Here is a 118,806-nt window from a genome sequence, read left to right as displayed (position 1 = left end):
TGGCTCAGTGGGTTAAGCCGCTGCCTTCAGCTCAGGTCATGATCTCAGGGTCCTGGGATCGAGTCCCACATCGGGCTCTCTGCTCAGCGGGGAACCTGCTTCCCTCTCTCTCTCTCTGCCTGCCTCTCCATCTACTTGTGATTTCTCTCTGTCAAATAAATAAATAAAATCTTTAAAAAAAAAAAAGTCATTATTTGAGTAATGTAGAGATAATACCGAAAATGTAAAAAGCCTAAAATACCAGTTTTCTTTGGAGAATTTAATGCTTCTTTCTAAAGTGAGAAGGATATTAACTGCAAACTTTGATTCCTAACTGTGAAACATCTTTGGGAAAAATCTTGTTACATGGGATGTACAGAATTCGGATAAACTGTATGTTAGTGAATCTTCTGAGACAGAAATCTTAAGGTTTTATATTCCATTTGCCACTGCCATTCTTTTCTCTAGACTGTTCCCTGAGAAATTGGCTGATTTTACTTATAGCACTTAGCATAGTACCTGGCACACCCTCGGTGTTCATTTAAAGCCTATATAATAACTAACTGAATAACTAATGAATTCCTGCATTTTCCATGTGTTGCAATTTAATACCATCACCAGTTTAAGATCTTTTGGAGGGGACACAGAAAATAGAACATATTTGTGTCCCCCACTATCTGAAAGTAGAGTATTCTTATGAAAGTTTTCACAGGTCCCAATAGTGTAAAGCGAAGAAGCGAGCACCATGAATTTATATGAAAAAATTTTGACCCTTCTCAGACACAAAAATGACCTCTCTTACACTGTTCTGATACCTTAGGTCACACCTTGCTAATGGATGCATAAAATAGAGTTAAAGCAAAGATGCTCACAAATACAGTTCAAAGCTACAGTGGCTTGATGCTAAGATGTTTAGTTCTTGGGGAAGGAGCTGCCTCTAGAAGGCATCACTACAGAAAAAACACTGAATGCTATTCTTGTTTTTGCTTTTTCATAAAAGCAGAAATCCTCTTTGAATTTTTCTGTTAGTGAAAACAGGCCCATATGTAGGTCTTTCATAGAAGCAAAGTGGCAGAATGTGAGTTTTCTAAACATGAGTGATACCCATACTGGCTTTAACTGTGTTGGTCTTTTTTCACTGTTTATGTTCTATTGTTGAATTATGTTATTTTCATCCACCTCTTATTTATCCTTTCCTTAATATCGAACTTTAATTCTCTTTAGAATTTACTTTTTCTTAACCAGGGACAGCCCTTAAAAATTATATAGAATGTTTCATTGCAATGAGCAATGAATGCAAAGAGCTGTTTCATTGCAATATCTGAAAGCAATCTGTTCTGAGATTGGATAGCTGAAAGTGTTTGCTAACTGTTTTCTTTAGCCAAAAGAAATGGAAAACACTAATTTATAAAGATATATGCACTGGGGCGCCTGGGTGGCTCAGTCATTAAGCATCTGCCTTCAGCTCAGGTTATGATCCTGGGGTCCTGGGATCGAGCCCTGCATTGGGCTCCCTGTTCACTAGGAAACCTGCTTCTCCCTCTCCCACTCCTCTGCTTGCATTCCCTCTCTTGCTGTCTCTCTCTATCTCTCTTTCAAATAAATAAATAAAATCTTTTTTTAAAAAGGTATGTGCACCTTTGTGTTTATTGCAGCATTACTTATAATCATCAAGATATAGAAGCAACCAAAGTATCTATTGATAGACAAATAGATAAGGAAGATATGGTGTATAAGTACACAATGGAATATTATACAGCCATGAAAAAGGATGAACCTGGCATTTGAGACAACATGGATGGGCCTAGAGAGTATTATGGTAAGTGAAATAAGTCAGATTGAGAAAGACAAATATTATATGATTTCACTCATATGTAGAGTCTGTAAGGGGAAAAAAGATAACAAAAAGCAGAATCAGACCTATAAGTACAGAGAACAAACTGATGGTTGCCGGAAAGGAAGGGGTTGGGGGAATGAGCAAAGTGATTAAAGGGGAGTGGGGGATACAGGTTTCCAGCTATGGAATGAATAATCACAGGAATAAAAGGCACAGCATAAGGAATATAGTTAATATTATTATAGAGATGTATGGCGACAGATATAAGCTATACTTGTGGTGAACATAGTGTAATGTATAAACTTGTTGAATTACTGTGGTGTACATCTGAAACTAATTTTACAGTTTGTGTCAACTATACTCAAATTTAAAAAGTTATTATCTTTAGCTCAATTCTTTAAAAAGACTCATTTTAGAAAATATCTCCCAAGTTTTCTATACCTAAAAAAGAATCTACTTGGTTATCATTCTATCAAAGCAATTTCATATCTTACTCCTTTTGCTTAATTTTTTCCTATGACATAAAAATTTTTGAAAGAATAACAATCAATTCAAAGTGAGTTAAAATATGTTAGAAAACTCCTTTTTACAAGCTCAGAGCTCCGGTAGTATTGGTGGCTCTCCCATGAACACATAGTGATTTAAGGTACTAGCCTCCTCAAGAGTATGATGTGAAAATTTGGTTTAATAAGAGAAATTATTAAAAATGACAGTTATGTTAAAATATATTCTGGTTTTATCTTTGTTAAATATAATCTTTTGAAAACAATTCACCTTGGAAATAGTGCTAACTAGATAAATATTGGCATTCTTGGTGGAAGAGAGAAACAATAATGGTGGTTCTTTTTTTTTTTTTTTTTTAGGATCTTATTTATTCATGAGAGAGAGAGAGGCAAGGGAGAAGCAGGATCCCCAAGAAGTAGGGAGCCCAATGTGGGACTGGATCCCAGGACCCCAGGATCATGACCTGAGCTGAAGGCAGATGCTTAACCATATGAGTGAGCCACCCAGGCGCCCAATAATGGTGGTTCTAAAGATGACCACCACAAAGCTGAAACCCATAAAGTGTGTTGTCCTCTATGTCTGAGTGTCACATTATGTTGGGATTTATATTACTGAATGAAATATTCAGCATTTCTTTAAAGATTCAGAGAACAGAAAATGATGAAAATTTAAAAATGGAAACTAGCTTTTAAAACAGCCCTCTTAGGCTTTTTGGTGGAATGGATATATACTGAGAAATTTACTTTTTGTGAGGCAAAACAAGAGTATCTGCTTCGTGAGAGGATTAAGCATGGAAATGAGCCTTGGTCACTCTTAGGTTTGGCCAGTATCCCTAGGGATATAACCCTGTGGCCCCCAGGTTCAAGCCTGTGAACGACCTACACAATTTTTGCTTTCGTTCTGCATCGGAGAGCATCTCTTTCCCAAAGATGTGGACCCTTGACTCTACAGGACAGGCTTTCTTTACAACAGCAAGACAGATCCTCATCCCAGCCGTCACTGGGAGGAAAGAAAATCTGCTGGCTCTATGGGCCTATGCTATATGTTGAAGCAGCAGAAATCTCCAGATGGGAAGTAAGTGCCTCAGAAACGAAGAACCAGAGGGACCAACTGCCACAGACTGCCATAGGAAAAAGGAAAAGAGAAAGCTCAGCAGGTTGAAGGGAGGGCATTACCCTACTTCCTTTTATTTCTGGTGTTAGAAAAAGGGAGGTGGATATTTTTGGCGTGCAGTACTTGTGTAGAGAAAATCTAGGGCATCTCCAGATTGAAGACCCCACTCAAGAATCTGAAGAGAAGTGGCTCATGGCCAGTCACATTGTACACACAGGCCCAACGGGCCACTGTGGAAACAAGGTAGTGGGTCTGACCACAGCGACCTCAAATGCGAGCAAGTAGGGAACGCACGGCGGAGGTGGGGCGGGGTGACGCCGACGGTCTGAGCTCTGATTGGCTGGTGGCTCTCGTCGCCTGGTGCCATTTGTTGTTGAAGCTGCGCACCTGACGCAGTCGACGGCGTCCTGCACGTGCAGCCGTTTAAGCGGCGTCAGCGCCTGCGAGGACCCTGGGAGAGCAAGCCGCGGAGAGGTGAGTGCTCTGGCGCCTCCCTTCTCTGTGTGGGCCTCTGCCTGTCGCCTTGGACTTCCCGGTAGTGGGAGTTTGGGGTAGACAAAGAATAGATGGGACAGGTGGGGCTTGGGGCCGTCCTATGGGGCTTTTCCTTTTCCTGCCGGAAAGGGAACGCCGGAAGGGCTCAAGGCCTACAGAGGAGGCACAGGTTTTTGTGGGGCTTTTTTGTTTGTTTGTTTGTTTTGTTTTTGCCCAGTGCCTGTGTGGCTTTTCTCTTAACGAGAATGTCAGCGGTAACTTCTGTGTACACACGCTCCTCAGAGTACTGGTTGACCACTGTTGGAAGGATAACCCATGTCTCCTACCCCGCCAGACTTAAAGGCGTTGGCCCCAGCTCCTTCTCTCTTCCATTAAACTATCAAAGATTTCAAACTTTACAAAGATGTGTGAAGAGGGAATCTTTGAGGAGTAGTTGAAATTTTCCCCTTGCCCTTAATACCAATAAGCTGTTGCGGGGAAGGCAACGGTGAACAGGTTTGGGGGAAAACCCTAAGCTAGATTGCTAGAATGATTAAGTTCAACTCATTTTTAAAGGTAAAAAAATGGGTATAAGGTAAGAAACAAAACTTCCCTCTTTTTGGAAACACTTTTGAGGAAGGTCAGCAGCTAGTTAAGTAGTTTCAGGAGGTGTATGTGAAATTATGGTAGTTTATGGTTTTAGATATATGATTCTGATCTAACAGGCCAAATATGCATGTGGTGTTGGTTTGTTTTTTGTTTTTGTTTTTATTTTTAAAGATAAAAATAGAACTGGAGGCCACCATGGGAGATGAAGATTGGGAAGCAGAAATAATCAAACCTCATATGTCTTCCTATGTTCCTGTTTTCGAGAAGGTAGTAACATTGAAAGTTTGTGATGATTAAATGCTATAGATTTTATCGAAGTTGAAAAATCACTGTGGTGGGAAAGTTATAAATCACAGTCTGTTTCAGTATGCTGTGCTTATCTCCATCTGATAGTTATTAACTGTCTTAGGGACAGCGAGGAAGAGGCACTCTCACCCTCAAATGAAGTAAAATATGTAATTTGATAATTAAAATAAATGTAATATTATTTACAATTTAAATGTCAATGATTTAGGATGTACTGTGGGTGGAAGCAGGCTGGTACAACTGTGGTTGAGAATGTCTGAGAGACACTTGAATTGAAAATTGAAAAATAGAATTTGGTGTTGGGTGATACTTTGAATTTTGAAAACTGGTTCCATACGTTATCTCTCAAGATGAGAATGTTAGGCTGATTGAGATGGCATCAGCCCCTTGCTCTTCAAATGTGCTAATCTTCAGATCTTTTTCCTTAGTGGCATTTGGAGAGTTATATTGTAATTTACAAGAAGAGGCCTTGGAGTAGGTTTTTGGGTTTCAGTTCTGACTTGAAAATTGACTTAAAAAAATTCTATTTTAGAAGTTAATGTATATGTATGTATTATATATTATGTATATATTTAGAAGTTAAAATATATTTTTTAAAGATTTTATTTATTTATTTGACAGACAGATCACAAGTAGGCAGAGAGGCAGGCAGAGAGAGAGAGGAGGAAGCAGGCTCTCTGCTCAGCAGAGAGCCCGATGTGGGGCTCGATCCCAGGACCCCGGGATCATGACCTGAGCGGAAGGCAGAGGCCTTAACCCACTGAGCCACCCAGGCGCCCCAAGAAGTTAAAATATTTTAAGGGATTGTTTTTGCGTAAGTGTAATCTACTTGAAATGTCTCCAAAAACTGATTTTCTTTTCTTTCTTTTAGAGTTTCTAGTTTATGTTTATGCATTATGTTGATCACTTTTGACAAACACTGTATTTCAAGTGATGTCTTAGTGGAAGTTCTTATATCACACAAAAATATAAAATACATACTTTATTTGTTTTACCTGGATTTGATCTGTGTGTAAAATTTATTTCAAAATACTCAAGATAATAATATGATTTTTAACATTTTTCATTTTTTGGAACTTATTTAGAAATGACATATTTTATGTGTGTGTGTTTTTTTTAATGGTCCACTGCCTATCATAAAAATTCTATTACAGTATTGGGAAAAGAAGAGAAAAAATCACTTAACAGTCTTAGCACAGACACTCTTATAAATTTTTAGTAAAGTTAATTCTTTTTTCCCCCAGTGATAGTACATAGTAGTATTTTTTTTAGATTATATTCCTTTTTTCTTTTAAAGATTTTATTTATTTATTTGGCAGAGATCACAAGTAGGCAGAGAGGCAGACAGAGAGAGAGGAAAGGAATCAGGCTCCCCACTGAACAGGGTGCAGATGTGAGGCTTAATCCCAGGACCCTGGGGTCATGACTTGAGCCGAAGGCAGAGGCTTTAACCCACTGAGCCACGCAGGCGCCCACATAGTAGTAGTTTTGATTCCAGCTTTTTCACTCTTTGGCACTAACTATTCCATATTACTACTAATTTCCTAGAAATAATTTCTTATGGTTGCATAATATTATTTCATGGAATGGCTCTACTATAATATAATTGATTTTCTGTTGGTGGGAGTTTAAGATGTTAGCTTTCCACTGTAATGTTGTCATGAATATCTACATTTTAATTTAGGAGTATTATTTTTTGTTTTAATTCAGGAGTACTTTTTTTCAGAAACAGAATTACTCGGTCAAAATGTTGTTTTTACCCCTGGTTCTCAGTAGGTTTGTTATATTACAAAGTTTGATTCACAGATACAGACTTTTTCACTTGAACTTTAATAATCACCTAGTATTTATTTCTTCTTAGTCTGAGTTTTTTGTCTTCTTTATGTATTCTTCAAATAGTACACTAGACTGTAACATGTTGTGCATGTTTATTGCGTGGGATGTCTGAAATTGGGGATGGTTGGCTGTCAGAGCTGTCAGTTTACCTTTTTGAAGTAGTTTTGCTATTTAGTAACCGACCTTGTTTCTTAATGTTAAGAATACTAAATTGAGTGTTAATGCTAATTTTACCTTATGGTTCTTAATACATTTGTGTGGGGCCAATTTGTAAATTTTTTGCATTGTCTGTAAACTTAAATCCTGGTGCTGGTTGAACAGTTAGTTATCTGGCCTAGTTGACTTGAAGGAACATGATGCAGTCAGTGGCTTTGTCTGTCTGCCTTGGTTGAAAAAAAAAAAAGTGCAGAAAGTGAGGATGAATACGTGATATGTATGTGTGGGAGAGATCTGAGGTCTTCTATTCAACCTGGTTTCATTTAAAGGTACCATTTTGATCGGCTGTTCTGAATATCTATTTTAAGAGACAGCTGAGATTTTGTTTTTTTAAAAAATTTGTCTTGGCTCCTCAACTGTCTTGGATTGATATTTTAGAGAATATCTGATCAGCCTTGGATTGATATTTTAGAGAATATCTGATCAGCTTTTCCTGACTACTTTTCAGTATTTTTTTTTTTTTTGAGACTTAATAGTTACCCATGCTTATGTAATTTTGAACTAATAGGCCACTGTTCTGATAGCTGTTGGAACTTCCTAAATACAGATTTTGAAGATGGTATACCACCTGGGTGTGGAACAGTGCAAAATGTGAGATTAAAAAATATTTGCTAATCTAGTAATGATGTAGTCCATACATCTCAGTTGTTAGGCAGTTGCACACTGCAAGCAAGTTTGTTGGGATGAGTGTTGGAATGGATGAATATGGTGAATAATAGTATACTGTATTTGCTTACTAGCTGTGTAATGAATTCTTCTTGATAGATGACCATGAGAGAAAGTCTCTACAGTGATTTCTTCTGTCTCATTATCTGCCTTTTTGGTGGCACACTTCAGAAGGCAAATACTCTTGTGATTAAAGCAAACATAGCTTGAGATAACTGGTCCACCCACAATTAAAAAATTTTTTTTTTAAGTAGGCTCCATGCCCAGCGTGGAGCTCAGTGCAGAGCTTGAACTCACAACCCTGAGATCAAGACCTCAGCTGATATCAAGAATCAGACACTTAACTGACTGAGACACTCAGGTGCCCCCACAATTATAATTTTATTAAGCAGTACTAGCAACGTTTATAATAATTGTCTAGATAAGAAAATAAAGTTCAAGGCTTCTTTGTTCCCATTCACACTATGGTTCTGAAGTAGCAGGAAAAAATGTGGCTCTTGGACATCACTGAATTGGCAGAACTGAGGACATCACTGAATTGGCAGAACTGAGGAAGCTGAAATGCTAGAGCCTGAGAGACTGTAAACAGTTTCTGCTTATAATCATCACTGAGATATGGGAGGATATTGTGTGTCCTATTAGAAAACAGGGAAATTCTTGTTTGTTGCTAAATACATGTAACTTGTGGACACTAGTCAAAATGGTCATCCAAATAAAAGTCCAGGTGTCAAGCTTGAAGGAAAGATCTCTGACTCATCTTTAAAATCTAAATAATGGAGGGCGCTTGGGTGGCTCAGTCATCAAGCATCTGCCTTTGGCTCAGGTCATGATCCCAGGGACCTGGAATTGAGACCCACACTGGGCTCCCTGCTCAGCAGGAAGCCTGCGTCTCCCTCTCCCACTTCTGCTGTTTGTGTCCCCCCTCTCGGTGTTTCTCTTTCTGTCAAATAAATAAAATCTTTAAAAAAATTAAATAGTGGACCTGTGGACCTGAGAATATAGTGATAGAAAGGTATGAGAAGGCTGAGGAGAATGGCAGAGATGTTGGTAAAGTAGGTCTGGAAGATAGAGGAAACTGAATCCTTTTGAAGAAGTTCAGCAGCTTACAGCCATTGGTTTCTAGTCAGCTGATCAAGATTGCCTGATTCCAGAGAGAAGGTGAAACTAGAGAGCCTTTTGTTTTCTGTGTTTCTCTGACTATACTCTGTCCTCATTTGGTCTAGGTTTCTCTCATAGTATGGGGTAGATGATTTCACTCTGCGTTTTGATTGTTAAAAGTTTTTGTTTGGGGAAATAACTTTTATTTGGAAAATGTTATCACATACAGAAATTAGGGCCTAGATTGTGAGCTCTTAGAGCAGTCACATTTGTTCCTAGCTTTGGTAGTTACCTCTAAATTTTGAGGTTCTTTGCTCTTTCTTGTGTGACGTGCTAGTTCTCTTGAACTTTGGGTATGTGTGTGATATCTGAGACTCGGGAGTTGGAGTTCTTCAGCCCTGGAAGTGCTGAAGTAGCTGCTGTAATTTTAGAAGTTGTCATATACCAATTGCTGAAGAAAGGGAAAAAAGACCAGACTTCAGCTGGGGTTGGGTACGGGGCTGACCTAGCTAGGACTGATCAGTCAGAAGAAGGGATATAGAATAATATTTTCTGTATTTTGGGACTTTAATTTATGTGTCAAACCAAAGAAGGAGACATGCTTTGTCTGAAATTAAAATTTTTTTCCCCAAGATTTCATTCACCTATTTGACAGAGAGATCACAAGTTGGCAGAGAAGCAGGCAGAATGAGAGGAAGAAGCAGGCTCCCCACCAAGCAGAGAGCCCGATGTGGGGCTTGATCCCAGGGCCCTGAGATCATGACCTGAGCCGAAGGCAGAGTATTAACCCACTGAGCCATCCAGATGCCCCTGAAATTTAAATTTTAAAATTTTTATGAAGCACACTATTTGACACAACCCTGTCTGATCTGTTTATTTGGACAGCCTATGTCAGCTTTATTTGACATGGAACCTAGAATAGGAAATGAAATCTTGGTATTCTATATAAATTGATACAGTACTCTGTTGCATTTGAGGGGATTCTGGCTATAAAATGAAAGAAATATTTGCTAAGGACTTTAGGGGTCTGGGGGAAGAAAACATGGAGCTATCTGCATTGGACCCCATATTGGAAAGGGAAGAGGCATCTTCAGGGTTCACAAATTGTCCAGCTGTGAACTTATTGATTTGGGTATTTGAACTTACTGATTTGGGTATCAGAACTGACAAGTTTTTGAGATCAAAACCTTATTGCATTAAAAAAAACAAAATAAAAGCTTACCATGTTGATGGAAGTATTCACTGGCTTAAAAACATAAAAAGACCTAAAAAATGTGATATTTTAGAAGTGAAAATACTGAATACATACAAAGTTAAAAGAAATGTGTTCACCAAAATGCAAATGGATTATTTGCAGCTGCATATGAGAACCCTATGTGTAAAACATTTTGAAAATTCTAAATTGGCTTATTTGAATCATCCAGTGAAATTTTATTGAGCCCTATTAGGTGTTGGGGACAGTGGTGCACCTGATAGATAAATTGCATAACAAGGTATTAGTTTCCCAAGGTCAGAAGTTAGAAATCTAGGTATCATCAGGGCTGTCTTCCTTCTGCAGGTTCTAGGAGAGAATCCATAGCCTCCTCCAGCATTCTGGTAGTAATAGGCATTTTCTGGTTTGTGGCTACATCTCTTTCTGCTCCATCTTCATGGCTGCCTGTGTATGTGTGTCTCTTAACTGTTTTTGTCTCTCATAAGGACATTTGTGGTGACATTTAGAGCCTACACAGACGATCCAGAGCAATCTCATTTCAAAGTCTAATGTTTTAATTACCTTTACAACAGCTCTTTTTTCCAAATAAAGTAACATTTACAAGTTTCAGGGTTTATTACTTAATGTCTTTAGGTAGCCATTTTTCAGCCCACTACAGATAGTATGGCTAAATACAGTGAGATAAGACAAGAGTGGTAGAAAATGAACTCACAGAGGGAAAGGAGACCTAAGGTAATTGTGGACTTAAGAGTTAATAGGATTTGCTTGACTGGGTATGGGGAGTGAAAGAGCGTAATCAAGGATGATGGCTAGGTTTTTAAATTTTATTTATTTATTTTATGGAAGTATAGTTGAAACAATGTTACATTAGCTTCAGGTATACAATAGTGATTTGACAAGTCTGTATGTTAGGATGTGCTCATACTAGAGTAGCTACCATCTGTAACCATATAATAGCATTACAAGACCATTGAGTATATTCCCCGTGCTGTACCATAGGTTTTAAAATTTAAGCAACTAGATGGATGATGGTGCCATTAGCCGAAATGGAGAATCTATGAAAGATGCACAGCTTTTCTTTTTTTTTTTTTGTGCCCCAGCATCTTATTTTCATTTATTTATTTATTTATTTTTATTATGTTCATTTATCCAACTGATGTACAAGCTTTGGAGGGGTCAAAACAAAGAATGTTGTGATTGTTGTGTTGACTATGAAAGTGTAAGTAAAGATACCAGTCAGTAGGTTATATGAATTTGTTGCCTAGAAGAAGAATCAGAGCTATATATATAAATTTGGTAATTATCTGCATAATAATGGGATTTAAAGCTTTGAGATTGGGTAGAGTTGCATAGTGTAAAACAGACTTAAAGGGATTTACCCTGGGTACTCCCAACTTGAGTGGCTCCAAGGAAAAATGGGATATAAGAAAGTGGACAGAGCAGCTGTAGACATTTTACTTTAAGAGAGGCAGAGAAATGGTACAGTAGCTAAAGGGAATATGAAATTAATTTATTTTTAAAAATATCCTCAAGGTTATGAGAAAGGTTAGGAATTTTTTTTATGATGTTTTATTTCAAAATTTGCCTTGGGGGTGCCTGGGTGGCTCAGTGGGTTAAAGCCTCTGTATTCGGCTCAGGTCATGATCCCAGGGTCCTGGGATCGAGCCCCGTATCAGGCTCTCTGTTCCTCAGAGAGCCTGCTTTCTCCTCTCTGCCTGCCTCTGCCTACTTGTGATCTCTGTCTGTTGAATAAATAAATAAAAAACCTTTTAAGAAAAAAAAAATTTTGCCTCGGAATTTCTGAATTCTGTGTATGTGGAATACTAAATTCCACAGCTTGAAGATCACGTAATCCTAATAGTTTTTAAGTTCTTGAATGCAGAAGTGTCTCATTACCCTTATTAGCTTTATCACACTTAAACCAGCCCTTGTTTGGATTTTCTTCATCCAATAATACTTTGACCACTAAAAAATTTTTTTGAAAGTCTTCAGAATATCACTTTAAAGAGGGAAAAGTGGATCACTCTTCTTAATGTTTTATTTATTTAAAAACATTTTTTTTAAAACATGCTGTGTCTTGTGTTCTGACTTTCCAGTTCATCACAGTCAGGTCCTTAAAAGCCTAATTATCTCATGGGATATTTGTTTTAATGTCTATGGTAATTATAAATTGCAACTTTTTACTGTAGTAATTACCAAAAGCCCAAGGCATTTTAACTATGATGTATTGCCTTTCTGTTCTTAATAACTCAGAAAATAATTGGATGACTCTTGAGCTTTATAATAGTAGTTTTTAAAGTTATTCAGTGTCTTCTGTAGAGGAAATTTTAGAAAATAAGTATGACTAGTGCACTACCTCTAGCTTTTGGTTTATTTAAAGGAATTCATTTGAAGAAATGTGACTATTCTAATATAATCAGTTATTAATTAAGATATCACCTGTAAGTTTTAGGTCAACTTTCATTTTTAAATTATTGAGTTCTGCATTTCATTTGCAAGAATTTGAGAATTGCGTTCTGTAAGTTTTGTTGTAAGTAGAGAAAGCTTATGTGAGGTTAATGTAAGGAGTCAGTTAATGACGATAAGGACAGCCTAGGCATTACAAGTGAGAAGAAAGTTACACAAGGTGTTGTTAACACAAAGATACACTGAAAATGTTGGAACATTCCCACATTAATTTGACATTTAGGCATTGAATTAATAACAGAAGTTGAATTTTCTGAGCCCAACAGAAATGCAAATATACCACTACAAATGTAATATATATGCATTAATAGCGAATACATTTTTTGGAGACTACAGTAGGGAAAATATTTGAGAGCATCAACAAAAGTCTTCAACTGTTGCTGTGACAAGTTTGATTGAAATTAACTTGAATATTCTGAAGCTGACATGAACCACTTCTTTGTATTTACACTGTACTTGCAATGTATATATATAGGTGTATTGTCTTTAGTGCCTCAGTGATGTGTTGTTTTCTTTATTTTAGAGTGAACTCCTTTTTAAAAACCATGAACACATAAATTTATTTCCCTTTATATACACACAATGGAAGTTTAAAAAAAAAGATTTTATTGATTTATGTGTGATGGCGTGTGCACTCGAGGACAAGTGCAGGGAATTGTCAGAAGGAGAGGGAGCAGCAGACTCTGCCAAGTGGGGAGCCCAATGTGGCACTCAGTCGCAGGACCTTGAGACTTTGAGATGATCTGAGCTGAAGGCAGACATTTAACTGAGCCACCTAGGTGCCCCAACACAATTGAAATGTTTTCTGTTTTTGTTTTTAAAGATTTTATTTTTACTTATTTATTTGAGAGAGAGAGACACATAGTGACAGAGATAATGAGAGAGAGCACAAGCTGAGAGGAGAGGGAGAAGCAGGTTTCTGCTGAGCGCAATATGGGGCTTGATACCAGGACCCTAGGATCATGACCTGAGCCGAAGGTAGACACTTAACTGACTGAGCCACCCAAGTTTTAGCAATAAAACAGCTGAGGTTTTAGCAATAAAATCCTGTAGTACTGTGCTGTTACCTATTGCTCTCCTTCTCCACTATACTTTATTCTGTGAGGTGTTGTTGAGTAAAATGTAAAATACTGAAGCTTAAAAAATATATTGGCAGGCATTAATTTATTCATGTGTTACTTTGGTCAGATTTTATTTATATAATAATAATGATTATTATACTTTCCAAGTATATGGGTGGATAAACTTTTTTTAAAAATTTTTTATTTTTTATAAACATATATTTTTATCCCCAGGGGTACAGGTCTGTGAATCAGGTTTACGCACTTCACAGCACTCACCAAAGCACATACCCTCCCCAATGTCCATAATCCCACCCCTTTCTCCCAAACCCCCTCCCCCCAGCAACTCTCAATTTGTTTTGTGAGATTAAGAGTCACTTATGGTTTGTCTCCCTCCCAATCCCATCTTGTTTCATTTATTCTTCTCCTACCCACTTAAGCTCCCATGTTGCATCACCACTTTAAATCAGATGTTGGCAGACTCTTCCCATAAAGGGCTAGATGGTAAATATTTTAAACTTTGCAGGCTTAATGATCTCTGTTGCAACTTGGTTATTGTGGTGGGAAAGCAGCCATAGAGATATCTAGATGAACAAGGGTGACTATGTTCCAATAAAATTACATGAAAACTGGTGGGTCACCAGATTTGCCTCATGACTGTAGTTTGCTAATCACTGTTTTAAGTGATAATATGCTATGCATTCAGGGCACCTGGGTGACTCAGTCATTAATCATCTGCCTTCTGCTCAGGTCAAGATCCCAGGGTCCTGGGATGGGGCAGCATTGGGCTCCCTGCTCAGCGGAAAGAATGTTTCTCCATTTGCTACTCCCTCTGCCACTCCCCCTGCTTGTGTTCCTTTTCTCCGTGTCTTTCTCTGTCAAATAAATAAATAAGTTATTCAAAAAAACATGCTATACATTCAGTGTTAAAGTGAAGTCTTGGAATAATTAATAAAGTAACAAGTGACCCGGAAATCTGATACTCTGCTTTGTTTTGTTTGGAACAATGCCTGGTTATTAAAGTTTTCTAGTATTTATGGTGGTGCATTTTTATTTTCAAAATAGAAAACGAGTTTTTTCTTCCTTATTACAGGATAGGTATTCTTCTGGAGCAAATGGAGACACTTTTAACAGGACTCCAGCTTCATCATCAGGTATGTGTTAAGGCAAAAAGATGGGACCCTTTTGAAGTTAAGGGCTTCATCTAGTGAATAAAGAGCAGATTAGTAGACATCTTGTAAAGAGTGTTAAATTTCTGTGAGAATTTATTGTTTGGATGTTTTAGGATGAGGGCCACTTTTAACTGGAGGAAGGGAGAAAAGAGACAGTGTAGTGCTATGGATCATTATTTGATTTTGTGGGTGTCCTATAGAACATTACCCAAACTGGAAGTTGCATATTTGGCTTTCAGACTGCTAGAGAATCGTCAGGATTCCTGAAATAAGGGAGTAGGAGGTGGAACTACTAGGGTTTGTTCGTTTGTTCTTTCTTTCTCCAGTGTAAATATTAAACAACACACTACTGTACAAGCAATGGGCTGAATGAGAAATCCATCAGCAAATCAAAGAGTGTCTCAAAACAAAATAAAATGAAAATACAGCATTCCAAATCCCACGGGATGCAGCAAAAGCTGATGTTAGAGTGAAATTTCCACTATAAATGCTGTATTAAGAAAAAAAGTTTGGGACACCTGGATGGCTCAGTCATTTAAGTGTCTGAGGCTTGGTTTTGGCTCGGGTCATGATCTCAGGGTCATGAGATTGAGCCCTGCTGAGCATGAAGCCTGGTTGAGACCACCCCCTGTCCCCTGCCCCCAGCTCTCATGAATGTGTTCTTTAGCTGAAAAAACTACATCAAAAACTAATGATGTACTATATGTTGGCTAGTTGAATTTAAATTAAAAATAAATAAAAGGGATATTCATAATCATGATAAACCCTCAAAAAATAAGTAAATGAATAAAATCTAAAAATAAAAAATTCAAATAAACAACATTACACTACAAAGAACTAGAAAAAGAAGAAAGAAGAAACTAAACTGAAATTTAGTAGAAGAGGGAAATAACAAAGAAAAATTATAAATAAATAAAAAAGAGACCAGAATAAACAATAACATAACACTGAAAGTAATGACCGATTAAAAAGAAAAAAGCCCCGAAATTGGCAACGTTTTAACTACATTAATTAAGAAAACAAGACTCAAAACCAAAATGAGGAATGAAAGAGAATACAATATAACAGATAACCACAGAAATACATAGTATGATAACACATTACTATAAACAGTTAACTACTAACAAATCAGATAACTTAGGAAAACAAAACAGATAATTCCTAAAAAACACACAAGTTACCAGGATTGAATCATGAATCTTAAATCCAAGAAATAGGATATTTTCTTACACCAATAAGAAGAATGAAAGTTCACCGGCCCAGAAAAGCCCAAGACCAAATGGTTTCATTGGTGAATTCTAGCAAACATTGAAAAAAAATGAAGGACACTCATTATTGAAATTTTACAAATAATATAAAGACAGTACTGCTTTACATGAAGCCAGTACTGCTCTGATGCCAAAGCAGGATGAAAATAATACAAGAACAAAAAAGTCTAGTTTGTCTGATAGAAGTTTTGCTCTTTCTTTTGACATCCATTTGTGTGATAAATATTCTCCATCCCTTCACTTTCAATCTGTAGGTATCTTTAGGTCTGAAATCAGTCTCATGTAGGCTCTAAGGTTGTTGAAGCAAATTGCAATAGAGGGAGGTTGTTAGGATTATACCTATTTCTGCTAGTCCTGTGATAACGTCAGGATATCATGAATTTCTTTGGGATCTGAAAACTAATTTTAAAAAGGTTGGAAAAGAATAAGAGGAACAAGTCGAGATAATGGAGCCACTGTTTTTTCCCCCACCACTTATTTCTAGCTGGGTTGCCTAAATGTTTTATAGATTTGTTGGGGATGGGAAGGGCACAAGTGGTAGGACTTGGGTTAAGAAGTTAAACTCACAGCAGTAGTCTTCATTTTGTTGAAATCCAAAGTTGGCTGAAGTGCTATTTCTTTCTTTCTTTCTTTTTTTTTTTAAAGATTTTATTTATTTACTTAACAGACAAAAATCACAAGTAGGCCGAGAGACAGGCAGAGAGAGAGGGGAGACAGGTTCCCTGCTGAGCAGAGAGCCTGATGCTCTCAATCCCAGGACCCTGAGATCATGACCTGAGCCGAAGGCAGAGGCTTAACCCACTGAGCCACCCAGGCGCCCCTGAAGTGTTATTTCTACTGTATCTTTTCCGGTTTTACTGTGGTAAAATATATGTAACATAAGGTTTACCACTTTCACCATTTTTTAAGTGTACATTTCAGTGGCATTGCTGTGCAACCATCACCATCATCCACTTCTAGAACTTTTTCATCTTCCTAAACTGAAACTTCATTCCCATTAAACAGTAACTCCCCAGTCCCTCCTCTCCTCAGTTCCTGGCAACCACTATTCTACTTTCTGTTGCATCTCAATTACTATGAATTTACTGAGTCTCTGGATTTGTGTAACTACCACTTTTAATTTTACTGTAGTGCAAGAGAGAGAGCCCAGTGGCACCAGGTAGTTATATCGTTTCTTTTATCAAAACTTAGTGGAAGAGGTAAAACGTTTTAGAGTCAAGGTAGCTACCAGGTCACTGAAGCCTGTCTTAAAGTGAAAAACCCTGTGGAAAGATAGATTATAAAATGTGAAAGAGAATTTGAGAGCAAGAGTTCATCAGGTTAAAGCAAATTTTATTCCCCTGTTCACCTTCAGTTCAAAATAATTATCTTGATAGCAGTTAAGTTTAGAAGAGATGATTTTGCTATTGTCAAGAAGCTTTTATCTTTCATAAACATTTAAAAGTACTGGTTTAATATAGAATTCAGATTGTGGAAAGTTGATGAAATTGCTGCCTGCTGAAACCCCAGCAAAAGTCTAACTTTGCATGTAGTGAAAAGAATTGCCATGAGTACCCCAATGTTCATAACAGAAGTGGCCACAATCGTCAAAATGTGGCAAGAGCCAAGATGCCCTTCAACAGGTGAATGGATAAAGAAGATATGGTCCATATATACAATGGAATATTACACCTCCTTCAGAAAGGATGAATACCCAACATCGTGTCCACATGGATGGGAGTGGGGGAGATTATGCAGAGTGAAATAAGTCAAGCAGAGAAAATCAGTTATCATATGGTTTCACTTACTTGTGGAGCATAAGGTATAATATGGAGGACATTAGGAGAAAGAAAGGAAAAACGAATTGGGGGAAATTGGAGGTGGAGTTGAAGCATGAGAGGCTGTGGCCTCTGAGAAGCAAACTGAGGGACTTGGAAGGGAAGTGGGTGAGATGATGGGTAAGCTTAGTGGTGCATATTAAGGAGGGCTCATATTGTATGGAGCACTGTGTGTGGTATATAAACAATGAATCTTGGAACACTGAAAAATAAAATTTTTTAAAAAGGCTAACTTTGTTTCAGTTCTCTGAACCACATGCATGCATGTGTACTTGGAATAGCCAAAAAAGACAAATAGGTAAAAGTAATTGTCTATTTGCATAGATTATTGTGTAATCAGGAGAAACCTTGTTCTTTGAGGTATTGAAAGCCAGTTTTTGTAAAGGAAATAAAGTTTAGGTCTATAGTATATCCAAAGCACACAACATTGTTTTGTGGTGAAATCTTCAAGCAACTAGATTGAAATAGCCACCAACTGAAAGCCAGGACTTGTTTTAGCATTAGATCTCTGAATGTTTAGGCAAATGAAATTAAATTAGGTAATGAAAAATGTCCAGAAGGAGCTAATCAGGCAATTTGCAGGTACTTTTGTAGCTCTTTTTAAATTAAAAAAATATTTTTCATAGAAAATCCTTTGTTTTTTAAATTAGAGAAATGCATATCAGGCTAATGAATGTATCTAAGCCAATCCCTAAGTATACATTTGGAAGAAAAAAACAACTTAAATTGCAGACTTCAAAAGAGAGAAAATGATGTGAGGTTTTGGCCCCCAGATTAAGGCGTTATTGGGAGTTTGTTGATTCTGATGTTTTAGATTTTTGCATATGTTCCTACATTAATAATTGTATTCCAGTGGCTATCATATACATGTTCTTAAAAGTTTTTTATTGAAATATAGTTGACATTCAGTGTTACATTAGTTTCATGGGTACAATATAGTGATGCCACAAGTTTATACATGATGCTGTGTTCACAAGTATAGCTACCATCTGTCACCATACAATGCTATTGCAGTACCATTGATTATATTCTCTAAGCTTTTTTTCCTGTGATTTATTCATTCTATAACTGGAAGCCTGTACACATTCCTTTGTATCGGAAGTACCTGTCTTGCTTTTCCTTTGCTTACCTACCCTTCAACACCCTTTTCATAATCTTAAATGGAATCTTGTTATACTGCGTCTTGCTTTTACTTAATGATAGTCATAAAACCCCTCCTAAGTCAACTGGGTACAATCTCATTCTTGCAAAATTCAGTGGAAAAAATTCATGTTACCTGGTTTTAAAATGTCACATCATAAGTTCACAGCTTACAGTTGAAAATGTTTAGTTCCCTTTCTCATACTTCTTCCCTTCCCTTCCTTTCTCATACTTCTTCCCTTCCCTTCCTATTCTCATAGCTACACTTTTTGCTTAAAGATCCGAATTTGTATTCTGTATCAGCATGACTGTATATGTATCATTCACATTTGAGCCATGCAATATATTATGATTACATTTCTTTTATTATTCACTCTTGTGTTTTGGTTTTATTACTCTTACTACCTCATTTTGTTTACTTGTACTTGGTTTTGTGTATTGCTAATTCACTCACAGAACTCCCTGCCAGAAGCACAGATACCCAGTCATCTAGTTTCTAAAAAATATATTGATCTTTCAGCTTTATTTTTTTAAAAGCCTCATCTTTAATTCCTCTATCCATCCTTCCAGTATAGACTTGCTGTTCTTTAGGCTGTCATCCTAAAAATTAATAACTTTACCTCTTTTCTGTATCATGTTCCATTTTGCATGGATCCCGTTTTGTTTATTTATTTATTTTTTCATCTCCTCACTTGAGTTGAGTCTGTTTTCCTTCATCTTCAGAAAGGCCAGTTAGGTAATAAATATGAGATATCACAAATGTCTTTACCTTCATGCTTAATTAATTAAGAGTAAAGTTTTAAGTTAGAAATAATTTCCCCTAAAAACTTCATACTGCTTTATTATACATGAAATTCTAATGAAGCTTGAGAAGTTTGATAATCTGAGTTCTGGTCCCTAGTATATGATTCTTTTTCTAAACTCTTCCAAAGTTCTAGGATCTTCATTTTCTGAATATTGAAAATTTAATGATTATGAACCTGGATGTGGACTTTCTAATTATCGAGCAAGATGCTTAGTGGGCCTGTTAGGTCTGAAATTCATGTTCTCTACTCCTAAGAAATTTCCTTGTTTTATTTTATTCTCTGAGGATTATTAAAATTTCATTTGAAGGTGTTCTTCTGTTGCCTTTATTGTTCCTTAGGGATTTTTCTTTCCTGTGTTTGTCTTAGCCTCTTTGATTTTTTTCATTGTTTATTGCTTTAATTTTCGGAAGTTGAAGGTAGAGAAAAATTGGAGAACATGATAGCAAGTATCCTAGTATTTGCCACCATAACATTTTCTTCAGATTTCCTTTTAATGAAATATGACAGATGAAACTCAAGTGCTATTTGGTTTCTCTTCAATATTGTTCTTATACTCAGTCCTATTCTCTCTTCCAAGAAGCAAACATTATGACACACATAGTAACTTTTTAGTTCATGCTTTTAATTCTTAAATACACATAAGTATCTATAAGTAAGTATTATTTTGTCTTTTATGCACAATGCTTTATTATACTATAGCATGCATTTTTCATTCAACACTATGAGATCTTTCCATGTTGAAATACACAGAAATGATTCATTTTAATTTTGTGTCATATCCCATTTTCTAAATATGTCATTTAGTCATTCTCTTATCCATTAACCATTTGTTTTCAGTCCTCTGAACTGTCCAGATTCTTTGCTTGTATTTTTACTAGATCACTTGTCTTTCATCTCTGGGATTTCTTTACAGAAAAAATTGATTAATTGATTGATCAATTGATTAATTGAAAATTGATTAATTGTTGACTATATTAGGTTACAAATACCTCCTTCTTGTGTATGTTTTGTCTATTTATGCTCATATTTTACATAAATTTTCATTTTTAATGCAAATATATCAGTATGTCTTTTTTCCATTTTCTAATGTTTATTGCTTTTTTAAAGGTATCATATACAAAATGCATTTGGAGGAAAAACTGCAAGTTCAAAAGAGTATAAAGAGGGCACCTGGGTGGCTCAGTGGGTTAAGCTGCTGCCTTCGGCTCAGGTCATGATCTCAGGGTCCTGGGATCGACTCCCGCATCAGGCTCTCTGCTCAGCGGGGAGCCTGCTTCCTCCTCTCTCTCTCTGCCTGCCTCTCAGCCTCTGCCATACGTTATTTACTCAGCATCTTAAATCTTTTAAAATGCTTTTTCTGGACTCAGTAACTGTGATGTAAAATTGGCTGAGCTATAACACCCATCGTAGGCACCAGACCAGTTTCTTGCCTTTCCCTTCTCCATCCTTGCCATGTTTGGGCACCCCGGTCCAGGCTGGGCCCCCAGTGAATCAACGTGGTTCACATTTGGTTTGTTCAAGAGTGCTGTCTGTGGCTCCATCCAGAGTCCATATCTTACACTTGGGGACTAGCGTGACCTGTAGACATAGCTCCACCCATTCTCTGCCCCCAACAAGGGCCCTGGATGGGTGTCTGCCAGAGTGGAGTCCCAAAGATCCTGAATCTGGGCTTCTGCATGGGAAGCCTTACTTACTGGAGCCAGTTCAGGCATGGCCCTTTGCTGTCCCACCTGGCCTTGGCCTAGTCTGTGTCTTTTATATGGGTGGTTTTTTCCAAAAGTCTGGTGATACTTGTGTGTCTTTTTGTATTTAGAGTGGAACATTAAAAATGCCAATGAGAAATCAACTTTATGTGCATGGACACATCTTGTTGGCTGATTGGCTCTATTATGGAGTGTTTGGTCCAGGAAGTTTTCTTGGGCACAGAAGTTTCCGTAGAGAGGAATCAGCTAGTGTTTGTTTAGAGGATTTAAGTTTTTAAAACTGTTTTCTGTGTCATTGTGCTGTTATGTTCTTCCCTCTTACTTAATTCATTGTATTGCACAGACCTTATGCTACCTTTGCTGATTTTTTCATTATACATTTTTGAATGATTTGAATTATTCCTAGACCCAGCTATTTATGTGAGGGAGTGTCAGGGATTTCTTACTCTGTTTTTTCCCCAGAGGAACTATTCTTTTTTATGTGTGTGTTTTTAAATGTTTTGTGTGCCTGTTTTTTCTATGCATCTATTTTTGACTTAGAAAAATGTAATAGAGCTAAGGATCTCATTCTTTTCCACCCCCTGCTGCATTTAAAATCTCTTTGTAATTGATAATTGATGTCATTATTTCTTAATACTGCAAGGTATTTCATACACGTTATCATCAAGTTTTATTTACCTCCCTATTCCCATGATGGACACTGAGAAGACCTCCTATTACCCTCCGCCACCACAAGGATGAACATTTCTACACTATTCACTTATTAGGCTATAGTGAGAATGTCTTTAGGTAATGGACTCAGGAAAGGAATTACAAGGTCATGGGTGTATGTGTACTTAATTTGACTAAGTATTTAATACTTGCTTTCTGGAATAACTATACCAGTCTATACTCCCATCAGTTGGACATGAAGGTTTTTATGTCTCCATTGATATTTGGTATTTTAATTTTAGCCATTCTGTTGGCTATAAAGTAAAATCTCATATTTTTTTTAAGATTTTGTTTATTTATTTATTTGACAGACAGAGATCACAAGTAGGCAGAGAGGCAGGCAGAGAGAGAAGAGGAAGCAGGCTCTCTGCCGAGCAGAGAGCCCGATGTGGGGCTCGATCCCAGGACTCTGGGACCATAACCTGAGCCGAAGGCAGAGGCCACAACCCACTGAGCCACCCAGGCACCCCTAAAATCTCATTTTAAAAATATATTTATCTTATTATTATTTATTATTAAGAGCCTAACTCTCCTTTATATGCTTGTTACTGTTTTAGGTTTCCATTTCTGTAAGTTGCCTCTTCATATTTTTAGTCTATTTTTGTATTTTGCATGTTCTGTTTCTCTTGTTGATTGACAGGCAGTCCTCCTATATTTTAGATATTATGCTTCTGATAGTGAATATCTCCTTCCATTCTGTATCTGTCTTTCTCCATGATGTCCCTTACTGATCAAAAATTTTATTATGAAGTACTTGAAAGAATATTTTTTTCTTTGCTTTCTGACTTGCTTTTGTAGTTTTATTTAAACTCTTCCTTACCCCTATGTCAGAAGTAACCATCTATGTTATAGAGTTTTACCTTTCACATTTAGCTTTTAATCATCTAAATCTGTTTGTTTAAAAAAAAAAAACATGGTATCCATAATTATTTGAGTGCCAAATCAGAACGTAGTGCATGCAATATGAGTGTACATCCAGGGCTCACAAAAAAGAATCTTTGACATTTGGGTTTTTCTGGTCACCCCAGGTCATGAGTCTTTAGCAGTAACAGTGAAGTTTTCTTTTTTTTTTTTTTTAAATTGTGGTAAAATAATATAAAATTTACCAATTTAACCATTTTTTAAATTAAAAAAAATTTTTTTTAAGATTTTATTTATTTATTTGACAGACAGAGGTCATAGGTAGGCTGAGAGGCAGGCAGAGAGAGAAGAGGAAGCAGGCCCCCCACTGAGCAGAGAACCTGATGCGGGGCTCAATCCCAGGACCCTGGAGTCATGACCTGAGCTGAAGGCAGAGGCTTTAACCCACTGAGCCACCCAGGTGCCCCTAAATCAAAAATTTTTTTAATAAGACTTCATTTTTTTTAGAGCTGTTTTAGGCTCATAGCAAAATTGAGAAGACATAGAGATTTCCCATATGTCCTTATTCCATGCCTGCATAGCCTCCCCCATTATCAACATTCCCAGCCAGAGTGGTACATTTGTTGGAATTGATGAATCTACAGTGACACATTATAATCACCCAAAGTCCATTGTTAGGGCTCACTCTAACAGGTTTGGATGAGTGTATCCATCATTATGGTACCAAAAATGAATTTTCACTGCCCTAAAAATCCCCTGTGTTCTGCCTGTTCATCTCTCCTCCTCTTCTTTCCCCTAGCAACCAATAATGTTTTTACTGTCTACATTGTTTTACCTTTTCTAGAATGTCATATAGTTGGAATCTTGTAGTATGCAGGCTTTTCAAATTGGGTTCTTTTACTTAGTAATGTGCATTTAAGTTTCCTTTGTGTCTTTCCATGGCTTGATAGCTCAGTTTTGTTTTGTTTTGTTTTTTTAAGATGTTATTTATCCATTTGAGAGAGAGAGAGTGAGAGAAAGTATGAGAGGGGAGAAGGTCAGGGGGAGAAGCAGACTGTCCATGGAGCTGGGAGCCGAATGCAGAACTCGATCCCAGGACTCCGGGATCGTGACCTGAGCTGGAGGCAGTTGTTTAACCAACTGAGCCATAGGTGCCCAGTTTTTCTTTTTTTTTTTTTAAGCAGTGAATAATGTTCTGTTGTCTGGATATAACACAGTTTTTAATTCATTTACCTATTGAAAGACATCTTGGCTGCCTCCAAGTTCTGGTGATTAGAAATAAAACTGCTAGAAATACATCTGTGTGCAGGTTTTTGTGTGAATATAAGTTTTCATCTCCTTTGGGTCAATACCAAGGAACATGCTTGCTGGATGATATGATAGGAGTAGGTTTACTTTTGTAAATGTACATGTAAATGTACATTCCCATCAGAAATAAGTAAGGATTTCTGTTGCTATACATTCTTGCTAGTATTCTGTATTGTCAAGTGTTATGAATTTTGGCCATTCAGAAAGTTGTCTAGTAGTACCTTATTGTTTTAATTTGCATTTCTCTGTTGTGTCTTTTTTTTTTTTTTTAAAGATTTTATTTATTTATTTGACAGAGATCACAAGTAGGCAGAGAGGCAGGCAGAGAGAGAGAGAGGAGGAAGCAGGCTCCCCGCCGAGCGGAGAGCCCGACGTGGGACTCGATCCCAGGACCCTGAGATCATGACCCAAGTTGAAAGCAGTGGCTTAACCCACTGAGCCACCCAGGCGCCCCTCTCTGTTGTGTCTTTTAAAGCTTTGGACCCATTTTTAAATTAGGTTTGTTTTCTTATTGTTGAGTTTTAAGAGTTCCTTGTATGTTCAGGTTAATAGTCCTTTATAGGATGTGTTTTATGCAAATATTTTCTCCTGGGGTGTGGCTTATTTTCTCATTCTTTTGACATTGCCTTTTGCAGAGCAGAAGCTTTTTGTTTTGTTTTGTTTTGTTTTTTTAAGATTCTATTTATTTACTTATTTGAGAGAGAGAGCATGCAAGAGCAATGGGAGGAGCAGAGGAAGGACAGGCAGACTCCATGCTGAAAGTGGAGCTTGATACTGGGCTGGATAAAACTGCCCTGAAATAATGACCTGAGCTGAAATAAAAAATCAGTTGCCTAACTGACTGAGCCACCAGGTGCTCCCCCCAACCCTGGTTTTTATTATTATTTTTTAAGATTTTAGCAGAGCAGAAGTTTTTAACTTCAGTGAAGTTTAGCTAATCAATTATTTATTTAATAGATCATGCATTTGGTGTTCATCTAAAAAGTTATCTCCATAAGCAAAGTCACCTAGGTTTTCTACTTTGTTATCTTCCAGGAGTTTTGTAGTTTTGCATGTACATTTAGATTTGTGATCCATTTTGAGCTAATTTTTGTGAAGGGTGTAAGGTTGGTTCTAGGCTCTTTAATCCCCCCCTCGTGTGGATGTTTAGTTCTAGCACCATTTTTTGAAAAGACTGTGTTTGCTCTATTGTATTGCCTTTGCTACTTTGTCGAAGATCAGTTGACCATATTTATATGGGTATTTCTTGGTTCTTCAGTCTGTTTTATTGATTATTCTTTTGTTAATACTACAGTGCCTTGATCACTATAGCTTTGTAATAGTATTGAAGTTGCATAGTGTCAGTCATCCAACTTTGTTCTTCTCCTTCAATATTGGCTATTCTAGGTATAGAATGTAAACTCTCCACATAAACTTTAGAATCTGTTGGTCACTATCTACAGAATAACTTGCTAGGATTTTGATTGGGTTAGCATTGAATCTAGACACCAATTGGGAAAGAATTGACATCTTGACAATAAAGAGTTTTCCTGTCTATGAATGTGAAATATCTTTCCATTTATTTAATTCTTGGATTTGTTCCTGAGAGTTTTATAGTATCCTCATATAGATCGTCTATATATTTTATATATTTATATCCACCTGTTTCATTTTTTTGAGTGTTAATATAAATGGTAATATGTTTTTATTTTCAAGGTCAATTTATGTTACTGATATACAAGAAAACAGCTGATTTTATATATTAATTTGGTATCCTGGATCTTTGTTATAACTGCGTATTAGTTCCAGGAGTTTTTTGTCATTATTTTGGATTTTCTACATAGACGATCAAGTCATTTGTGAAACAAGACAGTTTTATTTCTTCTCTCCCAATATGTGTTCCCTTCATTTTCTTTTCTGGCCTTATTACTTTAGCTACACTTGTAGTATGATATTGAAAAGGGTGATGAAAGGGCACATCTTTGACTTGTACTTGATTTTAGTTGAAAAACTTTGAGTTTCTCACTATTAAATATGATATTAGCTGTGGGTTTTTTGTAGATTGTCTTTATCAAGTTGAATACATTTTCCCTGTTTAACCATTTAAAAAAAAGATTTATTTATTTTTAGAGCAGACTTGCATGCAAGCAGTGGGGAGGGGCAGAGGGAGAGGGAGAAAAAGAATCTGAAGCAGACTCCCAGTGGAGCTGGATACAGGGCTTGATTTTATGATCCTGAGATCAAGACCTGAGCAGAAATCAAGAGTCAGCTACTCAATTGAGCCACTGAACCATTCTTTGAATCCATTCTTTTGAATCTGATGTAAAATACAGGTCCCATTTTTCCCTGCATAAAGTAACCCAGTTTTCCCAGCACCATCTGTTAAATATTTTCTTTTCTTTATTGATATGTGATGAAAATTTCATCTCACAAAATTTTGTTCTCTCTTTTTTTTTTTTTTTTTGTCTTAAAGCAATGGATAAAACCTACCATTCACTAAATAGGAAGTTTCTTTCCATTTCTGCTCAAATACTAGTTTTGTTTAGAAAAGGCACTTGAGGGGTGCCTGGGTGGCTCAGTTGGTTAAGTGTCCCACTCTTGGTTTGGGCTAAGGTCATGATCTCAGGGTCATGAGACTGAGCCCCATGTCAGGCTTTGTGCTCAGTGGAGAGCCTGCTTGAGAGTCTCTCTCTCTCTCTCTCCCTGACTTCTCCTTTTGCCGCTCCTCTTCTTTGTCTCAATTAAAAAAGAAAAAAAAGGACAGTTGAATGTTAACAAATGCCTTTTTTTTTTTTGAAATACTGACTTTTCTTGTCTCCTTTAAATCTTTTAGTGTAGTGATATAAGTAGAATTCTTTAAACTTGAACTAACTTTGTGTTCCTAGGATAAACCCTGAATAGCTGTTTTATTGCAGTATTCAGTGAAATGAAATGCTTTGTTTAGCCCCCCTTTTTTAAAGGAGACAGATCTTTTTTTCTCCCTGTCTCTTTTTGTTTTTTAGAAAGGACGTGTACAAGCAGGGGTGAGATGATGAGGCGCAGAGGGTGAGACATAATCTCAAGCAGGCTTCTCACTCAGTGCTGAGCCCAGTCTCACGACCCTGAGATCATAATCTGAGCTGAAATCAAGAGTGAGATGCTTAATTGGCAGAGCCAACCAGACTCCCCTATTTAGCACTTTTATTTATTTTTTTATTTAAAAAAATTTTTTAAAAAATTTGAGTATAGTTGACACACAGTGTGACAGTGTACAATGTAGTGATTCAAAAAACTCTACACTATGCTGTGCCCAGCACGGGTGTTATTTAGCACCTTTAAACTAAGAAAGATTGTCCTCTTTTTTTTTTTTTCTTGTGTTGTCCTAATTCAATTTTGGTTTTATGCCTTTCATCTTTTTTAAAAAATAAGCTCTAGAACATGGAAATTACCTGTTTATTACAAGTTTAGTTGCCTTTGTCCATATATGAGTCTAGGCCAGATTCTTCTTTTTTTAGAAAGAAAAAACTTTTTTTGCACCATAGTGTACACACACACATTCAGTATTTTTAAGTAAGATATAAATCATAAATGTATAGCTCACTGAATTTGAACAATTGGAATACACCAAATCAGGAAACAAAACATTAGTGGAACTCTAAAAACCCCTGTATGTCTTCCTTTAAGGCACTATCACTCTGACTAGGAGTAACTGCTCTTCTAATTTCTAGAAATCTAGATTAATTTTTCCTATAAATAGGAATCATACAAAATGAAACTATACATTATATTCCCTTGTATTCAAGCTTCTCTCCATGTTATTAGAAGTAGTTATAGGTTATTTATGGGTATATAGTATTCCAGCTGTACCATAAGTTGTATTAATGGGCATGTGGGTAGTTTTCCTATTTTGAACATTTCTGTTATGCATATTTTTCTGGTATGTCTTTTGGTGGATGTAAGAATCTTGTTACTTGAAATGTGGTTGACAGACAAGTAGCATCAATGTCACCTGTGAATTTCTAGGGGTGCCTGGGTGGCTCATTTGGTTGAGCATGAGTTTGGCTCAGGTCATGATCTTAGATTCATGGGATAGAGCCCTTTGCCCGCCTTCCTTGATCAGTGGGGAGTCTGCTTCTCCCTCTCCCTCTGCCCCGCCCCCCCACTTGTGTGGGCTTTCCCACTCTCAAATGAGGAAAAAAAAAAAAAAAAAAACTGCAGACTCTAATGGTCTACCCAGAACTCTGCTGGATTACAGTCTACATTTTAATAAGATTCCCAGGCAATTTTTTTGCACATTACTTTCATAATTACATTATCTGTTTGGAAGACTGAACACTGATGATTTATAAATGTTTAGTCTTTGAGTTACTTGGGATAATGAAGGGGATTAGACATTAGGAAACGGGGAGCCCTAAATACTGAGAAGTAGTTTCAGAACTTTTTGCCATCAAGTCTTTATCATTACTTACCCTTTTTACCTTGGGTTAAGCAGATTACTTTGGAGGCAAGTTGTAAGATTACAGGAGGACTAGAGCTCATAGTGAAGTCCCATAGTCCTTTGTTCTTTTGCTTGGTGGTTAAATATGTGGGTTTCTTTTAAGTTATTCAAGATTTGCTCCTCCTTCCTGGATCTGGTCCAAATGTGATTATATGTGGAATGTATTCTTTGGTCATTTAGTGGGAATTGCTTTCATTAATTTCATTTTAAATGGAGTTTTATTTTATTTCTTTTGATAGGCTTCAGAGCACTAAAGAACAATATCTGTATTTTATTATTTATTAGTATCATGGACTTCTTTACCAATATTTTTCTTACTGTGTATTTATTATAATGGGGATTGAACTGATAAAACTCAGTGATGGCATATCTTTAAATTCATGAAAGTGAGAGCAGCAAGCCCTATAATGAATTAAAAAAATTAAAGAAAGTAATTGCCCATTTCCTCTTAACTATATGCTAATAGCAAAGAAGAAAGGATGGGTTAATTCTTTATTAGACCCTTCTATTTTTGGACCATCATATTTAGATTCTACCTTGAGCTTTTTAAAATTTTTACATGCTATTTTCTGTAAGCCCTAAAAATATTTGTATCTGTCCTCTGTTTTTACTTTTCAAATTTGAATGACTAATAGGGTGTTTTCCAAAATTATTTTCAACTTGTCCTCTAATTTACCATCTGGAGATGGCAAGGTGCCTCTCACAGTTTTACTGTACAGAATGTGTACAGGTCTTCAATAAGTAGGTCTTTAAGTCTGATAATTGAGTTCAAATTGAAGTCCAGTCTTCATGCTGGCTGGATGACCTTGGTGAAGTTGGCTAGGTTCTCTAAACTATTTGTCTTCTCATTTTTAAAATGAGGATAATACCTTTTATGTTTAAGTGTTAAATAAGCTAGTTAATACATATAAAGGTCTAATATAGCATAGTGCCTGGTATTTATGGTCCTCAAGGGATAATTTTCTTGTGCACATCTGATAACAATTACCTATCTTGAATTTGACTACTTGTTTTAGTTGTCAACTAATTTTACTTTGACAGTAATAAACTACGTGAATCTTAAGTTTTTCTTTTTGGGTGTTAGCATACTCTCTCTGTTTTTCTTTTTTTCTGTCTGCTTTTAGTTCCAGTAATTTAAATTATTTTTGGAATGGCTGTAGTTGAGGATAGTTTTGAGATGGAAATCCTGCCTTCTAGACGTAGCACCTGCAGATTGGGTTATTTTGTGATTTTTACTTCATTTCATTTTTTTCTAAAAGCAATTGGCAACACTTATCCTGATTCCCAACAGGGTTGTTATAAGGATAAAGATCAAATGAGGTGATGCATATAAAGTTATTTTGTAAAGAATTTGTAAAGAATGCTTTTGCAGGGCGCCTGGGTGGCTCAGTGGGTTAAGCCACTACCTTCGGCTCAGGGTCCTGGGATCGAGTCCCGCATCGGGCTCTCTGCTCGGCAGTGAGCCTGCTTCCTCCTCTCTCTCTCTCTCTCTCTGCCTGCCTCTCTGCCTACTTGTGATCTCTCTGTGTCAAATAAATAAATAAAATCTTAAAAAAAAAGTATATGTAAGAATGCTTTTGCAGAAGGAGACAGTACTTTGTATTGTTTGATTAGATCTGTTGCACTTTATTTTATTTTGCCAAACAAGTCCTGTAACTGTTGGGGAAAGAAAATATATATATAATGAGAATTTGCTTTTCTTTCCAGACATGGTTGGAAATTTATTAAAATAGGCGAAGCCATATAGGAATATAACCATATCAGGTTTTCATTCGCAATACCAAGTGTGGTTAAGGCTTGTGTGATACAGCATCATAGGCATTTTAGTTAAGCAGTTACAGTGCTTACAAAGCTTTCATACTTTGTGACCCTTTCTTTACCAATAGGCATAATACAGTATAGCTTGTACATATTTAATTATGTTTGCTTGACTTGAGTGAGGTTTCAGAACACAAGATTCCATGTTCTTACTAGGAAATCATTTTTTTTAAGATTAAAAAAAAATTTATTTGACAGAAAGAGATCACAAGTAGGCATAGAGGCAGGCAGAGGGAGAGGGAGAAGCAGGCTCTTCACCGAGCAGAGAGCCCAATGCAGGCTCAATCCCAGGACCCTGAGATATTGACTCGAGCTGAAGGCAGAGGCCCAACACACTGAGCCACCCAGGCTCCCCATTATTAGGAAATCATCTATCCTTTTGCCTCCCCCACACTTATTTCTATGGTAATTTTAATTTTTGGCCTTCCATCTTAGTAATTGGGTTTTGGTCAAAGAATTTGGGAGAAGTATGGATCTAGATACTATAGTAACCAAACGGACATGTATCATGTGGATCTTAAGTACAACATGGGTTAGATGAAGAGTTACTTGAAATTATAGCAGTTGAAGAGAGAGAGAAAAAAATCAGTAGTGGTGAAATAATATAAATGTTAAAAGAGAAGAAATCCTGGGAAGCATATATAGGGATTTCAATTAATTGAGTAAAGGGTATTTTAGTTTGTTACTTGAGGGTAAAACAATTCCTGTTGACTCTTAAGAGCTTGCAATGTCTTAAATATGTTACTTTCTTATGTATTTGAGTACCACTGTACTGAAGTTGGCTTTATAAGTTGACTCAAGATGGAAGCATACTCCTTTTCCATTGATGTCTTTGTGCCACAGGTTGGGAACTACCAGTCTAAGACCAGTGCTTTCATTAGAACTCTCTGCAATGATGGAAATATTTTTTAATTGCACTGGCTAATATAGCCACAGGGTGCACTTGAAATGTGACTAGTGAGTACAACTGAGGAAATGAAGTTTTGATTTTGCTTATTTTAATTGACTTAATTTTGATTTTAAATGGCCATATATGAAAAAAAAAATGGCCACATATGGGTAGTATGGATGGTAGTATTATACAGCATAGCTTTAAAATTTGAGCCAGCTGAAGCATGGCTGTTCTCATCTTGTATATTTGGGGAGAGCCTGGCAAACATTAGAAGTTAGTATTTAGAGAATTGCTAATTTTTCTGGCCGTGTCCTTGTCCTTTTAATATCACCTTTGCTTTTCTGTTTACTGTGTGCCAAAAGCTAGCAACTTTTTAGTGCTACTGTAACTGGTACTTCCATGTGGAATCCCTCTAATGTTGAAGCAGTTAGAATTTGAGTAAATCTTTCTTGTCTTTGAACTTCGTGTGATCTGAGAGCATTTGAACTTAACTTGGTTACTATTGCCAGAAATTCAGCAACCTTTTGGTTACCTGATGAAATGTATAACCTCAGCAAGAGAGGCTACACATGTGAACTGTGAAACACATGTGAACTGTGATGCCAGAATCAGGCAAGAAGGGGAACATACAGAAGAGGGATTGTAGGTTAAATATTTTTTTGCACTTTTCTTTACTTAGTAAGTCTTCTTTTACTGTGTTAGCTATGTGGGCAACTAGTTAGAGTTAAAAATCCAAAGAATACTTGTTACCTTGTGACTTTGTTGAATCTTTATTGAAGACATTTTCATAAAAATACTGTATTTAAAATGGCATATGCAAATTATAAATCTTAATAAATATTTTGAATGATCACCTGTTTAAAAACATTACTATTACTGTTATATAACTTATATACGCTTTTCCAGTTCTCTCCTGTCGAATTCCTATCCTACATTGTTTTCCTTTCTTTGTTAACATATTACATATGTATATCTCCCCAAACACTGCGTTTAAGTTTGCTTCTTTGAGTTTTATAAAACTGGTATCTTACTATTTATAGTCTTTGCAATTTAAATTTTCATCCAGTGTTGTTTTTAAAGTTTATCCATGTTGCCAGCCAGTTGTTTTGGTCTATTTATAATTGTACTCTCTCGTATGAATATACTACACATATGCAATATATATAATATTACATAATAAAGTATAGAGCACAATATGTGATACTCCCTTGTGCAACTATGCCACATATTTTTATTCACTTTTTGATGTATGTTTGAGTTGTTTCCCTTTTGCTAGTATTAGCAGAGCTGCATGAATGTCACTTTGTTTGCTAAGTATATGTTTTTTTCTTTTTTTTTAAAAAATGATTTTATTTATTTATTTGACAGAGGGAGAGCACAAATGGGCAAGTGGCAGGCAGAGGGAGAGGGAAAAGCAGGCTTCCTGCTGAGCACGGAGCCTCATGCTAAGTCCTAGAACCCTGGAATCATAACCTGAGCTAAAGGCAGACACTTAACCTACTGAGCCATCCAGGCACCCCTAAGTGTATGTTTTTAAGTCATAAATCGTGTTGGGTTATTTCATGTACTTTTTATCTATGGAGATAGTTTTTTTTTCTTTTTGATATGTTAATGTTACAAATTACCTTTTTAAGATGTTGTGATGTTAAAATACCTTTGCATTCCGGACTTAACCTCATTGGTCATAATGTTTTATCTATTTAATTTTTGATTGGGTTTGTTTTGCTAATAACTGTTATGGAGATTTTACATCCACTTTTGATTAAGAGATATTTTCTTCAATCCTTGACATGTTGAAGTCAGGTTGACTTGGTGGAATGAATTGGGGAATAATTCCTCTTTCTGTTTCCTGGGAGGGTTATATGTCATTGAAATGATTCGTTCTTTGAGAGTTTGATAGAATCCATGTGTAAAACTATATCTAGGCTTGATGCAGAGATATAAGTACTGATTTAGTTTCTTTATGACAATTAATGTACTTTCAAATATATTCTTTCAGAGCTAGGATCAAGATCTAGTTTGTAGCTTCATTATAGTATATGATTTGGGCTTGTTTCCTTATGTTCTTAGCTGTTTTTGCTATTAGCAAACTTAAAACTGTTTTGCAGCTAGTCATATGTTGAAAAAACTATCTCCTTCCTTTGATTCACATTTTGTTTTATTGAGTAAGGTTTAGTCACCCTTTATTTTTCTCTTGGAGAACTTCCTTAGGTAGGCTACTAGGCTATTTGTCTTTCTTACCAATTTATAGAATTCTTCCTTTGTCATGGGAGGTGGTACATTGAAAAGGTTAAAAGTTTGTGTACCAGCAAGGTACTTATTTTGACTTGTTTCAAATTGTTACTTGATTTAGAAATGGATGATGGACCTTCTCGAAGAGATCATTTCATGAGAAGCGGATTTGCCTCTGGGAGGAGTATGGGAAACAGAGGTAAATATCTTTGTCTTTCCTTAATCTTATCAATTTGAATGGTGGAAAGAATAGAGACTGTTATGACTGTTTAGTGCAAAGCTATATTTGTTATATTGCACTGCACAGTAGACTTTGAAATAATGAGTATCATTTTTTCAATTAGCAATTCTCTTTTTGCTTTTTCCTTTCCTGGGATAGTAGTTTCAAATAGTTAAATTGATAAAATAGATGGGTTAAATAGATTGGTTAAAAATAGTTGCTTTACAGACCTACTTCTTAATATTGATTATTGATATTCAGTAATTGGCATAAAAGGAATGTTTGTAAAAGCTTCAGAGATCTGGGTGAGAAGGATCTCTTTTTGAAGTTTTTACTTCTCAAGAAAAGGCAGTATGGAAGCATTTCTGTTAGTTTATTAGTATTACCAGGTTTGTTCCCCAAACTTGGAACTTCTTATTTTTAGAACAACCAGTACTTGATTTGACAGATAATGATATAGCGAAATACCTTCCTATAGTCCATTTTTTAATTTAATAATAAAATACTGAAAGTATTTTGCTTTATGTTTTACTATAGTGCCATAAAATATTAGAACCACCAGTTCATTTAAAAATACATATAGTCATTTATTTCTTTAATAGGAAGTATAATTTAAGGCTAATTGGTAGTTTTAAGTACATGTAACACTTAATCTTGAATTCATTAGATGTTAATTGGAAGATTTTACTTCTAGGTATTTTTATTCATTGGAGACAATAAAGGCTGATGTGTAGTATTTCCTTTGATACTTGGAAAACTTAATTTCTTGTTTAGACTCAGTTAACACAGATGTGGATCTATAGATGCATGTGTTTTTTAAGATTTTATTTATTTGAGAGAGAAGGAGCAAGAGCAAGTGGGTTCACAGGAGCAGGGCGAGTGGCAGAGAGGGGGAGAAACAGACTCCCTGCTGAGCAAGGAATCTCAGATGGGGCTCCATCTCAAAACCCTGAGATCATGACCTGAGCTGAAGTCAAGAGTGGGATATTTAACCTAGTGAGCCACCCAGGCCCTGAGAAATGTTTTAAATTAATTAGCAGTATTTTAATTTTCAAATTCAGAGCGTATATTCATAGATCTTGTTAAAGTTTTACATGAATTGAAGATGCTTTTTTCTTCTTTTTTTTTTTTAAATGAAGTGTAGTTGACACACAATGTTACATTAGTTTCAGCTATATGGCATAGCTGTTGCACAACTCTATAGATTATGTTGTGCTCACCACAAATGTAGCTACCATCTGTCACCATACAACATTATTAACAACACTAATGACTATATTTTCTTTACTGTATCTTTTATCTGTGTGATTTATTCATTCTGTAACTGGAAGCCTGTATCTCTGAATAAAGGGTTTTTAAAATGAAAAAATCATCACTGAAACAGATTTTACGACACATTGTTAATCCCATATGTGTTATGTTGAAAAACACATTAAATTTCTGATCAAAACTCTTGGTTGAATGTTGATACTTTAAAAAGTTATCATTGTACTATATATAATCTTGGAAATTCATAGACCCATGAATGTAACTCCCTTCCATTATTGTTAATGTAATTTTTAGTTTCAATCTGATATTTTTTCTCAGAGCTTTCATAGCTAGTAGTTTATTTTTGAAATTAACTCTTAATTCTTAAAATGTAATATTAATCACTTTTCATGTTCTGTGAACTATGATCTAAATAGTTTAAACTTCTTGAATCTCACACACATCTTTAGAACTTGATGAAAATTTGAGATAATTGCTGATACACAGTTTTGCACATGGTTTTAGGAGCTTTGCAGATCATTTTACTGCCTTGTACTAGGATATTATTCAGTTAGATAAGACACAATTTATGAAGACCACAAGATAATGCTTTAATTTTTTCTAGTGATAGTTTAAAGTGGTAGTTTATGTCATTTTGACTGTCTTTTGTTCCATTTTTTTGTTTTAAATAGCCATGCTTCTTGCCATACCAACTCTGCTCTCAAAATTCTTAACTCTAGTGGTAGAGAAACACATGGAAAGAAATAGAGTGTGCTGTGGGAATGTGGAAGAAGGATTGATTGTGATTGGAGGTCTGAAAGACTTCATAGAGGAGATAGCCTTTCTGGGGTTTTGAAGAGTGAAAAGAATTTTGATAGGAAAGTAGGGAATGCTATGCTTAAGGAACAGTGTAGGAATGTAGAAAATATTAGAAGTTCACAATGTGGAATATGGGAAGTTGTTTGGTGTGAATTAAAGTGTTAGGTGCTCAGTGTTGTGTAGTTGGAGGTAAAGCTCACAAGGATAACATGAGGAAAGTCCCTGGAGGGGTGGAGATGTGACTAAGGGAGTGGTAGTTGCAGCTTTTACTTTTTTATTATATAGTTCCATCCTAAACTGAGTTTTAAAAGTGGAAAGATTAAGAGAACTTTAAATGCTAACAAAATGAGTAAGTAATAAGTAATTAAAAAACAGGACAAGAGTATGAAATTTTCAATAGCAGGACTTTGATACTGGTGCATTAATAGCTGGCTCTATTCAGGGTGAGGTTTCAATATACAGAACATCACAGAGTTGAATTTCCTGATAACAGGTCACTAGTAAAATAAAAACGAGTAGAAAGCTGTATTTCACCAATAGTATGTTTATGTTTTTATGTTGGTATTATAATTCAAGAATTTTTATTTTTAAAATTCAAGAATGTTTAAATAGAAGTTGCAGGAGATTTTATCTTTTTAAGTTCCTGTCCTTCTTTATCCCCCATCCTTGGATGTCTCTTTATGTCAGAGATTCATTCTTTCATTTAAAATTTTTATTTTTGGGCGCCTGGGTGGCTCAGTGGGTTAAGCCGCTGCCTTCAGCTCAGGTCATGATCTCAGGGTCCTGGGATCGAGTCCCGCATCGGGCTCTCTGCTCAGCAGGGAGCCTGCTTCCTCCTCTCTCTCTGTCTGCCTCTCTGCCTACTTGTGATCTCTGTCTGTCAAATAAATAAATAAATCTTAAAAAAAAAAAAAAAAAAGAATTGTGTGCTCTACCAGCTGAGCCAGTCAGGTGCCCTCCCCCCAATTTTTTATTTATTTATTTATTTTTAAATATTTTATTTATTTATTTGTCAGCGAGAGATCACAAGTAGGCAGAGAGGCAGACAGGGAGAGAGAGGAGGAGCCAGGCTCCCCACCAGGCAGGGAGCCCAGTGCGGGGCTCAATCCCAGGATGCTGGGATCACGACCTGAGCTGAAGGCAGATGCTTAACCCACTGAGCCACCAGGTGCCCCATCTCCCCCGACTTTTTAAAAGATTTTATTTTTAAGTAATCCCAAAGATTTGTTTAATACCTAGATTTTTTGACACAATCAATTTTATGTTTTAAAGAGTTTTAACTCTATCTGAACATTTTCAGATGCTGGCGAATCTAATAAAAGAGAGAATACATCCACAATGGGTGGTTTTGGAGTTGGAAAGAGTTTTGGAAACAGAGGTAAACTGCTTATGGTATCTTAGAATTATAGTTTGAATGAACCCTAGTTTATTTCTGTACTCAAGGCTCCCTTGCCCTGGGCTCTCCAACAAGAGATCCATCTTCTATACTTCCAAAGGTAAATTTGAATCTCCACCTTGTTGAGCAAAGAACCAGTAGAAGCTTTGAAGTTCTTTTTTTCTTTAAAAACTGTGTATCAGAACTGGAACAGAATTTAAGATCAAGACCAGTAATGTGTAGGTTGAAGACTTCCGAAGCATTTTGGAAACCCAGCAGTCAAGAAGGTTAGAATGGAGGGAAGGTGCAGTCGTGGTGGACAGTGGAGAGAATATAATCCTTTTCTGAACCAACTTGAAAGATTGCAAATTCTGAAATGAACTAAATAACTCAAAACTTAAGTTTCATGGTATAAAACTCTTTCTGTACAGATTGTGTTTATTTTGAAATGATGTATCTTTTCAAGGAAAATCCTTTTTTTCATCTAATCATATATTGAGGCTACTGGGCACTTACTTTTGTTTCATAATTGTGTATTAAATTTCTCTGCTAAAAAGGGATGTTATATTTTTTGAACCTGAGATACTAAGTGACTTTATGTATATATTCTGCATATAAATTTAACATTTCAGATACTAATTGATTATTCTGTATTGCCAGGATTTAATATATTTAATATTTTATAATTTAGCTTAAATACTGATCGACAGCCATATTACAGTGACCTTTAATTTTAATGGATATTAATCCCTGAATATCTTTGCACTAAAGACAATTTTATTAAGATTCACTATTTTAAAATTTTGTGAATTATTATTGATGAATGCTTTTAAAATTAATTTTAGTGATGTATCTGTATGCTCTAGAGACACACAAATCTAGATATAGGTTTTTATTATATGAGAAATTTGAAAGCAAAGCTAAATGAAAGATAAAAAATTTTATAAACAAAAAATGTTGGAATAATTTCCTTATTACTGAAATGGGAAAAATTATTGGATATTGGATTATAATTTAGTTGCATTGTCCTCTGGCAGTTGAAGAGATTGAGTTAATATATAAGGTTTTAAAAACTTGGATCTTGGGATGCCTGGGTGGCTAAGTTGGTTGGACGACTGCCTTCGGCTCAGGTCATGATCCTTGAGTTCCTGGATCGAGTCCTGCATTGGGCTCCCAGCTCCAAGGGGAGTCTGCTTTTCCCTCTGACCCTCTCCTTGCTCATGCTCTCTCTGTCTCTTTCTCAAATAAATAAATAAAAACTTGGATCTTTTGAATAGGAAGTATATAGTGCTTATGTTGATATATACTGCTTTTCTGACCATCTATATATATGTGATATCTGAGGTAGTATAACACTGATTGGACCTTTTACCTTAGTTAATTGACACAGGCAGAAGTCAGAATGCAACTTGTGTGAGTTTTCATTCAGTATATGTATATATAGCTCTGTGTGGTTTATTTTATTTTAAGGGGGTATCAGAGCTGGTAATCCCTTTGGTTTTTGTTTGATTTACCACAGAGGTGCAGGTAATTGTTTTCATGAATTTGCAAGTTTAATTTTCTATTTCGTATAGGTTTTTCAAATAACAAGTTTGAAGAAGGTGATAGCTCTGATTTCTGGAGAGGTAAGTTCAGTGTTTTTTGTAGAGGCCTTTTAAAATTTAATGTTCGGTGAACATGCTAAAGAGAAACTAAGATTAAGTGTCATAGTCTTTTTCAGTTCTAATTTATTTGAACCCAGTTTGATAAAGCACCTGTTTCCAGAGTTGTAACCAAGAGCTCAGACATCCTAGTTTGACCTTGATCTATGAGGTACAACTTTTGAATGTTTGCTACCTTGAGAAAAAATGGATAAAGGAAAGAACATACCAAGAATCAAAACTCCCATGTCCATATATACATGCAGTTTGAGACATGCAGGTCCCTATTCAGACAAATATAATTCTTGACAGTGGAAAAAGATTCATGAGAATGTGGATGAGTGCCAAAATCAAGATATTTCTGTCCGGGTACTGACAAACTGGTTTGGAGGAATTCAGAGGATGATGAGAATAGAGTAATGTTACCAGAATATAGATTACAATAATTAATAATGCTTTCCTAGAAGAAACTGATGAAGCAGATTTGGGTGAGGCCTTGGAACCTGTATTTAAAAAGCATTCCTGGTGACTCTGATGGTTTTTGTTTGATAATCACTTATCTGTGGAGTCTTTTTTATGAGAGTTAGAGGGTAGGGGCAGAGGGAAAGAGAGAGAGAGAATCTTAGGCAGGCTCCATGCCCAGTGCAGAGCCCACTCAGGGCTACGTCTCAGAACCCTGAGATCATGACCTAAGCTGAAATCAAGAATTGGATGCTTAACAAACAAAGCCACCAGGGTGCCCTTATCTGTGGAATCTTTGGAGTTGCAGACTTTGTTTCCTGTCCTTGCTCTGTGACCCCCTAGTTGAATGACTTAGAGCTAGTTGCTTAATTTCTTATAGCCACAGTTTGCTATTCTGCAGAATGGAGGACATCCCTGTTCTAGGTGGTTAGGCAGACTTAATGAAAATATGCATGAAATTAAGAAATTTAATATCGGACACATTCATGGTAAACAGTAAATGCCATCTATCTTCATTAAATATTTGAGTCTTAGTTTCATTGCACTCTTAACAGTGATTCTAAAAATCAAAACCAAGCCTAGACTGATCACCTTAAAACCCTTTGGAATTGTGGGTACAGGTCTCTGAATTAGATGGAGTTTTAATATATCTAATAAAACTGTTCCCTAAGTTATTTTCAGTCTCATTCTCCCTGATTTTCTATGCTTTTTTTCATTTAATTCAAATGAAAATGTATGTAACATAGGACAAATACTTAACAGAAGAAAAAAAGACCATTTTTATTCTTTTCCATTTCTATTTTACCTAATCTCCCTTTTTAAAACCAGTTAAGGGATGCCTGTGTGGCTTAGTCAGTTGGGCCACTGCCCTTGGCTCAGGTCATGATACCAGCGTCCTGGGATCGAGTCCGGCATCGGGCTTCTTGCTCAGCAGGGAGCCTGCTTCTCTCTCTGCCTCTACCTGACACTCTACCTGCTTGTGTGTGCTCTCTCTGACAAATAAACAAATAAAATCTTAAAAAAAAAAAAAAAGAATATTCAAGATCGTTTTCGCTTAGCCAAGACCTGCTTTCCCAGTTGACTCTTATCAGTGGTAGATGAGAGCACTTTTGAGCACAAATTCTAGTTTCCATGGCACCTGAGAGAACTTCCCTCCAAAATGGTTTGCTTTATTGGCAAGCCCAGGAACAGATTTTGATACCATGATAGAAGATTTTATTCTGTACACAAATTGCATCTTTTGTGGTTGTTATTTTCCCTGCAGTCTAGTTTCCTCCATCTGGTATAGTTAGTGATAAGGACCATTCATTTTGGATTTGGACACCCTAGATTTGAGACCCAGAGTCTCCTCTTCTCAGTTGTATTACCTTGAAAAGGCATATTTAACATCTGTATTTCATTTTCTCTATTTATAAAAGAGGATAATGCCCTCATCACAAGGTTTTTGTGAAAATTTAAAAAGTCAGTACATATTATATTACTCCTTTATAACAGTGCTAGACCATGCTGAATTCTATGTGTGTTATCACTATTCATTATTAATAATTTCATGTAATATATTTATATGAATATATATTATATATCTAATATATTTATTACTATATGTTTAACATATCAATTAATATATCATATTTATGTTTTTAAATATTTATACTTCATACATGTTATATATATTTTACATACTTTCTGTAATTAATTTTTATGTAATAATATAATATGGTTGTAGCTGATCTTTGGATAATATCTCTTTTTTGTTGGTGCTTGGCTTTATTTCCTAACTCTACAGATTTTTTTCAATAACTATATTTTGAAATAAGACTCATTACAAGTTAAAAAATAGAAAAATAGTACAGAGGGTTTCCATTGCCCCTCTCCAAATGTAGCTGTACTTATCACCCAACTTCTCCCAATATCATTAGGCCATTTTAATTCCCAGTGTGGTCAAAATATAAGTTTGTTTTAGGGAAATAACTGGACAAAGTTAATGGGAGACCTCTTTGTCCTTATCAGGTCTCAATTAATTTATAGCTTTTTCTTACATAAGGCAGTAAATGTTAGTTGTCCTCATTATTCCAAGGGCTGGCCAAGTTTCTTTTCAAAATTCTTTCCTTCCTATTAAGCTCACTTGTAGTATTAAATCCTGCTTCCTGAAAAGTTGTCTTGATATTAAATGAATTGGAATATTTGGTAGTTATTGACTTCATTTCAGTAGGAGCCTGCAATAAGAGCTCTGGGTTAGTTGCTAAATAGATTAGTACTTTTGTACAGGAACTTAACTCAAAGCTTTTAAGCAGTCTAGCCCTTGATGTCATTACTATGACTTAAAGTTCTCAAATTTTAAACATTTAATGACATGTACAAAGGTCTCTTGAAATCATTTCTGTATTTCCCAAATGTGGCTTTGTTGGAATCTTCTAGAAAGCTTGAAGTTATTACTTCAAGTCATATTAGTAACATTTTTAAATTTTGAAAAATTATTCATTTGTTGCTCTCTATACTTTCAAGATAAACATCTCTGGGAGTAGATTCTAGGGCTGGATTGATTGATTGATTGATTGGTTGATGTAATTTTTTTCTAGGAATTTATTTTTAACAAACCTTCCAGCTAATTCTTAGGCAGCCTTCAGTGTAGTGATTTGCATTCCACTGTTGAGAAACTGATGATGTTACTTGATAACATCCTTAAAAACAGAAAAGCCAAGATATCCCCCAATTGTTTCATTAGGATGATTGGGGGGAAATTTGCATATGTTTAAAAAACCCACTAATGTTTGAGATACAGTAAGAAAGGCAAATTACAGAAATATTGACAGTATTATAAAAAGAATAGTCATGTATTTCTAGTGGCTGATAGCCTACATTTATTTCTACTTGACTACTTTAATAGTTTAGATATTTCTGAGACCATTTTTATTCATACCAATATTGATGAAATTCTTATTGTTTGGCCTGTATGTAGCACTTCAGAAATAAGTGAATTCTCAATTATACACTTAACATTGGACATTTAGGTATGTTAAATGATTTGTATAGGGATTTGACTGAATAATGTCTTTATATTTCTGTTGCTAAAATTATTTGAAGACTTAAAATGTCCATATTTTAACTTAAAAATACTCATTTTTCTCACTACTTTATCCTGCGATAGTGCTATTCTTTAGATATTAAAACTTTAAAGTTAATTATTTAGATGCTATTCACATGTTAAATTTTTATTCAAGAATCTAATAATGACTGTGAAGATAATCAAACACGGAGCAGAGGGTTTTCCAAGAGAGGCGGTAAGACCACATTTTAGAATGATTTGTACTTAGGCTTCCTAATGTCACTGGAATTTTTTTCCCCTGAAGATCTCCAGAATGTGTTATAAAGTACAGAATAGGGACTGTGAGTTCTGGTCAGTCACAATATCTATGAACTGGGATGTCTTTGTCTCTGAATAGAATATTTGGATATGTCAGAGAGTGAAAAAATTGTGGATGACTTTTTGTTAAGGTCTGGCAGTGCTCTAACCATACTGTGCTAATCCCGCCTCTAATAAAGTTGAGATTAGATGGTATAAATATTACCTTACTTGGGGCGCCTGGGTGGCTCAGTGGGTTAAGCCACTGCCTTCGGCTCAGGTCATGATCTCGGAGTCCTGGGATCGAGTCCCACATCGGGCTCTCTGCTCAGCAGGGAGCCTGCTTCCTCCTCTCTGCCTGCCTCTCTGCCTGCTTGTGATCTCTCTCTGTCAAATAAATAAATAAAATCTTTAAAAAAAAAAAAAAATATTACCTTACTTAATTCTTGGTAACCTATGGGTAGACATGTTAAAATAGCAACAGTAAAACCCACGAAAAACATAGTGAACTTATAAAATTGTTAACAATGTGCAAATCTGTTTATAAGAGTTTATTCTTAGGAACCATATGATAATCAGATACATCAGTGTTTTTACTGTGATTTGGGAACATAATTTTCTTTTAGCATTAGAAAGTTAGCCCATTGAATGCCAGGCCCTTCCTAGTGCAATTAGGACTTGTGGGGACTTCACTATAGCAATGTTAAGGCTGTGAGGTGGGGAGGAATTTGGTGGTGAAGGAGGTTTTGCTATTTGTCTCATAAATTGAAGTTTTTGGTTTTTTTAACGATAATTGCAGGGGGACATGTAATGATGGGGAGGAAATTTAGCTATAAGAAAAAGCCAGACTCATCCTCTAGAATTGCTCCCCCCGCTTAATAAGCAAATTTTAACACTAATGTTCTTAAAACATTGCTCTTAGTTTTAAATTTTTGGTTGTTTTCTGCAGAACAGTGAATATCTTCCTCAGTATTTTCTTTAAATTAATCTAATTCATACTTAATTGAGGCAGTCAAAAGCCAGTTGCTGCTCTATGTGCTTGATCCTGTCTTATTTGCTAATACAGGGTGACTAGCAGGGAAACAGTCATTTTTGCATATCCCTGATTGCTATTCTCTTTAGTTGTATACATTTGAAGATAGGAAATTTGCACATGGTGGTCAATAACAGACATGCATGCATAAATATAAGCATATTTAAGTTTATATTAAAATGTAACTTGATACAGCACCAGACATGTGCATATGTTGTACCTGTATAGCTCAGTGATTTTTCACTAACGGAACACACCTGGGTTTACTGTGTTCACAAGCATCCAGATCAAGAAATAGAAATTATTGGCACCTCTAGAAGTCCCTTTTATGCTCATTTTCTTTTGCTGACAGCCCTCCCATCCCATGGTTAACTTCTAATTTGATTTTTAGCAGCATGGGTTAATTTTCTTTTTGTACTTGGAAGCATGCAATATACTCTTTTGTGTCCATCTTCTGCTTAATATGTTTGTGAGATGCATTCATAATGTTGGTTGCAGTTGTAGATTATTACCTTTGCTTGTATAGACTCTTTGGTTCTACTCTTATGCTAATGATGTTCTTTGGATGTCTTCCAGCTTTAGGCTATTTTGAAGCTGTTGCTGTGGACATTCTTTGGTGTTATCGATATATATTCTGAAGTAGAATTGATGCCTCATAGATTTTGTATATTTTTTGCTTTAATAGCTCTTGTGAAATGTTTTCAAGATAGATATACTAAGGTATAACTCCTACATCCTCACCAGCATCTTGTACTTTCTTTTTATTTGAGTTTAAACATTCTTCTGAGTGTGTGGTGGTCTATCTTACTGTGGTTTTAATATGCCTTTCCTTGATGGACTAATGACATGTCCAGTGCTTCATAAGTTTACTGGATATTTGTACATCATCTTTTGTATAGTGCTGATTCCATTCTTTTGCCATCTTTTCTATTGGGTGTCTATTTTTACCTTTTCATTGGTGAATGATTTAAAACTTATAGAAAATTTGCAAAAATTTGTAAAAGTAACTCCTGGATAACATTTATATTGGGAGTCTCTTTGCTTACTTTAAAGTCATGAAGATAAACTCTTGTGTTTTTCCTTTAAAATTTTATCTTTTTAGTGTGCACTTTCATACTGTAATTCATCTGGGCTTTTTTTTTTTTTTTTTTTTTTTGTATATATGATGTAAGATAGGGATCATGGTACATTTTTTCCCCATAAGGGTATCCAGTTGATCCCTTATCAATTACTAAAAGACTTTTCCAGTCCTACCAGGCCTTCTTTGTCCTAAACAGATGACAATGTGTGTATGGAACTGTCCCTGGACATGGTTCCTTTCCATTGGTCAGTTTCTATATTTTTGCACCTTTGCTATATAGCCTAATTACTGCAATTTCATAATAGATCCTAATATCTGGTAGTGTAAGTCTTCCATGTTTATTGTTCTTTAGTATTACCTCAGTTATTTTTAGTTCTTTGCATTTGCATGTGATTTTTAGAATTGGTTGATCAATTTTTTGGAAAAAACCTAATGGCATATTTTGGGGATTCCATTTATTTTGAGGAGAATGACCATTTTTACAATATTGAGCCTTTCAGTCCATGAAGATCCCTGTTTAAGTAGGTCTTTAGTTTTTCCTAGCTATGTTTTGCAGTTTTCACTGGAGAGTCATTACACATCTTTATTTATATTAACATTTGATACTTTGGGTTTTTTGTATTTGATATTTTGTGATGCATTTTTTTAAATTTTTTATTTTTTATAAACATGTATTTTTATCCACAGGGGTACAGGTCTGTGAATCGCCAGGTTTACACACTTCACAGCACTCACCAAAGCACATACCCTCCCCAATGTCCATAACCCCACCCCCCTTCTCCCAAACCCCTCCCCCCAGCAACCCTCAGTTTGTTTTGTGAGATTAAGAGTCACCTATGGTTTGTCTCCCTCCCAATCCCATCTTGTTTCATTGATTCTTCTCCTACCCACTTAAGCCCCCATGTTGCATCACCACTTCCTCATATCAGGGAGATCATACGATGTTGTCTTTCTCTGCTTGACTTATTTCGCTAAGCATGATACGCTCTAGTTCCATCCATGTTGTCGCAAATGGCAAGATTTCCTTTCTTTTGATGGCTTCATAGTATTCCATTGTGTATATATACCACATCTTCTTGATCCATTCATCTGTTGATGGACATCTAGGTTCTTTCCATAGTTTGGCTATTGTGGACATTGCTGCTATAAACATTCAGGTGCACTTGCCCCTTTGGATCACTACGTTTGTATCTTTAGGGTAAATACCCAGTAGTGCAATTGCTGGGACATAGGGCAGTTCTATTTTCAACATTTTGAGGAACCTCCATGCTGTTTTCCAGAGTGGTTGCACCAGCTTGCATTCCCACCAACAGTGCAGGAGGGTTCACCTTTCTCCGCATCCTCGCCAGCATCTGTCATTTCCTGACTTATTGATTTTAGCCATTCTGACTGGTGTGAGGTGATATCTCATTGTGGTTTTGATTTGTATTTCCCTGATGCCGAGTGATATGGAGCACTTTTTCATGTGTCTGTTGGCCATCTGGATGTCTTCTTTGCGGAAATGTCTGTTCATGTCCTCTGCCCATTTCTTGATTGGATTATTTGTTCTTTGGGTGTTGAGTTTGCTAAGTTCTTTATAGATTTTGGACACTAGTCCTTTATCTGATATGTCTTTTGCAAATATCTTCTCCCATTCTGTCAGTTGTCTTTTGATTTTGTTAACTGTTTCCTTTGCTGTGCGAAAGCTTTTGATCTTGATGAAATCCCAATAGTTGATTTTTGTCCTTGCTTCCCTTGCCTTTGGCGATGTTCCTAGGAAGATGTTGCTGCGGCTGAGGTCGAAGAGGTTGCTGCCTGTGTTCTCCTCAAGGATTTTGATGGATTCCTTTCGCACATTGAGGTCCTTCATCCATTTTGAGTCTATTTTTGTGTGTGGTGTAAGGAAATGGTCCAATTTCATTTTTCTGCGTGTGGCTGTCCAATTTTCCCAACACCATTTATTGAAGAGGCTGTCTTTTTTCCATTGGACATTCTTTCCTGCTTTGTCAAGATTAGTTGACCATAGAGTTGAGGGTCTATTTCTGGGCTCTCTATTCTGTTCCATTGATCTATGTGTCTGTTTTTGTGCCAGTACCATGCTGTCTTGATGATGACAGCTTTGTAATAGAGCTTGAAGTCCGGAATTGTGATGCCACCAACTTTGGCTTTCTTTTTCAATATCCCTTTGGCTATTCGAGGTCTTTTCTGGTTCCATATAAATTTTAATTATTTGTTCCATTTCTGTGATGCATTTTTAAAAGATTTTATTTACTTATTTGACACAGAGATCACAAATAGGCAGAGATGCAGGAAGAGGGAATGGGAGAAGCAGGCTTCCCACTGAGCAGAGAGAGCCCAATGTGGGTCTCGATCCCAGGACCCTGGGATCATGACCTGAGCTGAAGGCAGACACTTAACGACTGAGCCACCCAGGCACCCTTGCATATGTTTTTTATTTATCGAATGCTCCATACAACATAGATTTCACCATTTTTGAGAATGTACTTGAGTAGTTTTAAATATATTCACTGTATTGTATGCCCATCATCACTATTTAATTCCTGAATATTTTCTTTGTCTCTTCCCTGCCAAACCCATTTCTTTCTTATCTCCATCCTTTGGCAACCATTAATCGACCTTCTGTAGCTATGGATTTGCTGATTCTGGACACTTCATATAAGTGGAATTATGTAATATGTGGTATTTTGTGTGTTCTTTCACTTAGAATGATCTTGCAGTTTGAGCATGTTGTAGTATGTGATGGTACTTAATTATTTGTAATGGCTGAGTAATATTTCTCTGTGTAACTATATCACATTCTGTTTGTTCATCAGTTGATTGATTATTGGGTTGTTTCTACTTTGGGGATATTATGACTAATACTGCTATCAACCTTTGCGTAGTTTTATGTGAACATATGTTTTAATTTTTCTGGTGCATATACCTCTGAGTAAAACTGCCAAATTGTTTTCCACAGCAATTGCACGAATTTATCTTCCTTCTAGCAATGAATGAGTGTCCTGGTTTCTCTGTATCTTTACCAATCTTTGTTATTGTGTGTCTTCTTGGTGGTTGTGATCCTTGAGGGTGTAAAATGGTATCTCATTGTTGTTTTGGGTTTCCTGATGGCTGTTATGTTGAACAGCTTTTCCTATGTGTGTTGGCTATTTGTGTATCTTTTTTTGGAGAAAGATCTATATAAATCATTGGCTTATTTAAAAAACTGCAGGGTTTTTTTTTTATTGTTTTAAGAATTCTTCATGTCTTGGTACATGGGCCATTGGATAGACAATTTGCAGATATATTATCTTTTCTTTGTATTGCCTTTTAATTTTCTTGATGGAGTCCTCTGAAGCACAGAATTTTAAAAATTTTGTTGCTGTCTGGTTTATCTGTTTTTTAATTTCTTGTTTGTGCTTTTGGTGTCATATCTAGAAAATTTTTGCCTATTAAAAGCCATTCAGATGTTCACCTGTTTCCTTCTAATAATTTTATTCTGCTTTTTGATCCATTCTGAGTTCATTTTTATATATGGTGTGAGGGAAGGCCCCAATGTAATTCTTTTGCATGTGAATATCTAGTCTTTGCACCATTTGTTCTTGTTTTATTATTGATAGGGTAGAGGTGTAAATCTCTTTAAATTTGTCCTGCTGGGAGTTGGTTAAGATTCTTGGATGTGCAAATTTATATTTTTCATCAAATTTGAGAAATTTTCTACTCTTTTTTGTGACAAAATAACTATGACATAAAATTTGCCATTTTAATTACATTTAACTGTAAAATTAAGTGACATTAAGTACATTTACTGTATTATGCAATTGTCACCACTTTCCATTTCCAAAATTGAAAGCAGAAATCTATATCCATTATATAGTACTTCTCCTTATCTTCTCCCCCTGAATTCCTGGTAAACCCTATTCTATATTCTCTTTGAATTTGCCTCTATTGTAGATATTTCAATCAAGTGGAATCATACAACATTGACCCTTTTGTGTCTGCCTTAGTTCACTTACCATAATGGTTTCAGTGTTCATGTTGTAACGTGATCTGAACAAAGTACATTTCTTTTATAGCTGAATCCATTGTATGTATAATACCACATTTTATCCATTCATCTGTTGATGAACATTTGGGTTTTTACTTACTTTGGTTATTGTGAATAATGCTTCTATGAACATTCATATGTATTTATCTGTTTGAGTCCTTACATCTTTTGAATATATGTCTAGAAGTGGAATTGCCAGGAGATGGGACTGAAGTAAGTTGAAATATGCCACAGAGTTCACTGTTCTCTGGGTTAAAAAAAAAATTCTCTGGGTTACCACAAGTTTGATTAATTTTCATTTTAGAAAATGTTAATTCTGACAGTTTTTGTGCATTTTTTTGGAGGAGCAGAATTTGGAGTTTCTTGCTTTGCCATTTTCGCTGATGTCAGTGATCCATATCATTTAAAAATTTTCATTTTGTTTGCTAGTATATAGAAATACAATTGAATTTTATATATTGAAGGTTGAGTGACCTCGCTAAATTTATGGTAAGTACTTTTTTAAATGAAGAAAAGATGTTCATGTTTCTTTTACACAAAGATAAAAGTGATTTATAAACTTACTCCTTTCTGAAGATCGTTAGCAGACATCTTTAAAAGGCTGCAAGAGATTGTCAGCTGTCCCTTATGAAATGCAAAATTCATGGAAGGACAAATGTCACCTTTAAAAATATATTAATGTTATTTTATGAAAAGTGACATTTAAAGTGGTAAATTCTGAAATATTTCAAGAACACAGAAAAGCACAGAATATTCTATTACAAACACTTGTATACCACTACCTGAATTTAACAGGAGCATTTTTTCATGTATACTTCAAATATTAAAAAAAATTACATAGTTGTTAAGACGACCCATCTTTCCTTTGTGTTTTATATATCCTTTTTCCCCAGAGGTAACTTTTTTAAACATTGGTGTGTAGCGTATACTTCTTATTCATACTTTTATAAAAGTTTATTATACCTATCTTTTTGTGATTTTTTAAACAAAATTTATTTTTAAGTAATCTCTACACCCATTGGGGGGCTTAGATTTAAAACTCTGAGGTCAAGAGTTGCATGCTCTACTGACTCAACCAGCCAGGCACACCCATCTCCCTCCCCTTTTTTGTGACTTTTTTTTCTCCCGTGTTTTTAAGATTTAGATATTGAAAGTACAGTTCTAGTTCATTCATTTTAACTTTCATAGTGTTTTACTTAACCTTTTAACCTATTTATTTAAAAAATTATTTTTAACACCATGTAGGATATGTAGAGTTTCTGAGTTTCTGTAGAAAATCATTCAGACTTTTATTTCTGTATAACTTCCATGATCTTTTTACCTCCAGTTATTATGCTCCTTATATAACTAGAAATTGGCATGAGCTATGGGGAAAAAAAGAGCATGTTCATTTAAATGTTTGTGTTTCTCCTCTGTATGGAATTATTAAGCTGTAGATACTGGAGGTACTGAGTCATTTTGTAGTCATTTGCTCACTAGAGAAGCTAGTTTTGAAAAGGAACCAAACAATTTACAGAAAGCAGTAGTGATTAAAAGCATAATGAATCGATTAAACAGATTAAACAAAGATGAGTGGAATTAGTGAATCCAAAGATAGTTCTGAGGAAATTCTCTAAATTTGGGAATGGAAAACATGAAACAGTTTGATAGTTATGGAAGATAGAATTAGAAGCTCTGTTATTCCAATATATGTCTAATATCTCCTGAGTTGAGAACAGAGAAAATGGGAGGAGGAGAGGGAGGGAAAACTATTCAGAGAATAGTTGAGAAACTCTTCCAGAGTTAAGAGAGCACAAGAATCTTGAGCAGATTAAAAAAATTCAGTCTTATATGTGTACTGACATTTGCAGAATTATGAAGATTAAAAATATTTAGAGCTAAAAGAGGAAAATCTATAAAAGAACAAAAGATTGACTGCAGAACTTTTTTATTTTTCAATAAAGGTAGAGAACATAATAGAGTAGAATGTAGAATCCTGATGGAGAATAATTCTGAATCAAAACTACTATAGGATAATTTAAGTGTCATAGAGAAATAACACCATCCAGATAAAGATGGTGTTGAGTACTGTCAGGCCACTGAGGAAAGAACTACTGAATTATGTATATTAAGAAGAAGGAAACTGAATGCAGCAAGAAAGATGTAGGAAGCAATGATGAGCATAACTAAATAAATACACATTTTAAAATTGGTAAACATATTGGTAAACCTAAATAAGTATTTTAGAATATAGTAATAATATCATTAATTTAGGGGTTTTAGAAATAAGAAAGAGCTAAAATACTAGCAAATGAAAAGACTTAAGTTCTTTGTCAGCTCAGTGGGAAAGAGAACAGATTGAACCTAATTTCAGAATTTCTTAAAAATGGTAAAATTGAAGCATAATAAGAAAAAAGCTATAGTGTATAACTTAACCAATGGAGGAAATCCAATAGGATAGAAGGCTGGGACTTGGAGGAAGGAGACAAGGTTGAAGATAAATATTTATTTTATTTATTTATTTTTTAATAAATAAAAATTTAAATTTATTTTCAGCATAACAGTATTCGAAGATAAATATTTCCTAAATATTCATGCTGAAATTGAAGAATATCAGTAAAAGTACAAAACACAGTGTTTAGGAAATCAATAGAAGGACAGAAAGGAAAACAAAAAAACACTGAAAAAAATTCAGGGAAGGTAAAACACAAAATAGGATGACAGAAGTAGGAATTGATAAATTAGTAATCATAATATATATTGACAGTAAACTTGTGTCAATGTGTAGTTGAAAACAAAGAGAAAAAATGTCAGTCCAATACTAACCTCAGTAGAAGTTTAAGAGACAATACAGACCCTAAAGTAGATATATTATGAATAAAAAAATAATTAATGATAAAAGTCATGTTCACTGAGAAGATATTACAGTTTGGAACATGGTTTGAAAATCTAACAATATTCTTAACTATGTAAAACAAGAGTAGATACAATTATATGGAAAAATTTACAAGTTCTAGTTAAACCATTAATCATAAGATTTTTTTTTTCAAGATTTTATTTGAGACAGAGCATGAGCAGGGGGGTGGTGCAGAGGGAGAGAGAGAAGCAGGCTCTATGCTGAGCAGGGAGCCCCACATGGGGTGCTATCTATCTCGGGACCCTGAGGTCCTGACCTGAGCTGAAGGCAGAAGCTTAACCACTAAGCCACTTAGATGCGCCCCCCACACAATTTCCCCTTAGAACTGATAGAATGAACAGACCAGGGGAGCCTGGGTGGCTCAGTGGGTTAGGCCTCTGCCTTTGGCTCAGGTCATGATCTCAGAGTCCTGGAATCGAGCCCTGCATTGGGCTCTCTGCTCAGCAGGGAGCCTGCTCCCCCCCCCACACCCCCCTCCCTCTGCCTACTTGTGATCTTTCTCTCTGTTAAATAAATAAATAAAATCTTTAAAAAAAAATGATCAGACCAGAAATGATTAAGAATATGGTAACTATAGAAGTTTTGAATACCAAATTACTAAGCTTGATTTGAAATTTGTTGGGAATAATATGGCCCATATTATAAATTACACATTCTTTTACAACATATAAAAAATACAATTTTACCATCTATTAAGGCCAAAAGGAAGTCCCAAAATATACCATAGAATTTATTACAAACTCTGTCCTCTTGTTAAAGTTTCATGAAAGTAGAAATCTGTAATGAAAAGCCTAACCCTTGTGATTTGGGAACTGTGAATTTATCAATTTATGAACTAAAATTTATATGGCAATAGTAAAGTATTTAGAATTGAATGGACAATAAAAACATGAAAACTTAGAGGATACAGCTGAAGCAGCCAACTTTTTGAGGAAAGTTTACAGTCTTAAATGTATAGAGTAGAAAAGAAATTAGTGAGCTCAGTGTTCAACTTAATTAAAAACTCAGTAGAAGGGAGTTAAATAATAGACATAAATGAAACATACAATGGAATATTACTCATCAGTAAAAGTGAAGTACATTTTCACACATCAACAGAAACAAAGGTGGATTAAAGAAGCAAGACAAAGAATATATTCTATATGATTGTTACATAAAGCTCAAGGACAAAACTAAATACATTGCAGAAAGTTATGTACATAGTTGGTAAAATTAAAATAAGAGCAAGGAAATGAAAAACAATCAAGATATTGGTTGGGAAAGGTGGGGGTGGAATTTACACGGCAAAAGACTATCTAGGGGCTGGGGCTCCAGAGGTTTTGGGAACATTCCTAGTTTTAAGTTGGATATTGTGGGTCCATATGTTTTCATTTTATTGTATTTTAAACTTGTATATATGTTTTATATATTTTATTTATTCATGTGCATACATCAAAGTAACATACCTTAAAAAGAAACATACCAAAAAGATAAACCGTTTCTTGAAAAGTGAGAAACCCCAACAAGGCTTATTCCAAGATAAAGGGGAACAAATAAATAATTTGTAATTGAAATATAATTGTGGTTATTGGTAGATTATTGCCAGATTGAGGATCTGTAAGTTTTAGATAGTAGATGTATAACTCTGAATCTACCTTGAATTAAGTCTGTTATTTTATAAATAGGTTTTGAAAACACATATATTTAATATCAAGAAACATACGGAGAATTTTTACCTTTATTGGTCAGTTTCTTTTGTTGTAAATAGTGGCACGTTCATAAAGTAAATATCACTTTATTTTCTGCCCAGTTGACATTTTGGTTTTGAACTGATCTCATTCTGCTCTAGGGGGGGGTCAAATTTTACTAGTACTGTTAATACCAATTTTTGGTATTTAGTTGAATTAATATGTTATTTATAGCAGGAAATCAGACTTTATATATGCCTGTATGTCTGTGCTTTGAGTAAGATGTTCTACTGCTTTCTGTAAGGAACAAATATAACCCTAGATTTATCTAATCCTTCTCTGCATTGTAGAAATCTTGCCATTGATGCAGTTGTGGCAACTTTCATTGTTTTACAAGTGACACTTTTTTTTTTTTTTAAGATTTTATTTATTTGACAGAGATTACAAGTAGGCAGAGAGGCAGGCAGAGAGGCAGGAGGAAGCAGGCTCCCTGCTGAGCAGAGAGCCCGATGTGGGGCTCGATCCCAGAACCCTGGGATCATGACCTGAGCTGAAGGCAGAGGCTTAACCCACTGAGCCACCCAGGTGCCCCGACACTTTTTTCTTTTAGTCATTTTAGTTTTGTTTTTTTTTTTAAATAAACTGTGTTGCCAATATGGTCTTGAGCTCAAGACCCTGAAACCAAGAGTCATGTATTCTACAAGCTAAGCCAGCCAGCACCTGAAGAGTTTTGATTCTCAAAGCAAGCAATTTTTTTTTTTTTAAATTATAGCTGTGTTTGTTTATGTTAGTAAAGTTGAACATTTATTGGTCAAATATGGAATTTCTTTTTACTGTTAATGCCTTAAAATATTTAAAGTTATTGAATTATGCAAGGCTTAAATTAAATTTGGCCACCATTTCTCCAAGATTTTTTTGTTGTTGTTTTGTATTGTTCTTGTGTGTCTGTTTTAATATTATAGGCTATCAAGATGGAAATGATTCAGAAGCTTCAGGGTCATCCAGAAGAGGTGGAAGAGGTAGTTTCCGAGGTTGCCGTGGAGGATTTGGTCTAGGAAGTCCAAGTTAGTAGTGAATTGCAAATGCTGTGCTTTATCTGTTAGGTTTTATTTTTCATCATTTCCTTCATATATAACATATAAGGTTGCTGAGAGGATTATATGAGAATAGCTTAGCAGAGTGACTGGTACATAATCATCTACATTGTATATAACATTATTTTTGAGACACGTATCTAATTGCATACTTGTTAGTTAGAATATATGATCTTTCCAGAAATTTGTGTGACTTAGCTCTTTAATCTTATTTACTATTTCTAAGTGTTTTAGGGCCCGGCCTTGATAATGACAGCCAGCCTTAAAAAGAGGTGGCCTTCTCTAAGGTTCTACCACCCCACCCCACCCCCACCCAATATACCTTCTTTCACTAATGTGGCTTTCTACTTTAAATTACTCCAGCCATCATTTCTAGAGCTAGGGGTATTGACTTCAGAAGTCACTGTTGGATTGCATTTGCCTCTTAATGGAGGAGGATAGGCTAGTGGTTTTGGAAGTTAAAATTAAATTCGTAATAATGATTTAATAAATGTGTAGGAGATCAGTGAATTGTCACTTTTTAAAAAGTGTAGGGGCCTAGAGGTTGTTGTTCAGGACTTAGATGATTTGATCTGGTAAAAGTGGGAGCAAGGGGGTGTCCTATTCTGGAGAATAATTAATGAGATTATGCGATGTGCATTTTCTGGAGCAGCAACAGTTTAGTTTTTGGAGGTTATTTAAAATACTTTTGCTTATATGATATTTTAACATAGCATTGGCCCTAACTGCTTTAATGAAATAATTTTAATAAAATAAAAACTTTGAGGAAGTAATTATAATTGAAGGAAATAATTTGTGGAGAAATCTTTTGTATGGTACTTTGAAAAAAGCTCATTGTGATTCCTTTAAAATTTAAACTATTTTGCCTCATATCTTTAACTTCTGGCACTGTGACTTTATTTTCTTCTCTATACTGTATGGTTTTAAAACTTCTTCAAAGTAACAGAATCTCATTTTATTATGTATAAATATAGATAGTGAATATGAACAAGATGAAGGAACACAGCGCACTGGTGGCCTTTTTGGTTCTAGAAGACCAGCATTAAGTGGCGCAGGTGAGAAATAGAACTAATTTCTTTCTTTTTTTTTTTTTAAAGATTTTATTTATTTATTTGACAGAGACCACAAGTAGAGAGAGAGGAAGGGAAATAGGCTCCCCGCTGAGCAGAGAGCCCAGTGTGGGGCTCCATCCCAGAACCCTGGGATCATGACCTGAGCTGAAGGCAGAGGCTTTAACCCACTGAGCCACCCAGATGCCCCTAGAATTAATTTAATTCCTTCCTTCCTTTCTCTTTTTTTCTTTTCCTCTTCCCCCCTCCGTTTCTCTTTCTTTCCCTCCCTCCCTTCCCTCCCTCTTTCCTTCCAAAGATTTATTTATGTCAGAGAGCAAGAGAGACAGTGTGAGCATGAGCTGTGGGGGGTGGGGTGGTAGGGGCCACAGGGAGAAGCATACTCCCTACTGAGCCAAGAGCCTGTTGTGGGGCTGGATCCCAGAACCCTAGGATCATGACCTAAGAGGAAGGCAGACACTTAACCAACTAAGCCATCCAGGTGCCCCAGAAATAGAATTCCTTATTGAATGTTAACAATTCATATATGCTTTTAGCTCTACAGTTAGTAACCTAATAGATACATTTGAGTATAGTAGGTTAGCTCATGATTTTGTCTGCTTTGTAGATCTGCAGACAAAAATACATGTGCAGCTTTGCCTTCCTTAGAAAATTTGTACACTGTGAATTAATTTTTCTCTCATGTACCAGTTAATTTGAGGTGTAAATTATACCTTTAATTGGAGGAAGGAAAATGAAGTTTTAGTGGTTTCAAAGGGAACCTGAGTTAGGAGATTTGAAGAGAGAATTTTTTTTAAAGTCCAATTGTTGCTAAAAATGTGCAAGTGTGGATAAACTGGTACATCCAGACAATAGAATATTATTGAATAACAAAAAGAAATGAGCTATCCATCTATGAAAAGATGAGGAACCCTAAATGGATATTACTAAATGAAAGAAGCCAATCTGAATAGGCTACACACTGTATAATTTCCAACTGTATGACATTCTGGAAAAGAAACAACTCTGGAAAAGGGTAAAAAGATCAGTGGTTGCCTGTGGTTGGGGGAGGAGGGATGAATAGCATGGAGCATTTTTTTTTTTTTAGGACAGTGAAAAGATTTTGTGTGATACATTAATGGTGGATACATGTCATTTTATATCTGTTCAAACACATAGAATGTACAGCACCAAGGGCATAGAATGTACATAGAATACTAGGCTGTACATAGAATGTACAGCCCTCATGTAAACTTTGATTATGCCATATCAGCTTAGGTTCATCAGTTGTAAGAAGTGTACTACACTGGTGGGGGGTATTGATAATGGGGGAGGCTGTTCAAATGTGGGGCAGGAGGCGGTATATGGGAAATTTCTGTTCCTTTAATTTTTCTGTAAATCTAAAATTCTCTTATAGAAAGGAAAACTCTTTAAACAAAATGTTCAAATAAGGAAAAGATTTAAATTAAATGTAGAATTAAGAGATGGATGGATGCAGGGACCAGAAATCTGTAACACTCAATATTTGAATAGAAATAGCTATTTGGTTTATGTGTTCAAAGAGGAGAGCTGTGTTTAAAAAAAAGGTGAACTATGTTTTCTCTAAATAATCTGTTAAAAAAAAAATGCATTACAGGTAATGGTGACACTTACCAAAGCAGAAGTGGCAGTGGAAGTGGACGAGGTGAGTTCTTACTTGGTTTACCTATAAATGGTTAACATTATAGTAATCCTAATTTTATTTTTGATGTTAAAGGTTTGGTGACTGTTACTGCTTTAACAGATTTGGAGGAGTAGACATATGCTTAGCCTGTTTTGGAGTATTATTTAATACTCCTCTGTGTAACAGTTCCATTATAGGGATTATATACCATAGATGTATTTGCTCAATGTATGCACAAGAGTGTTCACTGAAGCTTCATTTATAATAAATAAAAACTGAAAAGCAACCAAAATTCACCAATAAATAATGGTTTAATAAATCATATCACCCTAAAAGAGGATCCTGTGCAGATGTTGAAGATTGAAGTATGTTTGTATGTATGTGTTCTTATATTAAAACAATGTTTTTTTCTTATGAGATAGTTAATTTGATTTGGTATAAGGCATAAAGAAAGTTTGGTATACATGATTTTATACTATGAAAATTTTTTTCAGAGTTATAATATTTAAATATTGTAATATAAAAGTTAAAATGCTTTCTGGACTAGGAAAATAATAAAATTTATTTGATGTCTCTGAAAAATCCAAAGTGATCATTAGTAGTCTGAGAGCATTCAAAGAGACAACTCCCTTGAACTACCTCTGTTTCCCACCTTGATTCTTAGATTCTTCATAAAGAAGTTATTAATGGTTAGTTAAACCATATCTACAAATGCTCAAATCTTGTTGGGTAAAGGATTTAAAGATCTGTGGGTGTTCAGGACAAGAAAGAGAGTTTACATGTGATAATGTATCTAGTTAGATTTTCAAATCTAATGCAGTCCTTATTCTTTTTTGTGATAATACTGGAAAGTGGCACGATAGAGGACTAGTTATTTAAAACCATGAAGGTAGTATATGGGAAATAGTTAACATGACAGGCCTGACTTCTACTCTTTGAATGTCCTTACAAGATTGTTTTTTTCCTGGCATCTGGAAAATTGGATTTGAGGAGGGTTCTCACAACCCTAACTAGTTTAAGAATGGCTTAGTGTGCCTGGAGTATTTTTTGTTCTTTTATTTATTTTCAGCATAACAGTATTCATTATTTTTGCACCACACCCAGTGCTCCATGCAATCCGTGCCCTCTCCAATACCCACCACCTGGTTCTCCCAACCTCACACCGCTTCAATCCCCTTAGATTGTTTTTCAGAGTCCATAGTCTCTCATGGCTCACCTCCCCTTCCAATTTCTCCCAACTCCCTTCTCCTCTGCCTGGAGTATTTTTACAACAATGTAGTTTTAATACCAGCTTTTCTTTCTGGAGTCTGGAATATTGGTATGTGCCAGACAGAAAGTGGTGGCTCCATTTTCAGCCTCTAATAAAAACCATGGGTACTGAGTCCCTAAAGAACTTCTCTGGTAGGCAACATTTCCAACATGTTTTCACAACTTGTTGCTAGGTAATTAAGTGTATTCTTTGTGACACCAGTGGGAGAGGACTCTTGAAAGCTCTTATCTGGTTATCTTTGGACTGTGCCCCATGCACCTTTTCCCTTTGTTGATGCTTCCTGTCCTTTCACTATAATAAATCCTAGCTGTGAGTATGACTATATTCTGAGTCCTGCTCAATCATTCAACCTGGGAATTGTAGTAGGGATTCCCCCATACGGATGGAGTTTTAGTTCATTTTAGAAACTACATTCCTAAAAAAAAAAAAAAAAAAAAAAGAAAAGAAAATACATTCCTTTGCTCAGAAATATAGGAACTATGAAAGGGACTGATACAAAAACTGATAACATAAATCAGTATCATCTGCATAAAATGAGCCTTTTTAATATTAAACCTAAAGTTGTTAAGGATTCTATTTATCTTAATTGTCTTATTTGTATGAAGGACTTTAAAGATGTCTGTCCATTTTTAGACCTTGTTCTCTTTGAAGACAAGCAGTGAAAATAAACGTGCATAACCTTGTATCCTGACTAATTATCAGTATGAATTTCTTTAATTAGGTGGTTACAAAGGTTTAAATGAAGAAGTAGTAACAGGCTCTGGAAAAAGTAAGTTTTACTTTAGATAAGGTGTTTGATTTTTACAGTGAAAGCTCTTTCACCTCTAAATTAAAAAAAAAAAATTATCTCTTTTTTGGGTTTGATTCCCTTTAAGATTCTTGGAAGTCAGAAGCTGAAGGAGGAGAAAGTGGTGATACTCAAGGTATAATAATTTTTATGTGAGCCATATGAACATCTGTTGCATTTTAATAAAAATGAAAAGTAAGAGCAGAGTTACATTTTTTTTTAATTTGAAGTGAATTTTAATGGTAAACAGTGGGAAGTTCTTCAGTATTTAAAATTTGATTTTCAGTTTTTGTTTTCCCTCTTACTTTTCTTTTGGTCCTTGTAATGTAAGCTCTATGTTTTATTTGAATTCTAAGGACCAAAGGTGACCTACATACCACCTCCTCCACCTGAGGATGAGGACTCCATCTTTGCACATTATCAGACAGGCATAAACTTTGACAAATATGATACTATTCTTGTAGAAGTATCTGGACATGATGCACCACCAGCAATTCTGGTTAGTGTAATAATTATTTCTGTATTGACTATATAACATACTTTGTAACATATATGGTACATTTCTGCAGAATACAGAAGTTTCATTTTTAGCATATAATGTTTTAGGTCAGAAATTGAGAACCTTATCTACTTTATACTCCTTGTAGAATTAATGGCTATGTTGAAAAGTATTAAATTTCATCCCCACATTCCCAAACTAGGATGAGAACTTCATTTAAACTTACTAAAAAGGATATTTTTCCTAGGGATTGAAGTTTTCTGCTGCTTAAGTATATGAGAAATCTGTCTTAGGAGAATGATATTCTAAGTAGTAGGGAGGTGCCTGTAATCCCCCATGGTTAATGAGCCATTGTTACTGATCAAGATATTTATATTTTACAGGTTTTAAGGGGCCAGAAAAAAATGTCCTTAGAACCAGTGTCTATAGAGAGTAACTCTTTAATTCCATCAAGTAATAATGTACAGGCTGTAGATAGTATTCTTGAGTTGGGGGCATATTGGTAAAGTAACTTTAGTATATAAAGTGGAGTTAAAAGCTTGAGACTACTCAAATGAAATATGTTTATGGAATGATCTGCATATGATATATGGAATTTAATCATACCCTTTCCCCTTTCTTTTAGAATTTTGAGGAAGCTAATCTCTGTCAGACACTGAATAACAACATTGCTAAAGCTGGTTATACTAAACTTACTCCTGTGCAAAAATACAGTATTCCTATTATATTAGCAGGACGAGATTTGATGGCTTGTGCTCAGACAGGGTCTGGAAAGACTGTAAGTCCTTTTCCCCACATATAGTCTGCCCCATAATCAAATTATTAATAGTTTTTGAACTTTAGTTTTTTTTAAGTAGTTTGCCTTTTTTGTTGGATGGAAGGTTGATGATTTCAGTGAACTGTTAAAAGTACTCATTGTTTTGCTTCTGAGTTCTGGTTTTATTGAGGTTTGTATACTTCTTTTGGGGGGGGCAAGATTTTATTTATTTATTTGACAGAGAGTGAGAGTGAGAGAACACAAGGAGGGGGAAGAGCAGAAGAGAGGGAGAGAGAGAAGGAGGCTCCCCACTGAGCAGGGAGCCCAATGCCAGGCTTGGACCTGAGCCAAAAGCACAGAGGTTCAACTATCTGAGCCCCAAGGGGGGTCTGTATACTTCTGAAGAAAGAATTTAGAACTATTTCTAGAGTAGTGTTGTAGTTCATAGATGTTTAATCCATTTTAAGACTGTTCAATTCCTGGAAGATGGTGGTGTCTAAAACAAAATGATTGAGGGGTGCTTGTGTAGCTCAGTTGGTTAAATGTCCAGCTCAGGTCATAATCTCATGGTTGTGAGGTGGAGCCCCTCATCGAGCTCTATGCTGCGCATGAGGCCTGCTTGGGTTTCTCTCTCCCTCTGTCTTTGCCCTACCCTCTTAAAAAATATATAACAAAATGATTGATGGTCAAAGCACCAGAGGTTATAAAACGCAGAGAAAGAAAATAAGTTGTGTAATAAATAAACAAGTTGTATAATAAATGTAATAAAAATAAGTTGTAGAATAAAGTTTTATAATAAAGACCGTCAAAATGATTGATGGTCAAAGCACCAGAGGTTATAAAATGCAGAGAAAGGGAGAAAATAAGTTGTATAAATAAAGTTTTGGAGTCAAAAGAATAAGAAATAGCAATATTCATTGCACCTGGTCTTTAATATGGAGTAACTTCAGGTTACACTATTTAAAAGAACTCTGATGAGATCAGGTTGGTCTTAGAACTTACCTTTGGGATCTGTCTGTTAAATGGAGTTCCTTGAGATTAGTCTAAAAGCCTATCCTTTCTGAATCAAAGAATTACGGTTCATGCTATTTCAACTTTTATTAGCCTCTGTAGTAGAATTGAAAGGATAATAAAGGAGTTGTATACTATAGCAGCTGATGGATGACCCACACATAGTTTTGGAAGTAGATTTTGCTGTCTGATTTGCTTAATGAGAAAACTGTAGCACAAAATTTCACTTGCCACATCAATTTTACTAAGGGTGAGTAATCCAAATGAATGATTTCCCAATTTGTGTTGTTTGTGTACCACTTTTGTCATGTATTCAGTGGTAATTTTAGCTCTACTCCAAAAGGAATTCATTTAGAGTAATTGCTAAATGCACTGATTTACATCAGGTTATGTGTACATTACCCTCAATAAGCTTATGTTAATTATTTAGAATTCATGGGTATACTTTTTAAATAACTGAAATATATCTATCAAAAACTCACTGAAATCATTGTTTTCCTCTCTCATATTAAATTTACCAGCAAGGTGGAAGAAGAATCTAGAAGCTGTAAGGAATTAAGGAATAGATTTCTTTCTACAGGGAGAAGGATGGTGTATTATAAATTTGTAAATTATGTAATTCAACTTCTAGGCAGCTTTTCTCTTGCCCATTTTGGCACATATGATGCGTGATGGAATAACAGCCAGTCGTTTTAAAGAGCTGCAGGAACCAGAGTGCATCATTGTAGCACCAACTCGAGAACTGATCAATCAGATCTATCTGGAAGCCAGAAAGTTTTCTTTTGGGTATGTACATCTGGAATGCCACTCAAAACAAGTTTTTCTTCAGAGATTTTTCTCAATTACTTTGGGAATAAGTTAGTGCAGTCACATAATTAATATTACTTGGTTGAAGTGTACTTTTTCATCATCTTCTTTATGGAATCCTTGTTAAATTTCTATTTTTAAAAGAAACACATTTATTTTTAAAAAAGAAACATGCATATTAAAATCAGATGATAATAGAAGTAGAAAAATAAAATAGTGAACACAGGGGTGGTATATTTTCTGGTAGTTTTAAATGAATGCTTAATGCACTTAGGGTGTTCCTAATAATAATATGTTCACATGTAACTTTATAATGTAGAAAATGCTTATATCATAATCACCCCAATTTTTAATCATTTTTAAATTGTTTATGTGTATGGATTTTATGTCTATTTTGCGGCATTTAGGTTGTTTCTAGTTTGAGGCTAACATAAATTATAGTGAACAGCTTGCTTAAATAAAGATTTTCTATTTTTATGTTTTAAGCATTTCCTCAAAGTAGGTTTTTATAAGTTTAATGTTAAAGGGTATATACTTAAAGCTTTCACCAATATACACTTCTATCAGCAGTATATGAGAATGCCAGTTTCACTATACGTTTTGCTGACATTTAGTACGGATTGCTGCCTAACAAATTACCTAAAACGTAGTTACTCAAAATGTAACTATTACCTAATAGTTACTGGGGATAAGGAATTGGTGAACAGTTTAGGTGAGTGCTTCTGGCTTGAGGTCTGTTATAAGACTGCAGGCAAGATACCAGCCAACAATTGTAGTCATCTGAAGACTTGACTGTACTGTTTCCATAAGGATCCTTGGTTGTTCTTAGGAAGTGACATCTGGCTTGCTTAGAGTGATGAACAAGAAAGAGAAGGAGGCTCTTTTAAAACCTTCTCAGTCACTTCTGCCATATTGTGTTTTTCACTCAGCGCTCAGTATACCGTATACTCAGGACTAGCTATGTCATTTGCTGGAACCAGTGCAAAATGAAGATGCAGGGACCTTTGTTCAAAAATTATTGTGAATTTTAAGACTGTATATAGCATAGCATTAAGTCAAGCTAAGGGCTCTTTTTACCTTAGGACCCTGTGTGACTGCACAGGTTGTACACATATGAAGGCAGCCTTATACACATTTAAGGGGAAAGAGATTTAGGATCTATATTTCAAAAAAGGGAAGGAAAATGGGAAAATTTTTATATATTGTAAAACTACTACAGGTATCTTCATTTTTAAAAAATTTATTAAGATGTTGAGCTACTTTTGGAACACTTAATAATTTTTCCTTTGTTAAACATTGTTATTTACCACTTTATCTGATAGGATCTTAGTGTTCTTTTTTGCAGGTTTTTTTTAAAGAGCTTTCTATGTAGAAATTATTAACATTTTATTTTCTGTGAATTATTTTATTTTATTTTTTTGAAGTAGGCTCCATGCTGGGCATAGAGCCCAGAGTGGAGCTGAACTCATGACCTTGAGATCAAGACCTGAGCTGAGATCAAGAGTTACATGTTCAACCAACTGAGTCACCCAGGCCCCACTGAATCAGTTTATTTTAAAATGAGAAGAAAAAAACCAAAGTTATTAAAAAAATCTAATGTCAAGCTTAACAGATTTTTTAAAAAGTGGGTATATATATTGCTGAGGCCAGAGTTTTTTTTTTTAATAGTATCCATGTACTATGTTGCTTTTAGACTTTTAAGTCAAGTAAAAAATAACACATTTTCTTTGTTAAAAACAAAAACATGTGCATGGTAAATTCAGATAATGTGTGTGCACAAAATGAATATTTGTACATGGAAATTTGTTGTAACATTGTGACAGAAAACTAAATATCTAAATGTCATTCAAGGACTGGTTAAATTATGGTACACTTAGAAGAATAATGGTAATAACTAAGTTACTGAATCCTTAGCATTTGGTAAGTTATAAACAATTTTTTAATGTATTAGCTTATTTAGGTCTAGCAATGGGAGAAAACAAAGAATCTGTTTAAAGTAACGAGTTTAATTAACAAGTTTTTGGGGTACCTGCCTAGCTCATTCAGTAGAACATGCAACTCCCCCCTTTTTAAAAAAGATTTATTTATTTACTTTAGAAAGAGAATCTCAAGGAGGTGTCATGCTCAGTATGAGCCTAATGCAGAGCTTGATTCCAAGACCCATGAGATCATGACCTGAGCCAAAGTTATGAGTCGGACACCAACCGACTGAGCCACCCAGGAGACCTGAGCATGTGACTTTTTTTTTTTTTTTAAAGATTTTATTTGTTTATTTGACAGACAGAGATCACAGTAGACAGAGAGGCAGGCAGAGAGAGAGAGGGAAGCAGGCTCCCTGCTGAGCAGAAAGCCCGATGCGGGACTGGATCCCAGGACCCTGAGATCATGACCTGAGCCAAAGGCAGCGACTTAACCCACTGAGCCACCCAGGCGCCCCAGCATGTGACTTTTGATCTCAGAGTCATGAATTTGAGCCCCATGTTAGGGGTAGAGATTAGGTAAATAAATAAACTTTAAAAAGAAAACACATAAAATTGTCCTGTTGTCTTAACCCCCCCCCCCCCCCAGTTATTTAATTCTCTTTAGAGTTACCCACTCTTAACAGTTTTGTATGAATTAGAGGAGAAATAGCTGGTTCACTTTAATCCTCTTCTCAGCAAATGGTAGCACACTAATCTTTTGTCACCCTATTTTTTTAATGGCAAGGTTTGGAGATAATGCCTAATCTGAAACTGTACCCCTTTTCTTTTTAAGAATGTACAGTATCCCTTTGGATGACTAGACTATAAGTTTTCAGCCTTTTCATACTAAAAATAAAGCTGGCAGTGAATATTACTATAAAGTCTTCTTTCCCCATTTGTGGGGACATATCTGAAGGGTAAATTAATACATGTGAATTTATTGGGACAAGAGAGAAGTTTTTAAATTTTAAGAGAGTTAAAATTGTGAAAGAGATTAAAATTGTGAAATGGTTAACATGGTATTATTAAACTTCAGGAAAAATGTGTTTGTCTTCATTTGTCTTCATTTTTACAGTAAAGTTGGTCTTAAAAAATGTTTAAAAGCCATTTGTATTTTTTATGAACCATTTGTATTTTTTATGAACCACTTATTCATGTTTTTAGCCATTTTTTAAAAAAGATTTTATTTGACAGATCACAAGTAGGCAGAGAGGCAGGCGGGTTGTGTGTGGCGGGAAGTAGGTGCACCACTGAGCAGACAGCCCAATGTGGGGCTTGATCCCAGGACTCTCAGATCGTGACCTGAGACGAAGGCAGAGACTTAACCCCACTGAGCCACCCAGGCACCCAGTTTTGGGCTAATTTTTATGAGGTGGTATTGGTGTTTACTAATGTTTTTGAAGAGCCCTTTTTTTTTTTTTCAAAGATTTCATTTATTTATTTGACAGACAGAGAGATCACAAGTAGGCAGGCAGAGAGAGATGGGGGAAGCAGGCTCCCTACTGAGCAGAGAGCCTGATATGGAGCTTGATCCCAGGACCCTGAGATCATGACCTGAGCTGAAGGTAGAGGCTTAACCCATTTTGCCACCGAGGCACCCCGAAGAGCCCTTTATTGGATATATTCCAGGTTGGGTTATTCCAGGGTTGTTTTTTTTTCCCCATCATTCGTCATTTGCTTTTCAATTCTTCCTAGAAAGAGTTTAATATTTTTCAGGTAGTTGAATGTATTAGGTTTTCTCTTTATGGGTTTTTAAAAATATCTTATTAGAAACAAGTATATAATTTTTACATAACTAGAAAATAACATCCATTTTTCTTGTTAATAGGACCTGTGTAAGAGCTGTTGTTATATATGGGGGAACCCAGTTGGGGCATTCAATTCGACAAATAGTACAAGGTTGTAATATATTATGTGCTACTCCTGGGAGACTGATGGATATCATAGGTAAAGAAAAGGTAGGCCCTAGACGGGTAATAAAATTGTGGATTGATATAATTTCTTTTGAATGGGAAAAGGAAAGATGATGCAAAGAGATAAGGGTTTATTAGAGTACTGTTTATGTTAGGCGCCCATCAGATTCTCTGAAGGCATTCTTTTTTTTTTTTTTTAAGATGTATATTATTTACTTTAGAGAGACAGTGAGCATGGGGTGGGAGGGTTAGAGGGAGAGGGAAAGACAGTCTTTTTTTTTTTTTTTTTAAAGATTTTATTTATTTATTTGATAGAGATTACAAGTAGGCAGAGAGGCAGGCAGAGAGAGAGGAGGAAGCAGGCTCCCTGCTGAGCAGAGAACCCGATGCAGGGCTCTATCCCAGGACCCTGGGATCATGACCTGAGCTGAAGGCAGAGGCTTAACCCACTGAGCCACCCAGGTGCCCCCTGAGGGAAAGACAGTCTTAAGCAGAATCTGTGCTGAGCCCAGGGCTCCATCATGACCTGAGCCAAAACCAAGAGTTGGACACTTAACTATGCCACCCAGGAGCCACTCTTTGAATGCATTCTTACACAATTATTAAAATAACTCCAACAGTAGATAAGTAGTACTTCCTATTTTGTATTTGAGAAGACAGTGAATGAGATTATGTAATTTGTTTAAAATTCCTCACTTAGCTCTAGTGATAGGCTAGGGCTAGAAGCTGGATCTGAATCAAGTCTATATCCCATATTCTGCTACACTGGGAGGAATGGAGTAAATTCTTTTATCTAGTTTCATGTAAGTCATGATGACATCTTTTCTTCATAAAAGAAAGCCTGGTTATTAGCATTTGTCTCTTTTTAAGCATAGGATGATGTTAGCCAGGATTGTTACAATTTCTGAGCCTTTAAAAACATATTTAGGTTTATGTACTTACTTTAGGTACTCATGTAACACTTTATCACATCTGTAAATCAGTGCTTTAAGCTCACTTTGATGAAACTCCTTTGCTTTTTTTAAGGCTCTTCTCTAAAGGGATTACTCAAAACATGGTCTTTCCTTATAAAGGTAGTTTTCTTTGGATACTTATTTAGACTATCCAGAGAAATCCGCCTTGATTTCTCACTAAACAACCTACGTGGTTATGCCAAATTCATTTGTTTTCCTTGAAAATGTCTCCTTCTCCTTATAGTATAAGTATTCATATGAAGGTGACAGAAGTTTCTCAGTTGTTCCCAAGTGATTAGAGAATGGAGAATTTATTAAGAGTTTAAAGTATTAGAGCTAAATTTACCCCTTATAAGACATTTGAATACATCATGCTGTTAGGAAATTTTTCCTTACGTTAAAGACTGATTTTATCAGATAATAAGCTGTACATCTCTACAGTAGTCAGCAGCCACATTTAAAAATGATATAAAATAAAAAATTCTGTTCTTTACACACAGTAGCCATGGTTTAAGTACTTAATAGCTGTAGGTTAAAGTACTTAATAGCTAGTGGCTAACATGTTAGTGAAGATCAGGAATTGTTCATCAGTATTTAAACAATACTAGTGTTATCTAAGCATAACAATTCTCATTATTTTATGCATTGATTTCTGATCTTCATGCTTAACAATAAATTAGTAGTCAGAATTGTGAGGAACGTTTTAGTTTAATATGTTGATTTGTATGCATTTTCTGCTCTCTTAAAAATATTCTTAAAGATTGGTCTCAGACAAGTCAAATATTTAGTTCTGGATGAAGCTGATCGCATGCTGGATATGGGTTTTGGACCAGAAATGAAGAAGTTAATTTCTTGCCCTGGAATGCCATCAAAAGAACAGCGGCAAACCCTTATGTTTAGTGCAACTTTTCCGGAAGAAATTCAAAGGTAACATTTTTTTTCTTCTTAAAAATAGTTGTTTTGTGCATAAATGCTTTTATGAAAGGAAAAGCAATGCAAAAAATTATTTTTGAGGGTTTTTTTTAAATGTTAAGATTTTAACATAGAAATGGATGTGTTCCTAAAAAGTTTACTGTATTTTTCATTGTTTCTTGCCTTTATTACCTGGCTTTGCATTAGTGTCACATTTTGTTAAAATGTGTATATGTGTGTGATTACACAGCAGCTAGCTAGGATTTAATAAATGTTTACTGAATGAAGTTACTTTTATGTTTGTGTCTTCTTTTCAAATAAAAATTATATAGCTTGGGAAAATTGGGCCTTTCTTTTTTTTTAATTTTTTTTTTAAGATTTTATTTATTTATTTGACAGAGAGATCACAGTAGGAGAGAGGAAGGGAAGAGATCACAGAGAGAGGGGAAGGGAAGCAGGCCCCCTGCTGAGCAGAGAGCCCGATGTGGGACTCGATCTCAGGACCCTGAGATCATGACCTGAGCCGAAGGCAGCGGCTTAATCCACTGAGCCACCCAGGTGCCCCAAATTGGGCCTTTCTTAGAAAATTCATGTACCAATTATTGACACATATTGAATATCTTACTCTATACACTATATGGCTTGGTGAATTCTGAGATCAGGATGACACATCCTTTCTAGAATTGTGACTCTTCTTTTTGCTTGCTGCTCCCTTGGCCACAAGGCACCTGAAATGACCAGAAAGCAACTTTAGCTTGTAATTCATTAAAGACTCCTCCTGTTGATTCTGACAGAACCTCTTGGTTTTTGGGAACCAAGACCACCTTATCTGCAGAATCTATAGCTTGAGTGGGAAGCACAGATTTCCTATGTGGGTCACTGGGAGTGATGGTAAGGGGGCTACTCTTGCTAGTACCCTTTGGCTCTCAGACTGAATGCACTATATAAAGATTTCTGATTGAAAGTTACTGGGCCGTGTTGAATGATGTGCGGTCTTTGTAAGGAAACACTTCCAAGCTGGCCCATGAACTATTCTTTAAGAGGATGTTCCACTTTCTGTCAGGGTGACAGATTCTGAGTGTTGTAGTGAAGCGAGAGAGTCAGGTTCTTGTCTGACAGAGTTGAAGAATGACTCTCCTGGACAAAGGAGAGTGAGTAAAACAGAGTTTTATTAAGTAAGGATACAGAGAAAGCTCTCTAGAGTGGGAGGAGTCCCAAACAGGTTGCCACTGATGGCTTTTAATGGCAGTCTTTCTTTGAGAACTGACTGGGAAACTTGTGTCCTTCAGATTCTTTGGTCATCTTGGTTTGAGCAAGGACCATAGTTAATGCCCTTAATGACTTAATTCTTTGAGGCTTGGCCATTTTCTGTGATACTTGGTAGCCACCAAAGGAAAATACTCCCTAACATCCAGGGCCAGGTGGTCTGTTTCCTTATACCTTGTTCGCTCTGTCTTAGTGCTTCTGCCTACCTGGAATAGTCTCAGAGCCTAGCCAGGGGCCCCCTTTCTTTCCCTGCCTATATCTTAACCCTTTCCTTACTCAGGGGTATGATATGACCTGTAGACCTAATCATAACCTTATGGTTATGGGCCTGCTCCATTACTTCTTTTGCTGTAAAGTAGGTCTCCTTGTCTGATAGAGTGTTACATGGGATCAAACACTTCAAAGTCATCAGATAGTAGGACTGGCTATTGATTTGGTTTACTTAAGAGATGATTTTAGGGATGCCTGGGTGGCTCAGTTGGTTGGACGACTGCCTTTGGCTCAGGTCATGATCCCGGAGTCCTGGGATCGAGTCCCGCATCGGGCTCCCAGCTCCATGGGGAGTCTGCTGCTCCCTCTGACCTTCTCCTCACTCATGCTCTCTCGCTCACTGTCTCTCTCTCAAATAAATAAATAAAATCTTAAAAAAAAAAAGGAGATGATTTTAAAAGTCTCTGTGTAGTAAAAAGAGATCTTTACGGGAGAAAATGTCTAAATAAAGCATTTGATCAGGATTTTTTTTCTTAGTAGTATATAAAATAATAGTTTCTTATATTAAATGGTGTCTTAAGTTTGAAAAGTGATATCTGCATTTCCATCTTCATTTTTGGCAATTAATAGTGGATAGGTAACTATCTACTTAAATATTTAAATATTCTGTTGCTTTTATTTTTTTTAATATTTTATTTATTAATTTGAGAGAGGAAGTAAGAGAGACAGCATGAGAGGGGAGAAGGTCAGAGGGAGAAGCAGACTCCCTGTGGAGCTGGAAGCACAAGGTAGGACTCAGTCCCAGGACTCCAGGATCATGACCCGAGCCAAAGGCAGTCGCTTAACGGTCTGAGCCACCCAGCTACCCTGTTGCCCATTTTTTGATTCACCCTGAAATAGGAAAGTATTTGGATATTGGTCAGTCAAAATGACTAATGCGTACTCTCATAACTAACAGTTGTTGAGTGCTTTTTATGAGACACATTTGATTATAAGTCCTGGGGATATATGGTAAACAGAATAGAGGCCCTGACCTTGAGTTGCTTACAGTCTTAAGTTACTGAAGTCTCCTCACTTGCTTCACTCTTTGCTTTCAAATGTTATAAGCTGCTCATTACTGTCTTGAAAATACACGTTTATCACTGCGCATGTCACTAAACCATTGCAGCATCCATTTCTGTGGCTTACGTTTTCTTCTGTAACTGTCCCAAATTTATTACCTGTTTCCCTAATCTCTTTCCTGAGTGCCAGACTTGAGGTTTTAACTTTTTAGAATATCTTCTTTAGGGCACCTGGGTGGCTCAGTCAGTTAAGTGTCTGCCTTCAGACTAGGTCATGATCTCAGGGTCCTGGGATCCAGTCCCACATCGGGCTCCCTGCTCAGCAAGGTATCTGCTTCTCCCTCTCATGCTTCACTCTCTCACCTCCTGCTCATGCTCTCTCAAATAAATAAATAAAATCTTTGAAAAAAAAAAAGAGTACTTTTTAAAAAATGTTTACTAGTAACCAATGTTCATTATGTCCAAAATGGAAGCTATTCTTCAGTACCCTCCTTCCTATCCAGTTTTCCTTATTGACAGCAAAGTATTTCTAAACCAAAATCCTTTGAATCCTATTGATTCTTCCCTCATACAATTTTAACTTTCTCCCTTCAAAAATACTCATTTTGGTAGTTATCTCTAGAATATTTCAAATCTGTTAGTTTCTTCTCTGTTTCCCACTTTAAGTCCTTTTCAGTTTCCTTCTCGTTGGTAGTGGCTTTCTAACATTTCTCCCGACTCTAATCTCAATTTTATGTTAGTAATTATTTCAAAATAAAGTCTGGGTTTTTTTAGACATTTATTCAAAATAAACCCTCCCAATCAGAGAGGGAGATGAACCTTGAAAGACTATGGACTTCAAGAAACAAACTGAGGGTTTTAGAGTGGAGGGGAGTGGGGGGATATGTTAACCAAGTGATGAGTATTAAGGAGGGCACATATTGCATAGAGCACTGGGTGTTATATATAAACAGTGAATCATGGAACACTGCATCAAAAAGTAATGATGTGTACTGTATTGTGACTAACATAACATAATAAAAGAAAAAAAAGAAAACAAAACAAAAAAATGTATAAATAAACCCTCTCATGTCTTCCCATCTCCACAGTCTGACTAACCATCTTCCAGACTCTGCACATGATGTAATCTTTGCTTCACCTGCTACTTATTGCTTGAAATCATGTATTTCTTGTCTACTAAAACTATTTCCTATTGGCTTCAACTTGAAAGCTCTTCCAAAAACACATCATTTCATCTGTTTCCTGCCATTGTACTTGTGAAACTGTTTTAGATACTTTAGAAACTTTAATGCAAATATTAAAATGTTAACTACTTAAAAATATAGTAATTATTTTTTATATGTTTATCTTACTGATGTGAACATCTCAGTGGCAGAGAACATTATATCCATCTTTGTACTCCCAGTACCTTGCACCATGTGTGCCTAACACTCACTAAATGTTTTAGCAAATGAAAAGGATGATGGATAATAAAGAATTTGAGGTGGTTTTGAAATTTGTGGTTGAGAGGGGCTTGATTCTGGCAGGATTTTGAATCAAGCTTCAAAATGAAGCTTTTCTTTTTCTTTTATTGTAAGGGCAGGTGAGGAGAAAGAAACAGCAATGATTTATTAAAATTCTGGAAATGCTAAGTTTGAACTATTTTCATGGTATTTTAGGAGGCAGGTAGAAAGTAAGGGACTGCTAAATGGGAGAGAGGAGGACTGATGATAGATTTGGACCTCTTCCTTAATCCCCGAAAACTCAGCTCTTTGATTGGCAGTTCCCTTTCCCTGCTCCCTATGTTTCTGGATGATCTAAAGCAGACCTTAATTGTGCCCTGTCAGTGAGTTATGTGTGTGTCAACATGCTGATACCCTCAACCTTTGGGGTGAGCATCAGCCCCTAGACCCTTCACCTCTTGTCTGATTTTTTTTTACTCAGTTGTGCTCTATAAGTGTTAACCATTTTTGGTATGTGTTTTGACATGAAAAACACTGACCTAAGATCTGGTTTGCTCATAATTTGATGAAAATATAGTAATTTAACAAATAATATTATCAGAAAATAACTTCTAGCAATAATATACATAAAAGTATTTGTGAAGAACAGAGTTTTTGCCCTAGGCATGTATTTCAGCTTTTAACAAAAATTCCTGCTTATTGTAGTCTGATATTTAAGCATAATTTTTATTATATAACATACACATTTTACATAATTTTACATGACCTCCACATCACTTGAACTCCCTGTATCCATAATTTGACACAAACTTTTTCACTAACAGTTGCTAATAAAATCTTAACATTTTATACTGATCTTTGGAATTCGTACTTGGATGACATAGTTACTTACCTTATTAGAGTTGTTACAGTCTAATATTTGAAGTAACACTTGCAGAAATTCAGTGCATATAATGAGTATTAATGAAAGAGGATAAGTTAAGGGATAATCTTTTGTCTTTGAAGGTTGGCTGGGGAGTTTTTAAAGTCGAATTATTTGTTTGTTGCTGTTGGACAAGTGGGTGGAGCATGTAGAGATGTTCAGCAGACCATTCTCCAAGTTGGCCAGTACTCCAAAAGAGAAAAACTTGTTGAAATTCTACGAAACATAGGTACCTTAAATTGATATAATTTTTTTTCATGATTTTGATTTTTTTAAATGACTAATTTTTAAAAATTACTTTAAAAATTGGTGTTAAGTTTTTTAAATCTGTGTTTTTACTGCTTTGTATTTAAAGCTTTCTTTTATAAAAGGTTTTATGATTCAATTTCCTGTGTAAATTATGTAGCAGTATAGTCCTTTTTTCATAAAGATTAAAAATAGGAAGGATTTGAGATTTAAACAGTATTTGACAAAAAACTATTCTGGGTGAAATATATATTTTTTGTTTTAAGAAGTATAAAGTCCTAATAACATATCTTTACATCAAACTGTGTTTACTCCACCAAAAATGAATTCTTTGTTTTTAGTTTTAAAACTGACTAAGGTTTAACTGACTTATTACTGTGGGAATCAGTTGCCATTTTGATTTTCTGCTTGGTTAGTAGACCTGAGACTTAATGAAATACTTCTTCTGAGCCTTTTTTTCTTGCAGGTCTCTTAGTTAATGTTCCATTTTTCCAGTTGTTCAGATACAAAGTCTTGGAGTCATTCTTCATTTCTTTCTCTAACTGCATATTTCTTGTCTGTTGCAAAATAATTTTGCTTCTGCCATCAAAATATATTCTGCATCTATTAGCTCCTCAGATAAAAAACAAAGATTAGATCTTGTTACTTCTTTGTTCAAAACCAGGGGCTTCCCTTCTCACAAGAATTTCTTTCAGTGTCCTTCCCGTGACTTGACCACCATTACCTCTCTGTCTTCATGTTCTGCTGCTCTCATGCTCACCCTACTCCACCCAGACGTTCATTACTGTTTCTTACATGCACCAGGCACACTTCTGCTTCAAGGCGTTTGTACCTCTTTTCTGATTGTTTTTTTTTTTTTTTTTTTAGCACACCAGGAACACTCATAACTCAGGAGTGTTTGTATTTGTCCTTCCCTTTGCCTTGTACTATGCTTTCCCAGTTATCTGAGAAGTTCACTATATTGTTTTATTCTGAAGTTCACTATATTGTTTTATTCTTATTTCTACTCAGATGTCATCTAATTAGGGTACATCTGAAGTAACCTTCTTGAGACTATCCTTGTGTTTTTCTTTTTTCCCTTTTAGGACTTATTGCATAATATTTGCTTATTATTTGCCTCTCCACAGTGAAAACAGGGACTTCATTTTATTGCAGTATTTCCAGCACCTAGAATAGTGATTGGCATCTCTTAGGCACAATATTTGTTGAATAAATGAAGCCAACTAATAGGGAAATGGAGGAGAGGAATTATGGACAGTCATACAATCTTCTTTCCATTACTATAACTTATCCTCTTTATAATAGGTAAAAAAATCTCTGGGTTATGATTGAGTTTCTACCACTTAAGTACTTTCAGCTAACCAATAAATATTTTTGATTCATAAGACCCTAGGATAAAGTTTATTAATTTTCTTGATATATGAAATTTTGGGAATAAAGGGGTTTGAATTAAGAGAGAATGTTGGAACATGGAATATTGTAGTATTTGTCAATATTGTGTTGGATGCCTTATAAATCCTTAGGGCAATCAAAGCAGAATGAATGATTGAATTACCTTGGGAGGTAGGGAACAAAGGCATTTATTTAACTAGAGAGGGAAATGAAGATCCTGAAATGAATTGCTAAGAGTTGGCAGGTAGATATCATTTATCTTGCTCTAAGTGTCTACCTTGGTGTTGGCCTGGGAGGACAGTGGGTAAGCTTTTTTTTTTGGTCTCTAAAATAGAAAAAATAGTCCTTAATTCTTTAACTTTGATATTAATTCATTCAGGAAATATTTGAGTTTCTATTACCTGCCAGGCCTGGTCTTGGTCTTGGGGATACAGTGGTGGATGAGACTATTTCCTACTAATAACTCTGCCTTTTTTTCCTTGCCCTAATTTTGTAGTTTGAATGTTAATCACTGTTTCATTGTCTTATAGGTGATGAAAGAACTATGGTTTTTGTTGAGACTAAGAAAAAAGCAGATTTTATTGCTACTTTTCTTTGTCAAGAAAAAATATCAACAACAAGTATTCATGGGTGAGTAGATTAATATGATTTCATAGTAGGGAGGTGACACTTGTATTTGTCCTTTGTTAAGAAACATTAATGTATATAACTAACATCATATAATCCTAAGATTAGGATTCAGAATTCTCAAGATCTAAACTGTTATCTTCGGGTGCCTGGGTGGCTCAGTGGGTTAAGGCCTCTGCCTTCGGCTTGGGTCATGGTCTCGGGGTCCTGGGATCGAGGCCCGCGTTGGGCTCTCAGCTCAGCAGGGAGCCTGCTTCCTCTTCTCTCTCTCTCTGCCTGCCTCTCTGCCTACTTATGATGTCTGTCTGTCAAATAAATAAATAAAAATCTTTTTAAAAATAATTAAAAAATACAATAAACAGTTATTTTCATTTTAAGTTTTTATAACAACTGGGTGATGGGGTGGACATTAAAGGTCTTAGACTCCTCATCATGAGGAATGCTAACTCTTCAAGAGAGCTTCCTTCAGGCTCTCTGATCCTTAGATCTAAGTTTTTCTTCAGAATCCACTCTTTCTCATGTTAGACGTCTTTTTATTGACTTGCATAAAAATGTCATATTAATACAACTTTATTGGTGCTTTACTAGTGTATCTTTAGATACTAATCAGTGACTATACAGAAATCTGAGATTATAATTAAAAAACTTCTTTGATATTCTGAAATAGTTATATATTATTTGTCAAGACTAGAAAGAGATTGTTAATAGCTGAGATTCGATGTTCGTCATACTTAAGTTTGTCTTTTAACTCCATGTACATATTACCCATTACCTTCCGTGTGCAAATGAAGATAACTGTTCCACTTCAAAGTATTACTGTGAGAATTAAATGAAATGATGGCTTGAACAGAATTAGTGTAATACCTGGTATGTAAGAAGTAGAGAGTAATATTAAATGCTGCTATTTTTACTAGTATTAAAAATAAATATATATGTTGAACTTTAATCATTCACTGTAATAATTTTCTTAAAAACTGTCCTAACACATGTTTGCTTTTATTTTTAGTGACCGAGAACAGAGAGAGAGAGAGCAAGCTCTTGGAGATTTTCGCTGTGGAAAGTGTCCAGTTCTTGTTGCTACTTCAGTAGCTGCCAGGGGGCTGGATATTGAAAATGTTCAACATGTTATCAATTTTGATCTTCCTTCTACCATTGATGAATATGTACACCGAATTGGACGTACTGGTCGTTGTGGAAATACTGGCCAAGCTATTTCCTTTTTTGATCCTGATTCAGATAACCATTTGGCACAGCCTTTAGTGAAAGTACTGTCAGATGTAAGTTTTGAATGTGTAAACTGAATGGATAGTAATCATACCTTATCACTGAAAGTAGACATTAGATATATATGTATATTCAGGATAAGTAAACTGTTCCAATCTTTAAGACTTGATGCATGTTGTATATGAAACTAATGTCTTTTTTAAAGGCCCAACAGGATGTTCCTGCATGGTTGGAAGAAATTGCCTTTAGTACATATGTTCCTGGCTTCAGTGGTAGTAGTGCAAGAGGAAATGTGTTTGCATCAGTTGACACTAGAAAGGTTGGTTGAGGGGAAAAATTCCAAACCTGGGTTCCAGTTACTCTTTGTGAATGTTGTGGTTAATGATGTGAAGTAACTATATAACATTCAATAATTATCTAAACCATTTTTTTCATATCTAGATTAATATTTCTTGAAATTTATGTATATATGTATTTTTGATCCTAAAAGTGTGGAATTAACAATATTTATGCTCAAACATCCTCCTTTCCCAAATTTGCTAGCATTTAAAATTCTAATTTGGATTCTTCTAAACCTTCTATAAGAATTCTTTGTTTTTAGAATTCTGATGGTATTATTAAGTCAGACAAAATACTAGAGATAATGAATTCATGTCCTTTTTTGACGTGTCATTTTAAAGGCAGCACCACTTTTAGTCAGATGCATTGAGCATACTAATCATTAAATATTTATGCTTTTTAAGCTTTCAGTTTTTCTACTTGCCAAATACTGGTTTAAGAAAGCTTTTTCTTGAAATATTTTGTGCAATTTAGACTTCCTAAGTTGATATGGGCCTTTTTTCCCCAAATGGATTAAATTTAGTTAAAATCAAGTCTTTTATTATATATTTGGGGAATAGATGGTGGGAGGCTTGAGTCCCCTTTCGCAGTCTGGGCAATGTAACTTTAGAAATGATATAAAATTAAATGTTTTTTTCTTTCTTTCTTTTTAAAGAATTACCAGGGCAAGAGCACTTTGAACACAGCAGGGTTTTCTTCTTCACAAGCTCCCAACCCAGTAGACGATGAGTCATGGGATTAAAGCTAAAACATCCGTCAAGTTTGTGGTATAGTTTTGATGCAGAGAAGAAAATAGTTTTCATTTTTGAGTTTTTAACAGAAGTGTGAAACCTGACACTCTCGTATCTTCTGTCCTTCTGTTCTTACTCCCACCCTTAAAAAAAAATTCTTACTGACTAGTTATGTGAAATGCTAAAAATTACAACATTGCAGTTACTGATACAAATGGTGTTAACTGGAAAGATTAAAGCATTCTAAATGTCTTGCTTATTTCTAGTGTATTCTTCAGGGGTTTTAGACATGTTTCATGTCTAAATGCTTAATCTGAGTGTGGTGTTTGTTGATCCCATAATAGGCAGTAGGATTTATGATAAGCTTTTGTTTAGAAATTATTGAGTCTCATTTTTTACTTAAAAGGAGACTTTAAAGCAATAGTATGTCACTGAAACATGGTAACATGATTTTCATGTAGCAGACAGTGAAAGACATAAGCCTTTTAAGGTGATTTTGATTTCAGATCATTAGGTATGTGATGAAAATGGTTAAATGCAATGTGAGCTCTGTACTCAATGACATAACAAATGTTTGTTTTTATTCTATACAGACTTTCCTTGAAAATAAAGGATGAAACACATTTCCCCCTTAGTTTTCCAAGAGAACTTTTAATTTTTCTTTGTTGGCATATCATAGTTCTCCCATATTTTGAAATTTTGAGTCTTGTAAAACCAATGAAGTGAACAAGGTCTTACATAATTTAAATATTTATATAAAATAGACATTAATACACAGATGTAATGGTGAAAATCACTCTTCAGCTCAAACTGTCAACAAAACACAATACTGTTCACTCTTGCCATAATTAATATATATATTTTTTAAGATTTTATTTATTTACTTGACAAAGATCACAAGTAGGCAGAGAGGCAGAGAGAGAGACAGAGAGGGAAGCAGGCTCGCCGCTGAGCAGAGAGCCCGATGCGGGGCTCAATCCCAGGACCCTCAGATCATGACCTGAGCCCAAGGCAGAGGTTTAATCCACTGAGCCACCCAGGTGCCCCCATAATTAATATTTTGATATTTTAAGACTAATGAGAGAATCCTTTTTTCATTTACCAGTATATATCTTAACATTCTAGACATACTAAGTTTAAGTAATCCTTAATAAATCATTAAATAAATGAAACAAGTGAGTTGTAAATATTAGATAAAAAATGATCAATTATGAATGTTTGTTATTGTTAACCTAAGAAATGCAAAGCAGCGTCTCCCCAACATAAATCTTGATATGTGAATTTGGTTAATAAATGAGACATCACTTAGGAAAAGAGAAGGTCTGTTCAACATATGTTGTTAGGACTAGATGTGTGCCCCATGCCATATTCACAATCTATTCCACATATATTAAAAGCTACAAAAAATACAGTTAAATATGAAACCTTTGAATTGGGGATCATAGTTGACTTATAACTCAGAGGTCAGAAATCCTGAAACAATAGATTCGAGCACAAAAGGATTAGTTGCTTATATAAAGAGTGAACAACAGACAAGGAAAAATATTACTGTGACTACAATGGATTATCAATGTATAGTTCTTTATATGTGATTATGTAGGAATTCCAGTAGAAGAATGGACAAAGAACAGACAGCTGAAAAAAGGGAAGTTCAAGTAATGAAAATAGGGAAATATTTAACTTCTATTCTGTAATGTCATTTCTGGGGAAGGGTAAATGAAGGAAAGTGTTTGGGTCATTACTTGCAAAATACCTGCGTGTCTTAATTATCTCCTTCATTTTGTTTTGTTTACAAAGAGCATTTACAGACCATTTGTTCCCTCGGCTCCCCCCCTCATTCCCATTTCTTTAAAGAGTTTTTCGGTCATAGCTGGCCTAATTGCCTTTAAAAGTTTTTTGAATTTGCATGATTTGTAAAATTACCATAACAGTATTACTGACTCAAATATAAAAAGGGAAAGAATATTGTACCTAATTCCACTATCATTACAAATCAAACTGTTCCTATGTTCACTTACTTTCTGCATTTCTAGGTATACATTTGAATGATTTCTTTAAAAAATATCAAAGTAACAGGTACACGTATGATTAGAAAATGCCACAGAAGAGTTTATAATAGGAAGCAGTATTCTCCTGTGTCTCCCTTTCTTAATTGCTATTTCACATCCCATATTGAACAGCCTTTCACCATTTCTAGTAATTGGTATTGTGTATTTCATTTTTGTCTCACCAAATTTAGATTTCTCTTGGTTTTCCCTATAATAGGTAAAGATTTAACTTACGTCACTCTCACTTTCTTGGTAACTTTGAGAGACTAAGCACATACTTTATGAAGTAATGATAAAGGCTCTCTTTCTCTTCTCTTTTACAGCTTTTTACATTGTATTATCTGTAAACTATACATTTACATTTCCGGAGTTAAAACATCCACTCTATTCTATATCCATAAAGTCTATTTTCTTTTATTTATGGGTTGATTCTGAAATTGGACATCAGGCAGGGTTTACATTACATAAATATTGTTTCCTGAATGGACCAATTAACACAGTCTGATTTCCTTTTTTTAAACTTATTTTTCCAATTATCTGTTTTTCCAGGGAAGATTATTAATGTTCCAGTGAAATGAAAATTGATCAAAATCATTCCACATGGGGCACCTGGGTGGTTCAGTGGGTTAAGCCGCTGCCTTCAGCTCAGGTCCTGAGATCGAGTCCCGAATCGGGTTCTCTGCTCAGCAGGGAGCCTGCTTCCCTCTCTCTCTCTCTGCCTGATCTCTCTGCCAAGTAAATAAATAAAATCTTTAAAAAAAGAAAAAACCATTCCACATACCTGTTTGTTTTAAACTTGCATCATACTTTTTTTGAGCAATTTGTTTACCCTGTAGTTTGTATTTTTTGGCCCCAGGAGAGGAAGCATGCTCTTGCCACCTTATTATTACCTTTCTAGGTTCAGTATTATTGTATCAATCCCAAAAGATGTTGGTGCTTTTAAATTTTGAGTGGGCTTTTAAATTCTGACTGGTACTTGGTATTTTAGCAGACAGTTCTTTTCTGGTCCTGGAAGTGTTTCTTTGATTAATTTTCCTAAATTTTCTTCATTCTTTCTACATCTCATAGCTTTTTTTTTCTTTTTCATCTGTTATGTTCTGGTAGAATTTTTGCTTTTTTCTTAATTCTTTGATTTTTTTTTTTTTAGCAATTATTTCCAAGGGCTATCTTTATTTCTTCGGTTATTCAAAATGTTGCTTAATAGTGAATTTTTTGCTTCACTTAGGAATTTAACCTAAAAATAATTTTTCTTACATTGAGCATTTGTTTTTCTGTTACTTGGCATCAGAAATCTTGGGTCCTTATCAATTTATAAGTTGCATTTTTAAAAGATTTTATTTGACAGAGATCACAAGTAGTCAGAGAGGCAGGCAGAGAGAGAGAGAGAGGGAAGCAGGCCCCCCACTGAGCAGAGAACCTGATGCGAGGCTCGATCTCAGGACCCTGGGATCATGACTTGAGCTGAAGGCAGAGGCTTAAACACCTTAACTGAGCCACCCAGGTGCTCCAGTTGCATGTCTTTTGAATGCTAGCTTTACTCACTTAGCATTCTGTGCCTGCACCCTGGAGCCTGGAGTCTAAGTGCTCTTTAACTCTTAACTATATCGAGGTCTGCTCTCAAGAGAAGGCACAGGTTGAAATGTGAGTAATAAAGCTTAGCTTTCCTTTCCTAGAGGCTTATGCATTTTTAATGAGCCAGAGTTTCTGGCCTAAGCCAAAGTAGGAAGCTCAAAATGTGGAATATACAGGATCATGTGAAGGTTTGGGAATAATGACGATGTAGTAGCAAATAAGGGTGAGGAGAGGTCCTGATTTCACTTAGGAATTCCACTAGGTACTCCATCTGTCCCTACGTTCTTGGTGTAGAGGAGGTATGATTTTTCTGATTTTTTTTTTTTTTTTTTTTTTTTTTAAAGCATGGATAACATTTCTGTGTAGAGCAGCAGCACTGGTCAGAAGTTTTCCCTTACCGCCTTTCCCCATGACACTACACTTACCCACTTTGCACAGTTGTGTTTTTGTCATTTTGTTTGGTTTCTAAGTGTGTTGAAATAGAGTACCTCTCTAGTTTTTAATTTCTGAGAGCCCTTTCTTAGTCACTTGCCAGCGTGCAGCTGCTATCTATGGTTGGCAGACGCTACTTATGCTCAGGGTCAGCTTGATTCCCCGGTCGCGCACCCCATGCCGAACTGCATGCTTACTACCTCTTTGGTAAAAATTAGTCCAGCATGGAATCGTATTGTGTCCCGAGGCCCTGGCGGTGAGGAAAGGCTCTCTTAACGAAGATCCAGCCAGGAGAAAGCCTCAGCAGTCAGGCGGCTCTGGGATGGCTGTGGCCGCTGTGAAGCCGTCAGCGCTGAAAAGCAGCTTCCGCCTGCGTGCCCCCTTGCTGAGGCTGCTCCCAGAGGCGGCTCTAATCGGTGGTCCTTCCACTCTCCTGCTTACTCCGAGGAGAAGCCGGGAAATGAAAGCTGAGCAAGGGCGTGGGACCGCTGGAGCCTGCGGGGTGGAGCAGGAGTTTGGGCTGAGGCGACCCAGGGGGCTGAACAGTCGTGGAGGGGTGGGTGCCTGGGCGACGGGTGTGCTGGTGGGGTGGTGGGCTGGCCCTGCGAGGTTTCCTTGGACTCTTCATTAGCGTTCTGAAACCTTTTCGATCACATAAATTACAAACCCCACTTATATATTAGATCTCAGCGATTTTACCAACCTCTCTCAAATCCATAACAGACCCAGGCAAAGGGTCCGGAACCGCAGATTAACACTCCCACGATATGGTAGTGCCATGAGGATTTCATGTCAGAGAGGACGGGGACGACAGGGTGGTGTGCTAGGACACTACAGACGCTGGAAATTGAAGTGAGTAAATTATTTGTCCCCAAGTTTGGGGGCTGGTGATTCAATTAAATCTGTTAATCCTTTAAATGATTCATTAATTGTTTTCCTGTAATTTAGGGGATGATTGTCAAATTGTCAAAGTAGAGTATTGGGATTTGCTTTTTCTGTGGGGGAATTTTTGGTAAAAATCCCCAAAGGATTTTTTTTTTTTTTTTTTTTTTTTGTCTCCAGTAGTTAGTATTTTCTGGATTTGGAGTCTAATGTGTTTATGGGATTCTTTTTCACTATTCAGGAACAAAAAACAATTTTCTTGTTCTGAATGTATGAACTTATTAATTATCCCAAAGTATTGGGTATGTCTATTTTAATTTGATTTTTGTTTTAGGAGGGGGGTTAATAATTTACTTTTAGGAGGGGGTTAGCATCAAAGAGATAAAAATATTCTCAACAGAAATCCAAACACTTTATTAAAAAATTTTTATGTATAGGAGAGGCTCCTATATAAGAAGGTCAGCATGACGCTTTATAATAAATAACTAGTTGGAGTAAACATTGGCTTTATTTGTTGACTTGTCTAGCATAGATCTACTTTAGGCCTTGGTTGGCTTATATATAAAAAGAAGACAGTAACTGCATTTTTCTCTGTGTTCATCTCCAGTCAATGAAGAAGTCACCTTTATGTGACTTTATGTGAAGAAGTCACATAATGCATGCAATTACAAAAAAAATATATTTTTTAAGAGAGGCAGCCTTGTATAAGAATGCAGAGTATCATAGGTAAATGTTGGTGTACTTGTATTTTAATGTTCAAGTTTTATTCTAGTATTGCATTAGTTGCCTTATCAATGTTAAATGGATAGTTGAGAAACAAGTCAAATCACATCTACAACTATATAGTTTTTCAATCTCTATTACAAATACTGCATGGGCATGAGTGATGCTTGTTAATTGACCATTTTGGCATCTTACTCTGTACCTCATCTGTTAATTTTTTCAATCATTCTTAAGATGTTCACCACTAGAGATTTATTCATGGTCATTTGCACATGGTAATCAGCCAGTGTGTTCTTGCCAGGTAAATGCAATGCAGGTTCTGACAGTTTGTTTCATCTTAATATGTTTGTTCTGAATTATCTTACTGTGTTACCAGTCATCCGGGGTTGTAGAAAACATAGCAGAAATAATTTATTTCAATTCTGTAAACAGGAATGTTGATACAGTGCCGCAAAGGTAATACCAGCATTTGACCTAGAATACAGTGCCAAAATAAGTATAGTTTATCATAGTGTGGATGTTAAGAGATATTATTGAGAGTGATGCTAATCACTTAATGAAACTAAGTGGTAACAGAGGCTTATAGTTTTCTCTATGTATAATGTGGTAGGAAAATGAACACTACTGTAGTCAAAGACTCAAGTTGACCTAAGTTTGAATCCCAGCTCAACTTCTTACTAATAATTGTGTGCTCTGGGACAAGCTCTTTCTTTCTTTCTTTCTTTTTTTTTTTAAACAACATTTCCCTCAAAGTTACATTTTTCTAAGCTCTTCATATATTCCCCACAATTTTTTTTAAAGACTTTATTTATTTACTTGACACAGAGAGAGATCACAAGTAGGCAGAGCAGCAGGCAGAGAGAGAAGGGGAAGCAGGCTCCCCGCTGAGCAGAGAGCCCAATGTGGGGCTCGATCCTAGGACCCCAAGATCATGACCCAAGCCAAAGGCAGAGGCTCAACCTACTGAGCCACCCAGGAGCCCCAAGCTGTTTCTTTATTTGAAATAAAATGTAATAATGAAATGCACAAATCTTAAGTGTATGGCTTAAATTTTTACCTGCGTATACTTCTATCACCCAAATCAAGATATGTAACACTTGTATTACCTTCTTGCCCCTTTCCAGTCAAATGCCTACCTAAAGGTAATTACTATTCTGATTTTAATTACCACAGTTAGATTTACCTGTTCTTGAACTCTATATAAATGGGATCATAGAATATGTCCTCTTTTGTGTCTGGCTTTTGGCCTACATAAAATCTGTGAAATTTATCCATGTTGTGTTTTGTGTATCAGTAGTTTATCTTTTTATTGTGTAGTATTCTGTCATACAAATATATTACATATAATTTTTCCAATTTCTTGTTGATGGGCACTTAGGTTTCTAGTTTTTTATGACTAAAGCTCCTTTATTCTTGTACAAGTCTTTTGGTGAACATAGCATTCAATTCTCCTAGGGGTGGAATTGCTGGGTCAAAAGTTAGGTTTAGCATAAGTGACTCTTAATCTCACAAAACAAACTGAGGGTTGCTGGGGGGAGGGGGGACGGAGAGAGGGGTAGGGTTATAGACATTGGGGGGGTATGTGCTATGGTGAGTGCTGTGAAGTGTGTAAACCTGGCGATTCACATATATAAAAATACATTATATGTTTATAAAAAATTTTAATAAATTATTTAGAAAAAATTAGGTTAGGTTTAACTTTATTAGAAACAGCCAAAGAGTTTTCCAAAGTGGTTGTACCATTTAACTTAACCACCAGTGTTTTGTGAATATTAAATTTGCTCAACATCCGACCTGTTACTTGGTACTTCCAGTATTATTAATTCTAGTCATTTCCTGTGGTTGTAATTTTTATTTACTTGATGATTAGTGATGTTGAATGCCTTTATATATGCCTCTTGGGCATTTTTGTCTTTCTACACCTGTTTATGTACTTACCTAGTCAGGTTGTGCAAACTGTACACCTTTAGTGGTAAAAAAAGAGTGAGAAAAAATGCAACCAAGAGATGTGGTGCTATCTTGCTGCTCACTGATGACACCAAGAGCTGTGAAAATGGTTTGTCTTAAGCTAAATTACAGTCCTTCAGGTTACTGATTATGTCTGTTAGGGTAACGCTAGGTGCTGTTAAATCCCTAAGACTTCAGTGACTTAAGGTAGAATTACTTTTTTTATTTTCCCCACCTTGACTGTCCAAGGAGGGAATTCAAATTCCTGGTAGGTAGGTGGTCTTTCAAATATCTATTTAGGACTCTAGGCTTCTTCCATCATTTAGCTTTGTAATCTTTGATACATGGCTTCCAAGGTCCTTATGCTTCTCTTCATCAAGCCAAAGAAAGGAAGAGTTGGGGCAGGGGAGAGAGGACATATGCCCATATATAGAAGATTTTGATGGGTTGGCAAGGAAATGGCATATACATCTCTTTTCTTCATATTCCAGTGTTGAGAACTCAGATGAATCTAACTGTAAGGGAGGCTGCAAAAAGTAGCTTGTGTCTTGTGTGCCCAAGAATTGCCCAATTGGGAACTGGCCAGCAGTCTCTGCCAATAATGATGAAATCATATGTTCTCAGGAATAGTCAATGGATTTCTGTATTAAACTGAATCAGGACAAAGACTAACTTCTTTGTTAGCTTTAAATATCAATGAATCTATATGAACTGTTAAGCAAGACACTTCCCATTCTCTTTGTGTAGCCTGACAATGTTGTTGGAGTTGGAGAGTGACTATTAGGAGTACAGATAATGGTAACCTAATGAGTCCATTCTGTGATGGCTAAAAAGCTTTGCTGAAAGCTCTTCTCCATTATAATTTTATTTATTTAATGTCTGATATTTATAAAATTAAGATAAGGTAACTACTTTGTCTTTTATTAATTTTTCAGGACTTTGTGACTTTAAAACTTAAAGTGCATAATAAGTTTTTAGTGGCTTATTAGAAAATTACTTCTGATACTGTCCATGGGGAAATGCAAAGCTGTTTCTTTGACACCTTTCCCTAAAGTTTCTAAGATACTCCTAATATGTTAGGCTTGCTAAGTCCTTCAAATTTTTTTTAATTGTTATATTCTGAACCAGTAAGAGATGGATTGCCTTGAATTTTCTAAAACCTGGATCAGCAATTAAGAGTCCAGTGCACATCATTGTTAGAGGAAGGATGGAGAAGAAAACAAGGGAAGAAAGAAGAAAGGGGACAGAAAGAAAATGAACATGAGCTGAGGTACCTGCAGTAGAGCTTCCTAAGTAGCCATGTGTTTAAGCTTTCTATGGGCAAAGCACTGCTCTAGAATAGTGCTCTACTTTAGAAATGCAATGTGAGCCATATATGAAGTCAATAATCCCAAATATTACAGCATATAATCAATATAAAAATTAAAGAGGTATTTTACTTTTTTGGGTACTAGATCTTTGAGATTGACTGTACATTTTGTAATTACCTCACATCTCATTTTGGATGTGGTTTTCATTGGAAATACTTCAACAGTATTTAGTCTTTACAAAATATGCATAATACATATTGATTCACATATTCAATATAGATTCACATACCCAAGTTGTTCCAAACCTACTTAAAAGTTTTCCAATAGCTGAAGCAACTCTCAGTTTTAAAATTTAAATTTAGGTTAATAAAATTAAAAAATTATATTCTTAGTTGCACTAGCCGTGTTTAAAGTGTTCCACAGCCACTGGCTTCTGTATCCACAGTGCAGCTCTAGAGTCTAGACTGAGTTTGAACTCTTAAGCTCTAGGAAAGCATGTGCTTCTCTCTGGCATTGAGAAAGTACTCAATATTTGTGGTTTGAAAAATATTATCAGCATATTGTCAAGAAAGTAGAGTTGAAAGTGAAGCATAATAAATAAGTTAATTTAATTGAACAGCTGGAGGGAAGCCAGGCTTCTTTTCCAAAACTTAATTATTCAGAATTAGCTTTCAGAGTGCCGCTATTTAGACCAGAGTGGTTACACCTTATTGGAGGATGCTGCTTTCCAACCTAATGGCTGGTAACTGGTCAAATTGCCTATTAATTGGCACATAGTGGATTAGCTAAACAATTGTGGAGGAATATATTCAAGATGCCCTCTGTTTAATCCACTAGTTTGGATTTGGGGTATACAAATACAATAATAATGAATGTAGTTAAAACAAGTTTGAAAATATGAAAAATGATCATATATCCCATTCCATGTCACTCTGCAGTGGAAAATACTTTGTGGTTAGAGGGGTATACACCTTTAATTTACCAAAAAAAAAAAATAATAATAATAAATGAAAAAGAAAAAGATAATCTAACCAGGAAAATGTTCCACAGTGTTAGAACTCTTTATATTCTTTAAAAATGGGGTATTATACTCTAATATGGATTTGCTTTGTCCACTAATTACCCAAATTGTACTAGTTCGGTGTTAGCAAAGAGGAATTTCTTCCATAAAGCCTTCCTTGACTACCATAAGTTTAGGTGCTACCTTCTTTCCTTGAATTCCCTTCTCATGAGAATCAAATATTTTTTCATCCAAATACATAACTACAGTGTTGTGAATTGTTTCCAGTTGATTAATAAATTTTGTCATGTATTTTAGTAGCAGTTGCTCAACATTTGCTTGAGTCCCCAGAAAAAGAAAAACCTGGAAATTCTAGCTAACAAACTTCTTAGGAACCTCTGACTGTTCCCATGCTTTGTGTTACTACTTTACTGCATTCTACTCAACTTGACTAATGGCACAAACTCAGCTGAGCCACTATGTGCTGGAGTATTGGATTAAATAAGCCAAAATGAAAGTGGCAGTCAAGTTTCTAATCACTTATTGTAATTGTATAAACAGGCGTCTAAACCAGAGAAAGACTCCCCTGTTCCACTTCTTCCTGTGAAATCGCCCATTGGGTGAAGGTCAGTTGCATTAACATGAATATGGGGTGTTGTCTCACTGTAGAGTGAGCAGCAAACAAAAGCCTTCTGCAGATTTATGGACTAAGGGGGAGGGAAGAGGACAAAGGGAGGGCTAGGAGTGAAAAAGCATTAAGTCCAAATGAAGGAAATGGTCTTCCAGTTTTCCTCCATAAGGAGACCTCCATATGGAGTCACCACGGCCTGAGTCCTTCACTGCAGCAACCTTCAGAGATTGCAATGTTCTGGCTTTACACCAAATCTGATATGGGGAGGGCAGCTTTCTCCTATAAGGCCTGCCATGTAAAGCCTTTGTAATTGCTTGTGTCCAGTCCTGGAATTTCATAGAGGGTTTTATTTTTTTGGTGAGAAGCTAGACTCCCGAAGTATGAAATCACTTCTCTTCTAAAGACTTAAAACTAATTTCATCTGTTGCAGGGTGTACATTTTTCCTGTGTGTGAGTATATTTGATATCAGGTTATCTTGTCCAGTTGATGTCAGCCAAGTAACAGTTGTGATCTAATTGTGTGAAACCTTCCACTAACACCTTTGGGTAGAATCAAAAGCACCAGATCAAAAAGTCTTCGGTTTCAGTGTCTTTTCCCCAGTGTATATTCTTGCCTCCTATACTGGAGAGTAATTAATTATGTAATCCTGGGTTTATTTCCATTCCATTGATCTATATGTCTGTGTGTGTGTGTTTGTGCGTGCGCATGCACGCGCTAATACCATCCTGTTTTGATTACCACACCCTTGCAGTATATATTGAAATGTGGGATTGTGATACCTTCAGCTTAGTTCTTCATTCTCGTGTTTCCTTGGGCTATTCAGGGCCTTTTGTGCTTCCTTATGAATTTTAGTATTATTTGTTGTAGTTCCATGAAAAATGCTGTTGGTGTTTTGATAGGGATTGCATTGAATCTGTAGATTGCTTTGGGTAATGTGGGCATTTTAACAATAGTAATCCTTCTAATCCATGAGTATGAAGTATCTTTCCATTTGTTCATGTCATCTTCAATTTCTTTGATCAGTGTTTTTTATGTCTCAGAATACAGGTCTTTCACCCCCTTGGTTAAGTTTATTCCTAGGCATTTTACTCTTTTTGGTATAGTTATAAATGGAATTTTTTGATGAGATGTAGTATCCTTTTGTATTATCTTCATAAACTGCCTATATCACATCTTGAACATGGCATTTTATGTCTTTGGCATCTCTGTTTTAGACCTTCTTAACATATTATGATGAGCTAGATTGAAATAATAGGGTATAGAAGAAGAAGGGAATATCATAGGACATTCTTAAGCAGAGAGGTTAATGTCTAATTGATCATTCTCTAATGGTTGTTACCACATTTAATTATGAGCACTTTCCATAATTAAATTATTTTAAGCCACCTGAGAAGAGTAAGTTTTCTGTTATTTTTTTCTGATGATAAACCCTTAACCTATAAAGGTCACCATAGTTTAAAAACACCTATCAAATCTTTGTTGGTTTTTCCCCTCCTCACTGATATTTATTTACCTATGTAGGGATTGTTTTGAACCTCTAACTATGCCAACCTTTTCTGGAAATGACATGAAATCTTGGTTAGTAACATGGTTAGTGACATGGTTGGTGACATGGCTGGAAATGAAACTTGCCCCATTTGGCTAGCCAGTGATCCTGAGGGAGTTGTAAAGACACTATACACATGAAAGGATGTTTTACTGTACTCTGTGTCAGGAATGCCATGAGCTGTTGCATAAGCTTTGCCAGAGCAGAACAAATGAATTAAACCATGGAATGTTTTATGAGCTTTTGTAGGATCACCTGGAGCCATTTCCTAAAATTTGACTGCTGAAACTGTCCTGGAATAAATTCTGGGGATAAGTTTTTTTTGTTTGTTTGTTTTTGTTTTTGTTTTTTGGCAGAGTTCAGGGGGTGGATAAGATTCTGATGATACCACATTACTGTTCCCCTTCAGTCTCATTTGTCTTCTGTGCAGTTTGGAAACCAAATCCAAATGGTAGATAAGAGCAGGAAACCAAATAATTCTGAGAGACCACATAAGAATTCTGAGTGGTGAGCCAGGGCTCTTCTGTAACAAGGAGATCAAATCCTGGGACAGTGGCCCTGACAGCCTCACCTGCTATGGACTGAACCAGAGCTCAGGCATTGGAATCCAATTGGAACAAAATAGACTTTGCCTTCTGTCATTTTTATTACCCCCACTTTACTTTTCCTGTATATTTCTCTGTTCTAATACTTCCCTTAGCCCTGGCTTATTCTGATATACACCCTTTATTAAGAACTACTGGCTAGACCTACATAGAAAGAAATATTACATATAGATAGGTGTACATTAAGAACTTTCTCTTCTCTCTCTTGAAATCTGTTTTAGTTACAGCTGCATAATCATTCTCAAACTGAATGGCATAAAGCCGCATTATTTCACCATTTCTGTGGGTTAGGAGTCTGTGTGTGGTTTAACAAAACTGTAGTCAAGGTCTTGGCTGGGATATAGTCATATTAGGGTTTGACTGGGGGCAAAAATCTGCTACAAAGTTTGCTCAAATTATTGTTCACAGGATTTAGTTCCTCTCAGGCTGTTGGACTGAAGGCCTGTTTCTCACAACCTATTGATCAAAGACTTCCCTGTGAGTTCTTTGCCATGTGTGCATCTCTGTAGCACAGTCCACAGCATGGCTGCTGGCTTCATCAGAGCAAGTGAGAGGAAAGAGAGTGTAAGAAGTTAGAATTTAAAAACCTGATCTCAAAAGTGATATCACATCACTTGTGCTGTATTCTGTTAATTAGAAGGAGTTACCAGTTCAAATCGAACTCAAGAGAGAATTAATTACAGAGAGTGTGAATAACAAAAGGCAAGATCAGTGGGAGATCTTTTAGAAGCTGTGTACCACAGAATATACATTATTATATAATGATATAAAGTTGAAAACAAGGGTATGGATGTGAACCCTGTATTCTTGAATATAATATCACAAATGAAAAATTCATCTTGAATCTTCCATCTGTCCAATTGGAATAGTAGGAACTTTATCTCAAATCATTATTGGGGATCACTCTCACCCAACACATAAACTTAGAGTTGGCTGAGATTCTAGGTCATGAGCACCATCAAAGTCCTGGGCAGGCCCTTAGCATCAAACTCACGGAGCCTACAAATTCTTAATCTCTCCCCACTCTGAAGTTGGGTGGGAGCTTTCTTACTCTTACTTTCTGCTGCCCTTCTAGGCACTCCCTCACCCTACCCTGAGGTAAGTTTTCCATTAATCTGGGCTCTCCTTAAAGACTAGAAGAGTCATGGACTTCATGTGGACATTTCTAGTTCATTTAGATTTCTAATAACTGTTGTCCTGGTTTCTTGCTTATAATGAAGAAGAAAGGAAAAATAGGAGTGGAATATTAACATCCCAAACTATCCTGTTGGACAACATATAAAGAGAAAAACTACTTAGACACCATTTAAATATTTTTCACCAAGTGGTTCATACAGTTATTATCTTAAAATTTCTGTTTGATAGCTCTAATATCTGAGTCATGTCTTAGTTTGGTTCTGCTGACTATATCATGACAAATATTGCTCAAATTCTGGTCATGTGTAGAGACTCAGGTAAATAGTTTTTATACCTGGAAATAGATGTACTTGTTCTGGCAGGCCATCAGTGTGTGTGGAAGTGATCCAACTTAGCCAAATTTTGAGCTAGGTTTGGGCTTCAGTGTACCATAGGCTGAAAACTCCTTTAATTGTGTGCTACTATTACCTTGTGCTTCAAGTGAGGTCTGGGTTGCTCTGCACAGGTCCTCCACAGAGGGGTTTTTTCTCTCTCTCTCTCCATGCTCTCCTCTCTCTCCTAGCAGAAGACCATGGTTGCTGGTTACTTGGTGCTAGGCTTGTGGCCATCTTAGCATGACCTGAGTTGTCCTATGCAAGGCTTGTACTCCTAGGCCTTGGATGTAAAGCTTTCTCAGCATTTCTGCCTTTTCTACCCTTTGTAGACACACTCGGCCTTGGATCTGCAGTTGGTCTTGGGCAAGAGATGATTTCCTACTTATTCCAGTGGTAGCAGATTTCTGGAACTTGGTGCCAGGTCCTGGGCCTGAGCTTCTTTCTTGCTCTTCCCCGATAAGTAGAGAGGTTTTGCTTTTACCTCTTTCCCCTTCTATTAGAAGGCTAATAGATCTTCTCCCGTGTCCTGGGTGAGAGGATTTCCTGCCCTCTTCCAGAGGGAATGGGTTTGTTTTTATTCCTTCTCCAGAGGCAGTGGAGTTTTGTTTGTGCCCCAGTAGTGAGAGAATTCTTTGTCCTATGACACAGGTGAGTGATTATATTTTGCCTTTTGCTTCACTGAGGAGAGGGTGAGGGTAGGTGAGATCAGTCTCCTGACCCATCTCCAGTCTTTCTTGTGAACACTCAGTGGCACCCTCTCTGATAGAGAGCTTATTTGTGACTGGCTTCTCCTAACTATTTGGAAAAGACATGCTAGCCCATACTTGGCATTAAGGATTTGTTAAAAAAAAGTCTTGCTCACCCCTTACCTGTTGTAGGGCAACCACTTCTTTCTCCTGTTCTTGTTTATGGTGAAACAATTTGTGTATTCTATCTCTCCTTGCAGGAACTTGTCCCTCTTTAGAATTCCTTTTGTAGGTTGCCTTAGGACCTCATTTCTTTGATGGGCTCAAGAAACATTTTTGTGTAATAAGAGCTGGTTTTGTTGTTGTTAAGGTGGAAGTTACATTTTCTTGCAGTTTTCTACATTTTAAGCAGAAGGCTAAATTCAGTTTTCTGTACATTGAATCGGCAATGATACTTTCCACAAACACAAATATAAGTAATCTCAGAGGCAAAGGTTAAATTACAAAAACAGAATACTAAAGTCCCCACTTTAATGTAGAATCTCATAGAGTGCTTGTTGCAAAAACAAAAGAAGCAGCAGCAACATACAACCTGTAATAAGATGAGGAGAATACATAAATCTGCCAGGAAAGGAACTTTTATAACATGGTTAATATTTGTTTTTAGTGTCTTCAAGATACCTATTATTTGCAAAAATATTTTTCAGTTTTTTAGTTTATCCATCATACAAAATGCTATCTGTGTCAACTATTTTTCCATTTTTTTAATAATTCTGTAGTAAATTGTAGTTTGAATCCTGTGCTCTCTGGCTTCAGCTCTAACTTGCTGCAAACTGATTTGCTGACATCATCAAATAAAATAGGCACACCAGTAATAATACAGGCTATTTGGATCCTATGCTTCTCTAGTACCTAGACCTTTGTTTATTTTTATCTGCTTCTCTGGGCCCTTAAAATAAATGCATAGTGTGTGCGTATTGAAAATCAGTTTTCATTCCACATTATAACAGGCTCTTTGGGCAAAAAATTTATTCTTTTTTCCCTTTCCCCTCACATATACTACAGACTTTCAGAACATACATTCCTAGAATTGGAAGAAAAAAAATTCAGAAATTAATCTAACTTAGGATAAGAATGATACTTTGATTCAGGAAATGACAGGTGTTGGCGAGGATGCAGAGAAAGGAGAACCATCCTGCATTGTTGGTGGGAATGCAAGCCACTCTGGAGAACAGTATGGAAGTTCCTCAGAGAGTTCAAAATAGAGCTATCCTATGACCCAGCAATCACACTACTGGTAATTTACCCTAAAAATACAAATACATGATACAAATACTAGTGATCCAAAGGGGCACGTGCACCTGAATGTTTATAGCAGCAGTGTCCACAATAGCCAAACTATGGAAAGAGCCTGGATGTCCATCAACAGATGAATGGATAAAGGTGTAGTTATATATATCCAAAGGAATACTATGCAGTCATAAAGCTCCTGAAATATTGCCATTTGCAATGACATAGATAGAACTAGAGGGTATCATGCTAAGCAAAATAAGTCAATCAGAGAAAGACAATGATCATATGATCTCTCTGATATGAGGAATTTGAGAGTCAGGGTAGGGGGTTGTGGGGGGGAAGAGAGATAAAAATGAAACATGGTGGGACCAGGGAGGGAGACAAATCATAAAATTTTTAATCTCAAGAAACAGGGTTGCTGGAGGGCAGGGGGGGTAGGATTAAGGTGGCGGGGTGATGGACACTGGGGAGGGTATGTGCTACAGTGAGCACTGTGAATGGTGCAAGACTGATGATTCACAGACCTATACCCTTGAAACAAATAATACATTATATGTTAATTTAAAAAAAGCATGGGTGAATGCAAAGCAAATTCCATACAGAGTAGATATATAAATATATAAAGATTTAAGTGTGTAGGGCGCCTGGGTGGCTCAGTGGGTTAAGCCGCTGCCTTTGGCTCAGGTCATGATCTCAGGGTCTTGGGATCGAGTCCCACATCGGGCTCTCTGCTCAGGAGGGAGCCTGCTTCCTTCTCTCTCTCTCTGCCTGCCTCTCAGTGTACTTGTAATTTCTCTCTGTCAAATAAATAAATAAAAACTTAAAAAAAAAAAGATTTAAGTGTGTAATGAATATAACCTCAAATCTGCTCAATCGATACTGTAAATAAAAAGCTATAAAAGAAAATTTGAAGAGTGAAGGAAATTAAGAGTACACTTATGATATAAACTTAGTAATGTATAGAATTGGTGAATCATTATTTTGTATACCTGAAACAAATATAACACTATGTTAATTATACTGTAATTTAAAAAAAAAGAAAAATTGAAATATTTAGTAAAGGTTTCAAGTAGAAAAATCAAAATGACTTATATGATAAATATATTGTTATAAATAGCTAATATCCATAGATGGTGATTGAGGCCTCTAAGGAATAGGATTAGAGAGAGAAGAGAAGACCCAAGGTAAAACTCCCAAAGGAGTCAATATTTAATGGATGGGCGGAAGGGAGGTCTCCCAAGACTGGGAAACAATTAGAGCTTGGAGTGTTCAATTCCAAATACTATTAGAGACCAAGTAATGCCTCTCACACTTAAAAGCCATTAAGGGGTTTCTTTTATTATTCAAGTAGAACTTATTTAAGGCAATGTGAGTAGTTACGAGGTAGAATTCTTAATTCTGTTTTCTAATTCTACCTTAATTCTTTTCTGTTTCTTAAATATGTGTGTTTTAAAAAATTATACATGTACAAACCCTATCCCATACCTCTTGAATCAGAATTTCAGAAGGTGGGGCCCTGGCACATGTATTTGGGGAAGAGTATCTTTTACTAATGATTTTTGATTACCATCCCTCATTAAGAATCAGATTTGCAGATGGGATTGGCTACATAATTTGCAGGGCTTTGTGCAAAATGAAAATGTGGGGACCCTTGTTGAAAAATAAACCAGAATTTGAAGACAGCAGTAGTAAGCTAATAACCCAAATGAAGGGACTTTTAAGTACAGGGCCCTCTGTGATGCAGTTATGTAAGTGGCATGCCTTGTCTATAGAAAATGAACAAGAGATGGAAGTTTGCAAAGTGAGTGACTGAAGAAAAAGATTCATTTATTTAAAACTAAAATCAGGGCACCTGGGTGGCTCAGTGGGTTAAGCCTCTGTCTTCTGCTCAGGTCATGATCTCAGGATCCTGGGATCGAGTCCCACGTCAGGCTCTCTGCTTGGCAAGGAGCCTGCTTCCTCATCTCTCTCTGCCTGCCCATCTTCCTAGTTGTTATCTCTCTCTATCAAATAAATAAAAGCCTTAAAAAATAAAATATAAATAAAATCAAAAGAAGTCTATTACTTTTTGATACTGATTACAGAAAATAAATTTAGACCAAAGCTTCTTGGCCTTCTGGGATATACAGAGGACGGACCCTCTTCAATACATGACGTTTTTCAACTAGAGGGGTCACTGTGTGCTGTCTCTGAGAGTGAGAATGAATAGAATTTTTGTGTTAAAAAGTGAGGGTGGATTTGTAAAGTTGGGAAACATCACTATAGAAAGTACATAAGTGGGATATGGAAGATAGCTGTGAGATTTCCAAGATGGCTGTATGCATTTGTTGAACTAATATCTATGCCGTACCTAATATACTGCCAAGTGCCAGTACTCCCAATATACTTTCCAAGTAAACATGGAAAACTTCATCTTTATTAGAGGAATTTATGTGGTTGCTTTACTTTGGGGCATAGCACGTTTATTGATGTCTCTGAAAGGGAGGGGGTAGGAAGCAGGATTAGGCAGGGGGATAACGAACTGAGATGATGTAGGCTCAACAAATTCCAAGAATTTGCATTTCTTTTTGTTTTTTTTTAAGATTTTATTTATTTGACAGACAGAGATCACAAGTAGGCAGAGAGGCATGCAGAGAGAGTGGAGGAAGCAGGCTTCCACTGAGCAGAGAGCCCAATGCAGGGCTGGATCCCAGGACCCTGAGATCATGACCTGAGCTGAAGGCAGAGGCTTAACCCACTGAGCCACCCAGGTGCCCCAAGAATTTGCATTTCTAAACAAGCTCCTAGTTAGTGCTCACATGGCTAATTCCTAGACTCTACTTTGAAAAGCCAAATTCTGGCACACATTGATTAGTTCTCAGCTGGTAGTAGCACAATGAGAGAAGAAAGCATGACTGTTACCTGTATACATCTTTTTTAATATTTATAATGGTTTAGATGTAATGATGTGGAAAAAACCATTTGGTATTTGTGAGACATGCTTAGTTATATGAAAATGCAAAACATGCTTTGGTCTTAAACATTTTTGAAGATTAATTAATGAAGTAAATTCTTGAAAGGCTTGTAGTATTTCCCAGAAAGTACAATACTGCATTAGCTCTTGGCATGATAATGTAATGGATCCATTTGTAAGAGTTTCCTTGGAAAGTTATGTGATTCTATTATAGATCAGAAAAATTAAAAAAAAAAACACTTTATTTTTAATTTTATTTTTATTAAGTTTGCTGTTTTAATTTCTGCATAGTTAACATACAGTGTTATATTAGTTTCAGGTGTACAATGTAGTGATTTAACAATTCTGTACATTACTCAGTGCTCATATAATATGTGTTCTTAATCCCATTCACCTGTTTTACCTATGCCCCCCTCCCCTTTGGTATCTTGTTGGTTTATTTTCTAAAGTAAGAGTCTGTTTCTTGGTTTGTCTCTGTCTCTTTCCCCCACACCCCCCTCCTTTGCTCATTTGTTTTGTTTCTTAAATTCCACATTTGAGTGAGATCATATGGTGTTTGTCTTTCTCTGACTGGCTTATTTCACTTAGCATAATACTCTCTAGCTCCATCCATGTTGTTGCAAATGGCCAGATTTCATTCTTTTGTGGCTGAATAGTGTTCCTGTGTGTGTTTGTGTGTGTGTGTGTATACCATATCTTCTTTATCCATTCATCTGTCAGTGGTTACTTAGGCTGCTTCCATAGTTTGGCTATTGTAAATAATGCTCCAATACTTATAGAAGTGTATGTATCCTTTTGAATTCATGTTTTTGTATTTTTTTGGGTAAATACCCAGTAGTATGATTACTGGATCATAGGGTAGTTCTGTTTTTAACTTTCTGAGGAACCTCCATACTCTTTTCCACAGTGGCTGCACAAGTTGCATTCCCACCAATAATATATGAGGCTTCCTATTTCTCCACATCCACTCCAAAACTTGTTGTTTCTTGAGTTTTTTATTTTAGCTATTCTGACAGATGTGATATAATATCTAACAGTAGTTTTGATTTACATTTCCTGATGATTGATAATGTGCATCCTTTCATGTGTCTGCTGCCGTGTGGATGTATTTTTTGGAGAAGTATCTTTCATTTCTTCCTTTTTTTTTTTTAAGATTTTATTTGAGAGGGAGAGAAGGAGAGAAAGCATGAATAGGGGGAGGGGTAGAGGGCAGAGGGAGAAGCAGACTTTCCACTGAGCAAGGAGTCCCACATGGGTCTCAATCCCACAACCCTGGGATCAGGACCTGAGCTGAAAGCAGATGCTTACTAGACTGAGCCACCATTGCTGTCCATTTTTTAATTGGATTATATTATTTTAAGGTATTGAGTTTTATAAGTTCTTTATATATTTTGGATGATAACCTTTTATCGAGTTGTCATTTGCAAGTATCTTCTCCCATTCAGTGGGTTGTCTGAGTTTTGTTGATTGTTCCTTTTGCTGTGCAGAAGCATTTTATTTTGATTAATTCCCAATAATTTATTTTTCCTTTGTTTTCCTTGCCTTAGGAGACACATGTAGTGGTAAGTTGATACAACCAATGTCAGAGAAATTACTGCCTGTGTTCTCTTCTAGGATTTTTATGGTTTCACATTTAGGTCCTTAATCCATTTTAATTTCTTTTTGTATATGGTTTAAGAAAGTGGTCCAGTTTCATTGTTTTGCATGTAGTTGTCCAGTTCTCCCAACACCATTTTTTAAAGAGGCTTTTTCCTGTTGCGTATTCTTGCCTCCTTTGTCGAAGATTAATTGACCATGTGAACATGGGTTTATTTCTGAGCTCTCTATTCTATTCCATTGATCTGTACACATACTTCTGTGCCAGTACCCAAATATTTTGATAACTATAGCTTTGTAGTATAACTTGAAACCTGGAATTGCAATGCCTCCAGCTTTGTTTTTATTTTCAAGGTTGTTTTGACTATTTAGGATCTTTTGTGGTTCTACACAAATTTTATGATTGTTTGTTCTAATTCTATGAGCAATGTGGTTGGTATTTTGATGGGGATTACATTAAGTGTGAAGATTGTTCTGGATACTATAGACTTTTTTTAAAAAGATTTTATTTATTTATTTGAGAGAGAGAAAAAGCATTAGTGGGTGCTGGGGGGAGAGAGAAGCAGGCTTCCCATTGAGCAGGGAGCCCCATGTGGGGCTCAATCCCAGGACCCCAAGATCACAGCCTGAGTTGAAGGCAGGTGCTTAACTGACTGAGCCACCCAGGCACCTCTAGTATGGACATTTTAAAAATATTTTTTCTTCCATCATGATCCTGGAATATCTTTGCACCTATTTGTGTTGTCTTCAATATCTTTTACTAATGTTTTATAGTTCTCCCAAGTACAGGTCTTTCACCTCCTTGGTTAAGCCTATTCCTAGATATTTTTTAAAAATACTAGGTAATTTAAAAAAAATTTTTTTTAAATCTTTGGTGCACGTATAAGTGGGATTTCTTTCTTAGTTTGTTTTTTCATTATTAGTATATATATTAGTATATATTATTAGTATACATATTAGTATATAAAAATGTTGTGGATTTCCATGCATTGATTTGTATCCCACAATCTTACTAAATTCACTTATCAGACCTAGTAGCTTTTTGGAGGAGTCTTTAGGGTTTTCTGTATATAGTAACGTATCTGCAAATGGCGAATGTTTTACTTACTTCTTTCCAATTTGGATGCCTCTTATTTCTTTTTATTGTCTGATTGCTCTGGCTAGGACTTCCAGTACTAAGTTAAATAATGTGAAAGTGGACATCCTGGGATTGTTCTTAACCTTAGGGGAAAAGCTGTCAATTTTCCCCCATTGAATATGATACCACCTGTGGGTTTTTCATGTATGGCTTTTATTATGTTGAAGAATGTTCATTATCTATCTATCTATCCCTATTTTGTTGAGGGTTTAATCATGAATGGATGTTGTACTTTGTCAAAGACTTTTTCTGCATCTATTGAAATGATCATATGGTTTTTATCATTTCTCTTATAGGTGTCATGGATCACATTGATTTGCAGATATTGAACCACCCTTTAACCTTGGAATACATTGTTGTAAAATATTTCATTTATTTATCTGAGAGAGAACAAGAGAGAGCACAAGCAGTGGGGAGGGGCAGAGGGAGAGAGAGAAGCAGATTACCTGCTGAGTCAGGAGCCCAGTGTGAGGCTGGATCCCAGAACTCTGGGATCACAACCTGAGCCAAAGGCAGACACTTAACTGAGCCACCCTGGCATAAGAATTTGTCTATTTCTATTTATTTATCAATTATTGCTATATAGTTTTTCATAATATTCTCTTATAATTTTTTGCATTTTCTGTTATTTTTGCATTTCTGTTATTTCTTCTCTTTCATTTCTGCTTTTATTTATTTGATTCCTCTTTTTTTCTTTTTTTATAAGTCTGGCTAAAGGTTTATTGGTTTTGTTGATCTTTTCAAAGAACTAGTTCCTGGTTTCATTGATAAATTCTACTGTAATTTTAGTTTTTATTTGGTTTCTTTCTGCTCTAATCTTTATTATTTCTTTCTTTCTACTGACTGAGTTTTGTTGTTCTTTTTCTAATTCCTTTAGATGTAAGTGAAGTTGTTAACTTGGGATTTTTCTTGATTCTTGAAGTAAGCTTCTATTGCTGTAAACTTCCCTCTTAGATCTCCTTCACCATGTCCCAGAGATTTTGGACCATTGTGTTTTCATTTTCATTTGTCTCCATGGAATTTTTTATTTCTTGGTTGACCCATGCATGTGTGCTCTGTGGATTTTTTCCTTGGGGTGGTTTTGTTTCATAGTATTGTGATTCAAAAAGATGTATAGTATGACTTGAGCCTTTTTGAATTTGTTGAGACTTGGCTTGTGGCCTAATATGGAATCTCATCTAGAGAGTGTTTCATGAGCCCTTGAAAAGAAGGTGTATACTGCTGTTTTAGGATGGAATGTTCTGAATATATCTCTTAGATTCATCAGGTGCAGTATATCATTCAAAACCACTGTTTTCTTGTCAGTTTTCTGTTTGGATGATCTGTCCATTGATGTAAGTGGGGTGTGAAAGTCCCCTTCTATTATTGTGTTACTATTATTTCCTTTATGTTTGTTATTGTTTTATGTATTTGGGTGCTCCCATGTTTGGTGCATAAATATTTATGGTGGTTATATCCTGTTGGATTGTACTGTTTATGATTACATAGTGTCCTTTTTGGCCCCTTGTTACAGCCTTTGCTTTAAAGTCTGCTTTGTCCAATATAAGAATTGCTGCTAAGGGCTTTCCTTTAACATCCATTTGCATGATAAATCTTTCTCCATCCTTTCACTTTCAGTGTGCATGTTTCCTTAGGTGAAAGAGTCTCTTGTTGGCAGTATATAGTTGGGTCTTTTTTTTTTTTCCCCTATTATTCATTCTGTCACCCTTTGTCTTTTGATTGGAGCTTTTAGTCCATCTACATTCAAAGTAATTATTGATATATATGTATTTATACTTGTGTCATGGTATTTTTTTTTGTACTTTCTGTTTTTTTTTCCCTGCTGTCTTCTCATGAATAGTTGATGTCCTTTAGTGAAATACTTGGATTCTTTATTCCCTACTTTTTGCATATCTATTACTTTTGTGGTTACCATTTGGTTTATATATAACATCTTCTGCATAAAGCAGTCTATATTAAGCAGTTGGTCGCTTAATCTTTAACTTAATCTTTAATCTAAACTTAATCTTTAATCTTTATTTTTCTCCTCTCCACATTTCAGATATTTGATATCATATTTTATAACCTTTTGCTTTGTGTTTCTCTCGACTGGTTTTTACAGATAGACTTAATCTTTGCTTTTGTGTTTCCTATATTTATTACTTTTATGTGGTTTTTGTTTTCAGCTCACAGACTCTCCCTTAACATATGTTGTAGGGCTGGTTTAGTGTCAAAAACCCCCTTGAAAATGTCTCAGTCACATCATTGTTCCTATAGAGGTGTGATTATATGCAATGGTTCTAGAGTTTTACTGTAGCTTTCCTTTGTTAAGTCAGTGAAGTTACATCCCATTCCTTCATTAACCTATTCAAATCCCAGGCTTTGGAAGTGGGAACATTGTTTTTGCAGGTATAGAGTTAAGAGTTAATAACTATAGAGTAGGGGCACCTGGGTATACAGTGTTTAAGCACCCATCTCTTGGTTTCAGCTCACATTATGATCTCAGGGTTGAAAGATCGAGTCCCATTTCAGGCTCTGTGCTCAGTGTGGTAATTACTTGATGTTTTCTCTTCCTCTCCCTCTACCTCTCCCAATTATGCTCTCTCTCTCTCTAAAACAAAGAAGTAAACCTTTTTAAAAAACAACTCTAAGGGACGTAATTATGCAGTTTAGAAATTTATGTTTTTGGAAATCAGAATTTATTAGTCTAAAGGGGTGTTAATTCCTCAAGAGTGTCAGTTTACAAGATCACCAATATATTTTGATAATATTGTAATTGCTCAAAATTCTGTAGTAATTCTGGCTACTTTTTTGGATATCCACCTCAGTTGGCCTTTCTCAGCTGGAGTTCTGTGAGAAAATTAAGCTTAATGCCCTAAGGCGTCTACTGTATGTAATACTATATTGTGCATCTTGTAAATGAACTTCTCTTCTGTGCATCTGGATTGGTACTAATTACGTTCCATTCTTTGTGAAATAGAATAGTCATTTAAATTCTGATTTGTAGTTCAGATGAGGAGCTTAGATGAGAAAGGCTGCCAGAGATCTTACAGTTTTAATAGAGTTAATTTGCAGATTGCTGTGTAATTATCTCCTGTTATAATTATTAAAACAGGAAAAAGGAGGGAGTCAAGAGTTTAGTTAAGGAAATAATAATGAAAATAGAAATCTCCCTTTGATCTGTGCCAGGAACATATTCCTTGACTTTTATAGTATAGTCATTTTCTCTTGAAATAGTAAAGAACAGAAGTCTTCAGATGAATGTCACAGAAATCTGAGGATGTTTTTCACCAGTGCTTTCTTCAACTGTCTAAGATCCTGGGTGTCACTCAGTTATCCTTATCCTCAGGATCTGGTCCCTATTGTGCTCCTATCATGAGAGAAATGAGTCCTTAGATCCTTTTCTTAGCAGATGGTTGTTTCTCCTATTTTAGATGGTGAGATTGAGGCTGTCAGGTGGAGAGGACTCCAGTCTTCAAGCCCATTCTTAATTCTGGGATCACACATAGACACACTCTCTTCTACCTAGCATCCTTCCAGTGTGTCCCTTTGTCACCGTGTTCATTTCAGAATTAAGCTTCTTTCAGGAGACTTGCTGCTTCCTCCTTCCTATGCACCCCTCCTGTTGCATCTACCTCCTGCTGCCAAAACCTCATTGTAGCTGGCTCAAAGAAGATGCTTCGGAAAGAAAATGGATTTATTTTAACAAAATGTATGATGAAGAATTTGGATGATTTTAGTATTAGATGAAGGTCTAGGCTCTTCATATCAAAAAGAAAATAGAAGACAAAAACTTCAGGAAAAATGAAAAGCTCTAGTAGAAAGTCATTGTCCAAGTAGGAGGAATAAATATGGCATAATTTTGAGGGGTCGCTGGGTGGCACAGTTGGTTGGGCAACTGCCTTCAGCTCAGGTCATGATCCTGGAGTCCTGGGATGAAGTCCCGCGTTGGGGTCCCTGCTCCATGGGGAATCTGCTTCTCTCTCTGACCTTTGCCCCTCTCATGCTTTTTCACTCTCTCTCTCTCTTAAATAAATAAAATCTTTTAAAAAATGGCATAATTTTGAGGATGAGAGTTTAGGAAAGATAATCCAGTTGACTTGGATTCTTGAAGTATTCTCAATGTAACAGACAATTTGAGGGGTATAGGATTACATTTCTCTTTCTGTCTGTGCAAAACACTACTTGATGCTGCTGTAATTATCAATTATATAATCATAATATTGGAAATGCTCTTTTTAGTAATGTTTAAGTTTTAGAATCAAAGTATAGGAAAAGCATGCATGACCTAAGGATAATTTACAAACTTTAAGAGTATAAAAGTATAGCTGAAGATTTTCAGAAGAGGAATAAGGGTGGAGAGAGCTAGTAGAGGCAAGGGAGGTCTTGATCTCAGTGTTTTGAGTTCAAGCCCTGTGCTGGGCTCCATGCTGCGGATGGAACCTACTGAAAAAAAAAAAAAAAAAAGTAAAATCGTTATATATTTAACCCAATGTATTTTAAAAGTTATTTCAACATGTAATCAATAGAAAAATTATTAATAAGAATATTTTTTGTATTAATCCTTCAAATCTGGTGTAGATATTACACTTTTAGTATATTACTCCCCACTTCTCATTTTTCAAAAACTTATTATGTCTTTCATTTTATGTGTTACTGTCTCTGCTCCCATTTGTTTTGTTTTGTGGCTCTATACCTTTCCTGTAATTTTTGTGGAGTTTGCTGAGAGAATATAGATAAATGTCTATGTTTCATCAACAAATAACCAGAATTTTATTTCATACCCAACAACTTCAGTCAGGTGTGACGCATATAGTAGGTGTTTACTAAGAACTGGTTGAAGAGATTAAAGAGGTGCTATCTTTATACATAAGTTTAGCTCTGCTAGATGATAACTTACAATGGGGTTTTTAATATCTTGTAATCTACTATTTAAGAGATCCTCTCTTTCTCCTTATTTCTGCTAAACTTTTTACTTAGTGGAACATTGCCTGAGGAAGTTGGGGAGATGGTTTAAAATGAAACATGAGTTTGGAAAACATATCTTGTTTTAAAACTTAGGTTTCCGAGGTGCTTGGGTGGCTGAGTTGGCTGGGCATCCAACTCATGGTTTCATGGTCTCAGGGTCTGGGATTCAAGTCCTGGGTTGAGCTCAGAGCTCAGAACTGACTCTCGTCCCTCTTCCTGCCCTTCTACCACTTTCCCCCACTCGCACACATTCTCTCTCAAATAAAATCTTTTAAAAAGCCAAAAACCCCTTATGTTTCTTTCCCTTTGCATCATAATCTTTTCCTTTGTCTTTATGTCCTTTATGATTTTGTTCATTGCAAAAGAATGTAGAATGATAGTGCTCACAGGAATCCTAGAAATTATGTAATTTAAACTTTTGATTTTTAGGAAACTGAGGGTCAGGCTGCCTTGGCTTCTTTCTTGGTTCCACCACTAACTTGGGACAAGTTTATCAATCGTTTTGGCCTGAGTTTCCTCCTCTGTAAAATGGGAATAAAAATACTGTCAGTGGGAGGGTATGTGCTATGGTAAGTGCTATGAATTGTGTAAGACTGATGAATCACAGACCTGTACCCCTAAAACGAATAATATATTATATATTAATAAAAAAATACTATTAGTGTTTTAGGATTGTTGTGAAGATCCAAGGAGGTAATTAAAGTTCTTAGTACTGTGCCTGACATACCATAAGAGCTCCACATGTTATTAATCATCATTATCATAATAAACTGCTAAATAAGAAGCTTAGGGAAATAAAGGGCTTAGTTTGGGCTTTACACATAATTATTATAAACGTCTTTTCTGAGTTAGCTACTATTATTTTCTTCCCTTCCTCCCTTCTTCATTTAAAGCTAATCACATGATTACATATTTCTCTTTTCCAGTTAAAGATATTCTCAGCATTTCACCCATTACCACATTTGTAAGGACTTCCTGAATATAAAATTTAAAATTTAGTTTTTCCTTTAATTGTTTATGACACTTTCAGATGGCATTTTTCCTGTAAAGTTGAATAGTCTCACAGAAGCAGATTTTTTTTCCAGTTACTGTAATGCACCTCACTTCCCAGTATAAATGGGTTAAGTGCCACTCTGGCTTGGGTTTTGCTTAAAAGCAAAGAGAAAGCTCCAAGACAACCAGAGAGGAAATATTCACACATCTCTATGTAGATGAACTCCAAATTCCCCTTTCTGAGCTGACTTGTGCTGTAGGGGACAGAGCAATTTTGATGGGGAGCTTTTGAACCAGCAGGACATTTGGACACCACAGGAAGGTGAGTGCCTCATTCCTTTAGAGGATTTGGATAAAACTCAAACCCTTGCAAATAGGCTTCTTTTTCTATTATGTGAAGTTCTTTTTCTGCTTTCTTCAGTGAAATTATGGGTCGGAGCCCACCACATGAATTATTCCTTAGTAGACTGGTCTTCGCTAATTTGGGGCAAATCTAATCTTTTGGCAGTTGATACTTTAAATTGCTGTGGTAGGGGTAGGAAATGATAGGGATCAAAGTTCAGGGGCTGGTGAAAATATGTGAATACATATATAATGGATATCTTTCTGTGAATCTTCTAGGGCCCAGAGTCTTGCTACACCCCAGAATTGCTCAGGTTTAGGGAGGCTGAGTTACCTCATTTGGACCTCAAGAGACTGATGGTTTTTTGTTTTGTTTTGTTTTAACAAGGCTTTTCAAAAGATTATTATTGTGCCTAAATTCAGATAATTGTTGAAAAGGTAGTCTTAAAAAAAAAAAAAAAGAAATACATGAATATGTCTTCACTTAAATACATGCTCTTTAAAAGAAAAGTGGAATTAGGGTCTTGAGAGCTTTAGGGGTCCATCCTCACTATCTTTCTGGCTGGAGAAAATTACACCTAGGAGCTTCAAAAGAAGATCCTTTTTGTGTACTGGTATTTTGTGGCAGAAGGGCTGAGGGACAGTAAATCACTGTCAAACTACTGCAAACTACTGTTTGATTTTGGTGGAAAGAGTCTGGGCTTTGAATAAGATAGTCACGAGTTTGAATCCCAGCTATGCCAAAAATGATTTTTGGACTGGTTACATAATATCACTAAGCCTCAACTTCCATATCTGTAAGGTGGAGATGATAATATCAAGTCCACAGTGTTTTTTAATTTTTTATTTATTTTTAAAAAATATTTTATTTATTTATTTGACAGAGATCCCAAGTAGGCAGAGAGGCAAGAAGAGAGAGAGGAGGAAGCAGGCTCCCCACCGGGCAGAGAGCCCGATGCGGGGCCCAATCCCAGGACCCCAGGACCATGACCCAAGCTGAAGGCAGAGGCTTTAACCCACTGAGCCACCCAGGTGCCCCCACAGTGATTTTTTAAAAGGGTAAGATTTGGGGCGTCTGGGTGGCTCAGATGGTTAAGCACCTGCCTGCAGCTCAGATCAGGATCCCAAGGTCCTGGGTTTGAGCCTGGGGCCCCATATTGGGCTCTCTGCTCAGTGGAGAGCCTGTTTCTCCCTCTCCCTCTGTACCCCCCCCCTTACTTGGGCATGTATGCATGTGCTTGCTCTCTCTCTCTCAAATAAATAAAAATCTATTTTAAAAAGAGGGCAAGATACACTTTTTGTAATGTAATCAGCATTTGGTAGACTCTCACTATCACATCACGGTTATGTTTTTGTCAGTCTTGCTCCTGACATCTCAGAAAGTTCTTTGTGTGAGGGCATCCTGCACCTCAAGTGGGTTTATAGCTTTAAAGCTCATTGTGGTTCTTTGCCAGTTTTTAAAATTTATATATAATTACATGTAACATTATGTTAGTTTTAGGTGTACCACTTAACGGTTTGATATTTGTATATATTGTGAAATAATCACAGTAAGTCTAGTTAACTTTCATTACCCTACATACTTAAGGAATATAGAAGGAATATAGAAGGAATGAGGCTGAGCAACTTGCTGCTTGCTTCCTTCCTCCCATCCGTGGAGTTTACAGGTTCTTAATTAAATTCATGGCCAGAATGCTATACCTATAATTTATTCCTTTTTTGTCCATCCTTTAAAAACCAGATTCCATGCTGTGCACGGTTCCTGGCACAGAATGAGTACCAACATATATTTGTTAGGTGAATGTATGAATAAGTGAATGACTGACTGAAAGTAGGACCAGCCCTGGGAAAAATCACATAGGGATACATTTTCATACAAGTATAGTCAGATGAAACTTTGCATCCAGGATGCAGCCTTGAGTGGGAATTGTTGTACTGCCAGAGGACAACTTGTGTGTGTTGGGGGTGGGTGGGGGTATAATGGGGGACTGCTACAGAGTAGAACACCCACACTATTATTTTTGCTTTGGTCATATGAGACAGGATGCAGGAAGGCAGGGATAATTTATATGCTAACATTTTTTTCTTTTTTTTAATATAATTTTTTATTTTTTAATTAACATATAATGTATTATTAGTCCCAGGGGTACAGATCTGTGAATCACTAGGTTTACACACGTCATAGCACTCACCACAACACATACCTTCCCCACTGTCCCATAACCCCACCTCCCTCTCCCTATACCCCTCCCCCCAGCAACCCTGTTTATTTTGTGAGATTAAGAGTCTCTTACTGTTTGTCTTCCTCCCGATCCCATCTTGTTATCTCTTTATTCTTTTCCTACCCACCAAGCCCCCAAGTTGCCTCTCAACTTCCTCAAATCAGGGAGATCATATGATAGTTTTCTTTCTCCGATTGGCTTATTTCGCTAAGCATAATACCCTCTAGTTCCACCCACGTCATGGCAAATGGCAAGATATCATTTCTTTTGATGGCTGCATGGTATTCCATTGTATATATATACCACCTCTTCTTGATCCATTCATCTGCTGATGGACATCTAGGTGCTTTCCATAGTTTGGCTATTGTGGACATTGCTGCTATAAACTTTCAGGTGTATATGCCCTTTTGGATCACTGAATTTGTATCTTTAGGGTAAATATCCAGTAGTGCAATTGCTGGGTCATAGGGTAGCTCTATTTTCAACTTTTTGAGAAACCTCCATGCTGTTTTCCAGAGTGGTTGCACCAGCTTGCATTTCCATAAACAGTGTAGGAGGGTTCCCCTTTCTCTGCATCCTCACCAGCATCTGTCATTTCCTGACTTGTTAATTTTAGCCATTCTGACTGGTGTGAGGTGGTATCTCATTGTGGTTTTGATTTGTATTTCCCTGATGCTGAGTGATGTGGAGCATTTTTTCATGTGTCTGTGGGCCATCTGGATGTCTTCTTTGCAGAAATGTCTGTTCATGGCCACTGCCCATTTCTTGATTGGATTATTCGTTCTTTGGGTATTAAGCTTGATAAGTTCTTTATGGATTTTGGACACTAGCCCTTTATCTGACATGTTGTTTGCAAATATCTTCTCCCATTCCCTGGATTGTCTTTTGGTTTTGTTGACTGTTTCCTTTGTTGTGCAAAAGCTTTTGATCTTGATGAAGTCCCAATAGTTCATTTTGGCCTTGCTTCCCTTGCCTTTGGCGATGTTCCTAGGAAGAAGTTGCTGCAGCTGAGGTGGAAGAGGTTGCTGCCTGTGTTCTCCTCAAGGATTTTGATGGGTTCCTTTTTCACATTGAGGTCCTTTATCCATTTTGAGTCTATTTTCATCTGTGGTGAAGGAAATGGTCCAGTTTCATTTTTCTGCATGTGGCTGTCCAATTTTCCAAACACCATTTGTTGAAGAGACTGTTTTTTTTTTCCATTGGACATTCTTTCCTGCTTTGTCAAAGATTAGTTGACCATAGAGTTGAGGGTCTATTTCTGGGCTCTCTGTTCTGTTCCATTGATCTATGTGTCTGTTTTTTGCCATTGATCTATGTGTCTGTTTTTTGATGATGACAGCTTTGTAATAGAACTTGAAGTCTGGAATTATGATGCCACCAACTTTGGCTTTCTTTTTCAACATTCCTCTGGCTATTCGAGGTCTTCTCTGGTTCCATATAAATTTTAGGATTATTTGTACCATTTCTTTGAAAAAAATGGATGGGGTTTTGATAGGGATTGCATTAAATGTGTAGATTGCTTTAGGTAGCATATACATTTTCACAAGATTTGTTCTTCCAATCCCTGAGCATGGAACATTTTTCCATGTCTTTGTGTCTTCCTCAATTTCTTTTATGAGTACTTTATAGTTTACTGAGTATAGATTCTTTGCCTCTTTGGTTAGGTTTATTCCTAGGTATCTTATGGTTTTGGGTGCAATTGTTAATGGAATTGAGTCCTTAATTTCTCTTTCTTCTGTCTTGTTGTTGGTGTAAAGAAATGCAACTGATTTCTGTGGATTGATTTTTATATCCTGACACTTTACTGAATTCCTGTACACGTTCTAGCAGATTTGGATTGAAGTCTTTTGGGTTTTCCTCATAAAGTATCATATCATCTGCAAAAAGTGATAGTTTGATGACTTCTTTGTCAACTTGGATGCCTTTAATTTCTTATTGTTGTCTGATTGCTGAGGCTCGGACTTCTAGTACTATGTTGAATGGCAGTGGTGATAATGGATATCCCTGCCATGTTTCTTCCCTCAGTGGAAAAGCTTTCAGTTTTTCTCCACTGAGAATGATATTCACAGTGGGTTTTTCATAGATGGCTTTGATGATACTGAGGCATGTACCCTCTATCCCTACACTTTGAAGAGTTTTGATCAGGAAAGGATGCTGTACTTTGCCAAATGTTTTTTCAGCATCTATTGAGAGTATCATATAGTTCTTGTTCTTTCTTTTATTAATGTATTATATCACACTGATTTACAGATGTTGAACCAACCTTGCAGCTCTGGAATAAATCCCACTTGGTCGTGGTGAATAATCCTTTTAATGTACTGTTGGATCCTATTGGCTGGCATTTTGGTGAGAATTTTCACATCTGTGTTCATCAAGAATATTGGTCTGTAATTCTCTTTTTTATGGGATCCTTGTCTTGTTTTGGGATCAAGGTAATGCTGGCCTCATAAAATGAGTTTGGAAGTTTTCCTTCCATTTCTATTTTTTGGAACAGTTTCAGGAGAATAGGAATTAGTTCTTCTTTAAATATTTGGTAGAACTCCCCTGGGAAAACGTTTGGCCCTGGGCTCTTGTTTGTTTGGAGATTTCTTTCTTTCTTTCTTTCTCTTTCTTTCTTTCTTTCTCTCTCTTTCTTTCTTTCTTTCTTTCTTCCTTCCTTTCCTTTCCTTTTTAATGATTATCTGTTTTGTGTGTGTTGAATTTGAGGAGTTCTTAAAGATTTTATTTATTTATTTGACAGAGAGACAGAGATCACAGGGAGGCAGAGTAGCAGGCAGAGAGAGAGAGAAGGGGAAGCAGGCTTCCTGGTGAGCAGGGAGCCCGATGCGGGCCTCAATCCCAGGACCCTGAGATCATGACCTGAGCCAAAGGCAGAGGTTTAACCCACTGAGCCACCCAGTGCCCCTGTTTGGAGATTTCTGATGACTGCTTCAATCTCCTTACTGGTTATGGGTTTGTTCAGGTTTTCTCTTTTTTCCTGGTTCAGTTGTGGTAGTTTATATGTCTCTAGGAATGCACCCATTTCTTCAAGATTGTCAAATTTGCTGGCGTATAGCTGCTCATAATATGTTCTTATAATTGTTTGTATTTCTTTGATTTTGGTTGTGATCTCTCCTCTTTCATTGATGATTTTATTTATTTGGGTCCTTTCTCTTTTGGATAAGTCTGGCCAGGGGTTTATCAATCTTATTAATTCTTTCAAAGAACCAGCTCCTACTTTCATTGATTTGTTCTACTGTTTTTGTTTGTTTGTTTGTTTTTTGGTTTCTATTTCATTGATTTCTGCTCTGATCTTTATTATTTCTCCTCTCCTTCTGGGTTTAGGCTTCCTTTGTTCTTTCTCCAGCTCCTTTAGGTGTAGGGTTAGGTTATGTATTTGAGACCTTTCTTATTTCTTGAGAAAGGCTTGTATCACTATATATTTTCCTCTCAGGACTGCCTTTGCTGTGTCCCACAGATTTTGAACTGTTATGTTTTCATTATCATTTGTTTCCATGATTTTTTTCAATTCTTCTTTAATTTCTTCATTGACCCATTCATTCTTTAGAAGGATGTTCTTTAGCCTTCATGTATTTAGGTTCTTTCCAAATTTCCTCTGTGATTTAGTTCTAGTTTCAGAGCACTGTGGTCTGAAAATATGCAGGGAATGATCCCAATCTTTTGATACTAGTTGAGATCTGATTTGTGACCCAGGATGTGATCTATTCTAAAGAATGTTCCATGTGCACTAGAGAAGAATGCGTATACTGTTCCTTTGGGATGGAATGTTCTGAATATATCTGTTATGTCCATCTGGTCCAGTATGTCATTTAAGGCCTTTATTTCCTTGTTGATCTTTTGCTTGGATGATCTGTCCATTTCAATAAGGGGAGTGTTAAAGTCCCCTACTAATATTGTATTATTGTTAATGTGTTTCTTTGATTTTGTTCTCAATTAGTTTATATAGTTGGCTGCTCCCACGTTGGGGGCATAGATATTTAAAATTGTTAGATTTTCTTGTTGGGCAGATCCTTTGAGTATGATATAGTATCCTTCCTCATCTCTTATTATAGTATTTGACTTAAAATCTAATTGATCTGATATAAGGATTGCCACCCCTGCTTTCTTCTGATGTCCATTAGCATGGTAAATTCTTTTCCACACCCTCACTTTAAATCTGGAGGTGTCTTTGGGTCAAAAGTGAGTTTCTTATAGACAGTTTATTGATGGGTTTTGTTTTTTAATCCATCCTGATACCCTATGTCTTTTGGTTGGGGCATTTAGCCCATTAACGTTCAGGGTATCTATTGAGAGATATGAATTTAGTGTCATTGTATTGCCTGTAAGGTGACTATTACTGTATATTGCCTATATTCCTTTCTGGTCTACTACTTTTAGGCTCTCTCTTTGCTTAGAGGACTGCTTTCAATATTTCCTGTAGATCTAGTTTGGTGTTTACAAATTCTTTCTATTTTTGTTTGTCTTGGAAGCTTTTAATCTCTCCTTCTATTTTCAGTGATAGCCTAGCTGGATATAGTATTCTTGGCTGCATGTTTTTCTCATTTAGTGCTCTGAATATATTATGCCTGTTCTTTCTGGCCTACCAGGTCTCTGTGGATAAGTCTGTTGCCAATCTAGTATTTTTACCATTGTACATTACAGACTTCTTGTCCCAGGCTGCTTTGAGGATTTTTCTCTTTGTCACTAAGACTTATATATTTTACTATTAGATGATGGGATGTGGACATATTCCTGTTGATTTTGAGGGGGGTTCTCTGCACTTCCTGGATTTTGAAGCTTGTTTCCTTTGCCATATTCGGGAAATTCTCTCCAATAATTCTCTCCAATATACCTTCTGCTCCCCTCTCTCTTTCTTCTTCTTCTGGAATCCCAATTATTCTGTTGTTTCATCTTATGGTGTCACTTATCTCTTGAATTCTCTCCTTGTTGCCCAGTATTTGTTTGTTTCTCTTTTGCTCAGCTTCCTTGTTCTCTGTCATTTGGTCTTCTATATCATTAATTCTCTCTTCTGCCTTATTTATCCTAGCAGTAAGAGCCTCCATTTTTGATTGCACCTCATTAATAGCTTTTTTTTATTTCAACTTGGTTAGATTTTAGTTCTTTTATTTCTCCAGAAAGAGCTTTTATTTCTCCAGACAGTGTTTCTCTAATATCTTCCTTTTTCAAGCCCAGCTAGCACCTTGAGAATCGTCATTCTGAACTCTAGATCTGACATATTACTGAAGTCCGTATTGATTAGGTCTGTAGCCTTTGGTACTGCCTCTTGTTCTTTTTTTTGTGGTGAGTTTTTCTGCCTTGTCATTTTATCCAGATAAGAATATATGAAGGAGAGAATAAGGTACTAAAAGGATAGCAGAGGAAAATGTGCTTTAACCAAGTCATAAAAGACCCCAAATTGTGGGGGGAAGAGAGGGAGTAAAAAGAAGTTCAGGAAAAAATAAATAAATATATATTAGACTGGTGAATAGAACAGAGTCACCCACTTAATTTTGGGAGTATTTTGGTCTCTTAGAATAAACTACCTCCCCAAATTTTAAAGAATGAGGAAAAAAGAAACACACACACACACACACACACACACACACACACACACACAAAATAGGGGTAAACACGATGAAGGGATGGACTATGACTATAAATAGGGGTAAACACGATGAAGGGATGGAATATGACTATAAAGATGAAATTTTTTTTAAAAACTTCTAAAAAAGGAGTTAATAAGATAAGTTGGTTGGTAGAATAAAGAAAAAGAAAGTGGAAAGAATTTGTTCAGGCTGGAGACTAGAACAAAGCCCTGTGCTAGATTTAGGGTATATTTTGATCTTTTAGAAGAAGTTGTATCCCAAATTTTTTTTAGAAGAAAAAACCCTATGTGTATACAAAAGATAAAGTTAGATACAATGAAGGATAAAATATGACTATAATAATGAAGGTTTAATAAGATTTTTTTAATGAAAGATATTGTTAAGATAAACTAGTTTAAAAATGCTAAAAGAGAAAAGAGTAAAAGTTTAAAAAATTTTAGCTTAAGAAAAAAATAAAATTAAAAAAAATTAATTAACTCTGTAAGACTACAGCATCATGGGGAGAAAGCCATGAATTCCATGCTTTGCTTTCTCCTCTGGAATTCCGCTATTCTGCCTGGTAAGTGAACTTTGTCTTGGCTGGATTTCTTGCTGATCTTCTGGGGAAGGGGCCTGTTGTAGTGACTCTCAAGTGTTTTTGCCCAAGGCGGAATTGCACCACCCTTACTAGGGGCCTGGCTAAGTAATCCGCTAGGGTTCAATTTCCAGAGCTTTTGTTCCCTCAACACTTTCCATAGAGTTCTGGGAGACAGGAATGAAAATGGTGGTCTCCCAATCTCTGGCCTAGAGGTGCTGGGAGCTTGGGACCCACTCCTCAGTGTGCCCTCAGAGAAAAGCACTCAATCACTCCTGTCTCCCTGGCCTCTGGCCATGCTCTGAGCTCACCTAGCCTGTGACCAAGCATCTTTGTCTCTGGCATACAGCTCCGCCTAGAGTCTCCAAATCCAGAGATCCCTGCGCTCTTCCAGGGGGTGACCCTGGATCTTGTGGTGTCTCTGCTCACAGAGCAGTGGTCTGACTGTGCCACAGTTTAAGGTAACCCCAAGCTGACAGCTCACTCCTTGGCTCCATCTCTGTAGGCAGCTTCCCTGCTCTAATACCTGCAAGATCTGCAACACTCAGACACCCCTGATCCTTCTGTGACCCCGCGGAACCTGGGACAATGCTGTCCCTGCATGGGTTTCACCCTGGCTTAGACTCTGGAGCAATGTCCCTCAGTGGAGCAGACTTTTAAAATTTCTGATTTTGTGCTCTGTTGTTCCGCTGCTTGCTGGGAGCCGGTCCCTCCCCCCATGGTCCATCTTCCTGTCTCTTTGGATTCACTTCTCTGCAGGTCTTACCTTTCAGAAAGTGGTCAATTTTCTGCTTCTAGAATTGCTGCTCTTCTTCTCTTTGATCTCCTGTTGGATTTGTAGGTGTTCGGAATCTAGCTGATCTCTTGCTACCTGATATCATCTCAGCCTGCTGCTTCTCCACCATCTTCACATGCTAAGAGAAACTGGAAGATGAAGCATCTCCTCCTTTTTTTTTTTTCCTGCTTCTTGTCTTGTCCACAGGCACTGTGCATAGCCAGCAGTAATTGCTTGGATTTGTTTTCAATCCTTCTTCTCATAACAGTAACTACTATTGAGTTTACACTTTAAAGATACCACGGGTTACTTAAGTGACATCACTATGTATTCTAAGAGTCCTTTAGTCCAATGTGAAATTTTCATAGTGATGTGAGAATTCTGGGCATCTCCATTAAATGCTGTATTCAAATGAGGTCCCACTAATGAGAAATTATGTTTCTAGGAAGTGACTTTTTACTGAAGACAGTTGTTCAAAACTGCTACATTTAGAAGTTAGGGCTGATGACCTGGGGAATGCAGGAAATGATCTGATTTCCTCCAGAGCATGGCATAATCTTTGTGTATTTTCTAGAGCCCAGAGTCTTTCTACACCCCAGAATTGCTCAGAGTTAGGGAGGCTAAATTACTCATTTGGACTTAAAGACACTGATGGGTTTTTGTTTTTGTTTTTTTTCTGAACATGAATTTTCAAAAGATTATTATTGTGCCAAATTCAGATAATTGTTGAGAAAAGGTAGCCCCCCCAAAAAAGTAATATATGAATATGTCTTCACTTAAATACATGCTCTTTAAAAAAAAAAAAAAAAAGTGGAATTAGGGTCTCCAGAGCTTTAGGAGTCCATTCTAACTATAGGTAGCAGTAGGTTTGGATGAGTGTGATGTGGGATACCAATCACACCTTTTTCATGAAAGAAAATTCTCTACAGTTTGCCAGTGACTGTGCTAACACGGTAGAGCACAAAGTCCTCCCCTACACAGTATATCCGTTCACCATGGAGGGGGAGGGCGCAGCAAGCAAATTCACCACCACCTCTCTCCAAGAGCTGAAGCTCCTGACGATCTGACCCTGCAAGGTCATGGTGACCACTGTTATTTCATCTAGTGCATGCCACAAAGTACTCCAGGTTTTAGGAAGCAGCATCACACTGTTGACCATGGTACCTGTCCCTGTAGCGCTGCCCAGGGCTTTAAAGTTATTTGAACATTCTGTAGTCTTCATATTCCACATCTTTATAGGGCAATCAGAAGATGCACAAAGTCCATCTTATGTCAAAGTAGCTTCACTAATGAAGGGGGGATGGATGCAAAATTCCTTTGGAGTTTTCCCACATTTTAAACTATGAATTCTAATTTTCTCATCAGAAGAGGCACTAAGGATATGACTACTTTCTTGAGAACAGGTGACACCTTTACTGTGCTCAAAGGGAGCGGGGAGGATTCTTTTCTTTAAATATTTATTTTAAAAAGAGAGAGCTAGAGTGAGTATGGGAGTGAACTTGAGTAGGGTGAGCGACAGAGGGAGAGAATCCTCAAGGAGATTCCCTCCTGAGCATAGAGCCTGGCTCAGGGCTCCCTTTCACATCCCTGAGATCATTACCAGAGCCAAAACCAAGAGTCAGTTGCTAACAGGCTAAGCCGCCCAGGCATCCTGAAGCTAGTCTTTCTAATGACTCAAGTCTCTTGTTCACGGTCTCCTCCCTTAATTATCAAAGAAGGTTTCAAAGCATCACAGCCATAAAGATTTTGGTTTTGAATCTCTTTCATCAAGACTGTGGTTAGGTCTGATGAGTTTCCCTGTTTTGGAGTATATCACTCCAGTACCAGGAAACTTCATCATTTCCTCCAGGAGATAGTACTGGATAAATTCTTCCAACTTCTCCTTTTTTTTTTTAACCATCAACATTTGAAAGTCTGAGGGGACCTGTCCTTTGGGTTCTCAAAGTCTCCTTCCATTTAAGATACAATCAGTCAAGTAGTTTCCTGCAACTAAGTGATGATAATTATTTTCCAGATCCACCTGTCTGAGATTATGACCAGATTTCCTTGGCCAGAGTTTAGAGTGAACTCAAACTCTACAACTGCATATTTACCCCCCTGATTTACTCCCACAGATAACTAGGATGGCCTTTGTGCACTGATTTTGCTAGTTGAACTCCCATTTGAACTTATTTCTAAGTTCCTTAGAGGCACCTCAGATTAGTTCCTGTTTACTACCCACAAACAGTCACATTGTAATGGTCCTCTGGTGTGTGAAGGCAAGTGGAAGAAGCACTGGAGGGCCAGGGAAGTGGTAGAATGAAGGGCATCATTATTCATCACCGCTTGTTAGCCTTCCATAGTCATTGGCTCATTTCTCAGATGCTCCGCACACTTGTTGCACTTAATGTGATATTTGCTATTAGTATCCATGCTTCTATCTCTGCAAGTAGATTGTGGTTCTCAAATCTTTTTCCTTCTCAAACCCATTTGGAGGGATAATTTATATGGAGCCATTAGTTACAGTAGCTCACTTTGGTATCCTCTCCATCTTCTGACTCCCTTCTCCTTGTTAAAAACCACTGAACTAGAGTGAGGTTGGGGACAGGATCATCTTTTATTCTAAACACCTAATGTGTGGCTGGGACACTGATGAGTGAATAAGATAATACTTGAGATCACCAGATGAGTCAAGGGGGTGTCAGGATTAGAGCACTTGGGCAGTGTCAATTTCTAGAATGACCCTCTCTGCAACTACTGCAATTTTTTCTAATTTTGTCTCTGAGTGTGACTTAGTACTGATGATTTTTTGAGAAGGATTTTTAAAATTCACAAATAATAGATGACTATTCTCATTTTAAAGGAGGCAAGCAGTAATCATTAACTGTAAAATATTTTATTCAGTAGTTAATACTGATAATTTCTTTAAATTAAAACCTCTTGTCAGAATAATAATTTTAGTTTTCACATCCATAATTACTCATTTATTGAGAATTTGAGCATCATAGTTTTTATACAGTTTTCATGGTAGGGCCTCCCTCCCTTTCCAGAATGATTTTAGGACTAGTATAAAGGCATGTCTTCTAGGTAAGAAATGGAGAAAATTAAGACAATGTTCTGAATAGTTAGGCACTGACAAACGCCAGTAGTGTTACAACTAATTTTGAAGAACACCTTTACTCTTCATTAAAAAATTTTTAAAATTTCTCTTTGTTTTATGCTCATTTAAATAAAAATGGTAATTTCCTGAGAGTGTAACTACTGCTATTGAGTAACAGGTGGTTAGTTTTGTTGTTATGTTACCGGTCTCTTATTGTTTCCTGATGGTATTTTTACCATTACAGACCCAAGTTCTCATTCTGCTTTATTGCCCTGGGCATTTTCAGTTAGTAAGATATTTCAATTGGTTTGTATATGAGAAAATTTTAACCTGGGGGTTTTCTCCAGAAATGATGCACGTGAATTTTTCTCAAATGATTTATTTTGTTGAGAAATCTTTTTCTTTTTTCCTATAATGATCTGTCAGATGAGATGTGGAGTCCTTTATTTCTTCCAGAAATGAGTGATTACTTTTACATTTGCCTTATCCTAGATTATCCCACCCTCTCTTTGTGGGATGAGAGATAGAGTCAGCGGCCTTTTTGTTCTAATTGATTCTGTTAACAATATTGTATGCCTGTCATGTACCAGTAGGTACTCAAATACGTAGACTTTAGAAAGGGGTAAGAAGAGTTTCCCTAGGCAGAAGCTCTGTGTACAGAAGCCAACAAGTAAAGTGCTAAACATCATTCTGTGTGACATGTGCTACAGTGGAAGTGGCATTTGCCAAAAATGAGGGGGAAAGGACATTGTAGGCAGAAGGCACCACATGAGCAAAGCATGGGGTTGTGAAATACCACGGCACTTTCGAGAAATTAGGAGTCGTTCCATCTGGCTGCGGTGCCTAAGACCTGAGGCAGACATGATGGTCTCTGATCTATACAACTCACAGTACTTTTTTTCTTGGTGG

At 36.3% G+C, this 118,806-nt stretch overlaps 1 protein-coding gene and 1 pseudogene across 2 annotated transcripts; one reads left to right on the top strand and one right to left on the bottom strand.

The window, feature by feature from the left end:
* Positions 1-3,761: 3,761 nt before the first annotated feature.
* DDX4 (DEAD-box helicase 4) lies at positions 3,762-78,129 on the top strand. Of its 2 annotated transcripts, XM_004744642.2 has the most exons (22): positions 3,762-3,907; positions 4,688-4,783; positions 14,472-14,532; positions 33,684-33,761; positions 37,150-37,227; positions 38,799-38,849; positions 42,548-42,607; positions 54,333-54,434; positions 55,439-55,519; positions 57,150-57,197; positions 59,168-59,215; positions 59,322-59,369; positions 59,590-59,732; positions 60,358-60,510; positions 62,132-62,286; positions 66,097-66,226; positions 67,895-68,061; positions 73,031-73,176; positions 75,116-75,215; positions 76,219-76,489; positions 76,642-76,755; positions 77,431-78,129. In XM_004744642.2, exons 2-22 carry the CDS (start codon positions 4,712-4,714, stop codon positions 77,515-77,517), a joined length of 2,193 nt encoding a protein of 730 aa, XP_004744699.1. In that variant the 5' UTR covers positions 3,762-3,907; positions 4,688-4,711; the 3' UTR covers positions 77,518-78,129. The 2 variants fall into 2 exon arrangements, with proteins under 2 accessions (XP_004744699.1, XP_004744700.1); XM_004744643.2 differs by lacking the exon at positions 37,150-37,227.
* A 37,505-nt stretch (positions 78,130-115,634) lies between these two features.
* Positions 115,635-117,137, bottom strand: LOC123390812 (annotated as a pseudogene).
* Positions 117,138-118,806: the final 1,669 nt, after the last annotated feature.

Source organism: Mustela putorius, unplaced genomic scaffold (genome assembly GCF_011764305.1).
Source record: "Mustela putorius furo isolate JIRA1106 unplaced genomic scaffold, ASM1176430v1.1 tig00000145_pilon_pilon_pilon, whole genome shotgun sequence".
NCBI classification, from domain to species: domain Eukaryota; kingdom Metazoa; phylum Chordata; class Mammalia; order Carnivora; family Mustelidae; genus Mustela; species Mustela putorius.
Note: the sequence above shows the minus strand (reverse complement) of the source record. Positions and strands in the feature narration are given on the sequence as shown.

Excerpts from the sequence above, each read along its gene's own strand:
- DDX4 (XM_004744642.2), top strand. The coding sequence starts at position 4,712 with ATGGGAGATGAAGATTGGGAAGCAGAAATAATCAAACCTCATATGTCT. Across the intron at positions 55,520-57,149 it reads ACCAGCATTAAGTGGCGCAG|GTAATGGTGACACTTACCAA; the intron begins GTGAGAAATAGA and ends AATGCATTACAG. Across the intron at positions 76,490-76,641 it reads TAGTGAAAGTACTGTCAGAT|GCCCAACAGGATGTTCCTGC; the intron begins GTAAGTTTTGAA and ends TCTTTTTTAAAG.